At 43.0% G+C, this 144179-nt stretch overlaps 1 protein-coding gene across 4 annotated transcripts; it reads right to left on the bottom strand.

The window, feature by feature from the left end:
- Positions 1-49334: 49334 nt before the first annotated feature.
- Positions 49335-135307, bottom strand: LOC125463920 (coiled-coil domain-containing protein 60-like). Of its 4 annotated transcripts, none has more exons than XM_048555687.2 (16): positions 135191-135307; positions 134806-135095; positions 132984-133073; positions 110619-110698; positions 84887-85075; positions 82926-83078; positions 80405-80509; positions 75189-75279; positions 74187-74451; positions 62741-62828; positions 59785-59883; positions 56190-56330; positions 55353-55487; positions 54342-54531; positions 51634-51737; positions 49335-49455 (listed from the first exon to the last, which is right to left on the bottom strand). In XM_048555687.2, the coding sequence occupies exons 2-16, from the start codon at positions 135091-135093 to the stop codon at positions 49365-49367; spliced, it is 2109 nt and encodes a 702-aa protein (XP_048411644.1). In that variant the 5' UTR covers positions 135094-135095; positions 135191-135307; the 3' UTR covers positions 49335-49364. The 4 variants fall into 4 exon arrangements, with proteins under 4 accessions (XP_048411644.1, XP_048411645.1, XP_048411648.1 ...); XM_048555688.1 differs by having other exon boundaries at positions 135187-135292; XM_048555691.2 differs by lacking the exon at positions 80405-80509.
- Between the last annotated feature and the right edge of the window lie 8872 nt (positions 135308-144179).

Genomic DNA, 144179 nt, shown 5'->3' with positions numbered 1-144179 from the left:
CTGGTGGAGATGAATGCAGTGGCAACATTAAAAGGCAACAGAATGGGTATATGAATAGGAAGGGTTTAGAGGGATATGGGCCAAATGCTGGAAAATGGGACTGGTTCAATTCAAGATATCTGGTCGGCATGGACGAGTTGGACTGAAGGGTCTGTTTCCTTGGTGTGTTACTCTATGACTCTATGACTCTAACATTCCTAGCCTGTTATTTTATATCCATTCAAATTATTGCACATAAAATTGAATCAGGACAGACAAAACATTTGACTTTACATTTTCAGCATGTGATGCAGATTGCAGTAACCAACTCAAAACCTGGAACTTTCACATAGGTATATTTATGGCAGGATCAGTCCCTTAGGCTTTTCCCTTTCTGGATGTTTAACTGCAACGACTCACTCTTTACTGGGAAAGGTTCGACTCCATGACAGCTCGGACAATGATGGGTTTTATGGTAAAACAATATTTCATTGATACTGCAAAAAATACATACAGTACTGTTTAGAACCGGGAATGATAATTCACAGACAACAAAACCAGAAATTTCTGGAGAAACCCAGCAGGGCTGGCGCTATCTGTGGAGAGAAAGTAGAGTTAATATTCCCAGTCCAGCGACTCCTCTTCAGAACTGATTTCTAATTTCCAGCCACTGCAGTTCTGTTTTTAATGGGACTGGTTGAAACAAATTTTTAGATAATTTTATTTAAGACCAGTCTGTATTGTTAGGAATTGGCTTAAAAATGTAAAGCAAGGCAGAAAACCAATGTTGAGCTTTATGAAAAGTACAAGACCAGAGAATACAAATGGTTCTTCTTGAGACTCTGACTCTAATTTGTATATCTGAATATACAAAACATTTATCCAGAAACAAAATGATCAAGGTCACAACTGGTACTTATCAGTCGTGGAATACTTAGAAATAGATAAGAATAGAATTGCTACAGTGCGGAAACAGGCCATTCAGCCCAACAAGTCCACACCAACCCTTTAAAGACCATCCCACCCCTACCCTGTATTGCCATTGCTAATGCACCTAACCTACACATCCCTGAACACTATGGAAAATTTAGCGTGGCCAACCTACCTAACCTGCATATATTTAGACTGTAGGAAGAAATTGGAAAACGTGGCAGAAACACACTCAGACTCAGAGAGAACATGCAAATTCCACAGACAGTTGCCTGAGGCTGAAATCGAACTCAGGTCCCTGGTGCTATAAGGCAGCATGAGCCATCAGGTTACCACTAAGATAAGATCTGCAATGTATACGTGTGAGCCGAATCACTATGACCTGGATCAAGGTCACCTCAGTAACATCAAATATTAGTCTTTCTTTGAAATGTCGAGGAATTTGAGTAACCTCATTAACAGAATGGTAACTGATCACTGAGTTTACTATGAATATCCTGTGATGAAAGACAGGAGATTGTTTAACGCAGCGTGGTTTAACATCAATACTATTCATTGTTAATCAGTTAAAAGTGTTATGCAGAACAGAACAGAAATTTTGTATTCAGCATTACTGTCTCAATTTCTTCTTTCCACAAAATCAAATAGAACTTAGAGCACATATCCAGCTTTGTTGGCATAATCAATGTTATCCATGATGGTGCTGATAATCACTCAAGCAATGGGCCAAATTTAGTGTGACCATGGCACTAGGAGTTCTAAACCACATCATCGGATGGAGCATGTATCAAATCAGAGTTTCTTGCAGTTCCAGTCATAAGCCTAAGCATTGTCATCAGTTGAGCTTGGTCTGTATTGACAACATCAGTTTCTTACCTTTGTACAACTCCAAAGAATGAACAAATGGACAGAGAAGAATATGACACTGAAATTGTGATATCAACCTGTAAGTTTATGAGTTTACATTCCTGAGTCTTGCTTAAAATTTAATCAAAACTTGGCAGTTAACTAAGGAGGGAGTACCACACTGTGTAATGGTCAGTGCTGAGGGAGCACTGCATGGTCAGAAGGTCAGTATTGAGGGAGTGCAGCACAATTGGAAGGTCGGTGCTGAGGGACTGCTGCATGTCAGATGTTCAGTGCTGAGGGAGTGCTGCATGTTAGAGGTTCACTGCTGAGGGAGTGCTGCACTGTCGGAAGGTCAGCACTTTGGGAGTGCTGCACTGTCAGAAGGTCAGTTCTGAGGGAGCGCTGCACTGTCAGAAGGTCAAAGGGAGTGTTGCATGTCAAAGCATCAGTACTGATGAGGTGCACAGTAATAGAAGGAAGTTTAGGCAACAGAGGAGGTGGAGGGAGAAGTAGAGGATGGGCAGGAGAAGTTGATGCAATGGAGGAGCAGGAAGATGTCATGGTGATACAGGAGCAGGAAGAGTTTGGAAAGATGAGTTGACCAAATAAATGTATGTTCTGTGAGCTCAGTACCTGGATTGGGAATGGAGGACATTCAATCTGTGGGGGGAGTTTGGGATTAGGAGATCATAATTGTGTTGGTGGATCAGGAGGTTCTCATTCCAGGGGAGGGAAACCAGGCCTGAGGAGCACAATTCTGCAGAGGTGGTACTCCTCTCCTCCCTCTCTGAAATATCTGGTAGCCTGACTCTTAATTGGCTGTCCCCAAACTGACGCACCACGTGCCCTACCCGCTCGTACTGGTCAGATGTCAGAGTTACCTCCTCGCTCATTAACCATGTGTTGTCACTTGCATCTGGCTGGCCAACCTGTACAGCCCAATTTACAACATCACTTGTGCTGTCTTATGACACTAAGATGAGATAAACATATTACCAATGTCTAAGATTGCAATCACAATGTAACCTTTTTCTGGTTCTGTGATGCAAAAAATTGAAAACGTATTAGTTCACACGTTTATCCTGAAAAGCCAATACGTAGTTTGCAGTTCTGGAATCCACATTATGGGAGGGATGTGATTGCACTGAAGAAGGTGCTGTGGAGATTTACCAGGATGTTTGCCTGGGCCGGAGAGATTTCAGAGGGATCGGACAATTGGGGCTGTTTTCCTTAGAGCAGAGACTGAAAGGAGGGTATGTTTTATAAAATTATGGGGAGCTTAGATAATATGACAAGAATAAACATTTCCTTTGGTAAAGAAATCAGTGACTGGGGGTGTAGATTTAAGATTGGAGCAGGAGTTTTCGAAAGAATGTAAGGAAAATTTATTTCACCGGGAAGGTAGTGGGAATTTGGAAGTCACTGACTATGATAGGAGAGGCAGAAAGCTTCAGAATATTTATGAAGTATTTAGATATGTACTTGTGACACCAAGGCGTACTAACCAATGAGTCAAGTGCTAGAAAATGGGATTAGAAAAATTAGGTGCTCATTTTTGACTGGCACAAACTTGACGGGGCGAAGACCCTTTTCTGTGCTCTGCACCTCTATGACTCTGTGTACATTACAACACTTGCAAATCTCCACTGAAGTTTTCACTTATGTAATTCATGAATCTTTATGCAGGAAAATAATTAAAATAAGATAATAAACAAACATCTCAAATATTTTCTCATTAGGAGAACATGTGTAAAGACTGGTCTGCAGTGTTTTTCTTCTGCCTGAAGCTAACAATAAGTTTGACTGGATATATTTACAATTTTTTTTAGCACTAGTGGGCAGTAAGATAGCAAAACTATTAATATAATGAAGTTTCATAAGGTGCATGTATATGCAGAACCAAAACAATGGAAGGGGAGGCATATCTGTTCACAGCCCAACTCCTTGATTTATATATTTCCTGTTAAACAGTCTACACTGCATGGTTAGGACTAAAACAAAATCCATGGCACAATATTACTGTTGTCAACTAATGTATGAAATTTAGACAAATGTTGTCTTAGTTTCCCTTTAGTTAACTTCTGAACTGAAAAGGGATATCAAATAATGCTGACCACAAATGCTTAAGTGCTGTAATGTTTCGTTACATATCTATTAATGACACTGATGCCAGTTGATAACTATTGAGATGTCAAAGTTATATCAACAATTGCTCTTCAATGTAACTGACACCAACTGATAGCTGAAACATTGCATCTCAGTGCACTTGAAATCAAATAAGGTTAAATAATTCCTGAATCATTGTACTTAAGTTCAAATAAGTTGAATGCGAATGGTATCAAGAAATGTTGAAGGATGTCAAAAATTTCTGGTCATGAATGGGAAGAAACCTGAAGACAAATATCATGAGTAGCAAATTAATTACAGCACAATGTTTTTGGCTAAATTGTACCATAGATTAAAATCATCATGTTGCTGTCAACAAATTCATAATGAAACAAAAGCATTTACCAGAACTGTCAGAGCAAATAATGCATTTCTGTCTATAGGTTACAGTGCACAAATGGTCACATTAGGTTATTGAGTTCCATCCCATTGTTACATTATTGATTTTTGTGCTGAGAGAACATCTTTCGAAAGGGAGTAGGTATGGCTGCTGCATGAAAGTATGCCTTCAACAAGTAACAGATATGGATGTAAGTCTGGCTTTTTAAAAAATTCTGAGAGCAGGAAATAATTAAGGAGGAGGCTTGTAGTAAGAGGAAATCAGAGATGATGGGTAGAGATGTAAACCTGTTTTCTGAGAGACTATTCTCCACACTGCTTTTTTTTTATTCATTCACAGGATGAGGGTGTCGCTGGCTAGACCAGTATTTATTGCGCATCCCTAACTGCAGGGCAGTTAAGAGTCATCTATAATGCTGTGGGTCTGGAATCACACATAGACCAGGCCAGGTGAGGACAGCAGTTTCTTTCCCTAAACGGCATTAGTGAATCAGATGGGTTTTTCCCCAACAATGGATTCATGGTCATCATTAATCTCTTAATTTCAGATTTATTTTTTATTGAATTCAAATTCCATCATCGGCCGTGCTGGCATTTGAACCAGGTCCCCAGAACATTACCTGGGTCTCTAAAATAACAAAAGCAAAGTTGCTGGAAAATCTCAGCCGGTCTGGCAGCATCTGTGAAGGAAAAAAAAAGAGTTAACGTTTCCGGTCCGGTGACCCTTCCTCAGATCTACCTCGAGTTCTGAGGAAGGGTCACCAGACCTGAAACATTAACTCTGTTTTTACCTTCACAGATGCTGACAGACCTGCTGAGCTTTTCCAGCAATTTTGTTTTTGTTCCCGATTTACAGCATCCACAGTTCTTTCAGTTTTTATTCTCTAAAGTAACAGTTCAGAGTCACATAACTTAAATCCCCATAAATTTATACAATAAGATAATAAAATGTTAGAGCAGAAGGGGTGGCGTGGTGATTTAGTGATTAGCACCAGGGACCAGGGTTTGATTTGAATTTCAGGTGGTCGTCTGTGTGGAGTCTCTATTGTCTCCCCCTATCTTTGTGCATTTCCTCTGAGTGCTCCAGTTTCCTCCCATAGACTAAAGATGTGCAGGTTAGATGGAATGCCCATGGGAAATGCAGGGTTACAGGGTTAGAATAGGGACATGGGTCTGGATGGCGTGTTCTTTGGAGGGTCCTTAGATAAGAGGACCAAAACTGTTCAGTGTATGTGTGGTCTAACTAATGTCTTGTACAGTTTTGATCAGATTTCCCTATTTTTATTCAATATTCCCTTTGAAATAAAGATCAACAATCAATTTGACTTCCATATTACCTGTTGAACTTGCATAGTAGTTCTGTCTTTGATTTATGCATCAGAACTCCAAAATCCCTCTATGCTGCAGCTTTGTCCAGATTTTCTCCATCTAAATGATATTCAGCTCCTCTATTTTTCCTGTCAAACCTCACTCTTTTCCACGTTATATACCACGTGTCAAGTATTTTTCCCATTCATTTAACCTGTCAATGTCTCTTCATAAACTCTCTGTCTCACCTTCATCACTTGCCTTCCTACTTATTTTGTACCATCCACAAACTTAGCTGTGGTACATTCATTTGCCTCATATATGTTGTAAATAAGTGTGGTCTCAGCACTGATCCCTGTGGCCCTCCATTGGTTCTCGTTAGTCATCTTGAGAATAACACCCTGGCCCCACTTTTCTGTCTTTTATTAATTAGCCAATCCCCTATCTATGCTAATACACAACTTCCTATACCATAATCTCTTATAGAGTCAAAGAGCTGCGAGGTTATGCTGCAGCTCTACAAAACCCTGGTCAGACCACACGTGGAATATGGTGTTTAGTTCTTGTCGCCCTATAATAGGAAAGATGTGGAGGCTTTGGAGATGGTGCAAAGGAGGTTTACCAGGATGCTGCCTGGACTGGAGGGCTTGTCTTATGAGGAGAGGTTGACTGAGCTCAGACTTTTCTCTCTGGAGAGAAGGAGGAAGAGAGGTGACCTGATCGAGGTGTACAAGGTAATGAGAGGCATGGATAGAGTCGAAAGCCAGAGACTTTTCCCCAGGGCAGGATTGACTGCCATGAGGGGTCATAGTTTTAAGGTGTTAGGAGGAAGGTATAGAGGAGATGTCAGAGGGAGGTTCTTCACCCAGAGAGTTGTGAGCGCATGGAATAGTTTACCAGTGGTAGTCGTGAAAGCGGAGTCATTAGTGACATTTAAGCGACCGCTGGACATGCACATGGACAGCAGTGAATTGAGGAGAATGTAGGTTACGTTATTTTATTTTTGGATTAGGATTATTCCATGGCACAACATCGTGGGCCGAAGGGCCTGTACTGTGCTGTACTTTTCTGTGTTCTATGTTCTATGTACAGCATGGAAACAGACCCTTCGGTCCAACTCGTCCATGCTGACCAGACTAGATCCCAATGTGATCGAGCGCCATTTGCCAGCATTTGGCCCAAATCTCTCTAAACCCTTCCTATTCAAATAACCACCCAGATGCCTTTTAAAAGTTGTAATTGTACCAGCCTCCACCACTTCCTCAAGCAGCTTGTTCTATACATGCATCGTCTTCTGTGTGAAAATGTTGCCCCATAGGTCCCTTTTAAATCTTTCCCCTCTCACATTAAACCTATGCCCTCTAGTTTTGGACTCCCCTACCCTGGGGAAAAGTCCTTGGCAATTCACCCTGTCCTCATGATTTTATAAACTTCTATTAGGCCACTCCTCAGCCTCTGACATTCCAGGAAATACAGCCCCAGTCTATTCAGCCTTTCCCTTTGGCTCAAACCTTCCAGTTCCAGCAACATTCTTGTAATTCTTTTCTGAACCCTTTCAAGTTTCACAACATCTTTCCTGTAGCAGAAAGACCAGATTGCACGCAGTGTTCTGAAAGTGGCCTAACCAATGTCTTGTAGAGCTGCAGCATGTCCTCCAAACTGGTATAGTCAATGCACCATAAAAGCCAAGAATTCCAAATGCCTAATTCACTATCCTGTCCACCTGCAACTCCACTTTCAAGGAACTATTAACTTGTAGCCCAAAGTCACTTTATTCAGCAACACCCCTCAGGACGTTACCATTAAATATCATATTAAGTAACCTAATGTGTGGGTATCTTGTCAAATGCATTTTGGAAATCCAATTATATTATATCTATTGGTTTACCTTCATCATGCCTGCTTGGTACCACCTCAAATAATTCAAAATTTGTCAGGCACGAAGCCATACTGACTTTGCTTGATTGTGTTATGGATTTCTGAAACCTTTGCTATTAAATCCTTTATAATACAGTCTACTATTTTTCAGATGACAGATGTTAGGCTAACTCGTCCACAGTTATGAGACAACAAGGTGTAGAGCTGCATAAACCCAGCAAGCCAAGCAGCATCAGAGGTGCAAGAAAGCTGACATTCTGGGCCTGGACCCTTCTGTGTCTTGTTTTTCCACCTTTCCTTTATGAATACGGTGATACATTTGTCAGTTTTCCAGTCCTTTGAGCCTTTTCCAGAACCTAAGGACTCTTGAAAGATTACAACCAGTGTATCCACTAACTTTATAGATTTCTTTAATTTCTGAGGGTGCATTCCATCAGGTCCAGGGGACTTTTATTGTTTAGTCTGAATAGCTTCCCCAATACAATCATTCCATTCACTCTTGTTGTATTTACATCCACTTCCTCGCCCACCCCATTTTTGTCTCTTGATTATTTTGGATTTCTGGAGAGGACATTCTATTTTGCAATAGCTCTTTTGAAAAGAACATTAGCCCAGGCCTCCACAAATGATGAAAACAGCGCTTATTTATGAAACTAAACAAACCAGAGAAGATTGAATTACAAGGTTGCTAGCTTATGACTTAACCAAAAACAAAGTAAATAGGCTTTCATTTTGATTCACCACTAAAAATCAGTTGTACAGGCTTCCCAATGATTAGGAAACCCGGTGTGGTAAATAGATTTTCTGAAGAAGGATCTTGACCTGAAACGTCAGCTTTCCTGCTCCTCTGATGCTGCTCGGCCTGCTGTGTTCATCCAGCCCTACACCTTGACATCTCAGATTCTCCAGCGTCTGCAGTTCCTACTATCTCTGTGATAAATAGGATTTTTTTTCTTAAGGCATGTATTCCTCTCAACACTCAGTATGTGCCAGGAGACTCAGTAATGCTGCATCACCTACCTCAGGCAGACCCTTCAAAAAACTCTCTGTCTGTCCCTGCCTGAATATGCCTCTCCCTCCCCTTCGAAGTCGTGGTGACCGAGCCCTGTAGACTATTAGATTCGGTTCCCAGTAGATCCGGTTCCCAACAGCTGCTGGTTTTTTCTATCATCCTTTGGTTATGCTGTTAGTCTGGCAATCTGTCAGGCAGGAAACAAACCAAAAAAAAGTTAGTAAGTTCCTGTTTTAGGTTCAGTAAGTTCTCCCCACTGCCAGTTCTGCCTGGTCCTTCAGGCTTGTCAGCCACACCTTCATCCTGCTTATCTTTCCATCAGAGTGTGAGGCAAGACTTCCAGATCAACACCCGCCCTTTCCTATGTGTGATGCATTCACCATTATCTTCTCCTCCATCTGGGTTATTTTCAATTTGACCTCTTACTTTAACCGCAAGATTCACCTGAAACAGTTTTTGCAAATTCACCAGCAAGATCAGATTGAGATGTTCAAACTCATAAGTGGGTTGGGCAGAGTCGATAAGGCGACCGCGTTGCCTGGAAAAGTGGTGGAGGCAGGTTCCATTGAGACATGCAAAATGGCTTGCAGGAATGGCTGCAGCGCATCTTGTAGATGGTCCACGGTGCTGCCACTGTGCATCAGTGGTGAAGGGAGTGGGTGTTTTAGGTGGTAGATTTGGTGCCACTCAAAGGGGCAGCTTTGACATGAATAGCGTTAAATGTTGAAGCTGCACTCATCCAGGCAAGTGGAGAGTATTCCACCACATTTCAGCCTTGTGCCTTGTAGACGGTAGACAGATTTTGGCAAGACAGGAGATTAGCTTTGCACTGCAGGATTCCTCACCTCTGACCTGCTCTTGTAGCTACTGCAATTGTATGTGTTTGTTCAGCTTGGTTACTCATCAATGGTAATCCCCATGGTGTTGATAGTGTAGGTAGTGGAAAGTCACTTTCAAACAAAATAATAGCTTCTTTGGGACACTGAACGCAATATTGGCCAACTGAATAGCATGTTGGGAAAACTGGCCAACTGAACAGCATGTTGGGAATTCGATCAGGCCAGACAGACAGGTGTTACCTTTGTGGATTATATCACATACGTGTTAATGAGACAGTGGAACTGAAATATTAAGCCAGGAAGTTTGTAGCATTTGCTGTCGACTTGAATGAAGCCAGACAGCTATGCAAGCCATTCACCTTGATTGCTAATTGAATGGGTTGTTGATGAGACAATGCTTCAAGATTTTGAGTGAAACAATAGATCTGAGTTTCAGTAGGAATGTTTTTGAGACAGTTCTACCCCCAGGGTTGGTTCGATCAATATGGGATATTATAATATCCAATCTATTGTGACACTCTTCCTGAGATAGAAATTCAGTTTAAATTATGCTAATTACAATGTTACATCAAACTACTGTTGAGCCAATGTACTCAGAAATGTACTCTGATGAAGGGTCTAGGCCCGAAACGTCAGCTTTTGTGCTCCTGAGATGCTGCTTGGCCTGCTGTGTTCATCCAGCCTCACATTTTATTATCTTGTACTCAGAAATGACCTGGATAATTAGTTGAAATCAGAAAGTGCTGACGCACAATCCAGATAATCATCAGCGTTAAGAAGCAGGAACCTTAGGAGCAGGGAGTACAACCTCAACCCCAGTTTGACCAAATGTAATCAGGATAGTATACACTTTCTACCACCCTGCGCTTCCAAAACAGATTTTAATCTGGTGTGTGTGCATAGATATTTAAGAACTGCTAAGAATTGGGATATTAGAGGGTAACAAAGTGTGAAGCTGGATGAACACAGCAGGCCAAGCAGCATCTCAGGAGCACAAAAGATGATGTTTTCGTCAGGTTTTGTGCTCCTGAGATGCTGCTTGGCCTGCTGTGTTCATCCAGCTCCACACTTTGTTATCTTAGATTCTCCAGCATCCGCAGTTCCCAATATCACTGATACAATATTAGAGGGTAAGACTGGTTTTGTAATGCTTTGTATATAAGGGTCTCAGCGATAATAAATCATATCTCACAGTAAACAACATCTCTTTATTAATGTTTAATGAGTGCCACTAAGTAAACAAGTACAGCAGACCACATGAAAACAAAGCTTACAATAATGGGGGTACATTAATGATGAAGCCATTGAGTTTCATGGAAGGGCGGTTAGATTTTCTCTTGTTGGAGACTGTGAATGCCTGGCATTTGAGCGGCGTGAGTGTTATTTGCCACTATTCAGTCAAACCCTAGGTGTTGTCCAGGGCTTGCTGCAAATGGATATGAATCTTTTCAGTATCTTAGCAGTCAGAAATGGTGCAGAACTTTGTGCAAATATCAGGAAACTTCTGATTCAATGATGGTAGGAAGTTAGTTGATGAAGCAGCTGAAAATGGCCAATGACAATCCACTGAGGAGCTCCTACAAAGACGCCTTGGAACTGAGATGACTGACCTTCAACAACCACAATCATCTTCCTATGTACCAGGTATGACTCCAGCCAATGGAAAAATTTCCCTGATTTCCACTGATTCCAGTTTTGCCAGGGCTTCTTGATGCCAGGTTCAATCAAAGGCTGACTTGATGTCAAGGGCAACGCCTCTTCGCTTCTGCGGATCATCACCTTTTTTCGTGTTTGACCAAGGCCGTAATGAGGACATAAGGCTGTAATGAGCTGAGTGGCCCTGGTAGAACCCACAGCGACAGTGACAGTGACAGTGACAGTGAACAGGTTTTTGCAGAGTAATTGCTGCTTAATAGCACTGTTGATGACACATCCCAATACTTTGTTGGCTATTGATACTAGACAGATGAGTTGCTAATTGGCTGGTTGGCTTTGTTCTACATTTTGTATACAGGGCATTTTGCAGATTTCCAGGTAGATGCCAGTATTGTGGCTGTACTGCAACAGATTTGCTAGGTTGAGGTTAATTCTACAGGGCTAGATTTACAATCGTTTCTCATGGTATCTAGGTTGATGCCAGGTTGTCTGAATGTTTAAATTCCTTTCCTTAGGCTTCCCTCAGGCATAGCCGCTCATAGCACCAAGGGCCTGGGTTCGATTCCAGTCTTGGCTGACTGTCAGTGCAGAGTTTGCACATTCTCCCCATGTCTGTTTGGCTTTCCATCGGGTGCTCTGGATTCTTCCCACAGTCCAAAGGTTAGGTGGATTGGTCATGCTAAATTGGGTGTTTAGTCCTGCACCATTGTCATTTTGTTTGGTATGCATCAATTCATTATTATCATAACTACTTAGCTCGCTCTGACTCACACCAGTGTCAGCAGTGATATAAATCAGAATATTAATATATCCAAATGCCAATTTTATCTGAGATAATAAAATGTGAGGCTGGATGAACACAGCAGGCCAAGCAGCATCTCAGGAGCACAAAAGCTGACGTCTCTGATGAAGGGTCTAGGCCCGAAACGTCAGCTTTTGTGCTCCTGAGATGCTGCTTGGCCTGCTGTGTTCATCCAGCCTCACATTTTATTATCTTGGAATTCTCCAGCATCTGCAGTTCCCATTATCTCTGATGCCAATTTTATCTGGATTTCTAACTCTTGAGTTTCATCAGGAGTATCTAGCCTTAAGATTCTCTGTCCTTTCATGATGGCTGTTACAGATAATGAGAGGCAAAGGGATAACTTTCCTCCTCTCTTCTCATCTCTCAGATGACCTGAACAGGATGTATTTTAGAGGGGTATTTTAAACTTCTTATTGAGCAGCATCTTTTCTATGCATGCTGCCCGGTTTAAGTCAAAAGACGATGTTAATGTTGATACAACAAAAACTACTTTCACACACAAACAAACTTGCTAGGAAAGATGGATTCTAGAAAACAAAGAATGCATTTATGTTATTTGCAGAAAAACAGTATAAGACATAAATCATGTGAGTGGACAGTCATTTCAGATGGGAAGCATCAGAAACCCGATGAATTCCTGCTCTAGGTACTTGAAAGACAAGTCTCTGTGGCCGAGTCCCTGTAGAGACAAATCTGTCAAGTGAAATTGGCTGTCCCTGCATCCTCCTGAATTGACTAGTTCTTCAGGCAAGATTCAATTCTTCATGCCCAAGGTTGCTCCTTCTAGTCCTGCTTGTTTACAGAAGTTTCCATCCTGGTTCTGACAGCGAAGGGGTTTGTTCTTTGAAGTCAGTCTCAGTCATATGACTTGCACCTATTACCAACACCTTCTCTCCCACTGACCCCCTCCCACTCCATGATCAAAACCTACCACTGTCCACTGCTTTGAAGCAAGGCACCTCTGTTACACATTAGAGTTCATTTGTGGCTGCTCATGCTTCTGCGTGATTAACTGGTTTCTCTGTACCTTTGTCAAACAGACCTTGCATCTGGGAGAGCTATTGATTTTGATTTTCAGTAAATGTCTTGTAATTAGGAAGTAATTGATGGGCAGGATCAATTGTGAATGTCCATTCAAAAGTTAGGGGCTGGTGTATGAATCCTATCAACAGTCATTTTCATTTTAAAAGTGTACTATGGACATATTTGTTTGTGCAGAAATCACAGAAGGTCACCTGACTTTTGGCAGCAATTTTGTTTAAACTAATCGAATGGTGAAGCAGGATCAGGGGCCTAATCTGTTGCAATTGAATCAGAATTGTATTTAACCTTCAGTGAGGGTAGCCTGTTTACTGTTTCTGCTCACACATGATTTTAAGAACATAAGAACATAATAAGAAGATAAGAACTAGGAACAGGCATAGGCCATTTGGCCCCTCGAGCCTGCCCCGCCATTTAATAAGATCATAACTGATCTTTTGAGACTCAGCTCCACTTACCCGCCCACTCATCATAACTCTTAGTTCCTTTACTGATCAAAAATTTATCTAGTCTTGCCTTAAAAACATTCAGTGAGATAACTTTAACCACTTCACTGGGCAGGGTATTCCTGAGATTCACAACCCTTTGGGTGCAGAAGTTCCTCCTGACGTCAGTGCTACATCTGCTTCCCTTTATTTTGAGGCGATGCCCTCTAGTCCCAGTTTCACCAGCTACCGGAAACAACCTCCTTGCCTCCACTTTATCTATTCCCTTCATAATCTTATATATTTCTATAAGATCTCCCTTCTTTCTTCTGAATTCTAGTGGGGCTAATCCCAATCTACTCAGTTTCTCCTCATATTCCAACCCTCTCAACTCTGGAATCAAACGAGTGAATCTCCCCTGCAGCCCCTCCAGTGCTAGTATATCCCTTCTCAAGTAAGGAGACCAAAACTGCACACAGTACTCCAGGTGTAGCCTCACCAGGACCCTATACAGCTGCAGCTTAGCCTCCCTGTTTTTAAACTCCATCCCTCGAGCAATGACAGACAAAATTCCATTTGCTTCACCTGCAATCCCACCTTCAGCGATTCATGCACAAGACACCCAAGTCCCTCTGCACAGCAGTGTGTTGCAATTTTTTACTATTTAAAACATAGCCCATTTTGCTGTTATTCCTACCAAAATGGATGACCTCACACTTATCAACATTGTACTCCATCTGCGAGACCTTTGCCCACTCACTTAGACTATCTATATCCCTCTGGAGACTTTCAGTGTCTTCTGCGAACTTTGCTCTACCACTCACCTCAGTGTCATCTACAAATTTTGACACACCACACTTAGTCCCCAACTCCAAATCATCTATGTAAATTGTAAACAATTGCAGTCCCAACACTAATCCCTGAGGCACACCACTAGCCACTGACCGCCAACCAGAAAAACACCCACTTACCAAAACACCCACTTACCCCTACTCTTTGCTTTCTACTGGTCAACCAATCCTCTATCCATGCCTATACATTACCTCTAATACCATGAAACTTTATCTTATGTAGCAGCCTTTGATGTGGCACTTGTCAAATGCCTTCTGGAAATCCAGATACACCACATCCACAGGTTCCCCATTATCCACATGCAAGTAATGTCCTCAAAGAATTCCACCAAATTAGTTAAACATGACCTACCCTTTATGAACCCATGCCGGGTATTCCCAATGAGACAATTTATATCCAGATGTCTTGGTATTTCTTCCTTAATGATAGATTCAAGCATTTCCCCCCCACGACCGAAGTTAAGCTAACTGACCTAGGGTTACCAGCTTTTTGTCTACTTCCTTTTTTAAAACAGTGGCATCACTTTGGCTGTTTTCCAATCTGCAGGAACCACCCCAAGAGCCCAGTGAATTTTGTTAAATAATTACTAGTGTATTTGCTATTTCCCCCACCACCTCTTTTAGTACCCTGGGATTCATTTCATCAGTGCCAGGAGACTTGTCTACCTTTAGCCCCATTAGCTTGGCCATGATAGTTCCTAGGTCCTCACCTGCTATAACGCTCATGCCATTAGTTTTCGGCATGTTATTTGTGTCTTCCACTACGAAGACCGACACAAAATAACTGTTAAAGGTCTCAGCTATTTCCTCATTCCCAGTTATTAAATTGGCCTTCTCATCCTCTAAAGGACCAATGTTTACCTTCGTCACTCTTTTACGATTTACGTATTTACAGAAACTTTTGCTGACTGCTTTTATATTCTGAGCTAGTTTACTCTCATAATCTATCTTCCTTCTCTTTCTAACTTTTTTCTGTGACTTTCTGTTGGCCTCTAAAGATTTCCCAGTCTGCCTGTTTGCTTTTTTGCATGTATTTTTTTCCAATCTGATGCTTTCCTTTATTTCCTTAGACATCCATGGCTGGCTCTCTTTTCCTACAGTTCTTCCTTATCACTGGAATATCCTTCTGCTGAGCACTGTGAAAAATCGTTTTAAAAGTCCTTCACCATTCCTCAATTGACCCACCATGAAGATTTTGCTCCCATTCTACCTTAGTTAATTCCTTCTTCATTCCTTCACAGTCTCCATTGTTTAAGCACAGGACATAGGTACTGGATTTAACGTTCTCACGCTCCATCCGTATTTTAAATTTGGCCACACTGTGATCGGTCCTTTCGAGAGGATCCCTAACTGTGAGATCATTAATTATTCCTGTCTAATTACACAGGACTAGATCTAGGATAGCTTGCTCCCTTGTAGGTTCTGTTACATATTGTTGAAGGAAATTATCGTAGATGCATTCTATGAGCCCCTCCTCAAGCCTGCCATGACCGACCTGGTTTGGCCAATTGATATGTAAATTAAAATCCCCCATGGTAATTGCTGTACCATTTTTACATGCATTAGCTATTTCTAAGTTTATTGCCCACCTCCCCATGATGTCATTATTTGGTGGCCTATAGACCACATCTATCTTCTCCCTGCTATTCCTAATTTCCATCTATCTTCTCCCTGCTATTCCTAATTTCCACCCAAATGGATTCAAAGTTTTGTTTAGGAGAACCTATATCATCTCTCACTACCGCCCTGATATCGTCCTTAAAAATCAGAGCAACAGCACCTCCCTTACCTTCCTGTCTGTCCTTCCGAACAGTTTGATACCCCTGGATATTTAACTCCCAGTCGTGACCATCCTGTAACCATGTCTCTGTAATGGCCACTAAATCATACCCATTTACCATGATTTGCACCGTCAACTCATCCACCTTGTTTCAAATGCTCTGAGCATTCAGATAAAGTGCCCTTACGCCAGTGTTTGCACCTTCTTTTTGGGTCCTATTACCTCCATTGCTAACAGCTCTTGAGTTCTCATTCCCTTTAACTCTTTTCCTAATTTTCAATGGAGTTGAAGCTTCCTTGTTACCTTCTAACCTGCTGCTTTGTCTAATATTAATTGTTATTCACCCTCTACGCTCACTTCTCCCTTCCCCCCTACTTGTTTAAATTCCTATTAATCATCCTATTTACCCTTTTTGCCAGAACACTGGGCCCGGCCCTGTTCAGGTGGAGTCCATCCCAGCGGTATAGATCCCTTCTGTCCCAGAACTGATGCCAGTGCCCCATGAAAGGGAAACCCTCTTTCCTACACCACTCTTTAAGCCATGTGTTTACTTCCCTGATCCTCGCCTCCCTATACCAATTTGCACGTGGTTCAGGCAGCAGTCCAGAGATTATGACCCTTGAAGACCTGTTTTTTTAATTTTGATCCAAGCTTTTCATAATCCCAAAACAGGTCTTTTTCCCTAATCCTGCCTACGTTGTTGGTACCAACGTGGGCCACAACAACTGGATTCTCCCCCTCCCTCTCTTGTATCCTCTCAAGCCGGTCAGAGATGTCTCGCACCCCGACTGGCAGCTTTCTCAGTGTCCTTGTTTTCACAAATCAATCTTATCATTTTCTAGCAATCTTTGATATTTATCAGGAATGTGTTGGTAACCAGTGCCAGTTGGCACGGTAGCTCTTTGATCTTCATCTTGATATGATAGCCATAGTTAGAAACATAAGTCAGGGGTGTGAGCAGTATACAAATTATTTATTGAACACCTTTTGTACCGGCTTTTCTAGAATGTTTCTCTATAAGGCCCCATTCTCTTGTCCAGAGGCATTTACATAGTAATATTCCTCAGTGATGCTCAGCTTTTATTCTTACAGGGCTGTCATTTCCAACCCTCATTAACAGTTTGGTCCAAACATGGTCAAAAGAGATTATTTTGGAGGTAGCTGTATCAGAGATAATGGGAACTGCAGATGCTGGAGAATCCGGGATAACAAAGTGTGGAGCTGGATGAACACAGCAGACCAAGCAGCATCTTAGCAGCACAAAAGCTGATGTTTCAGGCCTTGGCCCTTCCTGAAATGTCAGCTTTTGTGCTCCTAAGATGCTGCTTGGCCTGCTGTGTTCATCCAGTTCCACACTTTGTTATCTTTATTCTGGAGGTGAGCTGAGAATGACTGCCCTTGGCATCCAAACAGCAATTGTCTGAAATGTAGCATCAAGGAGCTTTGCGCAAATGTAAGTCAGTGGCAATCAGTGGGAAATCTCTCCATTTCTAGCACAAAGGAAGATGCTTGTTATTGGTGGCCAAGAGTTTCAGAAAGTTAGCATAAGAGTGCCTCAAGGTTGTGATTTGGTCTAAACATCTTTAGTGCGTTTCAGTAAAGATCTTCTCTCCATCATAAGATCAGAAGTAGGATATACACAGGTGCTTACAGAGTCACATAGCCAGTGTGGGGGCTGCAGGTGTGGAAGGATAGCCAGTGTGGGGGCTGCTGGTGTGGAAGGATAGCCAGTGTGGGGACTGCTGGGGAAGAAGAATAGCCAGTGTGGGGGCTGCTGGGATGGAAGGATAGCCAGTGTGGGGGCTGCTGGTGTGGAAGGATAGTCAGTGTGGAGGCTACTGGGGTGGAAGGATAGCCAGTGTGGGGACTGCTGGGATGGAAGGATAGCCAGTGTGGGGGCTGCTGGGGTAGAAGGATAGCCAGTGCGGGGGCTGCTGGGATGGAACAGCTCCTGGTGTTGCTGCTGATGAATAGCCTTAATGCTACTGCCTTCCAGCGCTGGGTGTAGATTTTGACTTTGCACAAATGTGCAAAATGGGTGTTTGCGAACCCGGTAACCCAATTTACATTTCTCCTGACTTTTCATTTCCATATGAACACGCAGTGACTATCCGTAGAGGAAAGGAAATTCTGCAAATGTTTCTGTTTGTAGACAGCTTAACAAATGCAAGGCAAAGAAACAGAAGCCACAGATGAGACTTGAAACAACGATGACTTCATTGAGAAAGAGGGAACAAAATTCCATTTTGTCAGTAAAAATACTGAAACTAAAATCACAGAAAGCACCATCTCAAAACAGGATATGATGAGAATGGAAAATTTTTGTGGACTTTTCTCTGCCAATGTATTTCTGCTTTTTGAGTTGGATTCAGAGAAGGATTCCTGCTTATTTCAATACAACCAAACTTTCTTTACGGGTGAGGTATTTGTGGGAAGAGCCAGGCTGATCAATTTCAGTGCAGGTTTATTTGAGAAATAAAAGCAGGAAGTGTTGGAAATGCTTGGGCAGTTAGAGCACAGTTGACCTTTTGGGCCAATTGCCTTTCAATTATGAATCGAGGTGGTTACATTTCTAAATTTTGGGTCAGGAGATGCTTGGATTCCAGCTCAACTCTGGGACTGTAGTAAAATAGTCAACTTCTGTGCAATACTAACAGAATACTGCATTGTGAGAAGTGCCATTTTCAGATGATACCGTAAAGCATGAACCCATGAACCCACTCAATGCACCTTGGCACTATTTCAAAGTAGGATAGGGAGTTATCCTCGGTGTCTTAGCCAACGTTAAATGCTCAACCAAAATAACAAAACAGATTTTCACAATGCTTTATGTGGGAGCTCACTGTGTAATTTAGTTGCCATGTTTCTTCCAACAGTGACCACAGCTCAGAAGATCTTCTCTGGCCTTGAGGACATGCTGTGAGATATAAGTGGATAACATTGGTGGTCAGCAAGTATTGAGCCAGAGAAAAGGTGAGGGAAAGAGAGTGAGGTTGCGGAAGATAGGAGTGATTCCGTGACTGAACAGATACTGGTGGAAGGAAAATGTGGCTTGTAAGAAAGTAAGACACAGGTGCTTGCCTTCAAACTGGACTCAGTGAACGTGGACTTGGGCTGGAAGTTTCTGAGGAAGGGTCACTGGATCTGAAACATTAACTCTGATTTTTTTCTTCTTCACAGATGCAGACAGACCTGCTGAGTATTTCCAGTAATTTCTGTTTGTGTTGGGCTGGAAGATGTAAGGACTTTGAGCTGATGTCACTGTGGATATCTGGTCCTGATCCCCTTGCTTATTAACACTCTACTGTAAGCAGCCCTCACTCCTGAAACCTCTCAGTATTTCACAGCAGCACCAGAGATCTTAAACATGGCTTGTCATGATATCATATAACAATAAAAACTCATATTGTAAGTTATTTTAAACAATGCCACTATTAATGGTTAAATCTTAATACCAATCAAACAGGTTTATATTACATAATGAGTTTGGAATGCCAAAGTACTATCTCCACATTTTCCCTACCTGATGAATGTGCTTTGTAATAATGCAAGCATTCAATTTCTACTCATTACAACAATGGAGACAATAATGATCCTATAATTTCCTGCTCTTTTCAATGTAAGGATTTTGGCTTTATCACTTTAATTATCTCTCCCTGTTATTTACAGAAACACTGGATTGCAAGTAGACTCTTCAGCCCCTTTGAACCTGCTAGGTCAGTCCATCATTCAGTGTGCCTCATCTACAGTTCCCTGCCTAACCTTTATAACTGCCAATATTCTTAGCAACAAAATTCGATTGAGCTCCATTTGGAAAGTTTTACTTACGCCAGTATCTTGTGGGGAGAGAATTCCCAGATTTCGATAGTTAGCTATGTGATAAAGTGTTTTCCTGCATTACTCCTGAATGGCCTAGCTCTAATTTTAAAATTTCATCCCCTCATTATTGGTTCTCCCACCAAATGAAACAGTGCCTTGCATTTGACATAGTTAAATGTTTTAATATTTGAAACATCTCAGACAGATCACCCTTTAATCTCCAAAGGAGTGCAAGCTAGATTTATATAAACAGCATTCTGCTGGTGCTACTTTAGTCCATCAGTTAACTTGTTGAAAATAAACCTGAAAAAATTAGACTTTTTCCTCATTTTCCTTTCCTTTCAGTGCTCAAGTGCATGATTAAATGTCATCATGGTGGTTTTTGCTTTCTGACAGTGGTTGGTAAGCCTGCGCCAATCTTCCTTTTCAGGTAGTAATCCAATTCATTCAAATCTCCTCAATCCGTTCTGCCTTCACTCTGAGCTGGCACATTTTCAATCCTAACTGCTCACTGCATGGAAAATGTTTTCGTCATTGCTTTTTTTTAACAATTGCCTTAAATCCGAAGTGGGTTCAGAAAAGATTTACCAGGTTGTTGTTGGGAATGGAAGGTTTAGTTATAAGGAGAAGCTGGATAGGTTGGGACTTCTTTCACTGGAGCACAGAAAGTTGAGGGGTGACCTGATAGAGGTTTATAAAATCATGAGGGGTACAGATAAAGTGACTGGCAGGTGTCTTTTCCCTAGGGTGAGAGGAGAAAGATTTATAAAGGACATGAAGGGCGATTTTTTTATACAAAAAGTGGTTTGTGTGTGAAATGAACTTCCAGAGGAAGTGGTGGATGTGGATACAGTTACAACATTTAAAAGAAATTTAGGTAAGTACATGATTAAGAAATATTTGGAGAGATATGGGCCAAGTGCAGGCAGGTGGGAGTAGTTTAGATTGGGATTATGATCAGCATGGACTGGTCGGACTGAAGGATCTGTTTCTCTGCTGTATGACTCTACGATTCTCTAAATCTGTGCTCACTTCCTCTGAATCCTTCCCCTAATGGGAAGAATTTCTCTCTATCAACACTCTATCCAGAACCTTCAGAATTTTGCACAGAATGGCTTTTTCCTGTTCCTATTTTCCATGTTTCTATGAATACCTCATTCCAATCTCCTGTCAGTACTCTTATTTTTCACAAGAAACAATCCCAACCGATCTATTAATATAACTAAAGTAAATTGATAAATTCAGTAATGAAATTTAGAGTTTGTATTCACTATAATTATAGAGCATTCAGGATTCAGAATTGAGGTGGGAAAATGCAGTTGAGATACAGTTCAGACGTTATCTAACTGAATGATAAACCAGATTAAATGGGCCGAATGGCCTCTTTGTCTTCCTATGGTCTTTCCTGTGCTGTTGCAGAGCATTAATTGTTGTAACCATTCTGACAAATGGTCTAGAATTTCATTCAATGTGGAAAATATGCTAAGTTTCCAGCAAGAGTTTTCACCTCATTCAGGCCACAATACAGCGACTGAGGTATCTGACAGTAGTTTTATATTCCATGGGGGTGAGAGGCCCTTGTGAAATGGTGGATAAATGGACACCATCGTCCACTGCTGTTGGATGAGGCCAGAGGCCTATCTGTTCAAAGTGTTGAGAGATTTAGTCAGAAATGCGGTTGCAATTGTCAAGTATTTGGAAAGTGTGTATCACTGAACGATCAAGTCCTGACAGTTAAGAGACTTTCACAATGTAGAGCTCTTTCAGAGCTAAAGGGCCAGCCATGATTCTAATGGCTGGGGGCTCGGATTCCATGGGCCAAATGGCCTAATTTTCCGTAGGACGCATCCTTACAACTTTCTGCTTTGACCACTATCAACAGATAGGAATTATAAAGTATGTTTTTAATTAAGTGGTTGCTGCCACACAGTGAGTTTGGACTTAAGGCAGAACGATTGAGGAGAAGACAAATTCAAGAACTGTCGTCAGGCTTAGATTTCAAAGTAACACTATTTAATCGACGTTAATATCAAACACTGCAGTACAGTGTAACCATACACATACCGGTCACTGACTATTAGCTAAGGATTAATCTAGCTTCTTGGTGTGTTCATATCTACGTGCTACAGAGTTTAAACCTCTCCCACTCAGTGCCACTTAGACTTAGTGATGTGTGGCTCTGTGACACAAAATGAAGCAATTTTAATGGCAAAACATCCTAAGATTCACTCACAGCAGAGAAGGAGGCAAAACTTGACACCTTGCTATAGAAGGAGGTATTGTAGTAGGTGACCAAAATCTTGGCCAAAGGAGAGGTTTTTAGGAGCAATCTAAAAAGGGGAGTGATGTGGGAAAGTGAAGAATTTTAAAGAGGAAATTACATAGCTGAGGGCCCAGAAACCTGAAGATAAATCGTTAGTGGCAAAGACAAGGAAAATTGGATGTGCAGAAAAATCTAGAACATAGATATTTTGGAGAGATGTTCAACTGGTGGGAAATAAGGATCATGGGGGCATTTGAAAACAAACGTTTTATCCCCACACCTACTTGTTTGACTCAGTGTAAATTTTTGATAGATGACATTCCTGGGAAACCTTGTGACAATTATTGCTTTGAAGGTAGTATACTCACTGCAACCAGTTTATATGCAACGTAAAAAGTGCCTGAAGTGAACTGCACCCAGTTTACTAAATAGGACTTTGAAGACCCAACCCAAATTATACACTTTAAGTAGTAGTGATGGTTGACAGACTAAAGAGAACCCATATTACAAGAATTAGGAACTCCCTGAGCCTCGAGTATGGGTTTGACCTGAGCAGTGGTATTTACATAAAGAATTTGAGGAAGGACTATAATTCTCTTCGATTTTCTTTCATGTTAAGACCTTATTAAGAATAATTTCGAAAGGCCTCAGGAATTACTACAAGCAATTCTCCAGTTTTTCCCGGATGAATGTTTAATTTGTTCAACTTTCACAGAGTGAAAAAATCGGGCCCAATGTTGTCACTCAGTAAAACAATTCAAAAGCAAAGATAGAAAATTCTGGAAACACACAGCAGTTGCAGAAGAAACTAAGAAGTTGATATTTCAGGCAGAGATAACAAGGAGCAGGGCTGGATGAACACAGCAGGCCAAGCAGCATCAGAGGAGCAGGAAAGCTGACGTTTCGGGTCTGGCCCTTCTTCAGAAATATTTCAGGCATAGTGTTTTATCAGAGCAGGAGCTTTTTCAAAAGTTTTTTACTTTTGGTTTAGATTTCCAGCATTTATAAATGGGCTGATGGGGCCACTGGGTGATTCATTGACTTTTCAAGATTGGGTGCAAATCCAAAACATTAATAGTATAAAAACTGGGTTTGGTTGCGCCAGGATCCAAAAGGTACAGACCGCCATTGAGCAAGTGGCTTAAAGAAAGGTCAAATGATAGGAACCAAATCCCTTCCATTTTCTGGTTCCGAACAGATCATTCAAATAAAAAAAATGTTTCCAACCTAGTGGGTCTGGAGCCCTGAGAGTAGGGTGTGGGAGAGCAGAGGCTACGAGAGTGGGGGGTCTGGGTGGGGCTGGAGGTGCAGGAATAGCTCAGGTTGTTTTCTTTAGAGCAGACAAGGCTGGGAGGTGTAGGGGGAACCTGAGTGAGGTGTGTAAGATAACGAATGAATTAGACAGGGTGGATAGGAAGAAGATGTTTCCCTGTGTAAAGGGTCAATATCAAGGGGACATAATCATAAGGTGAAGTGCAGGAGTTTTAGAAGGGATTTGAGGAAAACCTTTTTCACCCAAAGGGTGGTGGGACCTGGAATATACTCCTTGGGAAGGCAGTACGGGCATGGACCCTCACAAGCTTTAAAATGTATGTGTTGAGCTCTTGAAATGTCATAAAATTCAAGGTTGCAGTCCAAGTGCTGGTAAATGGAATTTTTGTAGAGAGGTGGGTTCAGACTTTATGGGCTGAAGGGCCTCTTCAAAGCTCTGAACTCTATACTCTGATTCTCTGCTCTGAGAAGTCACAAAAACTATTGGTGCTGAATTCCAGATCAATAGATTGACCAGCATTGTGGTTGCCTCCAGTAGGAATTGAGATCTGACCAGATGAAAACCACTATATGCCAGTGTAGGTCAGAAGATCTCAAACTGATGTCACACAGGATTTAAACTGGCCTGAACATATTTTTCCTTCTGGAAAGTAAAGCCTATATGCACTGAACCATCTAGAGCACCAGATGCTTTTTCTTGATATATCTTGTAGCTCTCAGATGTTAGAAACAATCACAATTTAGGCTTAAAAGGGTTAGAGTTATTTTTTCCTAATCCAAGTTTACAATACTGCCTGATTAGGGGACTGCTTAATGCCAGTGTTTGTTACGTACAATTTGACTCCCTGATGCATCTATGAATGTCCCTCCTGAAACACCTACACACAGTTTCCAACTTTTTGTAGAAAACACAACAAGATATAACAATTATATTCTCCTCTAGCACTTTTTAAAGGCTGAATAAAAAATTCTTCACTAAATGTAGACCTGAACAATTTCTCAGTCTGAGTATAGTTCTGTGATGTGGGTTTCATTGATCTGATGAATGTGGCTATTCTATATTGATGACACTTCAAACAGTCAATTGCTGTGGCTGTTGAACTTCTGTCTGCAAGACTTTCAAGAAATGATATTTATGCATTTGAACTCTTCATTGTGAAATGTAATGGAAGAAACTAAAAGCTGTAGAAATGATAGATGAAATGTGCAAAGAAATGAATGAGTGTCGAAAATACATGAGCTTCTTTGCTGAGTAAGAATGAAAATTATTCTGGAAGCAAATTACTTTAATTAAGGCAAAGCACAGCTTTATTATTAACACACCTAGTGATAAATATTTACATCTGATACATCCACAGCTTGCATTCATTTAGCACCTTCAATTTAGGCCAATATCACAAAACACTTCAGAGATTATCAGATAGAGATTTGACACATATGGCAATATTAGGAGAATTGACCCAAAACCTTTCAAGAAGCAACTTAATGGTAGCATTCTATGGCTGGAATAAGGAGGTAACGAGGCCATGGAGGGGTTTGAAAAAGAATTTGAGAATTTCCTTCTTTTGTGTATTCCCAGATAGAGAAAACACAAACATGTCTTTTACCTGAACCACTTTCATTCACTTCACAGCATGTCCACAGTCTGACATATAACCGAATAGAGATTGTCTCTGCTGAGATAGTAACCTACCTCCATTACCCCTGCAACCACAGGAGAATACTTTTCAGTTTTTTCATTGTACCTCTTCCCTTGGAGTATATCTACCTAATGTTCCTTGACGCTCTTTGAATTGAATTCCATCCACACAGGAGCTTTCCAGTCACTAGATTACACTCCTAGAATTTGGATTTCTAGTCACCTTTGGCTTCTATGTGGTTTCCTTTATGATTTTTAAAAGATGTCTTACCTAAATGTTCAACATGCCAATTGTAATTCAGGGCTATAATTCAGTGCCATAGTATGGTTGTGATTAATTGCTACTGAAGAACTACTTAGAGCATGGATTTGTCAGGGCTTTGCATTTCTTAATGGCATCATCAGAGGTGTCCAACATATTTCCCATTGAATAAAGCTAGTATCACCAATGCTATGTGTGTCAATTGAAACTGCTTGACTTTCATGTGCAGATGCTGTTTATGGGTAAGGTGCATGGTGTGAGCCTGAATTGCCCAGCATTGTATCATAGTTTCTTATCATCCTTGAAGTTTATTACATTGGAGGATTCCCATTGAGAAATCCATTGGTGCCTGTCACGGTGTTAGGATAAAAAAAATTCCAATAACTGGGAATGGCTGAAACAGTGGTCCTGAAATGGCCTAAAAACATCATGCACCCTTTAAACACACTGGACTGCCCGGGCCACCAACGTTCTTCAGTATGACTTATCCATGGTGTCAGTATTGCGGAGGAAGTCACATTTAGGGCATTCCCACTTTTCGGTAATATGCTGCTGCCATTTTTTTATTCCCATGCCTCTCAAAGGTGGTGAACCAGAGCAGAACAACAGGCATGACTGATCATTAGAAGGCTATTTCACTGCATCATAGGTAACACTAATCCTGCTTTTACTCAGTGCCCATGTACTTGACGATACACTTTTCACCTTTCTTCAATAGTGTAGGGCAGAGAAATACCAACTGTTCCCTCTTTGGATAGTAAAAACTTCCTCTGGGAACTTTGGCTTTGCATAAACTGAGCATTGGGTTGGAGACGTTCCTGGCTTCTATGGGACTGGATGCATTGCTACAACACAAGGCAGTTGATATGAACTTATGCATAAAGTTGGTATAAACCAGCTGAGGCTCTCTCTTGCTGTCCAGCAATGGTGCTGACACATGCTGACAGGCTACATTTCTTCAGGCCATGAACGCAATATCAGTGCGTGCACCAATAAACACCTCCCAAAAAAATACAGCATGAGAAAGCAGTGAAAAATTGTGCTTCACATCAAGATGTACGGAAGTACATTTTGTGCAGCTTAGGGCAGTAGTGAGAAACCCCCTTTGTCTCATTTGACCTTATATGCCTTTCTAGGGCAGGGTGTTCTGTCTTTGAAAGATAGAAATCAGCGGCAATACCACTCTGCAACTTGGTTCTGTTTGTTGACTTGGCAATTGAGTAAATTCAAACTGTTCTAATCCTGAGGCCTTTATATACTGCTATGAATAGAGTGCTTAATTGTGCAAGTTGGCATTCATATTATTCTAGAAGTTTAAGCAAACAAGAATGAATTCTGGTCCAATTCATAACACCAACACATCACAGTATTTAGCTAGTGACAGTTTATCAGAATAAAATCACTACTTTGATCACTGTGATATCAAGCTGCTACACTCTCCAAAGGTCATTCAAACATTTGAATCAGGAACAGGAAAAGGCCATTTGGCCCAATGAGTTTGCTGTGCCATTCTATATGATCATCGCTGGTCTGGTTGCAATTTCAACTCCAAATTCCCAATGACCTCGAAAACCTATTACCTCCCTTGCTTGCCAAGAATCTATCCACCTCTACCTTAAAAGTATTTAAGAACTGCACTGTCAGTTTTGGGGAAGAGAGTTCCAAAGACCCAATATCCTCTGTGAGAAAAAAAATCTCCATCTTAAATGGTCAGCTTCTATTTTCAAATAGTAACACTTAGTTCTGGATTCTCCTTTTCTTACTCATGGGCCAGCATTTATTGCTCATCCCTTTAAAAACCCTTGAGAAAGTAATGGTAAGCTGAAACTTTGTTGAAACTTTGCAGCTCATCGGTGTTGCTACTGCAATGTCAGGGAGGGAGTTCCAGGAATTTGACCTAATGACATTGAAGGAATGTTGATGTATTTCCAAGTCAGGGTAGTGAGCTACTTGGAAGAAATCTTGTGGGTAACCGTATTCCCATGAATCTGCGACACTTGTCATTCGGTGTGGCAGTAGTCCTGGGTTTGAAGGCAGAGTCTTGATAAATTTCTGCAGTTTACATTGTGCATTGTGTACACTGCAGCCACTGAGTGTTGGTGTTGTGGGAGTGGATGTTTGTGATGCCAATCAACTGCCATAACCACATCTACCCTGTTGAGCCCCCCCGACATTTTGTATGCTTTAATCAAGTTGCCACTTACTCTTCTAAATTCCAGCAGCTACAAGCTTAGCTTGTCCATCTTTTCCTTATTAGGCCGCATGTCCATTCCCGTGATTAGTCAAGGAAGCATTCTCTGAATAGCTTCCAATCCATTTGCAATTTTCCTTTAATAAGGTGACCTATTCTGTGCACAATACTGCGGATGTGGTCTCAACAGCGTGCCATCTCCCACATTTACCACAACTCGCCACAACATCCCCCCTGCGGTGGTCGAGAACGCCCTCGACCGTGTCTCCTGCATTTCCCGCAACTCGTCCCTCATACCCCCCCCCCCCCCCCCCCCCCACAATAACTGCCAAAACAGAATTCCCCTCGTCCTTACTTACCACCCCACCAACCTCTGGATACAACACATCATCCTCCGGCACAACCACTAAAGACATTTTTCCATCCCCATCCTTGTCTGCCTTCCGGAGAGACCACTCCCTCCGTGACTCCCTTGTCCGCTCCACACTGCCCTCCAACCCCACCACACCTGGCACTTTCCCCTGCAACCGCAGGAAGTGCTACACTTGCCCCCACACCTCCTCCCTCACCCCCATCCCAGGCCCCAAGATGACTTTCCACATCAAGCAGATGTTCACCTGCACATCTGCCAATGTGGTATACTGCATCTGCTGTACCTGCTGCAGCTTCCTCTACATTGGGGAAACCAAGCGGAGGCTTGGGGACTGCTTTGCAGAACACCTCCGCTCGGTTCGCAATAAACAACTGCACATCCTAGTCGCAAACCATTTCAATTCCCCCGCCCACTCCCCTGACGACATGTCCATCATGGGCCCCCTGCAGTGCCATAATGATGCCACCCGAAGGTTGCAGGAACAGCAACTCATATTCAGCTTGGGAACCCTGTAGCCCAATGGTATCAATGTGGACTTCACAAGCTTCAAAATCTCCCCTCCCCCCCACTGCATCTCAAAACAAGCCCAGCTCGTCCCTGCCTCCCTAACCTGATCTTCCTCTCACCTATCCCCTCCTCCCACCTCAAGGCACACCTCTATTTCTTACCTACTAACCTCATCCCACCCCCTTGACCTGTCCGTCCTCCCCAGACTGACCTATCCCCTCCCTACCTCTACACCTATGCTCTCCTCTCCACCTATCTTCTCCTCTATCCATCTTCAGTCTGCCTCCCCCTCTCTCCCTATTTATTTCAGAATCCTCTCCCCAGCCCTTTTTCTGATGAAGGGTCTAGGCCCGGAACGTCAGTTTTTGTGCTCCTGAGATGCTGCTTGGCCTGCTGTGTTCATCCAGATCCATGCTTTGTTATCTCGAATTCTCCAGCATCTGCAGTTCCCATTATTTCTAAGCATAACCTCAATTCCTTTTGCAGAATAATGCATTCCTTGAGCATTCCTAACCACTTGCTGCACATTTGTACTAACCGTTTATGATGCATGCACAAGGTCACCCAGATTCCTTTACACCTCAGAGCTCTGAAGTTTCTCATAATTTAGATAACATGACTCATTTTTATCCTTTCTGCTGAAAGGATAATTTTACATTTTCCCACATTATACTCCATCTGCCAGATCTTTGTCCAAATACACAACCTATCAATATACCTATGTCGCCTTTTGACGTCCTCTTCACAAAGTAATTACCTTCATATCAGCAAATTTCGCAACCACACCTTTGATTCCTTTGTTAAATCTTAAAATGTCGAGGTCCCAGCAATGAATGGCACCTCATGAAATGGCAGTTGAACAGATGAGACCAGCCTCAGGCTTCACTCTTGCACTAGGTGGGGTTAGCTGATGGAATCATATGGTTCTTAACTAGTTTGCCAAACTGGCATGTCAAGTGTAGTCAGTAGGTTCGGAAAAGTTGGTACAGCTCCAAGAAGGATTAATGTTCAATATCCGTTCCTGAATGTCAACACAACTTATATTTATATAGAACCTTTAGTGAAGGCAATTCATAGCAGTGAAAAGCAAAATGTAACTCTGAACTCTAGGGCTCAGTGCCAAAAGCCCTTCTTATACTTTCTTTGATGTGCTTTCTGACAATGTAGAGCTCATTGTAATTCTGGCTTTTGACACTGATTCATTTTTTGCAGTGAGTGCTTAAATACAATTATCGTAACTTTAGTTTATCTTTTTGGGGTCAAGTTCCACTTGCCGCCCCCACCCCCACCCCCAGTATTATGCATATAATGCCAGATACATTATCTTAATTTTGCAAACAAGAAGCTACAATACTCATCTAAGAGCAATACCAACTGGGAGGACAATGTGTATTCACACAATCAAACTGACTTAGCAAATGAAGCAAGAAAGGCTTCAATTTGTATAGCATTTGTCAAAACCTGAGAGGGTTTCTAAGCTTAACCAAGTGTGGAGCTGGATGAACACAGCAGGCCAAGCAGCATCTTAGGAGCACAAAAGCTGACGTTTCAGGCCTAGACCCTTCTTGGCAGCTAATGATATACTTATGAAATGTCCTCATGAAATGATTTTTTTCTTCACCAATGTACTTGTGATGTTGGTCAAGGGAGAAATGTTGGCTTGGACATTGCTGTTGTTTGAGAAATGCTCTTCCTTTTCTTTTTCAAATGATGCAAGGGTTTTATTTTGCATCTACCAGAATAGTGTAGGTAAAATCTTGATTCAAAGCTCCATTTGACACCCAATGGAGGAAACTGCATCCGTTTCTACATTTTATTTATCGTTAAGAATATTACTCTTGGATAGTCCTTACACTAGTACACCATTTTATGAATCTACTCGTATTTAAGGCTAATCCCCAACATAGGTCACTTATCAGCCAAGATTTTTAAGGTCCTGGAAGGTGAAGTTAAGGTAAAAGTCAGCTTCAGAATTGGTAGGTTTCGGTTCATGTCATGCTGTAAGCAGCCAGGTGACAATATATGGTTGTAGATGCTGTTGGCTTGCAACAGTTGCTTTGACTGTACATCTTTCTTCTTTCACCAGTTTGCAATAATCCTAACTGTTATCCAGAAGTGCCTTTTAGAAACATTTAATACGAGTATTAGGCAGATGAAAAGATGATGAGTGTAATATTAACGAAGTTAACTTAGCTGAAAGGCTAATGCAATCGGTCATTGCTTCTACTCCTATTAAATGTTCCCAAAAGGCACTTCTGGATAACAGTTAGGATTCTGACAAACTGATGGAAGAAGAAAGATGCACACTCAAAGCAACTGTTGCAAGCCAACGGCACCTGCAGGTGCTTAGCTCTGTAACAGCAAGTCAACCATCAGCAAGGATAGCAAAATGCCCAAGTAGCGTGTGAGATGTGGACTGTCTCAGCCATCAAAACATTGTCCAACATTTCATGACACCTTCAAATTGCATTTCACAAGAGAACACTGGGTGAAGAGGCAAATTGTTCAGAAAATCCCAAAGTGCAACGCAATTCTTCACAGCAGATTAGGAAGAAGATCCAGTCAAGGAACAATGCCAAAGAAATATCCAAATTCCCAATTCATGGTATACACATACATCAGTGAAGTTCAAGAGCTAACCACAATGTTTAAAGCTGCAGGCCCAAGCCAGACATGACATATGGGCAACTTGACACAGCACATGGACAGCGCGAGAAAAGTCGAAACATTTACGACCGTCCAAATAATACAACCCAAAAGGAATGGACAGCTTGTGCTCTGTATCAAGATTGACACTGAGGCAAGTGTATATATTACCACTTTATGCATCTTACATGAGATGTATGCAGGAAACTGATAAATGTCATGCAAAACACCTAATAGGCTAATATCTTGCAATGGATTTGACAACCTATGCACTGGTATGGTTCATCTTAAATTTGATTTGACTCCTCAGATGGATCTTCTACCTCAATGCCATGTTCCTGCTTTCTCTTCATATTCCTTGAAATCTTTAAAAATTGAAATAAAACGTCAATCTCTTTGTTAAATATTCTCAGTGATGTGACCTTCATAACATTCTATGGTAGTGGATTCTGTCAAGCTCAGTTCGAAGGTCTAGGGACAATCAGAGGAACCAAGGTCACCTTGCACATTTTCCAGGAAGCAATTCCACAATTCTGCACGGCCGCTCAGTGCTATCTGCCTAACGGGCAAAAGTAAGGGCAGAAATCAGAAGGCTGGAAAGTGAAGGAATCATCAAACCAGTCTGGTTTGCAGAATGGGCAGGCATCCTGTTCACTCCGAGAGCTGGCTCTGAGGGAACTGGATCAGTGTCAAGAACTCTCCATGTATAAATAAAGGGAGACTTGCTGATGGGATACCAGCCTCTGTGGAGTTACTTCTGTTTGTTTAAGATATATCTTGACAAAAATCACAAGGCAGCACCAATTACAACAGCATGAATGGAATAATAAAGGGAGATTACTAATGTTGATTGTACAATATATAACAAAGAGCCTTATTTAAACTAAAGAGGACTTTGTCCTTACTTTTAGGATAAAGTCAGAAAGTGAGAGTGTGCATGTCTCTGTGTTTAGGTGGACATACATTCCTGCTCCTGAAGTGTAACCAGTGATCTTGTGACATGAGAATAGGTTCAGTTGGAGAGGAGACTGGGTTTGGCCGTGGCAATAATTTTGACTGCCTAATATTAGGGGCAGGATGCTGCTAATTGTCATTCTCACACACAAAGAACTGGCCGCTTGTGGCCGGGACTGGTGTGGGGAACTGGACCTGGGGAAACACAGCAAAAAGCTGGGGAATGAAAGCAAGGAAGTGGAGTTCAGAAAATACCTTTTTTTTTGGTTTACTCTGGCACAGGAACAGCTGTTACTTTCAGAAAATGCCCCCCCCACCCCATCATGTGTTTTGTCCCCTGCCCACACTGGAATATTCTCCTTAAGTGGGAAGATGTCAGGGAGAAATCCTGACCCAGTTTGCTTGTATTTTCCTGTCTCTTAGCCACCAAACTGGAGGCTGGGAAAATTCAGTCCTTCGGGCTTTTGGGGATAAAGAGATCCTTTTCAGGATGGCAGCTGGTGAATGGTAGAATTCTGCAGGGGTCAGTGTTAGGACCACAACTGTTCACGTTATACATTAACAATCTGGATGAAGGAACTGAGGGCATTGTCGTAAGTTTGCAGATGACACAAAGGTGGGTGAAGGGATAGGTAGTGTTGAGGAAGTGAGGAAGCTGCAGATGGACTAGGACTGACCTGGAGAGTGGGAAAAGAAGTGGCGGATTGATTATAAAGTGTGAAAGTGTGACATTATGCACTTTAGCAGGAAGAATAGAGGCATAAACTATTTTCTAAATAGGGAAAGTCTTTGGAAATCTCAAGCTCAAAGGGACTTTTTTGAGAAGGTGTAGTTTATATGAATTTCAGCCAATCCTTTGACAAGGTCCCACACAAGAGACTTATCAACAAGGCAAATGCACAAGGACTACAGGGTAATTTGATAAAGTGGAGTCAAAATTGGCTCAGTTGTAGGAGACAGAGGGTGATGACAGAAGGCTGTTTTTGTGACTAGAAGCCAGCGTCCAGTGGTGTACCACAGAGATCTGTTCTGGGTCCCCTATTATTTGTCATTTATATAAATGACATTGATGGTTATGCGGGGGCAGGGGGTTCGATTAGTAAGTTTGTGGGATGACACAAAGATTGGTAGGTGTTTAACAGTGGGTTTGAGTATCCCGAGCTACAAAATGTAAGCAGATGATAAAATGGGCAGATAGTGGCAGATGGAATTCAACCCCGAAAAGTGTGAGGTGATTCACTTTGGATGGAGTAATTTGACAATGAATTATTAAATGACTGGCACGACGCTACGAATTTCTTTGGAACAAAGGGGCTTTGGCATGTTTGACCACAAATCCCTGAAGGCAGAAAGGCATGTTAGTAGGGAGGTGAAAAAGGCACATGGGACACTTGCCATTATCAATCAAGGCTTAGATACAAAAGCAGGGAAATCCTGATGGAATTATACAGAACCGTGAGACCACAGCGAAAGCATTGTGCTTAGTTCTGGTCACCACATTCCAGGAAGAATGTCATTGCATAGGAGGGGATGTAGAGGTAAGTTATAAGCAAACGTTGGATAGGCTTGGGTTGTTTTCTTTGGAGTAGTGAAGACTAAGGAGTGATCTGATTGAGGTCTACAAGATTATGAGGGGCACAGACCGAGAGGACAAGGTGCAGCTGTCCCCCTTAGTTTAAGAGTCAGTCACAAGGAGACACAGAGTCAAGGTGAGGGCCAGGAGGTTTGGGAGAATGTGAAGAAAAACCTTTTTACCCAGAGGGTGGTGACAGTCTGGAATGCACTGTGTGGGAGGGTGGTGGAGGTGAATTGCCTCGCATCCTTTATGAAGTACCTGGACGAGAACTTGGCACATCATAATATTGGAGTCTATGGGCCACGTGCTGGTGAATGGGATTAGGTTGAATGCCAGGTGTTTCTCAGTTGGTGCAGATTTGATGGGCCAAAAGGCTTCTTCTGCATTGTATGATTCCGTGATTCTATGACTTGGGAGTCCCAGTTCAGGATTCCCCTAATGCTAACACGCAGGTTAGGTTGGCAGTTAGGAAGGCAAATGCAATGTTAGCATTTCATTTCAAGAGAGCTAGAATACAAGAGCAGGGATGTACTGCTGATGCTGTGTAAGGCTCAGGTCAGGCTGCATTTGGAACATTGTGAGCAATTTTGGGCCCCGTATCTAAGGAAGGATGTAATGATGTTGGAGGGTGTCCAGAGGAGGTTATAAGACTGATCTTGGGGATGAAGGGCTTGTCATATGAGGATCAGTTGAGGACTCTGGGTTTTTACTCAGTGGAGCTTATAAGGATATGGGGAGGGTCTCATTGAAACTTGCAGAATACTGAGAGGCCTGGATAGAATGGCAGAGGAGAAGATGTTTTCAATAGCAGGAGATACTAGGGCCTGAGAGAACAGCCACAGAGTCAAAGGATGACACTTTAGAACTGAGAATGAGGAGGAATTTCTTCAGCCACAGGATGGTGAATCTCTGGGACTCATTGCTGCACAGGGCTGTGGAGGACAAATCATTGAGTTTCTTTAAGATAGATATTGATATGTTCTTGATTAGTAAAGGGATCAAGATTTGTAGCAGAACATATGCCAGTGGGTTTGAGAAACATATCAGCCGTAATCAGATGGTGGAACAGATTCGACAAGCCGAATGATCTAATTCTGCTCCATTATTTTATGATCTTTTAGTAGCTAACAGGAACCAAACTGCACATTGCAGCCATAAACCACAGGGCAGTTATCGGGAACATCTGCTGTTCGTTATAGCTTTCTTTCTGAAGCAACAATTCTTTTATGAACGTTCAGATGTTTAACCAATTAACCTCTAAACAGCCTTTTATTTTGACTGTGCACAGTGTAATGTTTATATGCATTAATACTACCATCATCATAGAAACAGTACCATCTTAAAGTTCCAGCAACAAGCAGTGTTGCTGAATTGGTAGTGTTTGGACAAACTGAAGCAAGGACACTAGGATACAGCAGCTACATAGTGAATGCAACTGTAAGGCAATGAATGGTTGACTGGTGAATTGAACCAATTGTCCCTATACAGTTGCACATGCTTTATACAGTGATGAAAAATAGCTGGCAATGGGGAGACTTACTTCAGCATATGATAGCACTAGTAAAAGCTTTAAGAATATATTGGATTGAGAGATACGGAGGGGAAAGGCAGTGGATTGTTATCTTCATCAGGAATAAGGCCTAGGTAATGTTTGTCCTGTCAAGGAACAAAAAAAAACCCAGTCAATTACAGCATGAACATGCATTATCAACATGCTCTTCACCATCTCCCGCATCGCAACAATCAGAAATTGCCAGGGTTAGTGAGAAGAGTAGAGGTGAGGCCACAATCAGATCAGCCATGTTCTTATAGAATAGTGTGTCATATTAGACGGGCCAAGCTGCCTCTTCAATGCTCCTAATTAGAGCCATACAGTCATAGAGATGTAAAGCACAGACACAGATTCTTCAGTCCAATTTGCCCATGCCGACCAGATATCCTAAATAAATCTAGTCCCATTTTCTAGCGTCTAGCCCATATCCTTCTAAATCTTTCCTGTTCATATACTCGCCCTGATGTCTTTTAAATGTCGTAATTGTACCAACCTTCACCACTTCCTCTGGCAGCTCTTTCCTTACACACACCACCCACTGTGTGAAAAAATTCCCCCTGAGGTCCCTTTTAAATCTTTCCCCTCTCATCTTAAACCTACGCCCTCTAGTTTTGGACTCCCCCACCCCGGGGAAAAGACCTTGTCTATTTACCCTATCCATACCCCACATGATTTTATAAACCTTCAGGGAAAACACTCCAGGGAAAATAGCCCTAGTCTATTCAATTTCTTCCTATAGCTCAAACCCTCTAACACTGGTTAAAAAAAAAGCCACTTTGCTTCTCCTCTGCTGTGAGCTCCACACACAAGTTTCCACAAGGTCAGTTGTGAATTTTGCTGTTTTGTATTTTTCTTAGAACAAACTCCAATATCCAGAGGTACTTGAAATCAGACAGCACAGGTAGAAGCTGTGCAGGTTACTGCTGAGACAGACAGCAGTGTTGGCTCCTTCCCCTGTTTGAATCACTGCCCATGTGGTCTTTTCCTTAGTCTCCCTTCCTCCTTTTTAAAGTGCTGTTGTTTTGATCCTTTTAAGTTCCAAAACAATGCAACAGCTTTATAAAACAGTAATTACTGCTCCTAGAATTCGAGGAAGTCAGCTCCAAAACTGAAAATACTTCAATAAAGGAGCAGCTCCTACAGCCACAACTTTTTCCCGTCCTCCATCTTGGATGACTCATCATGAAGTTTGAAGAAAAACTCTGTAACCTAAAGATCCTCATGCAACCTTGTAAATCAGGGTGCTGCAATTCGATGAATATCAATGCAATACCCGGCAAATTTGACAAACCTGTTCTTGGACAGTAAAGCTTGCCCATGTCCATTTGATGCACCACACAGAACTGCTCACACAAAATGGATTCAATGAAGTATGTGTGCAAGTGTTGATCTACAGCTCATTGCCCTACTGAAGATGAGAAAAGTTGGAATATTGCCATGTCAATGACAGTTTCCTTTTATTAATGATTTAGAAGCATGGATATGCGTTTTCTACAAAAAAAAATTATCTTATTCTTCCACTACTTACATGTACATTCAATTGCCAAGTTTCTTTCAAAAATACCTTCCAAGTCTGCAATTTCTATCATTGAGAAAGACAAGTACAGCAGACACTTGGGAATGCAACTTCGTCACTAATGTCAAACTAATGTAGAGCTATAATATTGTTCCTTCATCATAGTTGGGCCAATACCCTGGAATTCCCTCCCCAAAAACCCTATCTAGTAAAGATAGCACACAAACTTCAGTGGCTCAGGAGGTTGGGGGTTTTGTACTTTTGTGCATACATTTGTCAGATTTGGTGGCGGGGCTTTGAGTGAAGTAAGGGAATAGGTTGGCAAGTGGACAGAGGGCAAGTAGTAGGGATTCGGAGGGTCAGCCTTTGAAGTCTGAATGCAGGCTGAGCAAGGGAAGCCTCTGCTTCCAGAGTGAGGCCATGGAGGAGCAGTGCTGCTTAACCAAAAACACTGCTGACCGTATCTTAGCCAGAGCCATCTCTTATCATTAATCTATGTTGATGTATGGACAATCAACATCTAACATGTCAAATTCTTATCCTTTCCTTCTTCATTCACAGGATGTGAGCATCACAGCAAGACTGTCTCAGAGATAGTAGGAGCTGCAAATGCTGGAGAATCTAAGATAACAAGGTGTAGAGCTGGATGAACACAGCAGGCCAAGCAGCATCAGAGGAGCAGGAAAGCTAACGTTTCGGGCCTAGACCCTTCCTGCTCCTCTGATGCCGCTTGGCCTGCTGTGTTCATCCAGCTCTACACCTTGTTATCTCAGATTCTCCAGCATCTGCAGTTCCTGCTATCTCTGAAACTAGATCTGTATAATGGATGGCTTGTACTGCCATCACTGAATTAAGCTGAGAAACCTCCTGTAAATACTGCGATAAGAAGCTAGCGGATGTCTAGTTCTGCCTAGGAGAAATTTGCATGTCATTCTAGCACACTCGTCTGACCACTGAATGCCTGACAGCACGTGGGCTTTGCATAAGATTGACTTTAAATTGTAAATATCTGTGAAACAGGTGCATGGCCCCTAACCACAACTCTAACTGAGTTTAACTGCTGTGGCCATGAACAATACAAAATGCAAATAAGATGTAACAGATGCACATGGTTTTCAAAGCCCAAATGCTTTTATCTGATCAATGGTGCAATTTTACAGTAAAAGAACAGGTAATTCACTGGTTTTTCCCCATATGTCTGTGGTTTTAGTCAAATAAAGAATCCCCTCAACCGGTTTTACGAAGTGTACCTGAAATGGTAAGAGAGATGGAGTATTTGAGTTTTCATTCATTGGGCAGACAATTGGTGGACCAATAAACAGATGGTACTAGATGTGAAAAGGGTAGTCAGTGAACGAAATTGACGCATTCCCAATCTGCTTTATAACAGCTATTGGGTACAGCAGGCATTTGGCATATTTGAAATCTGACATGGAGACACACCAATCCTGTCTTGTTACCAATAATTTACATACCTGAGGATTAATGGACCTTTAAGTACTTACTGAGGTGTACTGAATTGTGCCTCCTTATCTAAGATCAGAGCCTCTTCTGCTGAAATTTATTTGTTGCCCATCCTCCACCAGAAACTACTGTCATAAATCACACAACGCAGGTTATAGTCCAACAGGCTTATTTGAAAAGACAAGCTTTCGGAGCCTCCCTCCTTCTTCAGGTGTTAATGAGAGAGGTAATACCAGACACAGAATTAATAAGTAAAAGATTAAAGGCTCACATCATTGATGAGGATGAATTAAACACACCTAAGAATCTTTTAAACTTTAATCGGTTCGAAGGTTTTAATTGATTAATATGCATATGTAAATCCCTGAATTCCTTTCAGGTCACTGTCCTGAGAGAGTTAAAGGTTATATCATTCACACACTCACTCCCTGTCTTGCCCCAAACGCGCATACACACACACAAATCTCTGGAGTGAATTTGTATTTGCAGATACGTTCTATTTTGTACAAAACCAGTTAATTTAAAGACAGTCGGTCAGTGTGGCAATTTATAAATTCCTACTTTGGAAATAAAACCAGTGTGACTGCAAACCAAAACACAGGCAGATTCTAAACAACGCCTTCAACTAACACTGTCTGACCTAAAATGCCACCTCTTGTTTAAGCTGATAAAACCTTTAGTTCTCTTAGGGTGGTGACTTGAAAGAAATTCATGGATTTACATATACATATTATTCAATTAAAAACCTTCTAACTGATTAAAGATTTAACAGCATCTTCGGTTTGTTTAATACAACCTCATCAATGGTGTGACCCGTTGAGCTTTTCCTTATAAATTCTGTGTCTGATGCCCCCTCTCTCTCTAACACCCAAATAAGGAGTGAGGCTCCCAAAGCTTGTGTTTTCAAATAAAACCTGGTGTTGAGTAATTTCTGACCTTGTCCACCCCAGTCTAACACTAGCTCCTCCACATCATAGACTACTGAACAGATCCTTAGACTAACAGTAGAAGGACAAGGTGGCTGTGCTCTACCCAACCACAAGTTAGTTTCCACATGTCACATATTATAACAAGTTGATAGCAATGGCCTTTCAATCATTGCTATAATAATAGGACGTAGATGAGTACATACTGCTCAAAGAACAATGCCCAAAAGCTTGTTGATATAATGAGGGCTGAACTGATAACAGATTTGTAATTCCAAGGCTCCTCCATGAAGGACAAGGCAGGAATTTGAGGAAGGGAGCCAGTGCATTGAGTACAAGAATAGGGGGTAATGTTGCAGCTGTGCAGGATATTGGTTAGGCCACAATTGGATTGCTGCATACAGTTCTGGTCTGCCTGCTGTAGGAAGGATGTTGTGAAACTTGAAAGGGTTCAGAAAAAGAGTTACAAGGATATTGTTAGGGTTGGAGTGTTTAAGCTATTGGGAGAGGCTGAATAGACTGGGGCTGTTTTCCCAGGAGCATCGGAGGCTGAGGGTGGACCTTATAAAGATTTATAATATCATGAGGGGCATGGATAGGTTAAATAAACAAGGTCTTTTGCCCAGGGTAGGGGAGTCCAAAACTAGAGGGCGTAGGTTTAAGGTGAGAGGGCAAAGATTTAAAAGGGACGTGAGGGGCAATGTTTTCACGCAGAAGGTGGTGAGTGTATGGAATGAGCTGCCGGAGGAATTGGTGGAGGCTGGTACGATTTAACATTTAAAGGGGAACAGGATGGGTGTATGAATAGGAAGGGTTTAGAGGGATATGAGCCAAAAGCTGCTAAATGGGACTAGATTTATTTAAATTGGCATGAATGAGTTGGATGGAAGGCTCTGTTTCTGTGCTGAATATCTCTCTGATTCTATAACAGATGCTGTTCCTGATGCTGCAGAAATCAGAGCCATCAGTTTGTTTCTGGACATCGGGGAATAGTCCTGTTAGGGATTATTGGTCAAGTCACTCAAAGATAGATCATTGACGAGAGTAACACAATACCTGCCCTGCCTAGTGCGACATGACAATGATGAATTGTACATGTTGGTTCATAAACCATTTGGGAATTTCTAGTTAGACATCGTCAGAGCTGTTTCACATCAATAATGCTTCACAGATAAATTCCGAGTATTACATATATCAGATGTTGATTAGGAACAAATGTGAAGGATGCAAAATATACAAGACTTATCATAGTGACAAAGCAATAATTTTTTAAAACTCTGAACAAAAATTACTCCATCTAAATTTCTCACCCTTCAAGTTTCCTCATTTGTACTCCTCACAAAATTGAATCTGGGTTTCAGGTCAATTGTTTGAAGGAATTAAAATTTGCTCCATCCTCTCAAAGATCAATAATCAAAATGACTTAGTCTTCATTTTGTAATTCTCCTGATAACCCCTCACCTTTGGAAGAGCTTGTTTACTTGCTAGCATCTCACTTAATTTGGGGTCACGTATCCACGGATGTCTGGGGAATCCTGAACCATTCATTCATTGGCAGCATCTTGCAGATAAGGATGACTGTCTTCCTCTCTCGGGGGGAGTCAATAGGTGGCTGTACAGACCGTTGTGGCTACCGCAGGCTCAGTGCCACTTTGGGCGGAAGGTGGTCGCAGGAAAGGGTGACTGGTGTGTTGGTGTGGCAGCACACTCCTTACACTGTCTGAGCCTGGCTCCTGCATTTGCCTACAGCAAGTCTCAAGGAGCTCGATGCCTTCCCAGAATCCTTCTCCTCCACTTTGGATGGTCTTGGGCTAGTGATTCCCAGGTGTCTGTGGGAATGCAACACTTCACCACTGAGGCCTTGTGGGTATCACTGAAGCATGTCCTCTGTCCATCGAATCTTTATCCAACACATACCCACACCAAGTTTCTGATCTCAGTCAGAATAGTAACAGATCCTTCACAGTCTAATGATTGCTTGGCATCAAATACATGGAGGCAGATTTTGGCTGAGGACCAGATTGCATTTGATCATGACACTTTGATCAAAAACTAAACTATCTGCTGATGCTCAATATCAGATGAGTGGCCTTCTGAGCAAAGTACAATATGACAGTAAGTGCTCATGGAATAATGGGTGTTGTGAGGCTTAGGTAATGAGATGGAAACAAAAAGTGGGAAAAGTGATAGTAAGTATAAATTGTTTTTAGGGTGCTAATTATATTCATTCATAGTCTCATGACACATAATGTGCCCTCAATTCGTGAGCACATCTGGTAATAGAGTTACCTGGTTAAAGAGCCATAGAATTGAATGTTGGTTGTCTTCTGGATATGGAAATGCCAAACTGCAGAATATGACTGGAAATAGCTGTACATATGTGAAAGCAATTTAAACAAAATGCTGAACACTGAGGCCCTGGCTATCACTACTGAAGTAAAAAGCCTATGAACTCAAATCTCAAGCAGAGGCCTATAGAATTGATCAGTTGGGGAAATTGAGGGAACTGAGGAACAGGCAGGTAAAGGGAGTTGATGCTGAAGGTTCACTATCAGATCAGGCTTGCAGACCCATATGTCGAACTTCTTATCTTTAACTTGGACAAAGTCGTAACTGTTACTGGAGCAATCCAAACATTTGATCATAAAGCATGTAAACAGCCTTAATGAGGGGACAAACTATTAGAACAGTTTGGTACTTGTTTCTGACCAGCGCAGGTGGTTGAAGAGTCTTTTCCTGTGATGTAGGTTTCAATGACTCTGTGTAGGTAGCCTGGTGATGATGGAGAGCAGCACTATGTTACTGAGAGGTAGCAACAGTAACTGTACTGTAAAAAACAGTGGCAGTGAGTACAACATGTTCTTAAACTTAAGAAACTCTGGAGAACAGCAAACAACCATTAAGGTTATAAATAATAGTGGACAAGTGAAAATAAATCAGAAACTTGTGACCTGATGACATCAAATTTTTACTTGTCACAGTAATATATGGTAGGGTTATTTAGGGGCTTGAATGGTGTAGTATAATGAAGAAGGTGGTAGAATTGTGCAAATAATCAAACAAGGTCTACCTTTACATTGGGAGCAATGTACATTTTACATTGCTGTATCTTCTAACTAGGTTTCAGGCATCGAGGGGAGATTCTTGCTAGAAAGTGGTGCTAATTAATGGTGATTATTGCTAATTAATGACCTCATTTCTCACCTCATTAGTATGCAGCTTCCCACCCAACGCCTGTTGTGAATAGGCAAAGAACAAAGAAAATTACAGCACAGGAACAGGCCCTTCGGCCCTCCTGAGTCGATCGAGATCCTCTATCTAAACCTGTTGCCTATTTTCCAAGGATATATATCCCTCTGCTCCCTACCCATTCATGTATCTATCTGGATACATCTTAAATGATGCTATCGTGCCTGCCTCTGCCACCTCCACTGGCATAGCATTCCAGGCACCCACCACCATCTGTGTAAAGAAATTTCCACGCATATCTCCCTTGAACTTTTCCCCTCTCACTTTGAAATCATGACCCCTAGTAATTGGGACCCCACTCTGGGAAAAAGCTTCTTGCTATTCACCCTGTCTCTCCTTCTTATGATTTTGTAGACCTCAATCAGGTACCCCCTCAACCTGTCTTTCTAATGAGTTTCTAATGCAAATAATCCTAATCTACTTAACCTCTCCACATACCAGGCAACATCCTGATGAACCTTCTCTGCACTCTCTCCAAAGCATCTACATCCTTTTGGTAATGTGGCGACCAGAACTGTATGCAGTACTCTAAATGTGGTCAAACCAAAGTCCTATACAACTGTAACATGAAGATAAACACTGAGAATTTTTGACATGAACGTCAGAGCAGATACCTAGTGAAAGGCATTGATGGCCATCTACACTGGCCTCCACAAAACATGGATACTCAACATTTCTCAACTCTCAGATTTTTTTTGCAGGACACTTAAGGAGTACAGACCTGCATTTCAGGGTGTAACACCAACTAGTGTGAAACACATAGAAACACGTAGGATGTAGGGGTAGGCACCAAGTTCACGGATTGGACCAGACTGCACCTCAGAGCTATTTGCTTTCTCTCTCACTCACTTAGCACCTACCTGCATTCTAGCATTCCCGCTTTACCTTGCTGTGCCATGCCTGTTTATCTTCAGACTCTGTGTGAGGTGCCAATGTGCTGTCAGTTGTCAGGGTTGACCTGCTGTTTTGTGCAGGCACACAGACAAGCTCCTTGTCAGTAGGGATCTGTCCAAGAGGAGGACATTTTGCTGTAAGGCACACAGAGATGTCAATTTAACGCTGACTGCGTGCGCAAAATGCCTGCAAGGTTAGCACACTGCAAGTTTATTCAACCAATTGGCCATGTCGGTGACTAGGTCGGGATGTGATCTCAGGCCAGTCATGGGTAGAAGCTGTCCATTGAGGGAAATCCCATTTGGTGTTTACACATAGCCCAGGGTGACCTGCCTTTGGCCAGCCACAATTAGGGAGTCTGTCTGATCACAGTCTGGGATCTGGGCAAGAGTGAAGAGCATCATTTATCATTCATTGAGGAGCTACAAAGACAGTGGTCAGGGTCTGGTCAGTCATGTCTTCTTGAAGTCACTCAGAGGTCCAAGGACTAAAACAGTGCTGGGTTCCTGATCGTCAAACATGCAGGATGGTGTAAAGGGTGCTATAGAGGGAAAGGGTGGGCTCAGTACCTGACAAGGAAGGGTGATGAATGCAGAGGCCTGTCTCAAGGTGAGGTCAATGACAGTGTAAGGAAGGTATGTGGAAAAGCATAATCGTCTAAGGAGGGTGGTTATTGGCAGTGATCACCATCATGACGTTAACAGCAAGCGCGCAGAGGACATGGATGGCCATTACTAAGAAGTTGGCGCTCCGGCAGGAGATAGAACAGCTGGAGGCAAAGTTCAATGTGGTGGGTCTCGCCATGGGGGAATGAGTGGAAACAGGTTATTGAGGTACAGAGAGATAAAAGGGAGCATAGAAGCTCTGTGGATGGGGTACATGCCTACCAGGCAGGCCCTGGTCCTGATCATGTTCACCATGAGCTGTGCTCCCTGCCAACATTTACCATTTTCTAAATGTAAAGTGTGTCATGATGTTATTTTGTCCTGGTTTTTTTTTGAAGGGAGGTCGTAAGCAGAGGTGATGAGCTGTCTCTAAGAAAGTAAACAGCTTGTGAGACCTTGGGGTTGTTTATTTTTTAAAGTTGGAACATGGGAACCAGCCTGGGTATGGCCAGCTCTCACAGACCAGGCTTTCTAGTTTGTTTTTTTTTGTTTTTAGGTTTCGTTTTAATCAGAAACCTTTGTCCCAAAAGAGATGGGAGCTTCTGTGAATGTCCTCTAGCTGCTACTTTCTCTGAATTTTCTCTTGACTTTTTATTTTGACTCCTGGATTGGAGAACTGCATGTAAGGATCTGTATCTGAATTTGCCTTTGGGGATGTGTTTTTGGGATGTTATATATTGGAACAGTTAATTAGTAACAGTCACAGTACCTATTATTCGGTTAAGCTTTCCAGTAGAATCAAATTATTCTAAATTCCTCTTTCTTTTGTTTGTATTTTAACTATAGTGCTTAAATAAATTGTGTTTTGCTTAATGTGAAATAGCTTAACCAGTCGCCTTGCATCTGGAACAGAGCGTATCACATTTACCTTTAAAATAAGAAAAGGTTAGTGTCTAGGCTACCTTCTTAAAATATTTTGAGGGGTCCTGATCTGGTCTAAAACAAATGCAATTGGTATATGGGTTGATACAGTGCCCAGGCTGCTAACTAGGGCAATGATGATGAAAATACATAAAGCTTACACTTACAAACTGCAGCTATGTTTAACAACAAACAGTTCATCATCTGCTTAATTTTTTTACTCATGGAATCCCTGCAGTATGGAAACAGGCCATTCGGCCCAACCAGTTCACAGCGCTCCTCTGAAGAGCATCCCACCCAGACCCATTCCCCTACCCCTACATATCCTTTAATAGGCACGCAGAGTGAATACGCTTTGGCATCAAAAGCTGGACAAAGACTATTTGCACCATATGGTTTGTCCTTGCAAACTGAACTCTGACATTTCAATGATGCAGTTGTTAAATGCAGTAACTTAAAAAGATATATGCTGGCTTAATTCGAACCATTATTCGTGAAGTTTGCAAGGATGCTGTGTGAAATGGGGACAATGGCTTCATTATCTGTCCCGTAAGAATTGCTATGGACTTCGCTGAATACGATGACACACTTCATAGTCGGTGTGGGTCTGGGATGAGAAGGGGGTTGGAGTGCAGCAGGCACTCCCTTTTTGATGGAATGTGTTGCACCGTCAGCTGGTGTGGCACCTTCACCAAACTGATGCTCTCACTGATACTGAAGTTGAATGAATGAGGGAGGCATTGCCCTTGTTATCAGGGTGCAGCATGTCTCACTCTCTGGATGACTTGGTGCTGGCCTCACCTACAGGGAATGCCACCAACAACTTTGCTTAGACCAAGGAATCTGTTTTACTCCTTATGATAGAGGCCACTTGCACTGCATGACCTGTGCCCAGCTGCCGGTGGGATGTTGGTCACTGTAACTGCCTTCCTAAGTAGGTGAAGGCAGGGACAGGGCCAACAGAAACTCCAGGAACAGGAGCAGGTCACCAGGGGCAGCCAGCTCAAGGACAGGCCACATACACAGGGCCCACTGCCCCTGACTCCATTTCCTGGAGATGAACAAGGTACAGTGTTGACACAGGCTCTGGATGTCCTGGGACTACGTGCTGGATGTTGGAGAGGGATCTGAGGGGCTGCAGGAATGGGAAGCCATCCTCTCCCAGTGTCTGGGAAGGTGACGGCTGCTTTGAACCTCTATATGACTCATTCCTTCCAGGGAGTGACTGGGTAACCTATGTGGGTCCTCCCCACAGTACACCCACCAACAAATCAGGACCAGCTCCATCTGTGCAAGGTGGTGCCAATTCAGTTTATTTCCCAATGATAAGGTTAATTAATGCTGCTGCCTGGGCATTAGGATTAAGGAACACCCAGGTACAGGGTGCCATCGACTACACACGTGGCACTGAAAGGGCTGTATCACAATGCTACAGAATTCATCAATTGGAAGAGGTTCCATGTTCAGGTGATCTGGAATCACCATTACCAACTCCTGGAGGTATGTGCTCACTACCCTGGCAGCTGCCACTATTTCTACATCCTCTAGCACTCTCAGGTACCTGATGTGTTTGAGAATCTTGGTGCCTGACAAGGCTGGCTGCTAGGGACATGCCCATGCCTCACGACAACATTGTGCATACCCCTGACTGATACATGCACTGATATGATGCTGCCGAGCTTTGGTGTGTTGGAGCAGATGATGGGCTTGTTGAAGATATGGTTCTGCTGCTTAGATTGGTGTGGAGTGGGAGGGTTGTCCTCCAGTTTAGTTTGGGCAGTGTGTTACATCATTCTGATACATAGTGCTGTGCACAATTGGAACAGCCAGTGAGACAATGTGCTGGAAACTGATGAGCTGGGACATGAGACCAGACTCCCAAGGATGATAAGGACAATTGGGCAGAGAAAGGGCTCCTTGTGCAATACAGAGTCAGCTGTGTCAGGTGCTATGAGCCAGACAGGATCTGTTTGTCATCTGTTTTGAAAAGCTGGGAGCTGGATTCAGCAGACCATTATGGACTGTATATAAATTGTTGGTCATGATGCCAGCAATGTTTGCATTGCGGGGCACATTTTAGTGTCTCTTGATTTTGTTTATGTTCCCTTTTGCTGTCTCTTAATAAAAACTTATGATTGGAATTAACAAAGAATATTTAACTGTAGAGCACAGGAACAAGACTTTCAGCCCAACATGTCTGTGCTGACCACGATGCCATTCTAACCTAATTCCTTCAGTCTGCACAAAGCCTGGATCCCTCCGTTCCCGAACTGTTCATGAGTCAGTCTAAATTGTCTGATTGCTTGCCTGTATGTTATTTTCCTTTACTGGACAATGACAAGCTGAGAGTCAACAGCGGGCCATAGGGATAGGGTAGCACTGACTCAGAGGTTGGAGACACAAGATGTGCATAAGTATTTAAGCTGTGTGGCCTGGTAATTGACCAGAAACAATGGGTTGCACATGAGAGGAGGTTTCAGCTCTGCTAGCTTCGAGCCATGAGCAGTGCAATTTGATGATACTGTGCAATTACGTTGCCAACATTTGTCTGGGTGCACAGTGTGGTATGGGGCACCTGAACTACCAGACGTTCTGTGGAAATCTGCTGAGTGGCTAATTGTTGTGAGAACAGTGGATGGTAGAATGGGATTAGAATTGAGTGAGAGGCACTGCAGATATACTGTATGTACTTAATGAAACATTTGGTAAGGTTCAGTGCAAATTCTCACTTGGTCTTGCTGAGAGAAACCACATGTGAAACCTTAAGAAATTGACCGCCAAAGAAAAATGTCAATGTTCAGCCCACAGTCTACTTCTCAATTCAAACTTTAAAAACTGCAATGCACTGTGTGTTGCTTTCAATTGAATCTCCACTCATCTTCCTTTCAGTGTGTCTGCAATACAGAAAGAGTATTATCTCATGTACAAAGTTCATGAAATCATACCAAGGAATTCTGACAAAATCAGCATGAAATAGTTTGTCTGGCATTGCTCTATTCGCTCCTATACATCTCCTAGAGATGTTAATGATTCAAATAAATGCAGAATGACATCTTTGAAACAGAGATTAGACTGATTTCAACTTGTATGATGGCGTCCCATACTGTAATGTCAAGTCCATAATATTATTGTAATGCTCAGGTTTATTTAATTCTGTTCATTCAAACCCATCTTTAAGGTCACCAGGTCTAATTACTGTGGACACACAATAGCCCAGGGCCAATTGGAAGTTACTTGCCATTGACAAGAGAGGTTTGTAGATGACCAGCAGCTTCCATTTTATCAGCTGCAGGTCAGAAGAAACCAATGCTCTCCCCTTGTGTCATTCTCTTGATGCTTGCAAGTGTACTGTCTGAAATATGATGATCATAAAATTTTGTTACTGATGCAATTATTTTTAAGTGCAACTTCTTGTAAATTAGTTCGGTGGGAAGTAAAGATAAATCTGCCTGCACAGCAACAGAGAATGAATTGGGAAGTGGGAGGGAAGAGATCTAACAGTCTCTAAACTCATAACTGAAATCACAGCAAACTGCAACCTGAAAGTTTCAAAGCACCTTGGGGGACTTTTGTCATGCAGTAGTAGTGTCCCTCCATCTGGGCTGGAAGGCTTGGGGTCAAGCCCCACGTTTCTAAGGTTATGCCATAGTATATCTGTAAACCCATTCAAAATATAAGCATATCTTTGGTGCCCAGAGAGCTGGAATCCTGAGTGGCAATGACAGTATTATCATCAGCATGTGAAGCAGGCATCTTATGGAACAACAGTTGCTGTGAGGCAACTGTTAATCACACAAGCTCACATACATGGAGCATGTTTGTATAACATGTCTGAATTGAAACATAACAGTACGAGCTGTGCTCATGCGTACCAATTGAAAGAATCACTTTAAACAGAGCCACAGAATTATATTCCTCCACTTTTCTCTCTGTAGCCCTGAACATCCTTCCTTTCCAAATCCCAGCCCCAAGCCCTTTTGAAGGCCTCGATTGTCGCGGCCTCCATCATGCTCTCAGGCAGTGCATCCCAGACCTTAACCACACACTGTGTGAAAAAAAACTGTTTTTCTTGTATCACTACTTCCGTTTCCAGTTATTTTAAATCTGTGCCCTCTAGTTCTTGATTCTTTTAGAGTGAAAACAGTTTTATTCCCCATCCACTCTGGCCGAAACTCCCCCATGATTTTGACTGAGCAGGGAACTCCCGCAAAATTACTGCTAACTTTTCACAATCATTGATCTCTAGTGTGCTGTAATAGGGATAAGCCTTTTTAAACCCCAGCTGATCTCCCAATGCAATCAACATACTTTACTTCTTTAACTGTTTGACTTGCGTCATCCATTAACCTCAATATTTCAACTTGTTGATTTCAACACAGGAAATAACGGACAGTAAACTAGACTGAGAAATTCCAATTTTGAATGATAACTGCCTGGGTTTTTCATGATTAGCAACCTGGGAGCAAAATGTGATTTACAGATATTTTCTAGTTCACAACTACTTATTTTGAAGAAAAACCAAGAGAACTGCAGGTGCTGGAAATCAGAAACAAAATCAGAAATTGCTGGAAAAACTCAGCAAATCTGGCAGCGTCTGAGGAACGGTCCAAGTTCTGAGAAAGAGTCAATGAACCTGAGATATTAACTTTGATTTCTGAGCTTTTCCAGAAATCTCTGTTTTTGTGCTTATTTCGATGACTTGGTTAAAGAAATACAGGATCACTGCGGTCCGTTTGAATACACCCAGATATTGTAACATATTACATACTAGGTTTATATTTCATGTGAATCAATAATCCACACCATTCTCTTGTATCTTGGTAAAATTATTTTATTATCTACTGCAGAACGATGAACCATCTTAGTCTGCTGCAGCCTCATGAGCAGGTGGAATGGACACTTTCTGTGCTGTTGCCTCTGACTTCAGGGAGAAAGGCAGATGACTTTAAATTGTATCTAGTATTTCTGCTGCCAACAATCAAAGTTAAAATCATTAGCAGAATTTAAAAGAATTTAAATTTAAAACAAATAAGCAGGAAAATGTATGCAGCAGGCATTATAAATTTAAATTTGACATAACGGGTATTTTCAGACTCCGTTGGCCAATTACTCGGTTGTATGAGAAAGACAGCTTTGCCAACTAAAACAATAAATCACAGAAAACCTTTTTCTTTTCATGAGATTAATTTTCCTATCCTTTTGTGAGTAAAGGGGTTGATAGCTGTTCAATTCCACAGGTGAGGGTGAGATTCCAGTAAGAGTGCTCAGGGTGATGCCCACCGTGTTATCGAGTTTGATGATAGCACAGGAACACTGTATGCCTTCAGTCAGAAAGTGAGCAATATCTCTCAATTTCTCCATGTAATGATGGTATAGGCATGTGGCTTTGTGATTTCGTGGCCCATGCAGATGTGTACAATGGAGTCTGGGACTTTGACAGAAGGTTCAAATCCATGTTGCTGTTAATTTATACATGTCCTGAGTTGCTGAAACTAACAGACGATGAATAATTTAGTGTTATTGATCAAACTTCGAAATAATTCAAACAGGTCGAATTAGCAAACAGGAAAAATTAGCAGCTGTGGGATTGAGTTGTTTGGACACTGCTGGCCGGATTGCAAGACATTTGAAACATGTACTAGCTCACAGGGAAATTCATACCAGTTGATTGACAGGTGAAGTGACTGGAGGTGATTTTAAATTGACTACTTAGTTTTAGCACAGCGGGCAGAATCTGCACAGGAGGTGGGAGACTTGGCCACCAACTAAACAGCCATAGAGAGCTCCTCTGACCCCACAAGCTTCGCTTCGGAAAGAACCCCTGCATCTTGTATCACTCAGGCGAGCCATGCCTGTGACCAAGGAACACAGGGGAAGAAGCACTGCCCATGACAGCCACTTGTCAATGAGAAACCAGCAGCTCTTCTACGCTCAGCAGCACCACCAGAGAAATGGTGGCTGCTTCTGGTACTGCACCAAGGCCTTGGATACAGCAGGGACCCCAGCACAGATGAGTGTTGGTTTTGAGGGTGAGCTTGATTTATTGTTGTCACATGTGCCGAGGTACAGCAAAAAGTGTCACTTTGCTTGCTGTATAGGCAGATCGTACCACACAAAGTGCATCAGGGTAACACAACAGAACGCATCACACAGAACTAACAGGAACTGCAGATGCTGGAGAATCCAAGATAACAAAGTGTGGGGCTGGATGAACACAGCAGGCCAAGCAGCATCAGAGGAGCAGAAAAGCTGACATTTCAGGCCTAGACCCTTTATCATTTTTTCTGATGAAGAGTCTCGGCCCGAAACGTCAGCTTTCCTGCTTCTAAGATGCTGCTTGGCCTGCTGTATTCATCCAGATCCACACCTTGTTATATAGAATCCATAGTACAGTGGTATAGTGGCAGAGAAGGTGCAGAGAGAGAAATCAACATTAACATTTGAGAGGTCCATTCAACAGTCTGATAACAGCAGGAAAGAAGCTGTTCTTGAATCTGTTTTCATGTGTACTCAAGCTTTTATATTTTCTACCTGTTAGAAGAGGGTGGAAGACAGTATAACTGGAGTGGGAGGGCCTTTAATTATTTTGGTTGCTTCCCTGAGACAGCAGGAAATATGTTGGAGTTTTTGGGTGGAAGGCTGGCTTGCTTGATGGACTGGGCTCTGTTCATGACTCTCTATAGTCGCTTGTGGTCTTGGGAAGAGCAGCTGCCATAGCACGCAGTGATGCACCCAGATACAATGCATCTCTGGTGAATGGAGCCAGTAGTAGGGTGGCGGAGGGGGTGGTAGAGGAGCTGACCACCATGGGTGGGAGGTGGCATTTTCAGCACACCCACTACACCCCCTGCAACCCTGAAGTTCAGTTCAAAGATCGCCCACAAGCACACATTCTGGGATTTACTTATCGTGCTCCCCACACAGCCAGCTGGTTTAGACCCTGTTGCAAGAGGGTTAGGCTTTTCATAATTGAGCAATGTTTGTGAAGAGCTCCTTTGGTACGAAAGTGCAGTTGAATCAGTTTAAATCAACAGATAGACAACAACAGACAAACTAAAACAAAAGGCTTTAAAATAAAACTCCTCAAAATTCCATGGCATCACTGTTGCAACAATGTTTCACATCCTCCTTCATTGTGATTTTCACCTTAGCGGTGGTGCACTCTGTATCCTCTTTGGTAAATCCAACTTTAGCTGTAACCAGCTGTCATAGTCAGCTGCAGGCATCTGAACAACCTTGTCCCGCATGAACTGTGAATTAAATAGCACAAACATAATAGATGATTTCAGTGCAATTTGGGAACAAATCCTTCTGCACAGTATAGTTACAGAAGGTGGTATTGATTTCTGTGACAGTTTGTTTGCTTGTTTGCACACAATACCTCTGGGTGCTAGCTTAAACTAGTGGATAAGCAGTTTAAATAAAGGCAGTTAATGGTATTTAAATAATGCACAAAAGGCACTTGACATGAGTATCTAAATATTCCAGTAGAAAATTAAACCCCTTGGTATTCATGGAGCACCCATCATAACTTTAGTGTGGGATGTAAGTTTCAGAAAACCCTTTCCAATTCCCTTTACATTCATCAATGCTTGAACTTTATAGCAGGAAATCAAATGAGAACAAAGGTCTTTGTCAATGGTTTGTGGATGCATGCTGAAGTGGGCATGGTACTGACTGTGCACATTGTCTGGTCTGTGCTGTTGGTTGATGCCAGTCAGAATCACAGTGAGATAACAAAGTGTGGAGCTGGATGAACACAGCAGGCCCAGCAGCATCTCAGGAGCACAAAAGCTGACGTTTTGAGCCTAGACGCTTCATCTAGGCCTGAAATGTCAGCTTTTGTGCTTCTGAGATGCTGCTGGGCCTGCTGTGTTCATCCAGCTCCACACTTTGTTATCTTGGATTCTCCAGCATCTGCAGTTCCCATTATCACAGAATCACAGTGAGGATGCTTCACCTAATCTAAATATTCCATTGTGTTTTGGCTTTCTGTCCGGCGACTTCAAGTGGGAAATGTGCTTGTCAGACGAGAGTAGAACTGGAGCTGGCTGTGATGCTCTCTTAGACAATAGTTCACTCAACTCTCACTGCCTGAATGTATCTGCGACAAACTATGATCAACTGAGGCAAAACAGGGGAGAAAATTGTATAAACTAGAAAAAAAGAAAACAGAGACGTTATGTTAATAGGCACAAGTTGAATTCAAGAGGTGAAGGTGATAGCCTGTGGCAGCTTCAAAATAAACATGACACACTACGGATTCCAAGGAAAACATAATTCACCAGAGTTCGAGGGAAACACAACAATGTCTGGAATCACACCCAGACATGGGAAAGTGGGTGTGGTTATTAAGCATCAGTGGTTCTTCAGGATAGCCTCCTACACCTGGTGATCTTCAGCTGTTTCACCAATGGCTTTCTCTCCATCGTAAAGTGATAGCACTCTCCATCGTTAAGGTGATAGCACCCTCCATCGTAAAGTGATAGCACCCTCCATCGTAAAGTGATAGCACCCTCCATTGTTAAGGTGATAGCACTCATAAGGTGCATAGCACCCGACTCCATTTACAATTCCTCATACAATAAACATGTCGCTACCTGCATATAAGCAGACCTGGGATTTGGCTGATAAGTAAGATTAACTTTGGCAACATACCAAGGGCAGGCAATGACCCTCTCTTGCGTGAGAAAGAAAAGCACTACTCTCTTCATGACTGTCAATCCATTACCTTAGCCAAGTTTGCCAACATTAATATCTTTCATGTTCATACTCACCAAAACCTTGCCATTGTATTGCAATATCTAACATCAGTGCATCGTTGCAAAACAGGTGCAATCTTAAATAAATACTAGAGCAACTGCTTGAGCTTGCTTCAATTATACCTCCTACTTTATGTGATCAGAGAATGTTACAGTACAAAAGGATGCTATTCAACCCATCTTATCTGTAACAGCTCCTGAAAGAGCAAGCCAGCTAGTCACTTTCTCCAGCCCTTTCTCTGTACCGTCTAAACTCATCACTTTCAATATATATCCAGTTCTCCTTTGAAATCTCCTATGGAATCCGCATCCAACACTCTCAGCCAGAACGTTCCAAATCTTAATAACTCTCTGAATAAAGAAGATTCTCCTCATCTCACTCCTAGCTTTCTTGTTGACAACTTTGATATTGTGACACCTCAATACTGACGTAGCAATTGGGGGAAACAGAATATCCTTCTTTACCCTGTTAAAATTGTTCATAATTTTGAACACCTCAATAAAGTCACCTCTTAATCTTCTATGCTCCAATGAAAATAAGCCCAGTCTCTTGAATCTTTCCTAATGTCTAAAATCCGTTATCTTGCTATCATTCTAGTAAAAACCCTCTGAACTCTCTCCAGGGCTTTAACATCCTTCCCTGAATAAGGTGCTCAGAACCGAACACAATACTCCATATGTGTTCTGCCCAATGATTTGTTGAGGTGTAGCATCACTTCTTTGCTTTTATAGTCTTTTAGTTCTCTGACATTTATCAAACAAAAAGACAAGCGGCATGACTATAGGAAATACATTCAAGCTCGAAGTTCTAAATAAATGGGGCTTTGGTACACTGACAGCAACAAGCCAAGGAGATTCCCAGGTACATGTACCACATGAACAAAAAAATGTACCTTGTCATTGTTGCCCTCCTGTTTTCACAGGAACAAATGTAAAGATGTATTCCAAAGACTCTCTCAGCAAAACCTCCCTTTCTCAAAGGTAAAATAATCACATGACGAATGACTCACTGCCATTTACACTAAATATTTTTCCGACCAAAATGAAATTTGCCTGCTAGTCTCTCCATTAATCATGCAGGTTGGTTCTCACCTCAATAGCTGCACTGATATCTGGGGAACAGAGCTCCCAGTTGCGCAGTCCACTGAGCACCTTGAGGAACTGATGTGGCCGAACTCTGAAACCCTGCTGTTCTCCAAACTTTCTCAACCTTTTCAGTATTCGATCGATCTTCTGGTTTGCTTTAACAGTCTCGGGAATTTGACATAATAGGCTGGAATACCTGAAAAGAAAATGGGAGAGACTGGTTGCTGAGGTTTACCGGTAGCAATACTGAATTCCCTTGGTCAAGGCAGCTGATCACTCTAAATGTTGCCCACTATTGACTGTCCTAATTTTTGATAGGGATGTTTGTCAACTGTCTTCCGCATCTTTTAATGGCCATTCTGCATGTGGCTTGACGATAAATAACGACAACATCTTCAACCGAAATCAGCGATCACATTTGCTTTATCACATACTCACAACAACCATGCATCATTATCAGCGCCAGACCTATGAAGGACTTTTCTTCACGAAAGGCTAATCTGTAATCCAGGGTCTTTGACTGGAAACCCACTGTAGTATCAGCGATAATTATTAAATAGAAATTTATCCTTCTCTCGTTCCAAGAAGTGCTGAGGTCCATTGTGTCCCTTCAACAGCAACCTCAGCACAGATTGGACATCATATCCAAAATCTCTACGATCTGCATGGTTAACTTCCACATTAGACAGGATACATAACAATCATTCCACTGGAGCAGCTAGTGATCAATCTACTCAAATAAAAGCTCATTTACCTTAAATCAGACCCAGCTCTGATGAAGAGTCACCTAGGCTTGAAGCGTTAGCTTGTTCTTTCTCCATGGATGCTGCCTGACCCGCTATGGTTTCCAGCATTTTTTATTTTCAGTACAGATTCCAGCATCTGCAGTAATTTGCTCCCACTTAAGTCTTTTTGGAGTCTTATTTTCCCGCTTTCCCATTTCTCACAATGTTTTTTTTCAACTATTTAACTGCTTGAGAAAGAAAGACATTACCTTATTCGACATTTGATACTTACCAGGTTTCTGTATTCCTTTGCACTTTATCTCCTTTAGATTCCTGAAGTGACCTCTGCAGACCCTTATTGAGTGTATAAAAGCTGACTATATTGTCGAGGGCACGGAATTTGCACTTGCTGGTCTCCCAGCGTTTCCTAAAATTTCCAACAGAATATTAGTCAGTAACGAGGTAAACATTGTCACTCCATCTACTACATTACTCGCTGGAAGCAGGACAAACAATCTCTCCCCATGGGAGTCAGATAGGAGCAGGCAAAGGGTGTTAGGTGTTACATCTTTCCTACACCTTTGGATATGCCTAGCCATCACACAGCACATGCCATTACCACAATTTGGGGAGTGAGTGCAGTATTATGCATTTTGATCCAGATTATGCCCTCTGGGAGCCACTGGAAGCGGCCTTCGGTCAGTCAGTTAAAAACCAGCTGGAGCAAAGTTTGAATGGAGCAAGAAGTGAACCGTCTTTGTCTCACACAAGACCCTCACAGACAGTTGAACAGGATTAGAAACAGTCCCTCAAGCCAGCTTCACTATTTGGTTAAAGTTTTCATTACAAAACAAACTATCAGGTGGGAAAAAGCATCGTATAGTGAACATTAAAGTTATATTTTAGAAACTTCCGAGCAAGCTCATATAAAACTCAAACTGTTGCTGTAAAATTAGTCAGAGGGAAATTCAAAGCAGAGGCATGCCCTATAGCACTACTACTCTGCATTTTATTTATATCTGGTCATTATTTTTTCATTTAATCTGTTTTTCTCATTCAAGACAAAACTAACATAAGAATAATCTAGTTCAACATTGTACGAAATACAGATAAGAAAGTGTACACGCACTTCTCCAAGGCTTCCAGGTTGTCATGGAGACACAAAGCTGCTTCCTCATTTACCTCAAAGAACTTTGACTGCATTTCCAGAGGGAGAGAGGATTTGCTGGCAACAAAAAGACTGGTTTCTGAAACAAGGCCTAAAGGTGGGCTGACAGAAACAAACAAGAGATTATAAACCTGGTTAAATTCAGTCTGGGTACAGAGAACTTAATTGTAAGGTATTCACAGTCAGCTCCGCCCAACAGTAAAACACACTCACATCACATACAATCATAATGCAGTGCTAAAACATAACAAATATTTTATTACAATACTCCTGTCACCTGACTAAATAATCTAGCTGGAGAATCAAGCTTCTCAGCTAGCCTATAAGGTATCAGCTTGACATAAAAGTTTTCTGTGTGTACTAATTTCGATTAGCTATTGATCCACCAACTGAATGCACCATATAACATATATAGGACAACAGCAACAACAGTAATTAAACCTGGCCTTCTGGTGGTTTTGCAGAACTCAGATTTGCTCATTCTACAATCATCCACAAGATGCACTTCAGTAATTCACATGGCACCTTCCAGACCCGTTACCTCTACCAGGACAAGGCGGCCCACGGCAGCGCTTATGTGGAATACCATCACCCTCAAATTCCCCTCCAATATTCTGACTGGGAATTATAATGCCATTCCTTCGGTGTCACTGTGTCAAAATCCTGGAACTCCCCAAACCACATGGGCTGCAGTGGTTCAAGAAGGCAGCTCACCGCCACCTTCTCAGGGGCAGTTAGGGATGGACAGCAGAAGTTGGCCCAGCCTGCAACTCCAACATCCCAAACATGAATTTAAAAGACAGAATTGACACTTCCATCATATTTATGACACTTACTGTTAGGATAGTTCAATGGCATTGTTACAAGTACATTCAAATTAGCTCTTTAGTTGTGATACACATACCACTGAAGGAAGTGTAACAAGAAACATTACGAATATCAGTAAAATATATGATTATTAATGAGACAAATGCAACAATCAAGTAACTGCTTTGCTACAGTTAGCTTGCTGCAATACAATAGCGTTCCATTCGATTCCCCTTTAAACAAATCAATTTGGAAGGCCACTTTGAATATATAGTATTTTTCAGACTATGAAATGTAACTTACAGACATACAAATTAAGAACTGGCTAATAACATGGCTGACCTGACGGTAACATCCGATCTGCATTCCTGCCAACCCCTGATAACCTTTCACCCCCTTGTTAACAAGAAACCATCTATCTCTGCCATAAAAAAAATTCAAGGACTTTGCCTCCAAAACCTTTTCAGGCAGAGAGTTTCAAAGACTGTCAACAGTCAAAGCAAACTGTTTGCCTCATACTCATGTCTGTTCTAAATGGGAAACCCTTGAATTTTGAACAGAAATGCTTAGATTTTCCCTTAAAAGATACATCTTTTCTCCGTCTACTCTGTCATGATCTTATATGTTTCAATCAAATCACCTCTTCATCTTCTAACCTCTGGTGCACACAAACGTAACCTGTCCAGCCCTTTATTGTAGGAGAACCCTCCCGTTCCCAGAGTACCACAGTGGCTCAATACTGAGCATTGCTGCCTCATTGTACCTGAGACCCAGGTTCGATTCTAACCTCGGATGATTGTCTGTGAGAAGTTTGCACATTCTCTCCATGTCCATGTGGGTTTTCTCCAGGTGCTCTGGTTTCTACCCACAGTACAAAGACGTGCAGGCTAGGTGGTTTGGCAATGCTAAATTGTCCAAGCGAGCAGGGGAAATACAGGGTTGCAGGGATGGGGTGGGTTGGTGTGGATGCAAAGGGCTGAATGGCCTACTCCCACACTGTAGCGATTCTAAGTATTAGTCTGGCAAACTTGCTTTGAACTGTGTCTAACACATTTACATCCTTCCTTAAATAAGATAACCAATACTGTACACTACACAGGTTGCATCGTACCTTACATATTTGAAGAATAACCTCCTTACCTTTGTATTCAATTCCTCGCACCATATGATAACATCCTACCAGTCTGCTATTAACTTACTGTAACTGCAAAATACTCTTCTGTGATTCATACATGAGGACACCCGCTGCACCTAAAAGATCTACCATCTCACCTTTTATTTATAATATGTTTATATTTTGTTCTTACCAAAATGGACAATTTCACATTTTATACTCCATATACCTCTATCGTTTTGTAGCTTCCTTATCTTCTCTCCACAATTTAGTTTTGCACTTATCATTGTGTCAGCAGAAAATTTGACAATGAAACATTCCATCCCTTCATCCAACTAATTTACATAAATTGTCAAAAGTTATTGTCCCAATGCCAATCACTGTGACCCACCTCTCACATCTTGCCAACCTGAAAAAAACACTTACGTCTACTCTGTTTCTTGTTAGGCAGCCAAACTGGCATGAATAACAATATGCAATGACCTGTGAATTTTTATTTTATTTAATAACAACTTCTAACACTTTTCCTGGGACAGATATGAAGCTAATTGGCCTATAGTTTCCTGCTTCTTTATCATTTTTATTTGCAAAAACATTTACATTTTTTCCAGTCTAAAGCAAATGCCCCTGAAAAAGAGATGATGGGAACTGCAGATGCTGGAGAATCCGAGATAACAAAGTGTGGAGCTGGATGAACACGTCAGGCCAAGCAGCATCTCACAAGCACAAAAGCTGACGTTTCAGGCCTAGACCCTTCATCAGAAAAGCTTTTCTGATGAAGGGTCTAGGCCTGAAACGTCAGCTTTTGTGCTCCTAAGATGCTGATTGGCCTCATGTGTTCATCCAGTTCCACACTTTGTTGTCCCTGAAAAAGGAAGTTTTGGAAAATTAAAAGCAATGCATCAGCTATCTCATTAGTCATTTAATTTAAGGAGCAGAAGTGCATTTATTAGTGCAATGACAGGAATATAGTCAGTAATACCTCTGGCTACATATGCAGGAACAGTGTGTGACGAAGCAGATTTGATGGGCTGAATGACATACTTCTACTCCTGCATGTTATGGTCACATGAGGTATGATAACTTGTAACGTTAAAGTCCATGGTGTGATGCAATTGCTGGATAGTTCTTTTTGAAACAGCGCACCTGTGATGCTCAAAATGACTTTCTTCTGTACTGTAAATTTTCTGTTTCTTTTTCTTATATTTTTCTCACACCTGTGTCAAGTACCTTGGGATGCCTTTCTCCATTAAAACACTAGATGAATTTGAATCAATTGTTTTTCTCTTTAAATTGCTGCCAACACACTAACAGAACTCTACACTTAGAAACTTTCAATGAATATGCTTATTTGCCACAAACACAGAGTTAGCTCAGTATTGCAGCACAACTCAGGCTTCATGCAGTCAATTATCGACTGAGTAAAATCATATCACAACGCAGCATGACTCAAAACTGAACAGGACATTCCCAAAGGGGTTTGCACAGATTTATTACCTGAGGCAATTTACACCTGGTATTTACATCAAATTAAACTGAACATTGGGGACACTGATTTTATGCTCCACGCTTACACCAAATAAATTTGGGATTGCAGATAATTTTTGCAGACATCAGACTTAATTTGGGAAATACCTTTTCTGCCTCTCCTGTGGTTTATTGAGGTTGGTCCATTGTTCTGCACCAGAATTGGTCACAATGTTTCTTTTCTCATTATTCAGGGCTGCTGCTGGACTATAGGCAGAAAGAGAAACTTCATCATACTCAGTTAGTGTACCTAGTCAACAGCAACATCTTATGATCTTTGAATACTTTACATCCAGTCCTTCCAAACTATCTATTATAGGCAAAAACAATAAATAAGTTTCATTTTGAGAAAAGTAATAGAACAGATAGTGCTTCTGTTATTGGACATTCTCCAGGCAGCATGTGAGAATTTAATGTGTTTAGTCGTTAGGCCTCTGTGTTCATGTTATGACTCTTTATAGAAATGAATGTTGATAATGTTTAATCCCAATAATAGAAATGGTCAGGTAACAGAGGGCTGATAACTGGAGACAACATTGCCTATCATGGCAAATAGAAATCCTCAAAGAATGCAGGAGAATATCTGCATGAGATTATACAGTAAAATCCCCACTAACTGCCACAGACAGTGGGATCCTCTTGATCAAGTATGAAAATTGACAGATAATCAAGGATAGCAAATGATGACCTTGTACAAATGGTCCAGAACATCCACAGGAAAGAAAAGTGTTAAATACACAAGATTAAATAAATTATTTGATATTTATTTTGTTAGGAAAATGGCCTTAGTCCCAGATAATCCCTGGGTGTGGGTAAGTAAGGTGGATTGAGCAGGGAGGCTTTGGAAGCCTCAGGGTGAGCAGGGAGAAAGGTTTTGTAGGTTACTACCCTCTGGCTGGGGGTGAGGGTTATTACCTCCAAATGCACAAACAGCACCCTCCTCTGACACCATTTTTTCCAGAACACTTAAAACAACATGGGCATTCATTCCCACCTGCTTGCCCACACCAAATATATTACAATATGAATAGGGTAATATTAAGGTCAGTTGAGCAATTTACACTGAATTATTCATCTACCTTTGGGCAAGCTGTCTGCTAACGTTAGCGTCACCCATCCTCAGTATTATAGCTCTGTTTGGGAGTGTGGTGACCTGACCACCTGCCTTATTTTACTTGTCATCTTGCCAAAAACATACAGGCTGAGTACATGTAATATTCAACTCCATGGATTTTGTTTTCCTCTAAGATAAGAGACAATCTGTTTACTGCTTCACCCTCTTAAAAACACAGTATATGGTTGCTATTACCAGCTCGTACTTCACCTAAACACGAACCTTGCAATGACCAAATCTCTCCTGCTCTCTCTACCGTGGTCCTCACTAGATTTAGCTCCCATTTTCTTGTCAACTGCTCGACTATACCTCTTCAGTCTGTTGTTCATTACCCAATACCTCTCTTCAAGAGTTATTTCCCATTTCAAAAACTATCATAATCTTTACATTCCTTCAAAAATACCCTCCTCTTCAATTCCTGTTTCATCTCAAAGCTCCTGCTCCTTTGTGATCCTAAATCCTGTTGTTGCAATCTCCCTCTGCCATGGCCAAAATCAGCAAAGAATTCTGTGCAACTGGAAAATTATGCATTTCCACACCTTGTTTGCCTCAACCACTGGTTTAAAACCCAGGAACCCAGTTGTTAACCACACTGTGGGTGTACCCACAGCCCACAGATGCAGCAGTTCAAGAAGGTCACTCACAATCATTTACTTGAGGTCAATTAAGAATGTGACACTTGGTCAATGAATGAATTAAAAGTAAGCACTTTTCAGCTTTTGATGCAATAAACCACAAGGTGTTCCCAAAATATCTTTAGTCCAGTACTTCTCAAACCCTTTCCTACACTAAACCCATTCAAGGCTTGCAAACTGTTGTGTCCCTTCAGTGTACAGTGGGAGTGCAGAGCCCTATTATACCAAGAGGAAGGGCAGTCAGCCATTGCTACGCAGAGCTTGAGACCCAAAATTTCAGCTCATGATCTCACTTTGGATCTTGACCCCCACTTTAGGAAGCCTTACTCTCGTCCATAGTAATCTCAGTTCGGATAATTCCCTCTATATTTGTTCCAATCCAACTCCTGGTTTCTCTTCTTGTGCTGATCCAGTGTGATCCAAGTTTCCAGCCTCAGGATCTCTCTACTTCTCAGCAAGGGAGCCAACCTCAATCCCATTACTGTCCCTCTGTTGTCCATCTTATATTTCCCTGCATGACCATGGCCAACGCCCACAATAGAAACTTTGTGCTGAAGCTTCAGTGATCCTACTCTCTTGATGAATACCTATTCAAACTCATTGTTACACAACCATGGTTGCAGTTCAACTGGAAGCCACAAGTGAAAGGCATTTCTGGAGGTAATTTCCATTGAGGCATTCAAGAAGCCATTAAAAATTAAAAATAATTGATTAAAAATAATATGCGGGTTACAAAGAAAAAGCAGGAGAATGGTACCAAGCCCTAATGCTATTTTGGAAACATAACGAGGCAAATGGGACCGTAATACTGTTGTGATTCAGGACCAAACAGAATAGAATAATGAATTAACCCTTTGATTTCCCTTTTGATACACCACTCATGTCTGGAATATGGAAGATGGGTTGTTTAATCCACCTGAGGCTTGTTATAGCCTTTTCTCTGTTTCTTCCTGCACTCTCTGCTCTTCCAATGTGTTACTCTTTTCTTGCTTCATGCCTACCCTCTGCCATATGCCAGGCATGTCCTGCAGCCATCACTGTGCATTACTGTGGAAATTTTGCCCCAATCTTGCTCCATCCAATCCTCCAGTCAACAAAATTACCACTTTGTTACTACTGTTAGTCCCCCAACCCTTTTCCCAAATCCTGGTCATTGCATGCCTATTCACACAATGGAGCTCTCCCCAATTTAAGAAGTGCTGCTTGTTTTACCGCACACCACGTGCTGTGTACATTTTGACAAGTATTCATCTCAACCTTTGCAGAACCATAAACATTAGAGGCGGCTCCGATTTCTAATACAAAGTCCATGTACCTTTCCTCATGTTTGCCTGGATTCGCCTCTTCACCGTGAAGCTCCTTGCTTATGCTCTGGTGCACGATGTCGAACAGTTTTTGAAGATCTGTTAGTTACAAGAATAATGGCAACATTCAGAGTAAGGTGTCAGATTGTGATTCTTCTTATAAAAAATGGCCAGAGGCTGAACAGCTTTGGCCCAAATGGAAAGAGTATGGAGGAGGATTGGCAAGGAAATTCACACCAACAGTAGGACTGGTGAAACTATTCCATTCCTGGGCCTTTGGGATCAGCAGGGGTACTTGACCACAAGCAGCACTTTAAATGCTACTTGAGGGCTATTGTCAGAACGTGACTTGAATCAACAGTTGGCCCCCAAGTTCCCCTCCCCTTAAGATGTCAGAGATGAACTCAACTGCCTGGAGGCAGTCTCCGTGCAGATCTTGAGGTCTCCCATTCTTCTTGCATCGTATCAGCTGTAGCATGTTCAATGCAAGGGTTTCCTCTCCCCAGCGGTCGGTCTGGCTGCTGAGTCTGTATTTTATATTGTAAATTTGGGGCAAGGAGCAGCCATCGCTGCTGTGCTGGAGGGCCTCCCATTGGTTTTAACTGGATGGTGAACCCACCCTCTAGCCACAAATCAGACAATCTGGGGAAGTCACTGCCATGTGAGATGTTTTCCCCCGTACCGCATGCTTCTGAATGCTGTTTCACCTCGAGATTGGATCCCAGTGCCTGCAGAAAATGACATGCTGCATGCCTTTCTAACCAGGTCACTGGAGGAAGAAATGCATCCTATTTCTCCTACTGTAAATGCTGATGAGTATCAAATACTCACAACTGCAGGAACAGTTTCCCTTTGCTTACCTGTTGCTTGCTGTAAAGGAGAAGTGTTTACTGCCTTTGAAAAGTTAAACCTTCACGTTGCACAGGACAGTATGGTAATGAAGCGACATGACAAATGTTGCTGCGACTTTGTGCATTTGGATCCCAAAAATTTTGGGCACCTTTAAGATACCAGTGGAAAATTTGTACGTGGCTAGGAACTAATTTGAGAAATTAAGTCATTCCACAAGTGGTAAATACCTTCAACACTTCTGTGAAACAAACTGAGGGCCTAAAAACAGTCCAAAATCCTTTAGGTCTACAGGTGTGAGGAAACTATTAAATATCTTGTAAATATTATCTGCTGTAAGTTTATGTTATGAGCACTGCTCTCTCTAACTGAACAGGTTTGTACCGTTTTGTTTGTATTGTACCTTTTCAATTTTTATGAATGAAGGATATTTTTGAAAGAAAAGCTTGAAACTATAGTTCCCACTCTTGCCACAGGTCAATACTCTCAGTGTGAAATTTATAGGTGCAAGAAGCATCAGCATCTAGCCACAAATGCTAAAACAGCAGCCCTAATTGGTGTGCTGAGTGTTAAATAGGTTTTGTAAATAATTGTCTGGTGTTAACTTTTCAGTTTAGGTTTCAAGTCCATTGCAGAAGCTGATTCTAGATTGGGCAGCATTCCATTCTTTGTTGTGTTTCTGCAGTTTCACATGAGATATGAGTATGAAACAAAATGATGTTAATTACCCACTATCCCACTGCACCTTTTAATGGTACTTTTGAGCTTCCCAAGACCTTCAGTTATTCTTCTAGCTTACTCAAATCATGGTGCGATATCGTGTGCCTTATCTTATTAAATCAATTCAAATAGAAACCCATGATCACAGAATCATTTGAAAGAAAGCATGGCTGTTTGGTTAGTTTTGTATGTGTCAACCTGCTAAAAGAGCTAGCTGAGTGTTCCCATTTTCCTGTGCACAATCATAGCTGTTTTACATTTTCCTTCTTTAAATATCTGTCCATTTTCCTTTTAAAAGTTATTACGAGTTTTGCTTCCATCATATTTTGAAGACTGTATTCAATATTCCAGCACTTCAACACAAAAAACAGTCTCAGAAATGTTCAGCAGGCATTTCCCACGGGCTCCAGACCCCAATGTTGAAACAGAAAGGATCTTGAGATCACATTTATTTGGCAAGGTGATTGGCAAAGTGAGATTTCTGGAGATAGCCTTCTCCTCATCGCCTCTGAGCTCACTACCCAATAAAGGAAGGTGGACAAGTCCTTGATGTTGCTGGCCAATCACAGGAAACGTGCCCACACAAGCACGCGTACTGTTCCTTGTCCATATTAACCAATTGGAATCTATGAATCTCAAGCAACCTCTTGTTTCAATTTCATCAGAAATTTTGCAGGAATTATTTACGCAACTTCCTCAAGAAGTTTACACTGGGTGATCACCAATTGTATTTTGTGCTGTTTTCCTTAGTGCAGAATTGCCATTCTCATACTGGGTTGCCAAAGGATCTCTACCGGGTTTAATTAACATACAAACTAATAACTCACATTTACTGAACAACATGTGCACACATTCTTAGTTTAGCATGGTGCTGCTTGGATACAAGGCTGCTGGTCATGTGGTGTCATCCTGGTCCATTGCTTATTAGGGTATTCAGTTCTTGAAACAGCACCTCGATATGTAATAAAATGTGAGGCTGGATGAACACAGCAGGCCAAGCAGCATCTCAGGAGCACAAAAGCTGACGTTTCGGGCCTAGACCCTTCATCAGAGAGCTCTCAGCTTTTGTCGTCAGCTTTTGTGCTCCTGAGATGCTGCTTGGCCTGCTGTGTTCATCCAGCCTCACATTTTATTATCTTGGAATCTCCAGCATCTGCAGTTCCCATTACCTCGATATGTAATTATGATTTCACTTATATGAGGCAGTGCTGCTTCATGATCAGTTTAGTCATTTCTTACAATGTAGGGTGCATTTAGCTATATAGGTGGACACGCAGCACATATGATAGAATAATTTTACAGTTGCATTCTATGGATGATAGTTATCATCAAAAGCAGGTTTCCAGTTGGTATTTTGGATCTATGTCTGTGCATACCTGATTCTGAATTTATTGCAGAAATTTTGTTTCAGCCAAGTTTCAAATGGTATTCTTTGAAATCTAGAATGTACGATTTGTACCAGACACCCATTCCAATTTATTCCCAAACTGTGTTTTATTTCAAGAAAAAGTCATCTGATTTATCATCAAGAACATATCTGTAAATAAAATCTCAGAAAGCAGAATTAATTTTCTGTTGTAAGTTTGTCAAAATCAAAGATTTCAGTGCTGGCAGTGAAGCATTTTCATATCGTTATTGTTTTGTAACATTCTCAGTATGCAAGGACCAATATTCAGACGAAAGATCCCTCAACAACACCCAATTAACCTGTTATCCCAGAATGCCCTTACTGCACCAGTAAGAAATTTCCAATTGTTAACAACAGGAGCAGACAGATCCTGCTGCATGGTGAGCCAGCTTTGTATTGGATTAGTTCCTGCTGAGGAGCTCCAAATGGGTTTCACGCAGCATGTGTAAAGGCAGAGATGAGTTTTCCAGCTCATCAGTTTGGCCTGGATGGAAATCCACATTCCAGGATGAAAGGCAAGTGCACAAACTGATTGCAACTATTGAAGAAGTTAGTGACTCATTATCAACGGCAACTAGGAATCAGCACCTATGCAGGAAAAACATATTAATAGTAAACTATAAATTTGCCCAGGGATGTACAACAGCTGCCATTTTATCATTACTGACAGCTTATTGAGAGATGATTTTAGTGGATTCTAGGATCAGTTCATCTCTCGTTACCAGCATATAAATATTCCAAATGAAACAATAGTTGTGTGAAATTACTTATCTCCAGTCTTTGAGCTGCAACCCCCCTCCTCCCTTGCAGAAATTTTCAGAACAAACCCAGATGACTATAGACATATAATCGACACATTCCAGAGATGTTATTCTATGGGTCTTGAACCCAGATCTCCCTGGTTTAGAAACAAAAACAAAGCTGCTGGGAAAGCTCAGCAGGTCTGGCAGCATCTAAGAAGGAAAAAAGCAGAGTTAATGTTTTGGGTCCAGTGACCCTTCCTCTGAACAGGGTTTGGAGGTCTCCTGGTTTAGAGCTAGGGTTACTATCACATCACAAGAAATCTCCCACGTGGCTACAGATATTTTATATCAACCTGTTCAGTGTCATTATTACCCATCACTGGAGCAGGTGGGTCTTGAACCCAGGGCTTCTGGTTTTGAGACAAGGACACTGTGCCACAAAAGGGGTTTCCCATGTGGCTGTAAGGTAACGAAGTGTAAGCGGCAGTGATCCAGGCACATCTTGATTCCAATATTAGAATCAGCCAGGCCAGTTTTAAATTGATGGTTCTAGCTTGACGGACTTAGTGCACTCGCTTCAAACTTCTGCTCGCAGTCTGCAACACCAGCGATCGCTTAAAGACCTGGCCTTCAAGTCACAGAGGGCCAGGAGTGAGAAGATGGCTGTGTGATTTTCAAACGGCTGCACCAGAGGTAGGAAATGCAAGCAACAACATTCTCCCTCCCCAGAACTCTCTGAGACCCTAATATTGGCTCTTACCATAGCATGGAATGTTGCATGCAGGCCATTCAAACCATCAAATCTGTGCTTTTTCATCTGAAAGCTCAATCCAATTATTCACATGTCACTTCTCCTTTCCTATTATACCACACAATTGTTCTCCTCCAAGTATTTACCCAATATCCATTTCAAAAACTAAGTTTGAAACTGTAACCAAACAGCCTGTAATCTCCTCTTTATCCTTAAGAAAGGTTGCATCTTCTTTCCATGGTGAGGTGCCTAAAGTTGGATACAGTAGTCCAGAGGGGGTAATCCAGTGTTTCATAAAACTTTAGCCTGACTTTAATACTTGGTTGGCCAGATTTCTGCAACTGAGGTGGATTGGCAGAACCAGGAAGTTTTTTCAACTTGCTACATCTGCCTCAGTAATAAAAAACACTGTTTTATGTACTCACTTTGAAGAGGCAGAGGGTGGGGTACAGTTATTTTCATTGATTCCAGAGACAGATCATGAGGGTAGGCATATGACAAGGAGTTCCGAGGAAGGGTCACTGGGCCCAAAACATTAACTCTGATTTTATTCTTCACATATTCTGCCAGAGCTGCTGAGCTTTTCCAGGAACTTCTGCTTCTGTATATGGAAAGTAGGGTTACAAGGTCTGTGTGCGTACTCCGGAACTTTGCCCCATTTGTTTTTAACAAATTGTTTTGTTCGGTGAATTGAGTTGAAATGAATTAGCTTTATTGCCTACATACTCAAATCAGTACAGGGGAAAGTTTACAAGTTGCTACTTACGGCACCGTCTTACGTACAAGGGTACTGAGGCACAGATTCTTCAGTGTGAAAATAGGGAAAATAAAAGGCCAATAAAGAAATTTTTAAAATCCTGCATTGCAGATCATACAATTAAATTAGAAAATACAGAAATAAAAAGTGCAGAGCAAAGGTCCTTCCAACCCAGTCCACACTTGACTGGCACCTAGCATCTGCATCAGAACCTGACTCCAGACCCATGCCTAGCTTCACCTTGAGCTTCTGGAGGCTGCAGGACTGATCTGGAATCACCCTGAGGTCAGAGATCCACGCTGAGGTCACGCCGGGGCAAAAGACTGCCATGGGCCACTGAAAAACCATCACACCAGTCCGAGAGACTGTCATGTACTGCTGAAAGACCACCATGCTGGGCCGAGAGGCTGTACCACTGTACTGAACTGAAAAACCACCATGCCAAGCCAAAAGGCCACCACACTGGGCCAGTGAGACACTGCCACGCCAGGTCTCACTTCTTATACCGTCTCAACTCCACTCAGACCCCATGGATGCCAATACCACCCATGCCACATTCAATACCAATGTATTCCAAAGCATGCATCCAATGTCTTCTTTTGACATCCATGCCACCCACCTCCAAGGTAACTCAGTATCTGTCATGGGCAGACCTCATTAGAGATTTGATAATCAAGAAAGTGCCATTCATGGAACCCATTCAAAACATTTAAATCTCAACTTTTTAATCTCATATAGAAACAAACTTCTATTCAGATACCACATCAAAGGCAGTAATCATTTAACTGAATCTTTAAACTGCATGTCAAATTGTGAGCAGACCTTGTAGAGATAATTGTAACTTCTGAAATTCAGACAAGTATTCATAAAGAAATAGTAATACCCCTTGGAGGAATGGTAACAAAATGGTCCATTGAAACAGTGCAAAAAGTTTTTCCTTTCTGACTTACACGTCTGTCAATAAATAGAGTCAGTCCAGGAAACGGTTTGCTTTCGACAGAACGTAGAAGGTAGGAACAAATAGATCTTTTCTGTGCTGTCAGAATGTTGCAAGTGATCAGTGATAGAGCTTCAGCTCTTTAAAATGTACAGAAATAATTTGGCTGAAGGGAATGGAGGTGTAATGGCTAAATTTGATAGCATTATGACAAATATAAGTAGGAAAATGAGTTGTGAAAAGGACATAAGGTTGTCTGGAAAGAGATATAGACAGGTTAATGGAGTGAGCAAAGATCTGTCAACTGGCATACAATTTGGGAGCGTGTAAAATTGTCTGTTTTGGCAGGAAGAATAACAAAAAACATATTATCTAGATGCTGAGAGTATGCAGAACTCTGAGATACAGAGATATCCGGGTGTCCTTGTGCATGAATCATAGAAGAGTAATATGCAGATACAGCAAGTAATCAGGAAAGCTAAATAATGTTATGGTTTATTGTGAGAGGAATTGGATGCAATAGAAGAGAAGCTATACTTCACTTTTCCAGGGCCTTGATGAGGCTGCATCTGGAGTACTGTGTACTGGTCACCCTTTCAAACTCTTAGATCATCTCTTAACCTTCCCTGCTCCAAGGAAAACAGTTATAGTTTTTCAAGTATCTCCACATAAGGTTATAATTCCTGATAACATATAGTAACCTCCTTTGCATATTTTCCCTACATTTACATCTTTGCTCAAAGACAAAGCCCAGATTTTCCCCAGTTTTTCAGCAGAAGTCTCACCAGCGGTTCTATCATAATCTCTTAGCTTACATCTCATTCCTTTATTTAGAAACACAAATAATCCGTTTGTTTTATGAACAATTTTGTCAACTTCTCTTGCTAGCTCAAAGGATTTATACAAATGGACATCAAAGTCTTTCTTCTCTCCACATTAACTGTAAGTGACTTGATCTTTAACGGCAGAAGTGAGCCCTTCACATGTCTCTGTTTGACGTGCATCTATCTATTTGCTATCAGAGAGGAGAGTCCAAAGTACCTTGGAATTTGAGATCTAATAAGGGTTTTACTAATTTATTTTCATGATTACTGATTTTATTAAATAATACGAAATGAATCTCAAGCCATAAGAAGCTTTTATCCTTCAGTGCTAAGGAGACAAAAATGAGAGAGTGAGCTTTCACAAGTGAAACAAGGTCCTTTCACCCATCATGTCAGCGTCAGTCATCAAACATCCATCTTGACTGGTCCCATTTTCCAGCATAATAAAATGTGAGGCTGGATGAACACAGCAGGCCAAGCAGCATCTCAGGAGCACAAAAGCTGACGTTTCGGGCCTAGACCCTTCATCAGAGAGGGGGATGGGGAGAGGGAACTGGAATAAATAGGGAGAGAGGGGGAGGCAGACCGAAGATGGAGAGTAAAGAAGATAGGTGGAGAGAGTATAGGTGGGGAGGTAGGGAGGGGATAGGTCAGTCCAGGGAAGACGGACAGGTCAAGGAGGTGGGATGAGGTTAGTAGGTAGCTGGGGGTGCGGCTTGGGGTGGGAGGAAGGGATGGGTGAGAGGAAGAACCGGTTAGGGAGGCAGAGACAGATTGGACTGGTTTTGGGATGAAGTGGGTGGGGGGGAAGAGCTGGGCTGGTTGTGTGGTGCAGTCGGGGGAGGGGACGAACTAGGCTGGCTTAGGGATGCAGTAGGGGAAGGGGAGATTTTGAAACTGGTGAAGTCTCTCTCCCATTTTCCAGCAATTGGCTGGTAGCCTCATATGCAATGGCACTTCAACTAGATTGACTAATTCTTAATGTTTTGAGGGCTCTCCCTTCTACCATCCTTTCAGGGTAAATTCAAGATACGCAAAACATTCTAGGTGAAAGATTTTTAGCTTCAAATCCCTTGTAAATTTCTTGTTCCTTACCTTTGAACTGTACCCCCCAGTCATGATCACTCTAATAAAAGGAAAAAGTTTCTTGCTCTCTACCCTGTCTATGTCCCTCAAACCTTTGCACACCTCAACTGGATTCCCCTCTCAGCCTTCTCTGCTCTAAGAAAATACCCCAGTCTATCTGGTCTCTCATCATCGCTGAATTGCTTCAGCCCAGGCAACTTGCTGGTGAATCTCTTCTGCACCTAGATCCTTCTCATAGTGTGTAGAACTGCTCCTAAACATATGAAGGACAATACTTTATGAGGTGCTGTTTGATTCTTGTCTTTAATTTATGAGCATGTCTTTGTGAGGTCTTACCTGTCAAAATAGTCCCCAGCTATCATTACCCACATTCCTAAACCCATCTGTTATGAAGAAGAGTTATTGGTCTCAAAACATTAACTCTGCTTTTTCTCGATGGATGCTGCCAGACCCACTGAGTCTCTCCAGAAATTTCTATTTCTTTGTTCCTGAAGTAATTCATTGTCTGTAATTTATTGAGGACTTGGAAAGTGTTACCTAACATAAGCCTTTGACTGGGAAAGCATGAATGTTAGCTCAAGAAGAAGGTGAGCTGGCACATTGTTCTTTCAACATCATGCAGCTATATAACATCCTCAGGTTGAAGAATGTCTTAGATAGGGGGAGTGCAGGCTACGGGAAACATGCAAGCTGTGAGAGCAACAGAAAATGTATTTGATGCAAATTAATATTTTCAGGATGTTAAAAGGAAGTAAACAGCAATAGTGATTTGTGGAAGAGCTAAAAAGCACATGATGACTTATAGATCAGCAGAGGTATTTCAGTGGAAAGTATTATCAGTTACGTGTAATCCTCATCATTCCAATGATTTGGCCATGTATGATCTATCATAAATTGTTACATTGAGATTATCAAATTTTTTCTGATCCAATAAATCAGTCAACACATCTTGCTGAAAGGAACCAGTTGTACAGGAAGTAAAACGGCCACATTCTAAAACTTGAAACAGCTTTAGCTTCTTTTAAAAACTAAAAGATCTCTAGAAGGATACAAACACATACAGACAGACAACACATCAAGTCAAATAGATACCAAAGCATCTTCAAAACTGGTGGGTGTGTTCAGGTAATTTCCGGGTCCCCAGGTTGGTGGAGGCCTAGTCAAATGTAACACTAAAGAAGTAATTCGAGTGGACGTGTGGTGCTGACATTATGCTGTTGCACAGTAATAGACCAGAAATAGCAATATGAGAGAAAGCTGAAAGACCATTTTCTACCTAAGAAACTACAAAGATTTTAAAGCAGGGATGGTTAAGCAGCAAAGCAAGTCTTTTGGCTAACTTGGCCTCAAGTATTATTTTGTCCTGCAGAGGCGTTGCAGAAGTTTCTTTTAAATCACAGCACACTTCACTAGCAGCAACTGCTGTACTGGATAGTTTGAAGGGGTTGGAATGAACGGCATGCAAAACAAATTTTTCTATTTCACATTTCACATAATACTGTGAGTCAGATTTGACCCTACACAGAGTTGGTATTAATTGCTTCCATCTGATGAAATTTATGCTATAAAATTCAGCTTTTAACTACCATCAGCTTTTAATGGCACTGTCACTTTGGTCAATATGCCTCAAAGCTTTCTTTCCCTTACAGTTCCTGCCTAATGTTACTCCCCCTCACACCCTGTGTGCCCCCCACAGTTTTCCCTCCTCTGTTGGATGCAGTGGTTTGCAATTTGGTCCAACTGGCATTTGCTAACTCAGCCCGGTGGTCATTCCTCAGATGCAAGGAAGTATGCCAGTTGATGAAGTAAACACAGAATGGCATGATAACCAGGTCTTGCTATCACTTCATATCCATGTATAAATGTCTTGCCTAACGTAAGTCATATGACAATGGCAATGTGTGGGAACCTTACCTGAATTAACTCCTGCTTTAGTTCGCAGTCAATTCTAACACATACCCTGGCTATAATCAGATAATGGGGCACAAAGTAAAGAACTGAATCTGGGACCTTCATGGCCTGTCTGCCTCAGTTCTACACCAGTTAGTGCACTTTGAACTAACTTTGTTGCACATCAGTGAATGCAATATAATATATCTATAGTTTTCAATCATGTTTGGGCGGTTACAATACAGTAACATTTGTTAAAACTGCTAATTAGTTCCCGACTAGCTCCTTCAATTTAGACTGTGAATGCTCAACTATCTTTCCTCTTTTAACTCTTACTCTGCTCGGGCACACTAACAGATAGTGATTATAATTCATGTAGAAAGCTGGCCAATACAGCATCATTGGGAATAGGTTCTATTAAGTAAGTTTTTAATGAAACACAAATAACAAAATCACAGAAAGTTAGCCAGTTTTTGTAATCATTACAATTCATCAGTATCAAAGGGCAACATCAGTTAGGTACCAAGTTAAAATAGTACTCTGTTGAATCCTATAGAGAGCAAAAGTTTAAGGTGAAAGGGGAAAGATTTAAAAGGGACAATTTTTTTTCACGCAGAGGGTGGTATGTGTATGGAATGAGCTGCCAAAGGAAAGTGGAGCTTGTATGATTCCAACATGTAATACGCATTTGGATGCGTATATGAATAGGAAGGGTTTAGAGGGATATGGGCCAAATGCTGGCAAATGGGGCTAGATTAATATAGAATATCTGGTTGGCATGGACAAGTTAGACCAAAGGCCCTATTTCTATGCTGCACAGCTCTGTGACCCAATCATCCACGTAAATTGTCCCAATATTGAACTTAGAAGAATACTCCTCTATTGTAATAAATTTTTCCGTTTCACTTAAAAGCCTCTCCTGGACACTGACAGTCTGTGATTTTAGTCTCATCTGCTCATTATGAGTTATCAGTGACATGGATCCTAGAATTCTTACTGTTTTTAATCCAGCCATTAACCCAGATAAAACAAATGGCTGATTGGTGGCATTTAACTGGCAAACTTACACAAATATTAATAAGGCATAAATGATTCATTAAAACAAATAAATCCGCTATGGTCAATTAATGCCCGATTACACCCAATTTTGTGTTGTTGATATCTTTAATCAACCAGTTCAGAAATCTAATGACACACCTCATGAGCAGGAGGGTACTGGCCCAGAGATAGGGATATTAACAATGCCATGTTGCTGCAACCACTGCCCCCATACCCTCTCCAAATTATGTGTTGTAGCCTCGTGTATAGTCTTTGCTGGGCATGATCCTTTCATGCTAACAGGAGAACTCATTCAAGCATTGAAGAGGGGAGCATTGGTACTGAGCTCACTAGTCTGTCCGTTTTAAGATGGCTTTAATAGCTACCAAAATGCTGAGATCCCTGTTCAGTCAGTAACTGGCATCATGGTTGATAGCTGATTGAACACACTCACAGTCAGTCACCGGCTCCTCTTCTTCTTGCTCCTGTTTGCTTTGGGTGATTGAGCTGCTTGCAGTCGAGTCATTGTCCTCAGCCTCAGAAACTGACTCTAAAATTGGAGCCGGAGTTGCCACTCCCAGGTCGTCGGAAGTAGTGACCACCGATGAGGCACTGCCGAGGACAGGGGTTGTATCACTGGCATGTGATACAGTTGCAAGAGAGGTCCTTCTGGGTCGTAATGATGTCCTGCGCAGAATCCGAGGAGAAAGCTTTTTGAACTGGAAAACAAATGTTTAAAGACCTGATTGTACCAACACACAGATATATAACTATGTGTTGAGGCCACATAGTGCACTCACTGCCAGTTGACAGATGAGATTTTGATCAAAGTATTGTGCAATGAAATTAAAATTCAATTCTAAAGTGTTAAAAGGGGGAAAGTTCCTTCCATTTTGAACAGAAAAATATATTATGCATTTCCCTGCATTGTTGAGGGAAGCCAGAGAAACATCTTCAGTCTATTCTTGCAAAAAATATGAGGCTGACCATTTTTACTGTGTATAAACATTTTTTTTAAATGCACCATGGAAAGGACGTGTGAAAAGTAAAAACTGTACATAAACAATTTCTTGAGGCTTCTTCATGGTGGTTAAATGCATTGAGTCGTGAATCAAGTAATCTGGGCAACATTTTTCCCAAACATCACTACCAAACAAAGGGGTGTGGCAGGTTTGATGATTCCCTTGTATTTCACTGAGAGGTTTTTATACAGGACTTGAATCTGTTTTGTTCGTATTTGGAAGGCAAACGAGCCACTTAATCGAGTTAACTTTCAAGATCAGTTGATACAAAAGTACTTTACGCAGAACTGTTTTTTTTCAGTGATTTTCTGGTTGAGTGTTTCTGACAAATACTGGTGTAAGGAGCTTGGTACCTAGTGCCAGCATTTACAAGGGGATTGATCTGATAACAGCGCTACTTTCTAGGTGCTACGGAGTAAAGTTAATTGTTTTACCTTGGGCTGTGTTAAGAACTGTTCCCACCTTGTTTCTATGGACTTATCTTTGTTGATTTTCCTGGCTGTATTTTTCATTCCACCTGGATCTCTAGGCCAAGAGAAGAGGGAAAATATCAAGTTTACTCAGGAGTCTGAGGTGCTTCTGAACGAAGCAAGATACAGTTGATTTCGCAACACTTTGTATTTAAAAAACATATACCAAGTCCTCACTTAACATTGTGTTTGCATTCCTAAAAATCACAACTTTAAGTTAAAATGACTTTAAATGAATCGTGTTTTTCCATAGAAATCAATGCTAAAGTTAGAGTTAGGTTCCTTTGAACTTTTATCATCCAGAAAAAAAAACAAAGAAGTTGAAATACTGTACCATACATTCTCAAAGCTGCATTCCTGGCTGAAAAAAGCTCGCAAAATAAAATGCATCACTAATTATAAAAAGAAACAACACATATTTGAAAAAAAAACAGTCACCTTCATTGTATAGTCTGGGCTCAAACAGGAGAGTATATCAGGGCCAATTAAGGTAAGGCGCTGGGTGGGCAAGGTTCTAGTGGACCACTGTGCTCTATTTGGGGCCAGGGCAACTGTGTTTGGGTTGAGGGTTGGGGGGCCTAGCCAGGAGCAGGACTGTAGTCTGTGAGTTCTGTCCCTGCCCCTATGTACAGTACCGTTAGATTGATTTGGCAGCAGCTCAACTCCCAGAACTACTTACTCTTTACCAAAAGATGGAACTCAGGACCGAGTTAAGTTCTGGAGTGGAGCCAGCAATGAATAGAAGCGCAGATCTGAAGCTTCAAATAAGCACAGAGGCAGAAGTTGAGGCCGATTGCACAGAAATTCTGGGAAACAAGACCACAACAAAGCATAACCCAGAAATAATGCTAGGGTTATAAGACTGGGGGATAAATAAGCTAAGCAGGCAGGCCACAGAACAGCAAGTCTGCAAAGCAATGTTAAAGTAAAGTGACAACTTTAAATGGACCTACTGATACTATGTTATTAATAACAAAAACAAGAAACAACATTAAGTGGGTCAATATTAGGTGGGGATAGACTGTGAATATTCAGCTTCTGCAATCATCCTCATAAACAGCACAAAGAAGATGTTTCCTGTAGCCTGGTCCACATTGAGGTGAATGTCTCTCGCTGCATTTTAACCTCAACTGCAAGCTACTATCAAAATCCTGATGCATTATTTTCACTGAGACAGAGAATAGGAGATTTTATCTGAGGGTGTTTATCCGAATGAAGATATGTACTGTGCCTCATTATAATGGCACTCCCAAGTATAAGCAGCATATCTTCTCAAGTTCCAAACGAAGAAGACAATCACCTTCCCTCGGTTCTAATGAGCTGCTGATTCATTAGCTTTGTCCTTTGTGCTTCTAAGCATGCAAAACTTGTCACATTATTTTGCACATCAATTGTCAACTAAATTACCATGGTTTTAAGGTCTGTTCTGTTTCAATTTATTATGTGTTCTAGATTTCAACTTTTTGATGTGAATTTGTAAAAAGGCCAATGCACTTTAATACAAAGATTAGCATAGGCTGGTAAATGAGCCAATGTTCTTTAGGTCAAGACTAACACATTGTACACACAGCACAGCAACAGGTCATTCAACCCAAGTCTTCCATGCTGGTATTTATACTCCATTTCAGCTTTCTCCCATCTTCAATGAACCCCATCAGCAGAACTTTATATATCTTCCTTCCTAAACTACTTATCTAACTTGCCCTTCAATGTATCAATACTTATCATTTTATCTATTTGTTTCAGTAGTGAGTTCCATATTCTATTTAGCATTTGGGTAAAGAAATTCTTCCCCAAGTCCCTTTCTGATTTACTGATGACTACTCTCCCTTAATAGCCTTGAGATCCAAACTACATCTTCCCTACATCAACCCAATCAAACGCTCTCAAAATCATAAAGACCTCTATCAAGTTACCACTCAATCTCCTTTTTTGCTCTTCCTCGGTGCTTCATATCCTTTTTATAAAATGAGTTCTGGATACGTCCACAGAATGGCTCATGGTGCAGACTTTATCGATCAGTGAGAGAGTAAACTGGGTTTAATTCAATGTAACAAATAGAAAGAAAAAACATTTAAATTTAATCCTTTTGCTTTTTGCAAATATTGAAGTACAAAGGGAACTCTTGGCAAAGAAATTCACTCTTGCAACGCACTTTGCTGTTTCAGCCTTTTGATTCCATTTGACTAGATTTCCTTTAGACATAGCATTGATGGTTATTTGCCTTCTTTCACATTTTTAGTGTAGTGTCAGCAGGTTCCATTCGAATAAACTGTGATGAAATTTACTCTCGCCAGTAGTTATTTACAGAAAATCTCTTGTGTTTGGAAAAAAACATCGGGGCAGAATCTAATCAGGGCCTGAGTGATGTGACCTACAGTGAGATCTGTGACAGAATTGGATAAGTAGTCAGCAAGGTCCATCTTAACATTGAGATCTCACTCCGCGTTTTATACTTTTCACAAGCAGTGACATGAGATTCTCACCAGACAGTGCCAATGTACGAACTGACAATAAATAATGCTCGTTAAGTCCTTGACAATGGCCCAACTTGTTTCATTAACTTCCTGCTTCCAACTTACCTAACCTGTCCAACAAACTAGACACTGGATAAATAGAACAAGGAAACCAGAAGAAGGGTCCCGATCTGAAACATCAATTTTCCTGCTCCTCTGATGCTGCCTGGCCTGCTGTGTCCCTCCAGCTCCACACTGTGTTATTTCTAATTCCAGCGTCTGCAGTTCTTGCTATCTCGAAGGAAACCAGAGTTAGTACTCACAGAATTAACCTCTAAATGATTTGCATGTCAAGTAAACAGCAGCCCAGGGCATGATCTATAGGCACCAGCTGCAGGTATACGTCCTCCATAGTCATTGACATCTGACATTCGTCTGACATTCAGACAACCCTCAGGACCTTCCTAACAGTGGGGTAACAGCGAGGCAGATTGAGGCACATGTAGGTGGCTTGGGTGGGGTGAAGCATGTAGGGTGGGCAGGATGGTCACGGAGATATGGGATAATTTTTGGAGATTCTCCGGCAAACTCAGGGTGTAGGCCACTGCCGGATGGCCACTCGCTGTTACCTTCCAGCATGGTGCAAATGGAAAATACACACTGTGGAAGAAAATGGCTACCACCACATTCAAAAAGGGGAAAGCTAAGTGAAATGACGTGTGAGGGACAGGGTTGCAGCAACTACCAGTCATTGGGCATTCACAGGGAAAACCATTTGGCTGGAGACTCACACACTGGTCGCAATGAGGCATTCAGGGTGCCTACTCCCCGGCAGTCCAGCAGCACTGACCCATGGTGTTGTACCTCCCTGGCACAGTCACTGCTGAGGAATTCACTGAGAGTTACCTTCCTGCAGACACAGACAGTAGAACAGTGGGGAACGTTGAAAGGGGATTGCCTAAGATGTTGGAATGACCTAATGCCATGTACATGCATTCCTCCCCCTGCTCCTGCTTGATATATCAGGCACTCAGTGCAAACCCCCACAGCTCCACATTGTCCCAATCTGTCCTGCCACCCACAGGTGACCGTAGCCCCCAGTGGAGGGTTCTTCGCATACATGTTCTTCTTTTTCCATTGAGGATTTGACACTAAGAGTGTTGCATGCAACGATGTCTAATTTCCGTGGTGTTGAGGAGTCCGTATTCTATCTTGGTGTAGATTAGCTGAGGTCGCAGACCTTTTGCACTATTTGAGGGATTAGTCTGTAAGCACAATATTCCACAACAAGAGATCTCCTGGAAGGAGCTACCAGCTGCAGCAACCAAACCACCAGCATTTTTGGTCCCACTTCAGACCCATGTGGCTACCTGGAATGGAAGGGGGTGTGAAGGTCTAAAGAGGAGCCCATTAGCAGCTCCTTGGCATGGCCAAGGTGTTATTTAACAAATCCAGGCAGTAGGTAGTTGAGAGGGTCAATTGATGTTGACTGCAAGAATAGCTGAGCAGGAAACCTCACAACCATTAAAAAGTTCTTCAACGAGCACTCAGAATGCCATGATATTCAAGGCTATGGGCCAAGTGGTGGAATGTGGGACTACAGTAGATTTAGAGTAGTTTTTGTCAGCGCAGACTTAATGGGCCAAAAGGCCTCTTCTGTACTGTATGATTCTATGATACAGTGAGGAGGAAGCAGGGTCCCGACTTGAAACGTCAACTCTCCTACTCTGATGCTGCATGGCCTGCTGTGTTCCTCCAGCTCCACAAGGTGTTGTCTCAGATTCCAGCATCAGCAGTTCTTACTATCTCTGATTCTATGCTACTACTTGTTTAATGTTAAACCTGTGCCTGGGTGTCACTGGTGAGGGAGCACGAGGTGCTTTGCCTTTGTTAGGTATACACAGCAAGGCTACAGCCTTGAACCACCACTCTCCAGCACCGCCCCCGGCAAAAGTGTTAATTCAGTTTAGTTTGATTAGTAAGCGATGATTGGATATTTAATTTATTTGTTTGATTTTACTCAAGGGTATGAGAGATGTCTGGTATGCTGAGTGTATTTTAGGAAAGAGACAGATATATGTTGCATTCAATCAATCAATCTAGTACTGCGTAAAGGATTGGGGTCTGGTTTCCTACTTTACTAACTGGTTTCAAAATTAAAGACATGCATGCTGTTCCTGTACACTATAGAAACGTTGACTGTAGTGCTTCACCTCTTAATGATGAACAAATACTGTGTGCCTAATAGCTACTTATTAGCTACCACTAAGTTGGGAATGATTGCAAGTTTTGTGACTCCCAAAAACATGTATGGATTGGAGATGGAGGATTTTGCATTACATAAGAACAGGAGGTCAGACAGAAAGTGGTGAAAGAAACATGTGAAATGGATTTACTGGGAATGAAGCCTGATTTATTCCCCGTATAATAGCCACAAATGTACAATTTGCAGCCAGGATACGAATAGCAAGCAGGAACAGGAATTCAAATAGTTTCTTTCCCCCACCCTACCTGTGAAACATATGAGGCTTGCAACACGCTATCTGGTATCCAATTACTGTGAACTTACCAGCAAGTCTACTGTAGCTGTGCAAGTGACTCACTGTTGCGTTGCATGATCAGGGGACTACAGCAGAAAGCTTCAGTCACGCTGGCGTTCTCTAAATCTATAAGGAACAAACAGGGCACTGCACGACATAATATTGTAGCTATGGCAAGTGTTACCTGGCAGTCCAGCAGGTTGTAACAGTGCCCATTGTGCTCAGTGGTTCTACAGTCACAGCCTCAAGTAGCCAGGTCAAGGCACAGAGTTGTCGAAAGAGTGGCTCCCTGTAGGAAAGCAAGCATGGATCTTAGGGGCAGCGGGGTCTTCGGACATTACAGATGAGAAACATTAAGTCTTCATATGAGATTACTCTCCCTCCCTAAAGTTCCAACTCTTGCCTGAGATATTGCTCCAAGGGCATCAGATGTTCACTAGTTGAGTCCAGTGTTGGGCTCTTGTACTGTGAGAGGAACTAAGGCTGAACTGATTCAATTCTCACCTTATGTGCCTTCCCATGAACACTGCAGCAACAATCACAATGTAAATGATCAGACGTGGGAATGTCATTTTCTTCCTTCTTCCTAGTTCACAGATACTGAGGATAATCAACTGTAGTGTTATTTCTGCCATGTGGCTCAGAATAGCCTCCTGACAGAGGACCTGTCCCTTCACCATCGGTAGGGATTCATTCTACTTTTTGTTGTGGTAATTCCCAACTTATGCACCAACTGGGAAACGGTAGACTTTCATTTCAGCAATGAAACATTAAAATTTGCTTCTATGGTGTTATCGTTTGGATCTCTGCCAGAGCTGTGTTTAAAATCTTGACTTGAACATGTTTGCAGTAGTTCAATCCCTCTGTCTTTGTCTCCTGCACAGAATTTCTCTCCCTTTCAAGGCAAAAGTCCAAGTAAAATCAAAAACACTCCATGTGGAGAATTATTATTGCACGCACTTTATGATTTGGTAATCTTGGCCTGAGCTCAGTGAGGCAGGAGTAGATACCAGAGAATTTGGGCATGCACATTCAGGTGTTGAATTGCATGTGCTTGATGACCCCATGCAATTTCACATCTATGCCCAAATTCCCTGTTTACATTTTTTCCCATGAAAAATGCAAAGATCCAAATTACTCATGACAACCATCTACTACTTCGTAAATTTGTAACAATAATTTCAGATTGCACCACTCTAAATACAAGGGTCCAGACCTGAAATGTCAGCTTTCCTGCTCCTCTGATGCTGCCTGTCCTGCTGAGTTCATCCAGCTCTACACCTTGTTGTCAATAGAGAAGTGGTCTTGGTTAAAACGTTGGGAAATAAGTGATGGCACAAGCAGTAATGTTACTGGACAGAAGTGGCCACTCATGAGCTATCAGTTCACTGCTAGGTTATGCTGCCAGTTGCCTACGATTCAGGCATTTTCAACCTGACCAGACAAAATCATTTTAATCTCTAAAAGAAATGATGGAAGAATTTCAAGCAAATGACAGATTAATGAATATGTAGTACAATTATGAAAATCATCCTGTGAAATGATTAGAGCTGATTGCTGAAAGGAAGACAGAAACCTCTGTGTAATTACAGCTCTGATGGAAGGATTTACATGTCAGATTACTTAAGATAGAGAAGAACAACCAGTGAAATCAGAAAATTTAATACAAAATATTCTTTCAAACTTGTGGCCAGAACAAACATATCCTTAGAAGATATATTTTTAAAATTTACGTGTTGTCAGGAATCAGGTATGAAAACGTGGCGATATTTGGAAAGATTCTTGAACATGACCTGCATTGAAAACCCATCATGTCAGTGCTCAAAGACACAGAATGACCAAGTGTCACTTGTGAGGAATCCTAAGCTCAATTATAATGAACATAATAGCAGTCCTGGCACACATCAAATATCGAGGAACCTTTTTTCTCCCCACGAATCTCATCAGAAGACAATATTTTAAAATAGTTGCATCATTTTTAATCAGCATACATTGCTACAAAGCACTTTGCACTCGTATGGAAATTTTATGGAGATTCTTTCCCACCCTTTGGAAATACGAATGAAATTTAGATGATTTTTATTGTGCATTTTTAGTACATTTTTCTCAGAAGTAAACAAATTGCTAAAACACTTGTCACACTTCCAAAGTATTTAATGGACTGTAAAGCATTTGGGATATCCATCTCAAGAAAGATGCCTCTCTGATGAAGGGTCTAGGCCCGAAACGTCAGTTTTTGTGCTCCTAAGATGCTGCTTGGCCCGCTGTGTTCATCCAGCTTCACACTTTGTTATCAATAGAAATTAAGTTTCTTGTTTCTTTCCATTATGTTGGGAGGCACAGTTAATCACAAAAAAAGTAAGTTCCAAAATACTGTAGACATGATAAGTGAGTGTAAAACTGTAGAAGATAGGGTTCAAAGTTATGATGGATCCAAAAGAGAGAAATCAAGAATATATTCCTAATGGTGAGTGACTGGGTGCTGTGGTGGAGCAACATTTCAGTGTCAGTTATACAAAGTATAGATGTACAGATACCAAAGTCATTAAAAAGTCTCATGGAATGTATCTTAAGAGGTGTTAGAATACAATTACAAGATTGGTTCCCATCTAATGGAATTCATTGGATGACACATTAAATATAACTTTCTTAACTGATGAATTAAAAATAGTTGTCCAAGCACATCCATTTAGAATTATACTCACATGTCCTTCTCTGTCAATCTGGTTGACATAAGGCTACAATGTACTGGTGTGTAAGGTCGTGCATCTGGAATCTTTCTTTTACTGGAAGTCCTTCGAGAGTGGACTTTTATTGCATTTGACGGTGGTGAGAAGATTGGATCTGTTACAAAAATCCTAAGCAAAATACCATGGCATGAGAATATAGTCACAATCAAATATCAGCACAGTTGAGGCTTTTCATTAATTTGGAAATATAACACTACTGGAAGTTGAACAGAGACATCTTTCTGACATGAATGATGATATACATTACAGGTGCAGGATTTCTGGGAATTTCTTTCAGAGCAGAGGGAACATCAAGCTGCACATAAGCATGTACAAGGATGTTGCATGTATGACTTGGAAAACCATAAAAGGACTGCTCTTGGTGGTAGAAAGGCAGGATCTAATTTCACACAATGTTAGGACTTCCTGCCACACGCGTATGTCTTACATCTATAAGGCTTCAAGTTGTGTAGCATATTGGATAAAAAGCTAAAATCAAAATTTTAATACACATAATAAAATAACTTCATTGGCTAGAAGGTTCTTGTGGACATCTTGAGGTCTCAAGAAGTATTACACACATGAAACACCATCTTTTCTTCTATCTACCCAAAGCCAGGAAAGAGTCAATTCCTGGATAGGGATTGTTGAGACACTGTTGATGTTTTAGAGAGGTTAACCATAACACATAGGAATAGAAGCAGGCCAATTGGCACTTCAAGTCTGCTCTGTTGTTCAATGAGATTATAGTTGATCTAGTAATTCTCAACTTCACTTACATCCCTTTTCCCCATAACTCTTGATTCCATTATTGATTAAAAATCTATCCAAGTCAGGCTTGTATATACTTAACAAAGCAGCCTTGGCAGTATTTGTGGTGAAGAATTGCATAGATTCACCCCTCATCTCTGTCCTAACCTGGCGATCCTTTCTCTTAAATTATGCTCTTTGGTCCTAGACTCTCCGACAAGGGAGTACAACCCCTCAGTATTTAACCCGGAAAGCCACCAGAGATTCTTGTATGTTTTAGGGAAGGTCTCTTCCCGTTCTTCTAAATTCCAAATAGTCCACCTCAACCTACTCAACTCTTCTCACACAGCAAGCCCTCCGTATTTAGGATTAGCCTAGTGAACCTTCTTTGGGCTGCTGCAGGATCAGTACATCTTTCCTTAGACTAAAGGATCAAAACTGTTCATATTATTCCAGCTGCAGTATGACTGATTTTTTTTAAGCATTTTAAATAGAATCACTATAGTGTGAAAGCAAGCCAGTTGGCCTATACTGATCCTTCAAGGAACACCCCATCCAGACCTACCTCCTGCCCTGCCCCTGTAATCCTGCATGTCCCACAACCAATCCACCCAGCCTGCACATCTTTGGACTGTGGGAGCATCCAAGGAAACATCCTGCATGTCCCACAACCAATCCACCCAGCCTGCACATCTTTGGACTGTGGGAGCATCCAAGGAAACACACACAGACACAGGGAGAATGTGTAAACTCCACACAGGCAGTCGCCCAAGGATGGAATCGAACCCAGGTCACTGGCGCTTTGAGGCAGCAGTGCTAATCACTGAGCCACTGTGCCGCCTAGATTAATTCTGCAAAGAACGCAACCCACAACATAGTGAGCTCTAGAGGGTGGCAATCTAGACACATGACCCATACAGAAAACTGCAAGCACTGAGGTCCTTAATGTAAAGTTAATCTTCTTTGGAATTAAACATAACCTTGTCTTTTTTTCACGATGATTTTAAAAAGAATCTGTTTGAAGTAATTTCCCTCCTGCCAAATTTGGATTATAATTCCTGACCGAGAACCAAAATGGTAAATGTTTACTTTCCAGAACAATGAAATGCTAGGAGGGTGCAGCACGTATACATGCAGTATGTTGAATCAGCATGGTAGAGCTCTAATAATATCAAAGTGCCACTTACCCCTTCTCTTCGTGTTGTTCTTCCTCAGATTCTTCCTCATCTGAGGAGTACTTGGGAGGTTGCCATTCTTGGCTGTATTTCTCCATTAGTTTTTTTTGCTCCATTTGCAATACATTTTGTTTCTCCTCTTCCTCTCTCTTCAACCGCTTGAAGAAGCCTTGTCCTCGTTTAGCTGTGTTCACCAAATGCCTGTCAAACAAGTGAAGACAATGCAACTATAAAATCGGAGCATCGTCATTGTGCCCGGTAGGAGGCCTGTTATTCCACACTTTGCTTCCTTCAGCTATTAAAGTTGTGTGGTTTGCACTGTTTTTAGTATTATCCATTCATGTTTGGAGAGTGACCGGCCACAGTTTTAAGATGCATTTTCTTTAAGGGTCATTCTCATTATTTCTCATGTAAACTGTGGGGATAGGATATGGATCACTCCTTTTCATGGGCATTTTTAATGGCATTCTCTCACTGGTTTTATGGATTATGCAGTACAAATGTCTCCCTCAACACAAATCTGCTTTCCCCTGAAGGGACACAGGAAAAGCAATATTTTTGAAACTTTGCAGTGTCAAGGTTCTATAGGCAAGTCAGGTTATTGGAAAGACACAAGACTTGTACACAGCACAGGAAGACCCTAACTCTATAGTGGGAGTATTTTTGAATGAAACCACTGATAATATCAGCAAATATTGGGTAGGAGGAAATGCATGAAGCCAATAAGAACAAGTCTTCCTGAAGATTCTTGCACTGTTTTAATTTGGATAGTTGTTGACAATCAAAATTAGATTAAATGATACATTTGCACATCAAGTTTCCACACAAGTCAAGGCTGAAAACTGAACTTGAAATTCACCGGTTAACCTTTCTGCAACTCTTCTGTGTGAATATAATTATACCTTTGCTGCAACAAGGTGGTTTGCTAATTAGACACAGCCATCGTATAAATCTATTTTCCATTCCAATGACAACAACTTGTACTTGCATAATGTCTTTAGCTGAGTGGAAATACTCTAAGGTTCCCATCAGGAATGTTATCCGACAGAATTTCACATATAGCCATATAAAGAGATAATAAGATTGAGATGACTAAAAGTTTGGTAATGAGGTAGCTTTCAAGACTTGATTCCAAAGGAGAGGTGGACGGAAGGTATTTCAGAGCTTTGGGGCTGGAAAGCTGATCACAGTCCAGCTACAGGTATCGGGAAGGTAAATCAGACCAAATTTCCGTGAGATAAGAGATTGCAAACAATTCACAGGTGATCGAATTTACAGTGATAATAAGGGTATATTGGCATTGGAGTGAGTACATAGATTCCAAGAATTGAGATCAGAGAGATTAAATAAACAAGACTTGTATTTCGTCAAGTTGAGAAAGTTAAGGGATGATTTGTGAAGTTTTAAAGATATAAAGTGGAACGGCTAGGGCAGATTTCAAGCAACTATTTGTGCCAGATGATGAGTCTGGGACCCAGAAGCATAACCAAAAGAAATTAGAACCAAATCTTTCAGGCATGAAATTAGACGTTGCAAATATATGCTGATAGGAGGATCCCCACACTTTAGCTAGCTCACCCAACATTTTTTTGAAGAATTTAATAAATGATTAAGTCTAATTTTCTGTCAAATTTTCAACTAACTAAAAATGCTATCCTACCGGATAGTGCTTCAGTTGCAAATTCAAACAGCTTAGTATCATGCATATTCTGAGTTACCTTTTTTCCATCCTAACACAATATAGAGTCAAGCATAAGGTTCCACTTTTTCTTGAAACAAATATTGTTCAATTTTTTTTTATTGCAAAGATATGCTTTATTCATAGAAAGAAAGCTTTGTGCACATCCACAGTTAATGTAGCCATTCCGATCTATAATGTCATTAATTAGAGAATAAAACAAACACTGATGTTCATCTTTCTCTTTATTTAAACTTAACCGCTTGGCATTTTGCTGAGCCATCAGCAGAACCTGGTTACAGAGTGGACCCCCTGTTTTGCTTTGGCAGAAGGACCTTACACAGTGGTCTTTCCCCATTGTGTCTTGGCAGCGGCTGCCCCAAGCTTTAGTGCGTCCCTCAGCACGTAGTCCTGGACCTTGGAATGTGCCAGTATGCAATGCTCAGTCGGGGTCAACTCTTTCAACTGGAAGACCAGCAAGTTTTGGGCAGACCAAAGAACGTCTTTCACTGTGGTGATGGTCCTCCAGGTGCAGCTGATGTTTGTCTTGGTGTGCGTCCTGGGAAACAGACCGTACAGCACAGAGTCCGGCATCACGGAGCTGTTTCGGAGGAACCTTATTTCTGCATTTCTCTCCAGACTTCCTTTCCATAGGCACATTCCAGAGGGAGGTGTGTGCCAGTCTCGTCCCTCTGCTGTCACTTCCAGGGCAGTGTGCAGTGGCACAAAGAGGCGTGCAAAAAGGATCCCACAGGCAGGGCCCTTCTCACCACCAGCCAAGCAATATCCCGGTGCTTGTTGGAGAGCTCTGGAAATGAGGCATTCAGTCTGCATAGGGAATCACTCAACAAGACTTACTCTTTCCTTTTCCCTAAGGGTCTCGAGGACGGTATGTGATGACCACAATCTAACTGACTTGGGGTCAAAGGTGTTTTTCTTCACAAATTTCTCCACAAAGGACAGGTGACACAGGATGGTCCAACTACTTGGAGCGTTCCGCAGCAAGAAGGCCTAACCTGACTGGGGACAGGGAGAACCTCAGTAAGTACTGACACTTGCTATGTGTGCACAGGGGGTTTTCGCACAGCTTGATGCAGCTACACACAAAGGTAACCATCAGGGGAGGGTAGCATTGGGTATGTTTTTCCCTCCTTTGTCTAGATCTTTATACAAACTTGGTCCACCTTTGACCTCCAAATGAAGTGAAAGATGGCCCGGGTGCCTGCAGCGGTGCAGGTTTGAGGAAAAGGCCAGACCTGCACCACGTACAATGGCACTGAGAGTACCTCATACCGGATGACCAGGTTTATACCCACAATGGAGAAGGATCGGTGCTCTCAACTGCCCAGTTTCTGCCTCGCTTTGGCAACAGGCTCCTTTCAAGTTTTGGTGCATGCCCCAGTCCCTCTGAACCATTTTCCAGTCTCTGTAATAGCAGTACCTTGCCACATCATCTCACTGAATTTAGAAACAGGGAGGAACAGCGAAACTGGTTGTTAAATTTCAGTTTGCCTCATTTTCTGTAAATTGGTGTGGGAGGCATTTCTGGCTTTATCTAGTCATATTGCATCCTTTTATGGTACGCTATTTTACACACCAGTACAAGGCAGCTACTGCAGGATAAACAGGACACCGATGTACAGGGATCAACTGCATTCTTTTTGTTGATTTCCTGATCTTGCGAATCTGGAAGAGGTAAGTGAAGCACTTCCATCTCCCTCTGAGAGCAGCCCACCTTTCTCCTAGCAGGAATCCGTCATGTGATGCTGCTTGCTGGGATGGGTTGCAACAATGACAGAGAGTGACTCCCAAAGCTCCCTTTAGATCTTTTACCGGGTGAGCCTGTTGCTTTTACTGGCTGCTGTCACACACAATACTCAAAATCCGTTTATTTCTCGAATTATCACAAAAATTCCCAACTGTCTAAATGAAACCATTTTCATATTAAGAGGCTGCTAAAGAAGAAAAGAAATTTGCAACTTCAGAAATTCTGAAAGCACCTCACAGCATTTCAGGAATAAAAAGACTTCTAAAGTGTTGGCTTTATTGTAGCATGGAAAAGCACAGCAGCCAGTCTGCACAGAGCAAGGTCCCATAGTCAATAGAGAGATAAATAACCAGATGTCCGTTTTTGGCTACAATAGCTGAAGCAAAATGTCAATCAGGGTTGCTCTGCTGTTCTATGACTAACACCATTGCATCTTTTATGTCCACCAGGCAGGGCATATAGAGTCATGATTGCACCTACGGTGCCACAGTCATAGCATCCCTGCAGTGTGGAAGCACACTTTTCGGCCCATCGAGTCACATCGATCCTCTGAAGAGCTTCCCACCCAGACTCACTGCCCCTCCCCTATCCCTGTAACCCAGCATTTCCCACGGCCAATCCACCTAAGCCTGCGCTTCTTTGGATTGTGGAGGAAACCGGAGCACCCAGAGGAAACCTGCGCAGACACAGGGAGAACATGTAAACTCCAGGCCGAGGCTGGAATCAAACCCAAGCCCCTGGCGCTGTGAGGCAGCAGCGCTCACCACCGTGTCACCCCTAGGAGTTAGTCTCCTTTTTTCTGCTCCTGTGAGCTTTAAACTGAGAAACGTTAAAGTGGACAAATGAAAAATGAAAACAAAATGAAAAATGAAAAAGAGCTATCCGTCATAAAGTGTTACATGACACCACATTCTGTTTCGCAGTACGAATGCAACTATTTTAAAAGGATGAAACTCTCCCCTGTAAGTCATGCATTTTCATTGACGATTTCAGCGAGAATGAAAAGCAAACCATCTATCCACAGATTATCTGAAAGGAGTGACTCCCCCAATAAGAAAACAGAAAATTTTGTCCTTGTGGAAACAACAAAATTTTCACCTATTGCCTTGACTGTCAAAAACGCCCAAGAAACTTCACCGAAGTGTAAGTGAAAATAACTTGGTGTCGAGGCAAAGAAATGGCATGTGCGTGCATTCTGCTTCAGCAAATGGTGGTGCTACTCACAAACGCAGCCTCATGGCATGTCCCATGAGTTTGTTGGGAGAAAATTAACAGCAGCTTTAAGTAGGTGTCTTTTGGTTCGCGAAAGTATCTTCTTTTTAAAAAGATAAGCTTTCAACATGTGAAAAGCCAGCTGACAAAATTAAACATCTTCACAATAGCTGGAATCACAGACATGAGGGAGAGTATCACATTTGTTTACTATTTCCCTCTACAGGCACCAGGGTTGGCAGATTATGAATTACATGCCTGGTTATCAGGGCTTCTTTCCATAGAATCATAGAATCCCTACTGTATGGAAACAGGGCCATCAGCCCAACAAGTCCACACTGACCCTGAGAACAACACACCTATCCTCCTATAACACACCTAATCTACACATCCCTGAACACTACTGGCAATTTAGCATGGCCAATTCACCGAGACTGCACATCTTTGGACTGTGGGAGGAAACTGGAGCACCTGGAGGAAACCCACGCAGTCGCATGGAGAATGTGCAAACTCCACACAGATAGTTGCTAAAGGGCGGAACTGACCCGGGTCTCTGGTGCTGTGAGGCAGCAGTGCTAACCACCGAGCCACCGTGCCACCCCTAAAGCCTGACATATTTCTGCAGCTTTCGTATAGTTCAGCACAGCCAAGTACACTGGACATTTAAAGCCGCTGATGAGTTATGAATTTTCAAAGCTGTAAAACCTACTGTGGGATAAGCCACACTAATCAAACATCCTGTTTACATATTTCTAGAATGTGATGATGATCCAACTCTTATCAAATTTATCAGTCACCATAACAACTGCAAATGTCAAGCTGTTGATGCTACAACTCATTACCTCATGATATTCTCAATGATAAATTTATCGTTGTAAATGAGGTTCAGCCAGCAGCCTGGAAAAGCAGTTATTTGCAGACAGCCTGAGCTGCCTTCTATTTGCACCTCATCAGCATGTCAAGTGCTCTGAACAGCATTATTAAGGAAATTAACATGCTATTCACAGCAGAGTCAAAACCTTAATTAACGCTTACTGTTTACAAAGGAAAAGAAAATCGGGCTGATTATATTCCTTGATTAAAGTTATTTCAGGAGCATCACATACATTACAGAGGAGCTGCTTTCCTGTGGAAAGAATAAATCACTAGAACTGGACCAAGCAGTGTATGGTGATGCCAAAATGGGTATACTTTTGTAGGTTTAACAGCAGGTCAGGCAGCATCAGAGGAGCAGGAAAGTTGACGTTTCAGGTCAGCACCCCATTTCTGAAAGAGGGTCCCGACCTAAAACGTCAACTTTCCTGCTCCTCTGAAGCTGCCTGGTCTGCTGTGTTCATCCAGCTCCACACTGTTGTCTCTGACTCCAGCACCTGCAGGTCTTACTATCTCTGAATGATGTGCGTACTCTGTTGATCAGACATCACCCGCTGAGAGGAAAATACTGAACATTTCAGGTCAGTGATCTTTCATCAGAACCAGAAGAAGTTAGATATTGTACAGTTTTTAGGCCACAGTCAACAGAAAATGGCAGAGACATGGAAGTATAGGAATAAAAAACGAAGTGAAATCTCTTTTTTCTCATCCTATATGATCTTTTCCTCTGCTCTTCCCCTTACTCTTGTGCTCCTTTCTCTTTCACTCTAGATTTCTTTTCATGCTGTCAAATCTGCTTCGACAGCCTGGAACACTGCGCTAGATTTTCTTTCCAGGGTAAAAGTTGGCAACTATTCCGACTTGGGGGACAGTGGAAAACAGCCACAAGTTCGAACTTTGAAATGTGCGACCCCATAACTTGCATGAACTAAGGCTCTCCATTCGAGTAAGCATGGTTGATGGGCATGCTAGATAGGTTTGTAAAGCAGAAGGACAAATCAGATACTCCTGACCTCTTGTAGATTGCCATTCCACTTCTGTTTTTAAGCACCATGATAGATGGGTACAATTCTGACATCCCAATCAGGTCTTCTCCCAAACACCTGCCGATCTGACCAAAGAACACACTCATCAACTCAACAGGCTGATCAAGACTTTTGGTCCAGCCATTCCAAGTATCTTTTGCACACTCATTCCACGTACTTCTCACGTAGGGAACTTCTGCTGCCTTCCAAAGATACACAAAGCTAACACACCTGGACATTCCTTTGTATCAGGCAATGGGACCCTGTGTGAGAACTGTACTTTAATTTTAGTAGTTCTCTCGTTGTGATAAACTGTCAGAGGAAGACAAACCATGCTCCTTCCCTCACAGTAATCAGCTGCTGCACTTTGACATTTAATGGCAGAACCAGGTCCAGAATCATTGATAGCCACATTGATACCTGCTGTCAAAAGCTAAGAACATGAGGCAAGTATGAGATTAGAATACCAGGAGAGTAAGGTGCAAACTGTGTAGTAGGTAGGGTGCCAGGTGATAGAATATCTGACAAGTATGATCCCAATGTACAAGGTGGCCAGTAACTGATGGAGTGTTTAGGCTGGGTTTCAGTGGGTAGGAGTTAGTGTTGGGTTTCAGAGGTAGGGGTGGGGTGAGTGGAATTGGGTCATGCATTGGTCTTCTACCTGCCTTGCCCCCACCCCCACTTTAATTAAATCTACAATTGGGCAAGTTGCATATTGTGAAAACATCAAAATCCTCAGCCACAGGACTACTTTCGAATTCCATTGCATACCTGCTAATCTCATGGACTAAGAAGGTTTTCAAGAAAGGGACTAAAGCAGTGATTTCAAATGGCGACAGGCATCATCTGACCCATACTAGTTGACTAACTTTCATGAAACCAATATGGATTAGACAAAAGACAATCTCAGGTGAAATTAACATTTTATCCAAAGCCAATGAAACCGATCATCCCCACCCTTGGAGCTATGGAAAGGTCCTTCTCTCTGATCTTATTTGCAACATCGTGTGAGTCTACGTATATTGGATATGAAGCATTGCATGCAGATTGAATATACAAACAAAAAGCAATCTCAAGTAACTCTCTCTGTGCCAGAAGGAGGAGAGACGGATTTTAGCTGCAAAACTGAAATGGGTTGAAGAATGCTTTGTGTTCTCCTACTCTCTCAAGAATAGCCAGTCATAACACCAAATGGAAAGATAGCTGAAATATTCTCTACTCATACAGTAGAATCATAGAATCCCTACGGTGTGGAAACAGGCCATTTGGCCCAACAAGTCCATACTGCCCCTCTGAAGAGCATCCCACCCAGACCCATTCCCTGTAACCTGGCATTTCCCACGTCTGAACCACCTAATTTACACACCCCTGCACACAATGTGCAATTTAGCATGGCCAATCCATTTAACCTGCACATCTTTGGACATTGGGAGGAAACCAGAACACCCAGAGGAAACCCACGCAGACACGGGGAGAATGTGCAAACTCCACACAGATAGTCATCCAAGGGTGGAATCAAACCTGGGTCCCTGGCGCTGTGAGGTAGCAGCGCTAACAACTGAGCCACCGTGCCACCCTACTCTGATGGTAGTGGAAATCAAATAACCAACTGTGATCTCAAATAAAAAGATCACATCACAACAATAACCAAAACAACTCCATAGTGTACTAGACAGTAGCACCTCTTAAGAATGTGACAATGTATGTTTTGTGTTTTGTGTGTGGGTGTGTGTGCGTGTATAAGGGTGCGTATGTGCATGTGTGCGTGCCCATATGTGTGTATGTCTGTATCTGTGGGTGCCCTTCATGCAGTGAAGGGCATATGCTTGATTTCAAGTATTTCTTACTTTTCTAAGGGCAGTATGGTGGCTCAGTGATTAGCACTGCAGCCTCACAGCACCAGGGACCTGGGTTCAATTCCAGCCTCGGGCAACTGTCTGTGTGGAGTTTGCACATTCTCCCTGCGTCTATGTGGGTTTCCTCCAGGTGCTCCGGTTTCCTCCCACAGTCCAAAGATGTGCAGGCTAGGTGGATTGGCCATGCTAAATTGCCCATAGTGGTCAGGGGTGTGAGGGTTATAGGGGGATGGATCTGGGTGGGATGCTTCAAGGGGCAGTGTGGACTTGTTCGGCCAAAGGGCCTGTTTCCACACTGTACGGAATCTAACCTAAAAAAAAAGATAATAAAATTATGCTTTCACACACAGAAACCCCATGATTGACACCTTAGTGCAACAGTAAAAATTAGTTAAATACATTTTAATTATAACAAAAGTAGCGTGCTAAGCAATTTATTGAATGTGATACCTGACATTTCTTCACATATTATCCACAAGCCCCTCTAAAAAGAAAAGTTTTTTCCCCCTCTTTTATTCATTAACAGGATGAGGGTGTCACAGGTCAGGCAGCATTTATTTCCCAGAGGACAATTCACAGTCAAGCACATTGCTGTGGGGCTAGGGTCACGTGTAGGCCAGACCATTTAAGGCTGGCAGCTTCCTTCCCTAAAAGACATTAGTGAACCAGATGGGTTTTTCCTGCCAATTGATTCATGGTCATCCTTAGATACTTAACTCCAGATATTTTATTGAATTCAAATTCAATCATATGCCGTGGCGGGACTTGAACACGGGTCCCTGGAACATTAGTGATAATCAGAACTGCAGATGCTGGAGAATCCGAGATAACAAGGTGTAGAGCTGGATGAACACAGCAGGTCAAGCAGCATCTTAGGAGCAGGAAAGCTGACGTTTCGGGCCTAGACCCTTCATCAGATGTCTAGGGTCTAGGGCCTAGGAGGGTCTAGGCCCGAAACATCAGCTTTCCTGCTCCTAAGATGCTGCTTGGCCTGCTGTGTTTATCCAGCTCTACACCTTGCTATCCCTGGAACATGATCTGGGTGTCTGGATTAACAGTTCAGTAATAATACCACTTGGCCATTGCCTCCCCCGTTGTAAACCTACCTAATTTTGGGGTAAGCACAGCAACAGAAATACAGCTGTCTCAGATTTAGGTTTAGTTTAAAAGAAAGATCCTTCATCCTGAAAGGAGAATCACTTCAATTCTATTTCCTGCACTTAGTTTGAGAAGCAAAAGCTGTCTGTTCAAATTGAAGTAACCTATTAATTTAGATCTGTGCCCCAATATCAATGCTCATATTCCAAAACTATTTTAGCATAAAGAAACTAACCATTCAAATTGATGCTGTTGTGCATTCAAATATAACTTATTAATTCAGACAGCAGATGAAATGATGACAGAGCATTTTTTCCTTATCTTTTGAACCATATGATTAAAGTATATAATGAGTTCCTTGTGTGGAAATTCAGTCTACTGAAGTAATGGCATTAAAAACACAGTAATACTAAAAGAAGCCTCATTATTGCAAAGAATATGTCACAATTGAAAACCTTTGGTGTAAAACTCATATGAAATATTGGCAGGCTAGATGAAAATAGCACGTGGATAATGTGTGAAGAGATGTCAGGTATCACATTCAATAAACTGTGAATGGTAGATGGTCATTAGCCTCTTAATGATTACCAGATGTACTTAACAGAAATTTACCTTGCGGCCTGCAAAGTTAATTCAGATTACAGAGCTGAAGTCTTAAGAACATAGTAATAAATGGTACGTTGCATGGTATAATGTTGCTAACATAATCCTTCCTTTTACTCTGAGCAATACTATAGGGAGTTCCAGTTATATAGTTCTTAAAAAAATCAATTCTAGAAATTGAAATAAATAGTGGAAATTCACACAGATCAATTTATATTTGACCAAGGAGTATCATTATAGGTCATATCTCAAACATCAACCTTGTTTTGGCTTTCAGCAAGTGGTCAGTCACTACATATTCACATTCTATGCAGATGATGCCCAAAGGAAAGCCACTTGTTAGATATTTTATCACATTCCTGTTTTCCTAACTGTCTAGCCCTTTGTTCTCGTGGACCAGGATGTCCATTCATGCTCATGGCAAACCCCTCTCCAATTATTCAAACTTATCACAGAATTTGGATAAACGTATCCAATCCCAGTCTTCCATGATAGCATCAAATTAATGATTGTCAGCATTTTCTCCTGAGAACTTAGTGTAACAGACACTGATTTAACCACACAGACAGACAGACAGAAAGTGGAAAACTGCTGGTCCATAACATGTGATGAAAGCATTGTGAGGCAATATCTCCTCCCAACTGACCTGCCCCTTCATTTACTCATTTACTGCTCCTGAGCTATACTCATCAGGAAGACAACAACCATTTGTTTTACATAAAACTGGAATAACTATTTATTATTAACAAAAAGTATTTTACAAATTCTAGAAATGGCGATGATACAAACTCTTAAACACACTATTTACCTAGACTATCACAAATACCCCTCTATGACATTGAAACCTCACAGATAAGAAAAAAGATAAATGGTAGAGGTTAGATATTAGGTAAATGATAGTAAGACAGAAACATATATCAGCCATTTGGAAGGGCTCAAGAGTTGGAATCTCAGGTTAGCAGTTCTGACCTCCGAGCAGCTCTATAATAGATTGGCAATGAAAGAGCTTGGGTTGGTTCCTTCTCCTGGGCAGTCTCCTCACAGTACACTACCACTTGGACACTCACAATACAGCTCCTCGCAGAAAACAGTGTTCCAGTCAATCTGTACTGCTCCAGTCACATTTTTCTATTCTCTGCCTTAAGCAGTATCCCTACGGCTCCTTATCTTGTGTATCTTGTTCTAGCAGCATGTTGCCTGGAATGGAGGGGTGGTCTTACAAGGAAAGGTTGAGAGAGCTAGAGATTTTCTCTTTAGAACAACGAAAGATGAGAGGTGACTGGATAGAGGTGTACAAAACGATCAGAGGTACAGAAAGAGTAGATAGCCAGAGACCTTTCCCTAGGGTGGAGGTAACTATTATGAGGGGGCATAGTTTTAAAGTGAGTGGGGGTAGATATAGGGGAGATGTCAGAGGTAGGTTCTTTACTCAGAGAGTGGTCGGGGCGTGGAATGCATTGCCAGAGAGGTTAGTGAAGTTGGCCTCAATAGGGGCATTTAAGCTGCTATTGGATAGACATATGGGTGATAATAATACAAGGTAGAGGTGGAGGTTAGATAGACTTTAGGATTAAGGTAAACGTTCGGCACAACATTGTGGGCCAAAGGGCCTGTACTGTGCTGTACTGTTCTATGTTCTATCCAGGAGGAATCCTTTCTCGGATCTCACTGCTCAATCTCTAACCGTCAACGCCTCACACAAGAGACTGCAGGATTTTGCTTTATAATTCCAACCCCTTGTTTTTTTTTCCCCGCACCGGATTGTAACTTTCCTTCCTGGTCCCTGGTGCAAGGTCATACAGTTAAACTCTCTGTTAGGTTTGGTTGGCTTTCTGCAGTGTAGGGGGCTGACCAATCAATGGGCAATCCCAATCCACACTGATTCCTGCTGCCCCTAATGTCAATTCCCTGACAGTGATTGTGGGGAGCACTGGAGTGAATCATGAACCTTATTGACCATTGCAGCCTCTTCTGAGAAATTTTTAAAAATTATCATTAGAAGTTAATTATAGAATGAAAAGTTAGAAATAACAGAGAGGGTTTTAACATTATGCTGGACTAGGATGTCTATTCATGCTGAATGTAAACATCCCTCCAATTATTCATGTGCGTCACAGAATTTGGAGCTGGGCTGATAACCATGTCCAATCCCAGTCCTGCATGATAGCTAAGTAACAACTGGCAACATTTTCCTCTCAGAATTTAGTGCTTAGTCGCTGTATTACATGGGTGTTCTTCCTGTATACCTGAACACTGACATTTTTTGCAAAGATGTGAGATGTTAATTGCAAGAGAAGCCTCTTGCAGCTAAAGCAGAAAAATGAAAAATGGTGGTTTCTAGGCAACTAATGGTACCAGTTATTAACTTGATTGTGAACATAAATCAACGCTGCTGGAATGAAATTTGTAAATTTTTGCACTTCCTTCCACTTATGACTAGGTAACTTTGATGATGATGGAGTCATTTTAATTCATGCAATACTACGGAGTCAATGACATGATGGATTCCTAACAGCTGATTCTGTTATAGCAAATTACATTCTCTTATCAGTTCAAAGTATTCAACAGTTTGTGTCATTAAAAATCTGTTGCAATTTTGTTAGCCAATGTCTTAACCATTTCAGACTTCCCCCCCCACATACTGGATATAAATTATCCTTCAACAGTGACTGCTTTACTGATCACATATTCCAAAATCAGATGGAGTGGACACTGTGATAACAAGGTGTAGAGCTGGATGAACACAGCAGGCCAAGCAGCATCATAGGAGCAGGAAAGCTGACGTTTCGGGCTAGCCTTAGCCCACAGAGGGCACTCTCATCGGTGTATGAGATGGCCATGAATGCAAAATCTAAGCGGACACTTCAGGACAGAATGGGAGGAGTGCTGTAGTGCTGACAATCCTACATTTCTGAAAAGGTAAATCGCTTCAAGCAAAAAACAGAAGCTGTTGGAAAATCTGTGCTAGTCTGGCAGCATCTGTGGAGAGGCATCAGAGTTAAAATTTCAGCTGCAGTGACCCTTCCTCACAATCTCATCCAGGCATGCCCACTTTGAAGAAGTTCTACTCCTCTCTCCAACAGTTCTGAGGAAGGGTCACTGGACCTGAAATTTTAACTCTGATCTCCCTCCACAGATGCTGTGGGACCTGCTGAGATTTCACAGCAACTTCTATTTTTGTTTCAGACTTCTAGCATCTGCAGTTCTTTTGGTTTTTAATTAGCTTACAGCACATCTGCTCACACGGGTGGACAGTAAAGATCCCATGGCACTTTTTGACGAACAGCAGTCAAGCTCTCTTAGGCCAATATTTATCTCTCAAATAACATAAATAAAGAAGTTATTTAATTGTTGTGTCCATGAGCTTGCTTTGAACAAACTGACTGCCACATTTCCTATAATAGTTACTTCATTTAAGAGAGCTTCATTGGCTGAAAACCACTTTGAAACATGTTGAGGTCCTGAAAGGTGGCACATAAATGAAATTTCTTTCTTTTGTTTCAGTGTAGATGGACTCAGCCCTCGGGCTCAGTGCCTGCTTCTTTCCGACTTAGTTTAGCATCATTGCAGGTAGATCACACAATGCCAGAGGAAACCAAGTCACAATCCTGACTTTTTAAAGAATTTGTTCATGGGATGTGGGTGACTCATGTTGGGCACATGTTTACTGCCAATTCCTAATTGCCCAGACACTAGGTAAGATTCAACCATATTGCTGTAGGCCTGGAGTCACAAATGGACCAGGTTGGGTAAAGGTGGCAAGTTTCCTTCCTTCAAAGACATTGGTCAACCAAAGGGGATTGTATGACCATTGACAAGGGTGACGTGTCACCCTCACACCCTAGCTTAAAATGTCAATTTTTTTTATTGAGTCCAAATTTCACTATCTGTCATGGTGGGATTTGTATCCTTGTCAACAGAACATTAAACTGGGATTCTGGATTACCGGTCCAGTGCAATAACCACTACATCAATACACCTCCAGCAACAGTTCTCCCAATTTGTTTCAGGACTTGAAATTTTATTAGATTTTCTTATACAGTAGCTATCAGGTATGGCGAACCGGGATATGGTGCTTGTATGCTACAAATTTACAAAGTTCAGGGTCATTGAAAAATATTGAAAATAAGTGTTTGAAAGGGCTAATGTTCAAAAGTGCAAAAGCACCTACCAACTACTGACCACTCCAAGAAAATACCATGTTCACGAGAACTTATGTGGAGGAATAGCTATGAGTCTTGAAGAAATGATATCTAATATTAAGGTCATCCTGACCGCGTCAGGAACAAATATCTACCATACAAGTATAGTCTGTACCTAGATGTTATCTACAATTGACGACCTCTTCTTCAAGACAAGAGTCTCTTTCGTTAGACTACATGTTGTTGTTCAGTAGACCAAGCGGGCCCGTTAGATCATTACCAGGAAATAGGATGAGGGTAACATTTCTACCAGGCAGATCTTACACCACGATGTGTGGTGGTGCGGATTCACCCATAATATAGAGGCAAGTGTTGTGGACTCCATTTAGCTGCTGCTTACAAAACACCGGCAGTGGTGAAGATCTGAAGGATCTTCAGACGAAGCTTTAAGGAGGCTGGCCATGCAGATAGACAGCTGCTTAAAGGGCGCGAATTTTTGACAGACCCGCGGAACAGAACCTCATGAAAGACTCGGCAAACACCTACATTCCTAGTAAGAGACAGGCTGAAGTAGGAGAATTAGGAACTCCCTAGAGTTGGAATGTGAGTCATTCCGTAACAAAGGGAGAAGGATGGCAGTTCAACGTCAATATAGAGTTTCCAGGCAGGGTAGGGAAGGGGATGAAGAAAGGTGGGACTGTGGCTTTATTGGTTAAAGTATCAAATACAGCCGTGCGAAGAGGGCGTCACCCTAAATGACTACATTGAAGGATTAAATGAGGGTTGAATTCAGAAATGTAAAAACAGGCAGTCACACTGCAAAGCGTGTACTATAGACTTGCAAATAATGGGAGAGAATTAGAGGAGCAACAACAGCTGGAAATTTTTGCGTGAAAAAAATGATCGAAAGGTAATAGCTGGAGTCTTTAAATACACCAGCTTGGATACACAGAGTGTGAATGGCACAAAATGTACAAAATTCTTGATCTGCATTCAATAGAATTTTTTTAGCTATCACATAACAAGCCCAATGAAAGTGAGTGCAATTCTAGATTCAGTCTGGGTATGTGGATGATGTAGAAGTGGATGACAATTTTGGAGACAGCAATCACAACACAGTTAGATTTTGAGACGACAAAGTGTGAAGCTGGATGAACACAGCAGACCAAGCAGCATCTCAGGAGCACAAAAGCTGACGTTTCGGGCCTAGACCCTTCATCAGAGAGGGGGAAGGGGAGAGGGAACTGGAATAAATAAGGAGAGAGGGGGAGGTGGACCGAAGATGGAGAGAAAAGAAGATAGGTGGAGAAGAGAGTATAGGTGGGGAGGTAGGGAAGGGATAGGTCAGTCCAGGGAAGACGGACAGGTCAAGGAGTTGGGATGAGGTTAGTAGGTAGGAAATGGAGGTGCGGCTTGAGGTGGGAGGAAGGGATGGGTGAGAGGAAGAACAGATTAGGGAGGCAGAGACAGGTTGGACTGGTTTTGGGATGCAGTGGGTGGAGGGGATGAGCTGGGATGGTTTTGGGATGCGGTGGGGGAAGGGGAGATTTTGAAGCTTGTGAAGTCCACATTGATACCATTAGGCTGCAGGGTTCCCAAGCGGAATATGAGTTGCTGTTCCTGCAACCTTTGGGTGGCATCATTGTGGCACTGCAGGAGGCCCATGATGGACATGTCATCTAAAGAATGGGAGGGGGAGTGGAAATGGTTCACGACTGGGAGGTGCAGTTGTTTACTGCGAACCGAGCGGAGGTGTTCTGCAAAGCGGTCCCCAAGGTTTGCATCATTATGGAAAGAGACACAGTTAGAACAGAAGTAAAAGTTCTATATTAAGGGGAGTTCAACTTTACAGTTGAGAGATGGTCTGGCAAAGCTGGACTGGTTATAACTAATTGAAGAAAGTCAGTGGGAGGCAAGATTGTATGGGGACATTATAGACATGTTCCCAGAAAGAAAAAGGGTTGTATATTTTAGTGGAAAATGTGACTATAGAGTTTTGAAATCAGAATTTGCAAGAAATAGAATTGTTGTTGAAATTGCTAATAAACTTTTGTCAGATTTAATACAATCAAAGGTGGTGAGCGAAGGCATTATCCAGAAGTAACACAGATCAATTTTAAGAGAAGCTCAGCCTTGTCACAGGAGCTCAGCAGAATCCATTCATTCCTCAAGGTTATAACAAAACACTTTGAATGACATACATAAGAAACCAGTACAGCAAGCGGTACAGACACCCGATGTTGATATTATTGTCAGTGCTGTGGAGTAAGGAAATCGCAAAAGAACAAGTTGTGCCCAACTATTAAAAAGGAATGTTTTATTTGTAAAACAGTAGGTCACTCTAAAAAGATGTGACCAAGTAGGACATAGTCACACAGCTGTACCAAGAGGTTCATTAGGTAGAACGGGCTACAATGGAAGAACAGCCCAAGGATAATCAAAGGAGAAACAGGGATGCAGAACTGGCATTTGGCAAAAAGATATTTGTATCAATACACATCTCACTAATTTCAAGCTTGATGAAGGAGCGACTATCACTATTATCAAATAGTTGGAAAAGAAACTATTTGTATCTTATAGTAGGGCAATGAGGTATATGACTTAGATTTAAAGGTATGCTACCAGCCACTCAGCAGCACAAAGGGTGCCAGATAATAGAGAACTCGTATATATTTCACAATTAAGATTTTGCATGAATGCATATTTTGACCTGAATCTACTTCAAATGGAGGGAGGAATCAATTAGTTCAAGTCCACAAAAAAACAATTTAAGAAACGGCTAGTAATAGAACTACTGGTCAAGTAACAGCAAATCATGACCAACTGGTCAAAAAAATTTTGCTCACCAAGCCACTGGTCACGCAGAAGATTTCACAGGACATCCCATACTCATGGCCGAGCCCAAACTGAAGTTTAGTTTACAGTATCAATAAGAAATGGTGGTCACTGAGCCACAATCATTTCTACCAAATATGACAGAAGCGACTTAAGTAAAGTCACTTTTCATTGGTATTATATGGAAGGATGGTCAGATCAAAGGTCCAGTGGATTGGTAATGAACACTTGCTTATGCACCTCCAGCATTTCACAATCATAGGGACTTCCTCATGCATGTCTGGAGACGGGTTATTTCAGCTTCACTTTGGGAATACGTCCTGGGAATGACATACACGGGCAGCGTAATGATCTGGGATCTCCAAGGCTGTTGAAGATCTCATAGCCTATTCCAAAACCTGCAACTACACAGGGTTAGCAGATATGTTTTCCAGGCTCTCAATACAGTGGAGAGTTTAGATGGAACAAATCCATACGATTTGTGAAAAGCCATACCATAAGCAATCAGCATCAGACGAGCAAGAAGGCTGACGTTTCGGGCCTAGACCCTCCTCCAGAAAATTTTCAAAGAAGGGTCTAGGCCCGAAACGTCAATCTTCCTGCTCCTCTGATGCTGCTTGGCCTGCTGTGTTCATCCAGCTCTACACCTTGTTATCTCAGATTCTCCAGCATCTGCAGTTCCTATTATCTCTCCCATAAGCAATCAGATAGCCAATGATCATTATTCACTTGAAATAGGTAACAAATTTTAACTGGTGTAACTCAGCTTAGTGCACACACAAATATGATAAATTTAAGACTGATGTCAAATGCTTAGCCTTTTCAGATGATGCAGGTTCAAACAGAGAATTTCATTTCCTTATCTTCAGAGTGACAGAGATCATGCCAAGTAAGAAGCAACATTTAAAATGTAGAACTAAGGAAATGTATTTTGGTTTCATCAACACTACAATCATCAAGAGTGAAAGAAAGTGTTGAAGTTGGGAAACAAGTTAAAGTAAGATTCTCCACGCTTTAACACAGATTCTCCCGCAGATTGAGAATACGAGTCCACTGCCACAGATTGAAAATATGTTGCATACAAACCCATGGAGGCCACCACCAAGATGGAATGATCAATGTCCAAACAGTCAATCAAGAAGAAACTGTCTGGTTCAGAGATCCAAGATCAAAAAACTAAAATGTAGCTTTTGCAACAAGACAACCATAATCTGAGAGGGGTGTTTATGAGACTAAAGATATTCCAGATACTAAAATGGAGCCTGTATCAGCAGGAAAGAGGTCCACAGTGAAGATTATTGAAGGAATTTAAAGGTTCTCCAGTTTAAAAGGACTTAGAGACCTCACACTGTCAAGAACAGAATCAAAGTTAACAGCCTGCAACCCAAAGGTCAGCCAATCTTCCAGGTCTAAAGAGAATGGTCTGGAAGAACAAAGAAACCTCCAGACTGTCTGAATTTGTGAAGTCAGAATGTTGGTGGGATATGGGGTACAGTGTATGAAACTATATCCAAAAACATATAATGGTAAGAATGGGGCAGGTTTTGTATTAGGGTCTGAAAGGGTTAATGCTGTGGAGTACATTTAACACGGCTGAATGTGATGACACCATACATACTTGGGAGAACAGCTTTGTACCTTGAAGGATGAAAACACAACATCGAAGTTTCCTTTACAGTCTCAGTAACAATACCAACATGTGTTGTGCCTAGCTGCTATGATGTAATAACTTATGCCTTGCTTAAGTAAAGCCTGTCATCACTAGATCACCTCGTGGCTTTCCTTCAGCACTTTCGACCAAAAAGGCCCTGTGGATCCCTATCAGGAAAGAGAATGTTGGCAGCAAATCTTCCAGATGGATTTTACACCACGATGAGCTGGGGTAGGGATTCATCTTACAATATAAGGTGTCAATTTTAAATTGGATTGGAGTAATGCTCAGTCCACCAAGTACATAAGTAAATTGTGCTAGCAATCTTTCACCACCAGGGAAAAGATTTCTTCAATTTACCAACTGAATAACCACTTGAGGGAGATGAACATGCAGGGTTATAGTGACAGAGTTGGGGAATGGGACTAAGAGATGGTAGGAACTGCAGATGCTGGAGAATCTGAGATAACAAGGTGTAGAGCTGGATGAACACAGCCGGCCAAGCAGCATCAGAGGAGCAGGAAGGCTGACATTTTGGGCTTAGACCCTTCAGAAGAAGGGTCTAGGCCCAAAATATTAGCTTTCCTGCTCCTCTGATGCTGCTTGGCCTGCTGTGTTCATCCAGCTCTACACCTTGTTATCTCAGGGGAATGGGACAGACTTGATTGTCTGTAGAGAGGGATCAGTGACTTAACTGGGCAAATGGCCTCCTCCTTTGGAGTCTATAAAGGGCTCTGATATACTTAATATGAAAAGGTGTGGAGCCACACCTCACACTTATTGGAAATTTATCTATCCTCTTATAAAACCACGGGCGACAGTTTCCGTGGAGACTGACCGAATGTGAAAATGGACTGCATGATTGACCAAAAGTATCCTAAACCGAGTCTGAGTGTAAACAAACTCAAATAGGTTTTAGGCCAAAAAAATCAGCAAAGAGGAAGAAACACTTTTCCACCAGCAACTGAAACATAACTTTGCAACCAAAACAGTTTTGAAAATCAAATCCTAAAATAGTTTCTCAAGCGCTTCCTGCTATCTGGAGGTATAGCCCACCTGCTTTTCTGAAAACATTGCATTTTCCCTATCGGCGATGATGGATAATTTTCACAAATATCTGGCTAAACTATCCCTCTGATAATAAGTGCTACAGAAGCCCGACAATTTTCCTTAACAGTTTGCTTTCACCAGCTCGTCACATAATAGAAGCTGCTTGTCTTCAGTACTAAGGAGTTTGGGACAACCATAGGGCTACCAGATGCCTATAGTGACCAGCATGAGGTATTAGCTTCAAGAAAAGACTGGGAAATGGCTGGGAGAGAAAACATAACTGTTTTGGCAATTGTGTGCCTGGAATACATTGATAAGACACTCAGAAATTCAGTGAAACCTTTTGTATTTACAAACAGCTTGAAATCCATTGATACAGTAAGAATCAGACCATAATCTATGACTGTATGTTATACCTTGACCATATACCTTGATCTATGAGAATATATATGACATAATGTAATCTTAGAACAGTCTGTATGGGTTAGTATATCTCTCTGGGTCACAGACAGTGGTTCTGCAGATAAGAAATCAACAATATTCCACTTCTTATATTTAAAGAATGTGTGGGACACATGAGGAATGAGAAAAATAAGAGTTTGTCTCACACTTTGGAACTAATGGAGCAGCTATTAGTGCCCCACAGGATCTCCTACCTGTTAATTGAGCTTTGAGTCATATAGAAACACTGGTGACCAAGCACACCCCTCAGGCTCAGAGCTTTCCAAAATTAACAATGGGACTGTTACATGGATGACTAGTAACATTACAGGGTGAAAGGGCATGACAACCTAAAGACAATTTGCTTTTTTCATAGTTTCACATGCAGTAAGTTTGGAAGTTGCATCTTATGTTGGATTGGAGTACGTGGGTACTGAATACTTGCTAATGAGCACGTGAAACACATTCTAAATTTAAGGAGCTGTTAAATAGCATGTGTGCCCTGACAGTGATGCTAATACATCAACAGTGGTGCCAATATAATCAGTTTATCTCAGCACACAGTTCATATTCACCCTAAGGTCAGAGTCCATTCTTTTGTGAAGCTGCTGCTAACAGCCCCACCTGGTGGATCTTCTTAATTGATCACAGGGAGCACTACGTTAAGTTTAAACTGATTTCCTCTCATGTAAGTTGAAGCAAATAACTTTCCTTCCCAATTACTCTGAACACTCTAAAGAGCAATGCCACCCATCAACAGGATGACTTCCCTTCTGTAGCCGGGAGAGTTGTCCTCACTTCTAAACTAAAAGTAGGAAAACAACAGCTTGATTGAAGGAGGAGAATACATTTACAAAGTTCCCTCATAGGTAAAGAAAGTGGCCCAGATTCTGCCATTACTCCTTTCAAATTGACAGCAACCTCTGGAGCCCACACACATCCAACAAATGCAAAAATCCAGATGTCAATTTCATTTGATTTATTATTGTCACATGTTCTGAGATACAGTGTAAAGTTCACTCTGAGACAAATTGTTTAGAAACAGCATTAAAAGCTGATTAATAAAAAAAAAGGGGTTGATTCTTATAAAAGTAACCCACTGGCAATGAAGGAATGGTTACTACCTTTGCTATTCACCATGCAGGGTCTGCTCTGGGTGGGCATAACAAAACTCCCATGCATCTACACAATACAGTCAGTATTGATGGTTCAATCAAAACAAATCAATTGAATGCTAGTAACACCCATATCCCATCTATGAACAATAAGTAGGATATATTTTAATTCTTCTGCTACCTTTCAACTTCGACCTTTACTCTGGATTTCTGAATGAAAAGCGCATGACTATGTTCCAACAGCTTAATAACTGGACCTATCATTCGATCTATTTGCAACTCACTAAACTTTTCAGAAAGGAAAATGCAACTGAAGATGCAAGAGAAAATGTGCCCATTTTTCCAACCTTCCTCGTGGTAATACTACAAAGGATCATCCTTACTGAGGGATACAATTTTTAAGTTAAAGTGTGCTGAACTGTGCAAGCCCTTTGGTGGCACAGTGGTTGAGTCCCAATCCCAGACCAGAAGGCCTGAGTTCAAGTCCCACTTTGCTCCAGTGCTGTGTAATAACGTCTCTTAACAGGTTGATTAGGAAAAATAGGTTAAGTGGTAGAGCTCTATTTATTATTCATAACTCAACCATTAAACCAGCTACAACTAATTTGGCTCTTTAAAATGTGTTAAATTCCTTAATCTTAACAAATATTACAATTCACTTCCAGACTCCAGACATTTTAAATTCATCCTCCATTTAGTATTTGCCTGGGAAATTCTAATTCATTCAATCTTGTTTCAAAGGTTCTGTAAATAAAATTAATAAAATTGTACCTTACAGCAGTTTCCTAATTATCATACATTATGTTTCACAACATGTGAAGTTAATTACAAAGAATCTAAAGAGGGTGAAGCAAAGGGCCCTTTCAATGGAGCAATGGTAGAGCCCTTACCCCAGACCTGAAAGGCCTGGGTTCAAGTCCCGCCTTCTCCAGAGGCATGTAATAACATCTCTGAACAGGTCGATTAAGGGAGGAGAAAAAAAGAGGGTGAAGCAAAGAGAGGTTGTTTTTATTTGTCAATTAGTAAGCCAAAACAACAACCATTTCTACCCGCTCCCCCCAATTTTTAACCCTCTGCTTCTCTTCAAGTTGAGGCCTATTCTCGAGGAATGAGAGCAAGATGCCCATGTTGCTTGCAGGCTCATCAGAGCAAATGATTGTACATTGTTACATCTCAGAGACTTGACAAGTGCTCTGGGCCCAATCCTGTCCTGAACAGTGGCCACACCAGCCACTGGATTACAATCAGGACCAGAATCTCTCTTTATTTGATTCTGCTTTCCTCAGGGTGGGCAACACTGAGACCAATCGTTAAACATGAGAAGGAGATCAGCTAACACAGCACATGGATAGAACCGGCATCATCCTAATCCCTGTAGGCTTCTATCACCCAACACTGCATCATTACCCAAGTGATTTGGTTTTATTTATTCTTAACACATATACCAAGATCCAGTGAAAAGTATTGTTTTATGTGCAATCAAGACAAATCATACTTTACATAAATACATCAGAGTAATAGAACAGAATGCAGAATTTGTGTTGCAGTTACAGAGAAGGTGCAGAGAAAGACCAACTCTAAAATGAGATAGTTTGATTCATAAATCTGACAACAGTGGGGATGAAGCTGTTCTTGAATCTGTTGATAAGTGTTTTCAAACTTTTGTATCTTCTGCTCGATGGAAGAGAGTATAACCAGGGTGGGAGGAGTCTTTACTTGTGTTTGCTGCTTTTTCAAGGCAGCTGCAAGTGTAGACTGGGTTGGGCTGATGTGGAACGTCAATTTCCTTTTTTAGTTCGGAACCTCACACAATGGATAGGAATTTCACTGGAAGGCAAACAGGAGATTTTTGGCAATATGTTCAGGTGCTAACATTCTTCTACGGTGGCTCAGTGTGGCCTTAAGCTGAAATGACAACTTAACTCACACTCAGTACAAGATCCATTTTGCTAAAGCAGTTCATGCCAACAACATGAAAAATTTGAGGTTCACTAAGCAGCTGATTACTATTTAAAATGTCTGTTACTACTCATTAAGGAGAATACTGACATTTTGGTGGCTAGAGTTTATCCTAACAGCCTCTGCTAACAGCACCCAGCCATTTGGGGCTACATTTGATGTTGACATCAATGTCAAGAACTACTTACAGGATTCTCACCATTTCAAGTTCAATATTGCAAGGCTTTTGAAACATATCAGGAAGCTTCCTGAATCACTACCAGAATTTTACTAACACCCTGGAATTTTTTGCTACTGATATACTTTTTGAGAAGGATACAGTTCAATGAAAAGTACAAGGGAACATACCAAACAAGCATTCCTAAAAATGAAGTGTCAACCTGTTAAGCTACCAAACAGGACTACCTGTGTGCCAAGATAACAAAGTGTGGAGCTGGATGAATACAGCAGGCCAAGCAGCATCGCAGGAGCACAAAAGCTAACGTTTCGGTTCTTCCTCTCACCCATCCCTTCCTCCCACCTCAAGCCGTACCTCCATTTCCTACCTACCACCTCATCCCGCCTCCTTGACCTGTCCGTCTTCCCTGGACTGACCTATCCCCTCCCGACCTCCCCACCTATACTCTCCTCTCTACCTATCTTTTCTCTATATCTTCGGTCCGCCTCCCCCTCTCTCCCTATTTATTCCAGTTCCCTCTCCCCATCCCCCTCTCTGATGAAGGGTCTAGGCCCGAAACGTCAGCTTTTGTGCTCCTGAGATGCTGCTTGGCCTGCTGTGTTCATCCAGCCTCACATTTTATTATCTTGGAATTCTCCAGCATCTGCAGTTCCCATTGTCTCTGAAGCAGAGTGTTTAACTGCCTTCTTCATAACCTATTGTTTTGGATGAGGAATGGGAAGAGGACAAGAGGCCTGACAGAATGGAACTAAATGCTGGAAAGGGAGAGAGTGGGGACAGAAAGATAGATGGCATCCAGCCACTCTGTGATTAAAAGCTGCTCTTCCTCAGTACATCAAGTTCCACATAAGCAACCCTCTGTACCTTCTCCTGTAGTCCCTGAGGCATCTTAAAATGCATTGTTGCATGCCAGTCAGAACATGCCACAGCTACAGGGGATGTGGATTCAAGGATTTCATCAGTACTCCTTCTCCAAAAATTGCTTTTAATCAGCACTGGAGATCTAAATCTGCAGATTTTTCATTCAGGGCCATTCTAGGGCCAGTTCATATTATGGTAATCTGCCAAAAGGACCAAAAGATGAGGATAAATCCAGGAATTCAAACAGTTTAACGTTATCAGTGCAGCTCAATTAGTACCTCTTTTCAGCCTTCATAAATCCCCAAATCTGTTACAGGGTAATCAAGATTAAACTCCACTGTTTTCTAATACAATGAATCTAAAATAATGAGCAGATTAGGAAGTAGGTAGGAACATTATTTCCTAAATTTAGATAATCAAAATGAGGATTTAATGGAGTCACTGGAAATAATTTTAGTGATGAATATATAGAAATAGGCCTGTGTGTGTTGGGTTGAAGATAGGTAACCAATCAACATTAGGTCATCAGTCTTACAGATTGCAGGGCTCCTCTCACACTGAACAGAGATGACTGGTAGTGGTTTAACCAGGGGGTCGACACGCATCAGGCAAAGGGAGACATTGAGAGGCAGGGTCCTTCATAGTAACCTGAGCCAGTGTAGGAATTGAACTCATGCTGTTGCTGTTGCTCTCTGTTACAATTTAGTTAACTTTTTCTGGAGTTCTATGTCCAGCTCTGCTTACCCAGTTAGAAGAAGAAAATTATTAAGCTGGACAGGGTAGAGAACAGATTTATCAGGATGTTGCTGGGAATGGAAGGTTTGAATTATAAAGAGAGGCTGCATAAGCTGGGACATTTTTCACTGGAGTGTAGAGAGATGACTTTATAGAAGTTTATAAAATTATGAGGGTTAATGGTAGTTGTCTTTTCCATTAGTTGGGGGATTTCAAGACTAGTGGGTAGATTTTTAAGATGAGAGGAGGTTTTAAAAAAGACATGACCAGCAATTTTTTTTACACAGAGGGTTGTTCATGTGTGGAATGAACTTCTTGAGGAAGTGGTGGATGTGAACACAATTACAACATTTAAAAGACATTTGGATAAATACATGAACAAGAAAGATCTGAAGGGATATGGGCCAGGAGCAGGCAGATAGGACTTGTTTGGTTTGGGATTATGTTCAGCATGGACTGGGTGGACTGAAGGGTCAGTTTCCGTGCTGTATGACTCTATGACTATGACTCTGACTCTGTAACTTAAATGATGCGGGGGCTAGTTACAGCCAGAAGCCACCCTGAGAAACAGAAGCTCAAACGTCAGATCATCCCAGCTTAATAGCTCAATTACTCACTGAGACACCAGGGAAGCAGGTACTTAGCTTTCCTCATGTATTCTTACCTGGTATGGGACAGGTCCTTACGAATGGTCTTCAGGTCTTTCTCCTTGTACTTTAGATGCAGCAGCTTAGCAGTGAAAATCTGCAGGATCAAAACACGTTCCTATAAACTTCTGCTGCTTTACAGTAGGTTTTAGTCAATGCTTCACCACAATAAGTTTCACAAAAGAGCTTCATCTGTGTTAAGTTGCTTCGGAGAAAACATCCACAAGTCCAATCTGAAAACCAGAATAGCCTCACTGCCACTGGTCCACAATGGCCATCATGTTTCTTGCCTGACAGTCACCTTTCACATATGAATGTTTTGAGCACAAGATGCACACAAAAGGTGTCCCTTATAAAGTATTTGTATGTTTCTATTCCAATAGTAGTAAGGTGTTATAACTGAAATTTGAACTACCTTTGTGATAAATCATTCAAATATAGATTTTAAAATACCTAAGACTAGTGACTAAAACAATTAATTCAAGTTTCCTTAACTGAATTATTAAAACCAGTCACAGGCTTTTGAAGAAAAAAGATGTTGTCTCATGCAGGAATAACCTTATATTTTATTTCAAGATAGGAGAGAGATCAACAATTTCATGTCTTCAAAGCAAACACTGGCAATAGAACAAAGCAATGAAATTGCTTTAATTAATTACTACATTCTTAAGGCTAGAATCTATTATTGGCACGATTGAATTTCCAGTTGTTCCCTTTTCAGTGACCCTACCATTACTCATCACTCATGCACAGCCATATTTTCAGCCAAAGGTTGGTGAAAGGCCAGTGTTTGCTTTGAAGACATGCACTTGTTAATCTCTCTCCTATCTTGAAATAAAATATGCTTATTCCTGCATGAGACAACATCTTTTTTCTTCAAAAGGATCTGCAATCCAAGACAGCTTTCAGATTAGAACCTCACCCTAGCTTATGGCCAAATAGCATAAATAGAGTATCATCACTCTTATTTCAGCTGAGATGGGTAACTCAGTGCAAAGCACAGGAAAATGCCATTGTGCACAGTATATTTATTCATATAGGCGTGGGAGGGATGGAGAGTTCCACATGGTGATGTTTCGATTTCTGCTGTATAAAAGCTGGCACTCCATGTACAATGAAGAGAGAGTGCTGCATTGTGCATCCTGTTGTCTTGGGGATAGATATTAAATGGAGGCACCGGCTTCCTGTTCAGGTTGATTTTTAGAATCCCAAATCCCATTCCATGTTTCAAAGTACAAGGATTTCTCCAGATGAGACTATTAAAATTCCTCCTGTTAAGCAACCATTAAAAACAATTGATTTTACTGACATTCAAAGGTTATTACTTGCATTGGAGTATTGTCACTCTTAAAGTAATACCTGTAATTTTAGAGATGTTAGAAAATTTTAGATGTTATCAGAAAGTTAATCACAGAACATAAAATAGTCTATTCAACTTCATACCAGTAGGTTCCCTATGGAAATCCAATTCATTGACATTTTGACAGAAACAGGAAGTTCTCAATACATCAGAGATAATAGGAACTACAGATGCTGGAGAATCTGAGATAACAAAGAGTGGGACTGGATGAACACAGCAGGCCAAGCAGCATCTTAGGAGCACAAACGCTGACATTTCAACTTCATACCAGTAGGTTCCCTATGGAAATCCAATTCATTGACATTTTGACAGAAACAGGAAGTTCTCAATACATCAGAGATAATAGGAACTACAGATGCTGGAGAATCTGAGATAACAAAGAGTGGGACTGGATGAACACAGCAGGCCAAGCAGCATCTTAGGAGCACAAACGCTGACATTTCGGGCCTTTGGATTTTTCTGTCAGCTGGCAACAGTGAAATTTAAAGATCTACATTTAACACAGGCAAAATGAAATTGTGCAGGCTTTGGATGTGAGTTTGCTCGCTGAGCTGGAAGGTTAGTTTTCAGACGTTTCATCACCATTCTAGGTAACATCATCAGTGAGCCTCCGATGAAGCGCTGGTGTTATGTCCCACTTTCTATTTATCTGTTTAGGTTTCCTTGGGTTGGTGATGTCATTTCCTGTTCTTTTTCTCAGAGGATGGTAGATTGGCTCCAAATCAATGTGTTTGTTGATGGAGTTCCGGTTGGAATGCCATGCTCCTAGGAATTCTCGTGCCTGTCTCTGTTTGGCTTGTCCTAGGATGGATGTGTTGTCCCAGTCAAACTGGTGTCCTTCCTCATCTGTACGTAAGGATCCCAGTGATAGTGGGTCATGTCTTTTTGTGGCTAGTTGATGTTCATGTATCCTGGTGGCTAGCTTTCTGCCTGTTTGTCCAATGTAGCGTTTGTCACAGTTCTTGCAAGGTATTTTGTAGATGACGTTCGTTTAGCTTGTTGTCTGTATAGGGTTGTTTAAGTTCATTAGCTGCTGTTTTAGTGTGTTGGTGGGTTTGTGGGCTACCCTGACGCCAAGAGGTCCGAGTAGTCTGGCAGTCATTTCGGAAATGAATTTGATGTAGGGGAGAGTGGTTATGGTTTTTGGGCATGTTTTGTCTGTTTGTTTGGGTTTGTTGCTGAGAAATTGGAGGACTGTGTTCATTGGGTACCCGTTCTTTTTGAATATGCTGTATAGGTGATTTTCTTCTGCTCTTCGTAGTTCCTCTGTGCTGCAGTGTGTGGTGGCTCGTTGGAATAATGTTCTAATGCAGCTTCATTTGTGGGTGTTGGGATGCTTGCTCCTGTAGTTCAGTATTTGGTCTATACAGACAACAAGCAAAACGAACGTCATCTACAAAATACCTTGCAAAAACTGTGACAAACACTACATTGGACAAACAGGCAGAAAGCTAGCCACCAGGATACATGAACATCAACTAGACACAAAATGATGTGACCCACTATCACTAGTATCCTTACATACAGATGAGGAAGGACACCGCTTTGATTGGGGCAACACATCCATCCTAGGACAAGCCAAACAGAGACATGCACGAGAATTCCCAGAGGCATGGCATTCCAACTCCATCAACAAACACATCGATTTGGAGCCAATCTACCATCCCCTGAGAAAAAGAACAGGAAATGACATCACCAATGCAGTAAATGACATCACAAACCCAAGGAAACCTAACCAGATAAATAGAAAGCGGGACATAACACCAGCGCTTCGTCGGAGGCTCACTGATGATGTTATCTAGAATGGTGATGAAACGTCTGGGAACAAACCTTCCAGCTCAGTGAACCAGCTTACATCCGGAACAAAACAAAGACCCACTCTTATGTGGACTGAGAAGAGGAGAGTGCGACTATGTTGGAGGTGGAAGGATGTGGCTGTGCATCCTTGCAACCGGTGGATCTTAATGCTGGTTTCGACCTAATGCTGGTTCAGGGGAGCAGCCAACCTGCAACGATGGCTGCGGCAAGTGCTCGTGCCCCAGGTCAGGGGGTCCGGAACACCATCTGTGTTTCCGTGAAGAAGGTGGATGAAGGTGCACCTGTGGACCGCACCTTCTTCGTGAAGAGGGTCCTGTTGGACTCTTGTGGGTTTGCTGCTGCGGACATTTACTGCCTGCAGAATCTCCCTGGAGGACATTTCTATGATGTAACCTTCAGGAGTGCCAAGCTTTGCGAGCGCTTCCTGGAGGTTTTCAAGGAGAAAGGAGGTGAGGGCCCCCTCTCTGCACTGATCGCTGTCCCGCTGTTCATGATGCCAGCGCAGAGGAGCCGTATGGTGATTGCACACATGCTAGCAGCTGATGTCCTGACCTTCCTTGAAAGGTACGTGAAGGTGGAAGGGGACCTAACCAACATCATGGACCCCTTCAGGATCTGGACAAGTAAGAGGCAGGTCAGGGTGACGCTGAGGACCGGCGCGGATGGGAACATCATACACCCACCGTCCAGTTTCGCGGTCGGCGGGAGCAAGGGCTACCTGGCCTACGCAGGGCAACCTGAAGTCTGCCATGCCTGTGGTAGGTCAGGCCACATGGCGGCCGACTGCAAAGTCACCATCTGCAGGGAGGAGGGACACCTTGCAAAGGATTGCCCGAATGTCCGCGGCGGGGTCCACCTACGCCCAGGTCGCCGGCAGGGGCAATGCGGGGCAAACCCCCCTGGAGGAGAGGAAGGCACCAGGCCCCTGCAAGGACCCCCCTAGTGTGCAGGAAGGACATGTCGTGCAGGAGGGCCCAGCCCCGCAAGATGGACCCAAGGCCAGCAAAGTGCCTCTGCAGACTTTGCTCCCCGCTGACAACCTGGGGTCGATGGAGGAGGCGACAGGTGACCCAGGGGAGTGGACGACGGTCCGGAAAGCAAGGAGGAAGGCGCGCCAGAGGGCCCCAGCACTGCAACCATCAAGCGGGAAGAGGCAGCTACAGGGGCGCTATAAGAGCTCCTCTGACGAGGGGGATTCGGAGGAGGCCCGCCCAAAGCAGAAGCTGAAGATTTCCACTGAGAAGGAAAGCAGCACTCCACTTCCAGGGGACAGGAGGTGTCCTGAGGCTCCCTCCGTCACCCAGACACACGCCGCTTGGTCCCTGGAGGACCCCTGGGAACCTTCAGGCGGGAAGCAGGAAACAGCGTGTCCCCAGCCTGACCCAGAGCTGGACTCTCCTGCCTCCGTAACCCCGATGGGCGGATGCCACCCGGAAGGCAGCACGGACGGTTTTCTGAGCCCGGAGAGCGTCCAGCAGTTAGCCCGGGCAATGGGCATGAAGGGACAGATGGAGGGGCTGGACCTTGGACTCGGGGAGGGTACTGCGGTCACTGCCCACAATGGGGGTACGAGTTGCGAGCATTAATGTGCGCAGCGTCAAGTCCACCGCAAGATGTGTGTCCACGTTGGCCTACCTGACCACCGTCAGGGCAGACCTCCTGTTTCTGCAGGAGTGCGGGATACCACACCTCAGCAGGTGCAGGAAATGGTCCAGCGCCTGGACCTGTGGGCCTTCGATCTGGTCGGGGGGGGTAACGACTGTCGCTCCTCGGGCCTGGCTATTCTGCTGCGGGGGCGCGACTTCACCATCTCTCAAGTTCAGGAGGTGGTGGGGGGGTCGACTCCTAGTGGCTGATGTCACCTACAGGAACGCTCCCCTGAGGCTGATCAACATGTACGCCCCAGCGGTACGGAGTGAGCGGTTGGCCGTCCTGCAGCGGCTTCCACCCCTGCTGGCTATGTCCAGGCTGGTCATCCTAGGCGGAGACTTCAACTGCATCATCGATGCAGATGGAAGATCCGGCGTGGGGACAGCGGGTGGGGGGAGTCAACTGGATGTCACATCCAGATTCTTGATGGGCAAGGTGAAGGACGCCAAGCTGCTCGACATCTTCAGCACCCCTGCAGACGGAGCGCAGCGGAGATACACCTGGTCACGGCCAGACGGGTCCATCTGCTCAAGGATAGACATCCTGTTTGTGTCGCAGGTGTTCTCGGTCAGGTCCACCAGCGTTGAGCCGGTGTTCTGCAAGCCGGCAAGGGGACGTGGATGCTCAACACGACTCTGTTGACCCCAGAGAACGTCGAGGAGCTTAAGAGGGAGTACGCCGGTTGGAGAACCGTGAAACCCCTCTTTGCGTCTCTGGGCGACTGGTGGGAGACGGTGAAGGAGAACATCAAGAGGTTCTTTGTCCTCAAGGGTGTTCGGAAGGCGAGAGAGAGGCGGGGAAAGCTGTCGCGACTCCAGAAAAGGATGCAGAACATGCTCCTTCTGAGTCGATTAGGGTCGATGTCATGGACGACCTCCGCGAGGTGAGGGGCCAGCAAGTCTCGCTCTTCACCGCGGAGGCCTCCAAGATAATCTTCCAGTCCAGGGTCCGCTCCGTGGAGCAGGACGAGACGTGCTCGCGTTTCTTCTTTCAGAAGGTGCACAAAGAGAGCTCTGTGCTTAGCCGGCTGAAGGAGGATGACGGCTCGGTGACGTCGTCTCGGCCCGACATTTTGAGGATCAGCAGATCCTTCTATGCCGGACTGTACGAAGCAATGCCCACGGATAGCACGGCCTCCGAGTCGTTCCTGTCGTCTATCACGGAGGTCTTAGACAATGGCACAAGGGAGTGGCTGGACCGGCCGATATCACTGGACGAGCTGACCAGAGCCCTCAAGTCCTTGGAGAGGAATAAGACTCCCGGAAGTGATGGCTTACCGGTCGAGCTGTATTCTGCTCTGTGGGACCTGGTCGGCCAGGACCTGCTGGAGGTGTACGATAGTGCGCTTCGGGCAGGCGAAATGCCCAAGTCCATGAGGAAGGGCATCATCACCCTCATTTACAAGAGGAAGGGGGAGAGGGAAGAAATTTAGAATTGGCGTCCCATTTCATTATTGAACATGGACTACAAAATCCTGGCCAAAGTCATAGCCAACCGGGTCAGGTCTGTCCTGGAGTCGGTGATTCACCCTGACCAAACCTGTGCTGTGCCAGGCAGGAAGATCGCTGAGAGCCTCGCGCTCATCAGGGATACGATCGCCTACGTACAGGACAGGCGGGTGCACACCTGCCTCGTCAGCCTGGACCAGGAGAAGGCCTTCGACAGGGTGTCTCATGCTTACATGAGGGACGTCCTCTCCAAATTGGGGTTCGGGGAAGGCATCAGCAATTGGATCCGGCTGCTCTACACCAACATCGTTAGCGCAGTCTCGATCAACAGGTGGGAATCGGACAGTTTTCCCATCAGATCTGGAGTCAGGCAGGGCTGCCCACTCTCTCCTGCCTTGTTCGTGTGCTGTGTGGAGCCCTTCGCCGCATCCATCAGGAAGGACGTGAGCCTGAAGGGCGTGACTATCCCAGGCAGCGGAGGCCTTCAGGTCAAGACCTTCCTGTACATGGACGATGTCGCCCTCTTCTGCACTGATCGTCGATCGATGAGTAGGCTGTTGGGCATCTGCGGCCAATTTGAACTGGCCTCGGGTGCCAAAGTCAATAGGGGTAAGAGCGAAGTCATGTTCTTCGGGAACTGGGATGACCGCTTCTTCATCCCAATCACCGTCAGGACAGACTACCTGAAGGTGCTGGGTGTTTGGTTTGGTGGAGCTGGGGTGTGCACTAAGACTTGGGAGGAGCGTATCACCAAACTGAAGCAGAAGATGGGCAGGTGGATGCTCCAGTCCCTCTCCATCGCGGGTAAGAACCTGGTTGTCAGGTGCGTGGGTCTTTTGGTACTGTTGTACGTGGCGCAGCCCGGGCCTATTCCCTGGACTTGCGCCGCTGTGGTCACCCGGGCCATCTTCCACTTCATTTGGGGGTCGAGGATGGACAGGGTCCGCAGGGGCACCCTGCACAAAGACCTGTAAAATGGGGGAAAGGGCGTACCGAATGCCACCCTCACCCTGACGGCTACCTTTGTGTGCGGCTGCATCAAGCTGTGCGCAGATCCTCAGTACGCAAACACCAAGTGTCACTACTTACTGAGGTTCTACCTGTCCCCGGTGTTGCGAAGGATGGGCCTGGCCTCGTTGCTGCGGAACGCTCTGAGTAGTTGGACCGTTCCGTACCACCTGTCCTTCGTGGAGAAATTTTTGAAAGGAAACACCTTTGACCACAAGGCCATCAGGCAGTGGTCAGCACGTAGTATCCTTGAGACCCTTCGGGAAAAGAGAGGGTGGATCCCGTCGTGTGGTTCCCCACGCAGACTGCCAAAGTCGTTTGGCAGAATGCCTCATCGCCAGAACTTTCAAACAAGCACAAGGACATTGCTTGGCTGGTGGTGAGAGGGGCTCTGCCAGTGAGATCCTTAATGCACACCCGGAATCTCTGCGCCACCGCACACTGTCCTTGAGGCGGCTGCGGGGGGGACGTGACTCCTCCTTCTGGAGTGTGTCTATGTGCAGGAGGTCTGGAGGGGGATGCAGTGGTATTTGTCGAGGTTCGTCCCGAGCAGCTCCATGACGCGGGACTCCGTGCTCTAAGGGCTGTTTCCCAGGACGCACACCGAGACCAACATCAACTGCGCCTGGAGGACCATCAGTGCGGTGAAAGACGCTCTTTGGTCTGCCCGCAACTTGCTGGTCTGCCAGCTGAAAGAACTGACCCCGACCGAGTGTTGCAGACTGGTGCACTCCAAGGTCCAGGACTACGTGCTGAGGGATGCGCTAAAGCTTGGGGCAGCCGCTGCCAAGGCGCGGTGGGGAAAGACCACGGTATAAAACCCCTCGTTCAGAATAGAAAAAAGGGCCCTATCTGGTAACTGGGCCCAGCTGGCGCCTTCCCCAACTGGTCAGGGGGCCAACGGGGACTGTGCGGGGTGACGACTGCCGGGGTATTTTCTTTGCTTTTTTTCTTTGCTTTGTTTTTTCCTTTGGTTGGTGTACGTACCTCCTGGGTCACCCGGAGCGGCTTGCATGACTGGGTAGGTGTATAAATGTTTTATTTTTTGTACATTCTATGAATAAAGTATATTTTTTTTAAATAAAAAAAGGTGACAAAACGTCTGAAAACTAACCTTCCAGCTCAGCGAGCAAACTCACATCCAGAAACTCAACCTGAGCTACAAATCTTCTCAAAAGTCGCTATTGTGCAGGCTGCTCCTAAACTTCCTTGTTCCCAACTCCCACTGCTTCCCCACGGATGACGCTGGCTTGAAATATTACCGTTCTGACAACTGGAGAATCACAACTGAAATTCACAGTTTGAACTAGTTTTGCAAGGGAATGGGACCTGAACATAGATTGAAAAACGGAAAGGAGCAAAGGCACGATGTTTTTAAACAAATATGAAAGGAGACAAAAAGAAATGCAGAACACAAACAACAAAGGAGTGATGTAATCTTAAGTGTACAAACTTCAATGCAAGGGATCTAATGCATATGGTAAATAAACTTAGGGGATAGTTAAAATAATGCAAGGATACTATGATATCATAACTTCTATTGAATGTGATTTAAAGAAGGACATGAATGACAGCTCAACATTCCAGATTTCAGGGTTTTAATCAGGACAGAAAGAGGAATGATGAAGGAGGTTTGCAATATTGGCTGAAGAAACAATTACAGTTGTGATTACTATAATATGTTAGATGAGGCCAAATGGGTTGAACTGGAAAGCAAAAAGGACAATCACACTTCTGCAAATGTACTATCGACTATCAAATCAAGTGAGCTAGAACAGCCAATAAGAGGTGGCAAGTGGGAGTCAGTTGGATAGCATTTTTATGGGCAGCACAAACAAATGGGACAGATGGATTCTTTTGGGCTGCTAATATCTACGATTTCCATTAACAGTGAATACATACTGTAGAAGCTGCTCAAATAATCTTTGAATCTGGAACAGAAGAGATAAATATTCAACGTGATCTTTACAACTTTACAAAAAAACTCTACTAGGTTTAAGATTCAAACTATATTTTCTGTGAATGCTGAAAGCACTCTAACTTCAAGCTGGGTTTTCAGATGAAATATTTAATTTTCCACAAACAAGCATATTAAGGAATTATGATAACAAAGTGTGGAGCTGGATGAACACAGCAGGCCAAGCAGCATCTGAGGAGCACAAAAGCTGACGTTTCGGGCCTAGATCCTTCATCAGATGAAGGGTCTAGGCCTGAAACGTCAGCTTTTGTGCTCCTGAGATGCTGCTTGGCCTGCTGTATTCATCCAGCTCCACACTTTATAATCTTGGATTCTCCAGCATCTACAGTTCCCATTATCACATATTAAGGAATTATCTCCATTCATGGAAATGATCTGAAATTGTTGGATATCCCAGAACGAGACACTAAATAGCCCAGCCCAACAAAAGGATACCATTAACTTACAGAAGTATTAGTGAAAACCTCATGAGAAATATGAATATAATTTGCTCTCAATTTGTGGGAGAAAGAAGTTCTTTGGAAAGGTAATTATATTATACATTTATCAGTGCTCGCAGAAATGTACTTGAAGTTAGCAATCAACTTCATGCTGAAATGTTAAGCAGCTTAAAAATCCTGAGCAGAACTTTATTAAAGGACATATTTTTCAGAAAAATACCCACCCTCACTATACCAGCAACTTCCACCTGTGCACATAATGAATTCATGTCATATCTGCACAGTTGTTGCAAATGGCATTATCTACAATTCCTTTATGTATTACCCTCTCACGGCAAACTCAGACCGCTCTAACAATAGAGAAGGCAGCAGACAGAAAATGAATTATAGATTGATACTGGGGCTGTACTCGGGTTCAAACATGTAGAAACAAAAATGCTCTTTGATTTCCAATCACATACTATCTCTAACAAGACACCCGTAATGAATTCAGCCCCTTGCCACTTATGTACACCAATATTACCAAATCTCTTTTACACAAGCACACATAGGAATTGAACAAGGCTTTGAAATGCAGAAGCTGTATATATTAGTAGCATTGACTATTTTTTTCTCTTGGGAAATGCCAGTGGGGAAGAATACTGAACTGCGGATTCATACACACATGCAGAGCTTCACCTAACTGTGAAATGTAATGTTGCATCCCAGAAAATTAAAAGAGGTTTTGGGACCACACAATCATCACCTTCTCAGATGAATATAAAAAAACTGGAGCAGAAGTAGGAGATTCATCACTTCAAGCCCATCTGCCACTCAATAAGATCATGGCTGATCTGTTTGTGTTTCAAGTTCTATGATTTCCATCCACCCCTGGATTCTTGGAGTTCATAAAAATCAATCTAACACTACCTTATTATTATAGTAATTGCCTCTGCCTCCACCACTTTCCAAGGTAGAGGTCCAAACTCACACAACCTGCAAAAAAATTCTCATCCTGTTCACAAGAAGCTGACCCCGAATTTTAAAAAGCCAGCCCTAGCTCTAATTTCATCTGTAATGAGGTCAGGAATTCAGTGGCCCTGGCGGAACCCAAACGGGGTGGCAGTGAATGGGTTATTGCTGAGCTGATGCTGCTTGGTAGAGCTGCTGAGGACACCTTGTATGATTGAGAGTAGTCTGACAAGGCTGTAATTGGCCACATTGGATTTGTCCTGCTTTTTGTGTACAGGACATACCTGGGTCATTTTCCACAGGGGAGCATCAAGTCCTGGAGCACTAGTCTTCAGGCTAATTGCCAGAATGTCATCAGTACCCATAGTTTTTGTAGTATCCGGTACCTCCGGCTGTTTCTTGAGTGAATCGAATTGACTGCAGCATCTGTGATGCTGGTGCTCTCTGGAGGAGGCCATAATTATTCATCCACTCGGCACTTCTGGCTGAAGATTGTTCCCAATGCTCTTCTGTACTGATGTCCAGCGAGCAACCATCAAGGATGGGATATTTATGGAGCCTCCTCCTCCAGTGAGTTGTTTAATTGGGTAGCACAGTGATTAGCACTCACAGCGCTAGGGATACAAGCTAATAGAATCCCTATAGTGTGGAAGTAGGCCATTTGGCCCATCGAGTCCACATCAACCCCCTGGACAGCATCCCACCCAGACCCACCCCCACCACGTTGCCCCTGTAATCCTGCATTTCCCATGGCTGACCCACCTAACCTATGCATCCCTGGACATTAAGGATAATTTAGCATGGCTAATCCACTTCGCTCGCACAGCTTTGGACTGTGGCAATAAACTGGAGCACCTGGACGAAACCCACACATACACGGGGAGAATGTGCAAACTCCACACAGACAGTTGTCCAGGGCTGGAATTAAACCTGGGTCCCTGGCACTATGTAAGTCAGCAGTGCTAACCACTGAGCCATCATGCCACCCAATTAAACAACTCACTGGAGGAGGAGGTGCTATAAGTTTCCTGTTGATTCCACCCTTGGGCCACTGTCTGTGTGGTGTTTGCACATTCTCTCCATGTGTGCGTGAGTTTCCTCTGGGTAGTCCGGTTTCCTCCCACAGTCCAAAGGTATGCAGTTGAGGTGGTTTGGTCAGGATAAATTGTCCATAGTGTCCAGGGGATGAGCAGGCTAATTTGATTAGCCAAGAAAAATGCAGTTTACAGAGATATGTTGGGGTGGGATGGGATGGTGGGATGCTATTGGAAAGTCAGTGTGGACTTGTTGCGCCGAAAAGCCTGTTTCTGTACTGTAGATCTTCTACGCTTCTATAATTGTCCACCACTATTCTCAACTGAACATGGCAGAATTGCAGAGCTCAGATCTGATCAGTTGGTCGTGGACTCACATAGCTCTGCCAATCGCTTGCTGTTTATAATGTCCGACACATATGCAATCATGTTTGGTGCTTCACCAGGTTGACACTTAAGTTTACGCTGTGACTTGTGCTGTTCCTGGCACACCCACCTGAACTCTCTGTTGAGCTGAGGTTGATTCTCTGGCTCGACAGTTATTGTTCAGTGGGAGGATATGTTGGGCCTTGAGGTTGCAGATTGTGCTAGAGTACAATTCTGTTCCTGTTGATGATAAGCAGTGCCTCACAGATGCCCAGTCTTGAGTTGCTCCACCTGTTTGAAGTCTGTCCCATTTAGCATGGTGACAGTGCCACACAATATAATGTACGATAGTCTCAATGTGAAGATGGGACTTCGTTTCCACAAGGAATGTGTGATGGTCACTCTTACCGATACTGTCATGGACAGATGCATCTACAGCCGGCAGATTGGTAAGGTTGAGGTCAAGTATGCTTTTGCCTTTTATTGGTTCCCTCACCACCTGCTGCAGATCCAATCTAACAGCGATGTCGTTTAGGAACCAATCAGCTCGATCAGTAGTACTACTGCTGAGCCACTGTTATGGCAGGTGGTGAAATCCCCCATCCAGAGTATGTTTTGTGCTGTTGCCACCCTCAGTGCTTCCTCTACGTGTTGCTCAATATGGAGGAGTATTGATTCATCAGCTGAAGGAGGATGGTATGTGATAATCAGCAGTGGGCTTCTTTGTCCACGCTTGACCTGAAACCAGGGGACTTCATGAGGTCCAGAGTTAATGTTGAGGATTCCCAGAGTAACTCCTTCTCAAATATAAAAATTGTGCCACCAACTCTGTTGGGTCTGTCCTGCTGGTGGGACAGGGCATATCCGGAGATGGTGAAGTTAAGGCTGGGACATTGTCTGTAAGGTATGATTCCATGAGTGTGACAATGTCAGGCTGTTGTTTGACTGGTCTCTCAGGTAGTTCTCCCTTGGCACTAGCCCCATTATGTCAGTAAGGAGGATTCTGCAGGGACAACATGACTGTTTCTGCCATTATCTTTTCTGATGCCTAGGTCGATGCCAGGTGTTTCATATGGTTTCATTTCTTTTTTGAGACTTTGAAGTGATTGTTACAACTGGCCATTTCAGAGGGCAGTTGAGACTCAACCACATTGCTGTGGGTCTGGAGTCAAATATAGCCCACACCAAGTTAGGATGAGCAATATCCTTCCCTGGAGCACAGTGAGTAAACAGACATTTTTTCCTGACAATCAACAATAGGGCAGCTGTAAGATGCCCTTACATACTGCTTTCATCAATCACACCAAGGCATTCAAGCATGAGAGCTGGGGCAGTCTATTTAAGCCGCTGGAGGAAACTGGCTTCCTACTGAAACCACTCAGAGCAAGCTCTTCTATCCATCTTAACATAAAGAATAAGGTCATTTGTGTTAGGATGCTGTCAGAATCCTTGGATTTCTACACTGGGTTTACAATTAGATTTGTATTCTAGCGTTGACATTATCTGACATATTCTTTTCTCCTTGCTGACATATCCCACCAGCATATTTCTGCTGTGTCTATTTAACTATTAGAATTGACAGAAAGCTGTTCAACTATATAAAAACCGAAAGAACTGCGGATTCTGTAAATCAGGAGCAAAAACAGAAGTTGCTAGAAAAGCTCAGCAGGCCTGGCAGCATCTGTGAAGAAAAAAATTGGAGTTATTGTTTCAGATCTGGTGACCCTTCCTCAGAATCGTTCTGTGGTAGGGTCACCGGACCCGAAACATTAACACTAATTTTCTTCTTCACAAATGCTGCCAGACCTGTTGAGCTTTTTCAGCAACTTGTTTTTGTAGCTGTTCAGCTATGTTTGCCTGAGGTCCGAGACAAGGTTATGGTGTACCAAGTCCTTATTAGAGCGCTCCCTTATGCTGATGATTCTATGCTAACAATTGAGTTGGTTGCGAGAGCAAACTGGTTGGACTCTCTCACACCTGTAACCAGATTGAATATGTCCAACAGCATCAAAAAGCTAAATGTCATTATGTCAGGATGTTACTATACTGCCATTTGTTAACATTTATGAAACAAGATTTGCAAAGGTACCAAAAAGCATGCAAATGTATTTCTAAGTTGGTACCAAGCCAGAAAAGGAATGGGGAAATTCTTTATCTCTGCTGAGTTACCCCTTATCCAGGACAATAAATGAACTGCTGCAATTGATCTCAGCAGTCCTGAGCACAGACAGCAAAGGAAATTCAAATCTCTTTCTTGGTTGCTATCCAGTACCTACTGCGGGAAGGTGCAAGTGATGGCCAAAGGAAGCATCAGACTCAGATGCATTAGGCACACACTGTTTAACACATCAAAATTCATCTGTTGAGTTAGACAGCAAAATACTTTCAGAGATTTACAAGGATATCATTGTTAATGTGTTGTTTAGCACAAGCACCAGTGCCTACATTTCCCCTTAAGTCCCTCACCATATCCAGAAGCTATTGCCATGGTGGGAAAGAACCTGGCCCTTTTTTGCTCAAATAAATCAAACAGCCAAATTATGAAACACAAAGAAACTGCTCATCGGGGTGAATGCCATTATAACCAAAAAAACAAAAGTGAAAACTTTGTCTGATTAGTAGAAGCCTAGTGGGGGTTGAAAATGAGGCATAATGTTGTCTCCATATCGAAGACCTTGTAATGATGAGAGGATGTTCTAGTGAGTTTTGAGAAGATTTGTAGCTCAGGTTGAGGTTCTGGATGTGAGTTTGCTCGCTGAGGTGGAAGGTTAGTTTTCAGACGTTTCGTCACCTTTTTTTTTAATTTGAAAAAATACGCTTTATTCATAAGATGTACAAAAAATAAAACATATTTACACACCTACCCAGTCATGCAAGCTGCTCCGGGTTACCCAGGGGGTACATACACCAACTAAAAGGAAAAAAACAAAGAAGGAAAAACAAAGCAAAGAAAACACCCCGGCAGTCGTCACCCTGCACGGTCCCCGTTGGCCCCCTGACCAGTTGGGGAAGGCGCCAGCTGGGCCCAGTTACCAGATAGGGCCCTTTTTACTATACTGGACGAGGGGTTTCATACCGTGGTCTTTCCCCACCGTGCCTTAGCGGCGGCTGCCCCAAGCTTTAGCGCGTCCCTCAGCATGTAGTCCTGGACCTTGGAGTGCGCCAGTCTGCAACACTTGGTCGGGGTCAGTTCTTTCAGCTGGCAGACCAGCAAGTTCGGGGCAGACCAAAGAGCATCTTTCACCACATTGATGGTCCTCCAGGCGCAGTTGATGTTGGTCTCAGTGTGCGTCCTGGGAAACAGCCCGTAGAGCACGGAGTCCCACGTCACGGAGCTGCTCGGGACGAACCTCGACAAATACCACTGCATCCCCCTCCAGACCTCCTGCGCATAGGCACACTCCAGAAGGAGGTGATCGACAGTCTCGTCCCCCCCCGCAGCCACCTCGAGAGCAGCGTGCGGTGGCGCAGAGATTCCGGGCATGCATAAAGGATCTCATTGGAAGAGCCCCTCTCACCGCCAGCCAAGCAATGTCCTTGTGCTTGTTTGAAAGTTCTGGCGATGAGGCATTCTGCCAAACAACTTTGGCAGTCTGCGTGGGGAACCACATGACGGGATCCACCCTCTCCTTTGCCTGAAGGGTCTCGAGGATACTACATGCTGACCACTGCCTGACGGCATTGTGGTCAAAGGTGTTTCCTTTCAAAAATTTCTCCACGAAGAACAGGTGGTACGGAACGGTCCAACTACTCGGAGCGTTCCACGGCAACGAGGCCAGGCCCATCCTTCGCAACACCGGGGACAGTTAGAACCTCAGTAAGTAGTGACACTTGGTGTTTGCGTACTGAGGATCTGCGCACAGCTTGATGCAGCCGCACACAAATGTAGCCGTCAGGGCGAGGGTGGCGTTCGGTACGCCCTTTCCCCCATTTTCCAGGTCTTTGTACATAGTGTCCCTGTGGACCTGGTCCATCCTCGACCTGCAAATGAAGTGGAAGATGGCCCAGGTGACCGCAGCGGCGCAAGTCCAGGGAATAGGCCAGGCCTGCGCCGCATACATCAGTACCGAAAGCCCCTCGCACCTGACAACCAGGTTCTTACCCGCGATGGAGAGGGACCGGAGCATCCACCTGCCCAGCTTCTGCTTCAGTTTGGTGATACGCTCCTCCCAAGTCTTAGTGCACGCCCCAGCTCCACCGAACCAAACACCCAGCACCTTCAGGTAGTCTGTCCTGACGGTGAAGGGGATGAAGGAGCGGTCGTCCCAGTTCCCGAAGAACATGACCTCGCTCTTACCCCTATTGACTTTGGCACCCGAGGCCAGTTCAAACTGGCCGCAGATGTCCAACAGTCTACTCACCGACCGACGATCGGTGCAGAAGGCGGCGACATCGTCCATGTACAGGGAGATATTGACCTGAAGGCCTCCGCTGCCTGGGATAGTCACGCCCTGCAGGCTCACGTCCTTCCTGATGGATGCGGCGAAGGGCTCCACACAACACACGAACAAGGCAGGAGAGAGCGGGCAGCCCTGCCTGACTCCAGATCTGACGGGAAAACTATCCGATTCCTACCCGTTGATCGAGACTGCGCTAACGATGTTGGTGTAGAGCAGCTGGATCCAATTGCGGATGCCCTCCCCGAACCCCAATTTGGAGAGGACGTCCCTCATGTAAGCATGAGACACCCTGTCGAAGGCCTTCTCCTGGTCCAGGCTGACGAGGCAGGTGTCCACCCGCCTGTCCTGCACGTAGGCGATCGTATCACTGATGAGCGCGAGGCTCTCAGCGATCTTCCTGCCCGGCACAGCACAGGTTTGGTCAGGGTGAATCACCGACTCCAGGACAGACCTGACACAGTTGGCTATGACCTTGGCCAGGATTTTGTAGACCACGTTCAATAGTGAAATGGGACGCCAATTCTTAATTTCTTCCCTCTCCGCTTTCCTCTTGTAAATGAGGGCGATGATGCCCTTCCTCATGGACTTGCACATTTCCCCTGCCCGAAGCGCACTATCGTACACCTCCAGCAGGTCCTGGCTGACCAGGTCCCACAGAGCAGAATACAGCTCGACTGATAAGCCGTCGCTCCCGGGAGTCCTATTCCTCTCCAAGGACTTGAGGGCTCTGGTCAGCTCGTCCAGTGATATCGGCCGGTCCAGCCACTCCCTTGTGCCATCGTCTAAGACCTCCATGATAGATGACAGGAACGACTCGGAGGCCGTGCTGTTCGTGGGCTTCGTGTCGCACAGTCCGGCATAGAAGGATCTGCTGATCCTCAAAATGTCGGGTCAAGACAACGTCACCGAGCCGTCGTCCTCCTTCAGCCGGCTAAGCACAGAGCTCTCTTTGTGCACCTTCTGAAAGAAGAAACGCAAGCACGTCTCGTCCTGCTCCACGGAGCAGACCCTGGACCGGAAGATTATCTTGGAGGCCTCCGCGGCGAAGAGCGAGGCTTGCTGGCCCCTCACTTCGCGGAGGTCCTCCGTGACATCGACCCCCATCAACTGCAGAAGGAGCAGGTTCTGCACCCTTTTCGGGAGTCGCGACAGTTTTCCCCGCCTCTCTCTCGCCTCCCGAACACCCTTGAGGACAAAGAACCTCTTGATGTTCTCCTTCACCATCTCCCACCAGTCGCCCGGAGACTCAAAGAGGGCTTTCACGGTTCTCCAACCAGCGTACTCCCTCTTAAGCTCCTCGACGTTCTCTGGGGTCAACAGAGTCGTGTTGAGCTTCCACGCCCCCTTGCCGGCCGGCTGGTCGTCCTGTAAATGACAGTCAGCCAGCAGGAGGCAGTAGTCAGAGAAGAACACCGGCTCGACGCCGATGGACCTGACCGAGAACGCCCGTGACACAAACAGGAAGTGTATCCTTGAGCGAATAGACCCATCTGGCCGCGACCAGGTGTACCTCCGCTGCGTTCCGTCTGCAGGGGTGCTGAAGACGTCGAGCAGCTTGGCGTCCTTCACCGTGACCATCAGGAACCTGGACGTGACGTCCAGTTGAATCCCCCCACCCGCTGTCCCCATGCCAGATCTTCCATCTGCATCGATGATGCAGTTGAAGTCTCCGCCTAGGATGACCGGCCTGGACGTAGCCAGCAGGGGTGGAAGCCGCTGCAGGACGGCCAACCGCTCATTCCGTACCGCTGGGGCGTACACGTTGATCAGCCTCAGGGGAGCATTCCTGTAGGTGACATCAGCCACTAGGAGGCGCCCCCCCACCACCTCCTGAACTTGAGAGATGGTGAAGTTGCACCCCCACAGCAGAATAGCCAGGCCCGAGGAGCGACAGTCGTTACCCCCGACTGGATCGAAGGCCCACAGGTCCAGGCGCCGGACCATTTCCCGTACCTGCCGAGGTGCGGTATCCCGCACTCCTGCAGAAACAGGATGTCCACCTTGAGAGTGGTCAGGCAGGCCAACGTGGATACACATCTTGCAGTGGACTTGACACTGCGCACATTAATGCTCGCAACTCGTACCCCCATTGTGGGCAGTGACCACAGTACCCTCCCCAAGTCCAAGGCCCAGCCCCTCCATCTGTCCCTTCATGCCCATTGCCCGGTCTAACTGCTGGACGCTCTCCAGGCTGAGGAAACCGTCCGTGCTGCCTTCCGGGTGGCATCCTCCCATCGGGGGTGCGGAGGCAAGAGGGTCCGGCTCTGGGTCAGGCTGGGGATGCGCTGTTTCCTCCTTCCCGCCTGGAAGTTCTGGGGGGCCGTCCAGTGCCCCAGCGGCACGTGACTGGGTGTCGGAGGGAGCCTCAGGACGCCTCCCGTCACCTGGAAGCGTGGTGCTGCTTTCCTTCTCCCTCGAGATCTTTAACCTCTGCTTCGGGCGGGCCCTCTCCGAAGCCCCCTCATCAGAGGAGCTCTTATTACCCCCCCTGTAGCTGCCTCTTCCCGCCTGATGGTTTTGGTTCCTGGGCCTGCCGACGCACCTTACTCCTCGCTTTCCGGACCGTCGTCCACTCCCCTGGGTCGCCTGTCGCCGCCTCGATCGACTCCGGGTTGTCGGGGGCGGGGGAGCAGAGCCTGCAGGGGCGCTTTGCTGGCCTCGGGCCCATCCTGCGGGGCTGGGCCCTCCCGCACGACCTGGCCCTCCTGCACATTAGTGGGGTCCTTGCTGGGCCCTGGTGCCTTCCTCTCCTCCGCCCCGCATTGCCCCTGCCGGCGACCTGGGCGTAGGTGGTCCCCTGCTGCGGGCATGTCCTATAGAGGTGGCCCGCTTCCCCGCAAAGGTTGCAGCTTTTCTCTTGTGGGCAATCCTTTGCAAGGTGTCCCTCCTCCCTGCAGTTCCTGCAGATGGTGGCTTTGCAGTCGGCCGCCACGTGACCTGACCTACCACAGGCACGGCAGACTTTCAGTTGCCCTGCATAGGTCAGGTAACCCTTGCTCCCACCGATCGCGAAGCTGGACAGTGGGTGTACGACGTTCCCGTCCGTGCCCATCCTCAGCGTCACCTTGACCTGGCTCTTACTGGTCCAGATGCCAAAGGGGTCCATGATGTCAGTTAGGTCCCCTTCCACCTTCACGTACCTTCCTAGGAAGGTCAGGACATCAACTGCTGGCACATGCGGGTTGTACGTGTGTACAGTCACCATACGGCTCCTCTGCGCTGGCATCACGAACAGCGGGACAGCGGTCAATACAGAGAGGGGGCCCTCACCTCCTTTCTCCTTGAAAACCTCCAGGAAGCGCTCGCAAAGCTTGGCACTCCTGAAGGTCACATCGTAAAAACCTCCTCCGGGGAAATCCTGCAGGCAGTAAATGTCTGCAGCAGCGAACCCGCAACAGTCCAACAGGACCCTCTTCATGAAGAAGGTGTGGTCCACAGGTGCACCTTCATCCACCTTCTTTACGGAAACACGGATGGTGTCCGGACCCCCTGACATGGGGCACGATCACTTGCTGCAGCCATCGTTGCAGGTTGGCTGCTCCCCTGAACCAGCGTTAGGCCGAAGCCAGCATTAAGATCCACTGGTTGCAAGGGTGCACAGCCAACCCGACATCTTCCTTTCACCTCCAACACAGCGCTCTCCTCCTCTCGGTCCACAAGAGAGTGGGTCTTTATTTTGTTCCAGATGTAAGCTGGTTGACTGAGCTTGAAGGTTTGTTCCCAGACGTTTCATCACCATTCTAGGTAACATCATCAGTGAGCCTCTGACGAAGCGCTGGTGTTATGTCCCGCTTTCTATTTATCTGGTTAGGTTTCCTTGGGTTGGTGATGTCATTTACTGCATTGGTGATGTCATTTCCTGTTCTTTTTCTCAGGGGATGGTAGATTGGCTCCAAATCAATGTGTTTGTTGATGGAGTTCCGGTTGGAATGCCATGCTTCTAGGGATTCTCGTGCGTGTCTCTGTTTGGCTTGTCCTAGGATGGATGTGTTGTCCCAATCAAAGTGGTGTCCTTCCTCACCTGTATGTAAGGATACGAGTGATAGTGGGTCATGTCGTTTTGTGGCTAGCTGATGTTCATGTATGCTGGTAGCTCGCTTTCTGCCAGTTTGTCCAATGTAGCGTTTGTCACAGTTCTTGCAAGGTATTTTGTAGATGACGTTCGTTTAGCTTGTTGTCTGTATAGGGTCTTTTAAGTTCATTAGCTGCTGTTTTAGTGTGTTGGTGGGTTTGTGGGCTACCCTGATGCCAAGAGGTCTGAGTAGTCTGGCAGTCATTTCGGAAATGACATCACCAACCCAAGGAAACCTAAACAGATAAATAGAAAGCGGGAAATAACACTAGCGCTTCATTGGAGACTCACTGATGATGTTACCTAGAATGGTGACGAAATGTCTGAAAACTAACCTTCCAGCTCAGCGAGCAAACTCACATCCAGAGAATGTTCTGTCAAACTCTGAAGACTCATGACTGGCAACATCTTCTTGATGACCTACTACTCCCACTCCTCATCTGCCCCAACCAGTGAAAAGTAATAAGATAACAGACTGCATTATACTAGTGTGACAAAGCTCACTTGGGTTATTTCAGGGCAGCATAAAGGCCTGGATACCAACTTAATACCAAGATGGGGCAGTGTAGGGCTCCTCAGCCAGATCATCTGCTCCCTCTGTTTGTATTTTTTCCTTCTCTCTTTTTGGTGGTGTCCTGAAGTCCCTGCCTCAACAAGGGCATAGCATGTCAATCTCTCGGTCTGGCATGGCTGTCACCCAGCCCAGATAACAAAATGTGGAGCTGGATGAACACAGCAGGCCAAGCATCATTTTAGCAGCTCAAAAGCTGACATTTTGGGCCTAGACCCTTCATCAGGAGTGAAGGGTCTCGGCCCAAAACGTCAGCTTTTGTGCTCCTAAGATGCTGCTTGGCCTGCTGTGTTCATCCAGCTCCACACTTTGTTATCTTGGATTCTCCAGCATCTGCAGTTCCCATTATCTCTGTCACCCAGCCCTTCCTGGCATCCTCTTGGTCCAGCATGGCGGTTTCTCAGCAGACCCGCGTGGCGGTTTCTCGAACCGGCCCACCCTTAACATGGACTTCCTGCCTGAAGATGATTGCAAAGCAGTCGCCCAGCCTCTGGAGCCATGGGGTGAAGCCCAGCACAGTCTGGAGTTAAGGTCCAACATGGCCTAAAGGCTAGGTGCCAGCTTGGACTGAGTTGACAGGACTGTTACTCCAAACATTTTCTTTCTTTGTTTTTCTAATTTTGTTCCCCTAAGAATCTGTATGATCCTATGATCTGTAATGCTGGACTTTTTATTTGTTTATTTTTTTAATTTTTACCCCCGAGAATTTGTACTTCAGAATCTGCACCTTTGTACCTAAGATGGTGCCATTTGTGGTAACGTGTAAAGTTTTCACTGTTTTTATGTACATGTGACAACAAAGCTAGTTCTAATTCTAGATTGATGTTGCCCTGCTCAAGGATTTCCAGTGCCACATTTTCCTCCCTCCCCACTGCACTGAAGGAACTTAAAAGTGCAACAATTCTACAAATGTCATGAGCCTGATTTATTCTAACAGCCTGATTATGAAAACTCCTGTGAGGTTAAGGTCTCCCTCTCCTTCTCATCACAAGTCCTGCTCCATTACAGCTGGAACATTACAACAGAACTTTGGATATTTCAGGGCCTTAATGTCTGAATTCAACTTGCGAAGGATCATCAATCGGATGAAAAACCAAGAGATTGTAATACCATACTCCAACAGAAATCTGTCTCTTCAGGGAGAAAGCAGGGGCAAACAAATCACGGAACAAAAATAAATGAACTTTTATTATCGAGTTCAGTTGTACCCTCAATTTGAAGCCAAAAATTCCATGTAGCCAGGTTCATCACCTTTTTAAAACCTCACAATTTTATATTTTGGTTACCTTGTTTTCCTTTGACATTTTTGGGCAGCTAGTACATTTTGCTCCTTCTGTATTCTCCTCTGCAGCACTGTTAGGCTCTTCATTCACAATCTGGACAAGGGAGAAAGAGAGCGAAGTCTCAAGTGTTAGAAGAACACTTTGTCCAACTGTTCAAGAACGTACAAAAGCTTTTCTCTTACTGTCCTGGGTTTATTTTAACAGTTAAAGACTGTGGCAGTGACTACAGAAGTGAATACTGATAAGCTGGGACTCTACCCCTTCAAGCAAAGCAAGTCAAGCAGAGATTCATTAGTGTTTAATGTCATCAAGGGTTTGACAGAGTAAGCAACAAGGGACTCAAGGAGAAACTGTTTGCAATGATGGTGAATAGGTAACTAGAGGACACAAATTAAGGCAAAAGAACTGGGTGAAGAGAAGGTAGGGGTTTTATCTGTAAACATAGCTGGCTGCTATGAATTGGAAGGCAATGCCTAAAAGCTTAATGGAAGCAATTTCAAAGTAACTTTCAACAGGGAGTTGGATAATTACTTCAAATGGAAGCTTTGCAGGGCTATTTGCAAAGAGTGGGCATAAACCGGATAGCTCTATCAAAGAGCTGGCTCAGGCACTAGGGACCAAATGGCTGCCTTCTGTGTTATATGATTCTATAATACTTACTGTTGTATAAACATTATACAGTCTGCACACAACTTGCAGTAAAACATTGTTTATTCCACCAGAGTCTCTTGGAACAGCTCAAAGCGTTCAGGACTATTCAGCAGCTGTGGCTCTCACTTGCAAACACACGAGGCTGAGACCAAAAAAGCACACGCTCAAAGGCACTCATGCAGACAATAGATAACACCGATGGTGGACAAAGAAACCAGCTTCTGAGCCCAATCACTCTGTGCTGGCATTCATCATTCACACGAGAGGTCATCTTAAATCTTTTACTCTGCACCCTTGCTCCCCTCTTCCAACAGCCACATAGCAAAATCATTCTGAAGATGCAACTGAATTGTTCAAGATGGAAGGCATTCATCTATTTAAGGGCCAAGGTGACATTGAAAGAACAAAGCACCCTCTATTTACATTAACTGCAAAGTTGTTATACCTAATCGCAATTCAAATGACCGATATTTCCAAGTGACCATTACTGTCAACTCAAAAACAGAAATTGCTGGAACAACTCAGCAGGTCTGGCAGCATCTGTGGCAAGAAAACAGCATTAACGTTTGGAAGCCAGTGGCCCTCTCTCTTCACAGAGGAAAGATTTAAAAGGGAACTAAGGGGCAACCTTTTTGTTTAAAGTATGATGCATGTGTGGAATGAGCTACCAGAGGAGGTGGTGGAGACTGGGTACAATTACAACATTTATAAGGAATCAGGATGCATATATGAATAGGAAGGGTTCAGAGGGACACAGGCCAAATGCTAGCAAATGGAACTGTATTAATTTAGAATATCTGGTTGGCATGTATGAGTTGGACCAAAAGAGGGTCTGTTTCTGTGCTCTACAACTCTGTGACTCTAAGATACTGCCACCCACACCTGGTGAGTTGCTCCAGCAATTTCTGTTTCTTCTTCAAGTTTCCAGCATTTCTTTGTTTTACTTTTGTGTTATACTGTTACTGAAATGTTCTGTCACGGTGAAATCCCCAGTAAATCTGCCCAGTGAATGGGCATCGATATCAAGTTTGGGAGGAGTTGGGGTGGTATTCTGTGCATAGGATTGCCAAATATTACCCAAAGTTGATTTTGGGAGGGGTTGAGACAATACGTAGCTCCATAAGTACATGAACGGGGTGTGTGGCGGGCAAGGACTCTGCGGTGCCTGGCTGACCTGGTCGAGCTGCCCCAGTGAATGCAGGACGAGTTGCCTCGGCTCCAGGTGAAGGGGCTGGCCGATTGCCTGATAGGGTTTCCAGGAGACCGAGCGGTAACCCTGCCGGCTCAGCTGATCCTGCCTCCTGCGGTAGTTGTCGTGGAAAACCTGCTGCCTGCTGGGCTCGCTGGGGCTGTAGACGGTCAGGCTCCGGGCTTTCACCTTCAAGCCTTTGGACGGAGGCAAGGGCAAAGGTTTTAGCATCACAAAACTCCGCGGCTCCAGGCTCTTGCTGCTGGCGGGCATGCCTGAGAAACAGTGGGGGAAGAAACAAGATATTTTTAAAAAGTTACTAAAAGTTTGCAACTTCCAATTTAAAACCTTTAAAAGGCTTCTAACCTACTTCAGCTCTGCGTAAAGTGATTAAAGAGCAGTTCCCGACAGCGTTGGCTCCCCACACTTTCTTTCACCCAATTTTTTTTCCCACCTAACTTGTTTCTTTCTGTCTCCCTGGGTTACAGCTTCAGGCCCGGCATATTCCACTTGAAAATAGGGGTGTAATTTTCTCGACGTCCATTTCAATCCTTTGAAAGACGCCCCTCGTGTCGGTGTTTGGTCGAAATCTCCGTTGAGGTTTCGAAAACCAAACATTGTGGGTAGTTGTTCTGTCACGTTCCTGGTTATTTAATCCATCTTTAAATATGTTTCCCTTGACTGCCAGCCCTTCCAAAAGAGTAGTATATTCTCCATGGATGCTGCATCAAGGGTTGGGTAGGTTGGAGTGATAATGGGAACTGCAGATGCTGGAGAATCCAAGATAACAAAGTGTGGAGCTGGATGAACACAGCGGGCCAAGCAGCGTCTCAGGAGCACCTGAGATGCTGCTTGGCCTGCTGTGTTCATCCAGCTCCATACTTTGTTATCTTGGGTAGTTTGGAGTTCACTTAGGTTGGAGAGAAGGGAGCAGCACAGCAATGATTCAGGGAGAGAGAAATAAATTTCGTGTTGTTGGCTCTAGGACCGTTAATCAGAATAATTCCCTTGTAATGTTGAAAGGGGAAAAGGGAGAGTGTGGAGGCAGGTTCTGTTTTGGACAGAAATGAGTGCAAAGGTATGAGGAAAAACAAATCATGAAGTAGATAACGATACTCCTTTGCAGACATAATGGACTGAATAGACTCCTGCGCTGTAACATTTCTGTGTTTGGTGATTCCATTGTGCTGGAGTTAATGGAAATGACAAAGATTGACTTGTTGAATGAAGGAGGCTGTGGGGTGGAGGGGAGTGGTTCTAGTAGGGAAGGACTAACAGCAGAATTGCAAGAAATATAGTCACTTGGACACTCTACTTTGTGCCTGCTCCCTGTAAGGACTCTTCAATTTTCTGTCTCTGTTCTGATTATCTCATTTTGCACGTCAGTACTTCCAGTACATATTTTGCCTCGAGTAAGGATTTTTCTCAACCATGGTGGATATGTTTACATGTTTTTATTTAATTGGGTTAATATGTAAATGAATGCATGTTATGAAAAAATGCGTAAATATATTGTGACCGCTCCCTCCGCCCGAGACTATTGCCATGGCCATAATTCAAAGAAGGTAAATGCAAATTTAAACAACATTTATCTCGTACAGTTGCTGCTCAGCATCCAATCATTGCTCAAATGATTTTGGAGTGTTTGCCAGCATTGTCTACCCAAAGATGCAGCCAACTAGACTCATCTCGTTTGATGCTGTATCTAATTGTCCTCATGTTATAGCCAAGTTTGAAATAATTTTGAGGTCTAGATTTTTCATTCTAGAGCTTTTACAGCTTACAGCTATAAGCATTTACAGCATATAAATATCAGAGCCACTAAGAAATCGAATAAAACTTTCAGAAAGAACTGGTGTGTGGAACATAGTGCAGTTTCATGAGTCTCCTTTGCCATTTGAATAGGATCAAGGCTGATATATTTGTGTTTTGAATTCCACTACCTTATCTGCTCTGATAATCATTAATTCCCATGCCTAACAAAAGTCTCTCCACTTCTACCTTAAAAATATTCAATGATCCCATTTCCACTGCTTTCTGAGGCATAGCTGCAAACAATGTTGCAGCTATATAAAACCCATATTAGGCCATATTTGGAGTATTGTGTGCAGTTTTGGTCATCACATCACCAGAAAAACGTGGAATTTTTGGAGAGAGTGCAGAGAAAGGTTCACCAGGATGTTGCTTGGTCTCGAGGGCATTGGCTATGAGGAAAGGTTAAAAAGTCCAGGATTGTCTTCACTGGAAAGATGAAGGCTGAGAGAAGACCTGATAGAGGTCTAACATAATATGAGTGGCATAGATAGGGTGGATAGTCAGAGGAACAAAAACAGGAGTTGTTGGAAAAGCTGAGCACGTCTGGCAGCATTTGTGTAGGAAAAAGTCAGAGTTAACGTTTCAGATCCGGTGACCCTTCCTCAGAAATGAATCGGCACTGGCTTGGGTGGCCAGAGGGCTTGTTCCGGTGCTGTACTTCTCTTTTGTTTGTTCTTTTTGTTCTTTTGTAGCTTACAGCAACCAGATATTCTAATTTAATCTAGTCCCTTTTCATATCCCTCTAAACCCTTCCTATTCATGCCCCCATCCAGATGCCTTTTTAATGTTGTGATTGTACCTGCCTCCACTGCTGCCTCTGGCAGCTCATTCCATACACAGACCACCCTTTGGGTCAAGAAGTTAGCCCTTAATTCCCTTTTAAGTCTTTTCCCTCTTACCATAAACCTATGCCCCTTAGCTTTGGACTCCCCTATCCTGAGGAAAAGGCCTTGGCTATTCATCCTATCCATGCTTCTCATGATTTCCTCTATTAGGTCCCACTTCAACCTCTGATGATCCAGGGAAATAGCCCCAGCCTGTTCGGCTTCTCCCTATGGCTCAAATCCTCTAACCCTGGCAACAGCCTTGTAACTCTTTCTTTGAACACTTGCAAGTTTCACAACATCTTTCCCATGGCAGGGAGACTAGAATTGCAGTATTCCGAAAGTGGCCGAACCAATGTCCTGTACAGCTGTAACATGACCTCCCACCTCCTATACTCAATGCATTGGCCAACAAAGGCAAGCATAGCAAACACCTTCACCATCCTGTCGACCTGTGACTCCACTTTCAGTGAACCAGCAGCCCAAGGTCTCTTTGTTTACAGCACTGCCCTGAACCTTACCATTAAGTGTACAAGTCCTGTCCTGATATGCCCCACCAAAATGTAGCACCTCAGATTTATCTAAATTAAGGCTCAGTGGTTATACTGCTGCCTCACAGTGCCGGGGACTCAGGATTGATTCCAACCTCGGGCAGCTGTCTGTGCGGAGTTTGCACATTCTCCCCGTGTCTGCGTGGGTTTCCTCCAGGTGCTCCGGTTTCCTCCCACAGTCCAAAGATGTGCAGGCGAGGCGAATTGGCCATGCTAAATTGCCCACAGTGTTCAGGGATGTGTAGATTAGGTGGGTTTTGGGGGATGAATTTGGGTGGGATGCTCTGAGGATTGGTGTGGACTTGTTGTGCTGAAGGGGCTGTTTCCACACTGTAGCGATTCTATGATTTAAATTACATCTGCTACTTCTCAGCCCATTTACTCATCTGAACAAAGACCCATTGCACTCTGAGGTAACCTTCTTCTGTTCGCTACACCAAATTTTTACTTACTGACCTCCCAGATCATTTATATAAATGACAGAAAAAAGCATGGACCCAGTACCGATCCTTACAGCACTCTGCTGCCCATAATGACTATCAAGTCATATTTACTTCCTGCAATCTGCAGTTTCATGTCCTTTAGTTACTTTTAGTTTGTTTTATTTTTGTTATCTTTGTGACATCTAGTTGATGTATACTTAAGTTGTTTTCTCTCTGCCCTTCCTGCCATTCTCTGACCTTCATTTCCCATATTAACATTTTGCCTTGACTTTACCCCTTAATTTGTTGCATCTTCCCAAGCTTGATCGCTCATCCCTTTGTTTAATTTAAAGCCCTGTTTACTTAGTCAGTTACCAGCTTACCAGTACACCAGAGCCAGTGTGGTTCATTTGTAGACTGTACAGATCCCACAGGCTCCTGAACCAGTGCCAGTGCCCTTCAAACCACAACCAGTGTCTGCAATATCAGTCTCAGTCTCAATGTCAGCTCTCTAACTTCATTTGCCCTCTATCAATTTGCATGTAGATCAGGCAGTAGACCAGAGATTACCACCTTTGTGGCTGTGCTTTTAAATGTAGCTCTGAGCTTCTCATACTACCTCTAGCAGAACATCTTGCCTCATTTCCTCGTTTATTAACCATGAACTTACTGAATGGCTGAGCAGGCTGAGAATGGCCTATTTAAGCTGCTGGGTCCTATGCTCCATCTTTGCTCTTGATATTGATGCAGGTAATGATCACCAAATCCACCGCTTCCTCTGCAAACTCTTTTCTAGTTAGAGGATATATCCCAAACCCTGGCACCGGGCGCACAACACAGCCATCTGGATTCAAGCCCTTGCTGGAAGGAACAGTGTCAATACCCCCACTATATTGTTTCCTATAGCCATTACATTCCCTTTACCTTCCCCCCACCTGAGTGGCTTTCTGTGCCACGATGTTGTAGTCAATAGCTCATTCATCTTGCAGCCATCGTTCTCGTGCAAACAAGCTGAATAATGAGTTTTGTTGGAAAACTGTGAGGCCCAAGCTCCTGCACCCTGGCCCTCTGGGTTCTTATCTGCACTTAGCTGCAATCACACCCTCCTGTCCATGACCACTGGCTAAATCTTAGGTGTATTACAACCTCAGGGAATAAAGTGTCATGCACCTTCCCCCTAGCTGCTGATGTGCCACCACATCTGCAGAATAACCACCAGTTTACTGACTCGAAACTGAAGTCCCTCCAGCTGCAGACACTTACAACAGATATATTTGCCCTGTATCATGCTGCCATCCAAAAGCTCCCACATCCTTCAGTCACAGCACATGACCCGCCCTGCCATCTTTATTGTGTACTTTTAAATAGGTAATTTTAATTAATTTATCATGAATAAACACCATACCCAGACTGGTTAATGCTGCCAGCAAACATTATTAATAAAGAAATTGTAATTGTTAAATATTGTAGGTAGTTAAGGGCTTAAGACAATATACAATATATCAATAATATGCACACACATATGACCTAACAGCAGTTATTCATGAATTGATCAACCCATGGCTTTTCTATCACATTCCTGTTTGATTTTTTTCTCCAATCGAGTGTATTCAGACATGCAGCTGGTAATCTTGAGGTCCTGACCCTGGACCTGAATTTATCTACTCTTCCTGTCTTGAAGCCAAAGTGCTGGGCTCCCAAATCTGGACGTCAGTTTGAGGTGAATGCAACATTCTTGTTGTGAGTTCTGTGGACAAAAGGAACAAAATAACATGCAGATCGGTTTTGATGCAGGACAGGAGGAGGATTATGTGAAACATAATTCAGAGCAAGAGGCCTGTTTCCATTGCTGTAAGTGCAATGTAATTAGATATTACTCCTGTTAACTAGGAGAGTTGCAGAGTCGAATTGAGTCAGTCAAGTGGAAGGATGCCACAAATGGCCTCAGGACCCCTGGACTTGAGTTAAAAAGTATTCTTTTCAGCTGTTAAGTAGATGGGCAGTATTTGAGAATTTTCAGTTGATGATAGCATCATCTAACAAAAGATGGGGGCGAGGAATAAATCCCAGGACTTGTATACTTTCAAACACATAGTTTGAGTAGAGTGGCAGTAGGTCTAAGTATTCAGAATACACTATAAACTGCACTAGATAAAAATTATTGTTGAATCTTGCACCCGTACTACATTTATCTGCAGGTTGTGGCAATTTCTAATATTTAGGGAAACTGTTTCCAGTGTTTGCTGTAATTATTATGTTATTAAAGTTTGAAACCAGCTTCTTAAAATCTCACATTGGCCACATAATTATTGAGAACACAAAGGCACAATGAACTGGCAAATTAATTGTACCATGTTTCTTATCAGTTGTTTTTCAGATTCCACTACAATGTGCAAAATTCTCAACAGTGCATCCGTTGCCTAATTACCATCATTTTCTGCAATGCCAGCTCATTAGTAATGGAATTTGGAGCATATTGTTCTTTCACTGCACTCCATTATTTTTGACCACTCAAACCCTGAAATATGCATACAAATAATGATAGATTAGTACCTTTGTCCGATTTAGAGGGTCCCCGTGTCTCTGAGCGATATATCAGAACAAACTGATAATGCACCAGGCATTATTTTTGCATATTTATAAGGCACAGTGCAAGCCATGTGAATCTTTAGCATTGTGGGAGAAATAGAAATCGTTGTCTGTTGGGAAATGAATGTGCTGAATGAGAGAAATGTGGATGCATTATTTGACTCCTTGTTTGTCCAGCTTTCTTTGCCTTTCTCCCTCATCTCTACAGCAACTGAATTTTAAGTTTACCAGCATACAGCAGCCTGATCAGCTTTTAGTAAGGACCAAGACAGTAAAAGCTGAAGGGGCAGCATAACTAAGTCTGATCCAGCCCTTGGCCGTCATCAGGATATCCAAAATAATAGCAGGATTCATGAATAAAGGGAAATCCTGACTTGTTCTGTCTCAAAAGCCAACATTTCAAATGGAACCACAATATGGACAATACACATGCGATGTTGTTGGGAGACAGTAACAGCAGGAAGTCAGAGTCAGTAGATGTGAAGCTGGAAAAGCACAGCAGGTCACACAATATCTGAGGTGCAGGAAAGTCAACGTTTTGGGCTGAAACCCCTTTGTCAGGATGTTGTCCTGTAGGGTTGACAAATATATTTATTTAAATTTGTATGCAGTGAAACAGACTGAATTAACATATTGGGCTCTGACGTCTGGAGCATTGGTGAAAATCCAACCTGAACTAATGGCATGACTGTCTTCTCTCTTTTGCCGATTATGAGACTGTAGACGACATAACTTTGGATCTCTCACCCTGAGGTCATTTCACTCCTTGTGACAAGGTCTTGCAGCATAGAACTCCGCAAAATTGGGTACTAGCAGCCCTAAATTGTGATTGTTATTTGGATAGCTCAAATAAGTGCCTTGTGCAGATAAGGTCAAAATGATGTGGTTGGGGAGGTTGCTTCTCTGAGGTTAAGGCTGGGTCAGAGCAGTTGAAGCATTCCTGTATAATTGGATACCAAAGCAAAATTGGGAGTGGGTGATTCAAATTGGAAAAGTGCTCTATTTCCCCAGCAGTGACAGATAAGAGAACGGAAAAGAGGAAGAGACTGTAAGTATCTGTTGTAAATTGCAATAGTGGGTTCCTATATGAAATTCTGAGAATGTAATTTAGGTTTGAAATTGTTATGGGAAAGGTACAAGAATTCGCACTGGTTTACAGATCCTATATGTAGAGTAGCCGTTGGTAACTTCAGAATAAACACATAACAGGCTTAACTGAATAAAATGACATTCATATAACCCAGAGGGACATTACTTGTGATAAAACCAAATATAATTTAGTACACACTAGGATGCTGTAACTTTCCAAATTCACTTCTCAACCTGTACATGAAATGTACATTAGATCTGAAACATAATAGTGAGAAATAACAAAAAATATGATCAGAATTTACATCAGAAAATATTATGAGGTAGTCAACTGATGAAATGTGCTGCATATCAAAATATTTTGCTGCTTCTAAATGGCATACACTGTCGGTGAACTCACCAGGGGGTTTTGGAAAAGAAAATAGAAGAGGTTTAAAATAGGCTGCTTCGTTATCACCCGTTTGTTTTCTGGCAGTGGAGTCAGGGTCTCTAAAACTTAAACTTACTCCATTAGTGTGACATTTCTCTCCACTCTGACTATCTCTTGTGTATTAAATGGTCAACACACCAAATATCACACTCTAGACGCTATAATCACACAGTGAAACGAACGTAACCTGAAACGTAGAATGCTCGCAATTTATTAATTTACTTTCTCAGGAATAAAACCAAGGTTCTGACTCATAGCTGAATTAGGTAGGCATGTGACTTAAATATTTTAATTAAGGTCCCCTTAATCCCTGTCCCATTTCAGATGAGAACAATAACCAATCATTTAAAGGTCCTTTAGAAACCGAGTCAGGGGTAACTTGGAGAGTAAATTGGTACTGGGTTTTAAACATTATTTTGTCTGCCTGTATGATGTAATGGTCAGGCAATAATCACATCCAGGAAATTACTATTTAAAGATAGACATGAAAGTGTGACAACAAAAGTAATATTAGATAGACAGGAAAGCAGAGCTGACTGACAAGTTATTCAAAGGAATTTGCATTAATGTGAGGAATGTCACATGTAAGTATGGCAAGTTACAGATGCAAGTTGGAACGTGGGATTGTGATTGAGCAAATCATGAAGAGATCATGATTCAGCACAGAAACTACACATTTCGGACTACTGTGTAGACTACAAATGGGATAGAGAAGGGAACAATACACTATTGTGGGGAATGGATGATGGGGGATATAGTTGGGCATCAGTATTTACCCAGGATAACATTTTTACAGAACAGCAATATATTAGAAGGTTCAAGGGTTAAACGTGTTTGATTAGGGTTAAAGAATAGCAAATGAGCTAATCAACTGATATCTTACTACGTGTTCACTATGGATCCCCAAATAATGAAAGAGAGAGCGATAGAGGAAAAAATGTTCCAGCAAATTTCAGAGAAATATAAAAGTAATTGAACACTAGTGATGTACTTTACTCTAATGTAGAATGGGCATTAATAAGGACAAAGAATTCCTAATGTGTGAACCCTATTGGTTTGGCTTTCCAGAGTTCCTTTTCAACTGTCAAAAACAAAATACCTCCATTCACAGACTGTCATTGCTGGTATAAACACCCAGCTCTTTGCTTTCTCCAAATTAGCTTGGACATTGTCTTTAACAGCTCTTGTTTCCTTGCAGTTAAATATTTCAAAAAACTTCTTTCTGAGAGAGATTTGTTTCTTGTCCAGTTCTGAAGGGCATAGGATTCGAAATGTTAATTCTTTTTCTGTCTCCAGTCAGACCTGCTGAGTTTTTCCAGCACTTTCTTTTTGTATTTCAGATCTCTTAACATCTACATCAATTTGCGTTTATTTCTTCTCTTTCTACCTCTTCCTGTTTTCTTTTTGCATCTGTATATATGTGCTGATGGCCTACTGCCTCCACTTCCCCTTTGGATGTGACTAATAGCTTCCATGTTTTAATTTTCTTCCAGTTGGTACTGCTTGCGAGTAAAGGACTGCCAGGCAACATGGAGCAGAATTTTGTATTATCCAAGAAAAGAATAATCCATCACTTTACAACAGATGCAAAGTCTTAAAAGTTGTTTCCAAACATTTGTCAGAACAATTACAGATTCCA

This window comes from Stegostoma tigrinum, chromosome 26 (genome assembly GCF_030684315.1).
Source record: "Stegostoma tigrinum isolate sSteTig4 chromosome 26, sSteTig4.hap1, whole genome shotgun sequence".
Classification (NCBI taxonomy): domain Eukaryota; kingdom Metazoa; phylum Chordata; class Chondrichthyes; order Orectolobiformes; family Stegostomatidae; genus Stegostoma; species Stegostoma tigrinum.
The sequence above is the reverse complement of the archived record's forward strand: the minus strand, read 5'-3'. Positions and strand labels throughout refer to the sequence as shown.

What these genes read in the sequence shown, in the direction of transcription:
- LOC125463920 (XM_048555687.2), bottom strand. Translation starts at nt 135,093, where the DNA reads ATGCCCGCCAGCAGCAAGAGCCTGGAGCCGCGGAGTTTTGTGATGCTA. An exon ending in AAATGTCAAAGGAAAACAAG is followed by an intron (nt 110,699 to 132,983) that starts GTAACCAAAATA and finishes TTGATCCTGCAG; the next exon opens with ATTTTCACTGCTAAGCTGCT. An exon ending in AGAGGAGCCGGTGACTGACT is followed by an intron (nt 62,829 to 74,186) that starts GTGAGTGTGTTC and finishes TGTAACTAACAG; the next exon opens with ATCTTCAAAAACTGTTCGAC.